The sequence below is a fragment of the Schistocerca americana genome, chromosome 3 (genome assembly GCF_021461395.2).
Source record: "Schistocerca americana isolate TAMUIC-IGC-003095 chromosome 3, iqSchAmer2.1, whole genome shotgun sequence".
Lineage (NCBI taxonomy): Eukaryota > Metazoa > Arthropoda > Insecta > Orthoptera > Acrididae > Schistocerca > Schistocerca americana.
The window spans coordinates 935,483,310-935,605,205 of record NC_060121.1 but is presented as its reverse complement, the minus strand read 5'-3'; the positions used below and the strand labels follow the sequence as shown (position 1 = coordinate 935,605,205).

General features: G+C 38.8%; 1 protein-coding gene across 2 annotated transcripts; it reads left to right on the top strand.

Moving 5' to 3' along the window:
• The first annotated feature begins 22,148 nt into the window (after positions 1-22,148).
• Positions 22,149-84,593, top strand: LOC124606744. 2 transcript variants are annotated; one of them, XM_047138780.1, is made up of 9 exons: positions 22,171-22,810; positions 24,087-24,208; positions 32,329-32,578; positions 32,675-32,900; positions 44,543-44,859; positions 59,168-60,034; positions 70,365-70,592; positions 78,097-78,280; positions 84,458-84,583. In XM_047138780.1, exons 1-8 carry the CDS (start codon positions 22,649-22,651, stop codon positions 78,202-78,204), a joined length of 2,280 nt encoding a protein of 759 aa, XP_046994736.1. In that variant the 5' UTR covers positions 22,171-22,648; the 3' UTR covers positions 78,205-78,280; positions 84,458-84,583. The 2 variants fall into 2 exon arrangements, with proteins under 2 accessions (XP_046994737.1, XP_046994736.1); XM_047138781.1 differs by lacking the exon at positions 70,365-70,592 and having other exon boundaries at positions 22,149-22,810; positions 84,458-84,593.
• The last annotated feature ends 37,303 nt before the right edge of the window (positions 84,594-121,896 follow it).

Below are 121,896 nucleotides of genomic sequence, written 5' to 3'. Positions count from 1 at the left end.
TTTAAGTAAATCATGTAATTTTTTTTGGTTATTTTAAATCTACTTCAGAAATGTATCCAATTTTAGCAGTGTCTTTTATTTGACCTATTTCTACACAATCAAAATTATTTGGTTCATCCCATTCAAATCCACCATATTGTAAATATTAACTCATAGGATAAACACATAAATTATTTGCATCCAAATATGCTAGATAATTTATATCGTTTTGCTATCAAAATCCTTCATGTATTTATTGTTTGCTTTAATATATCTTTTACAACACGGTGAGATTCCTCCTTTTATTCCTTTGTTTAGTGATTCTCAACATTGCATCTTAAGATAAACCAGGTGCAGTAAAATACCTAGTTGGATCAAGATCATATGTTTTTATACAAGATTTACTGAACTTTTCAAACACATCAGCCATTGACAAAAAATAAATTTGAAGATACAGATCATGATATTCACCAACATTTTTGATTAAATTTTTCCCAAACTAATTTTGCATGTTTATAATCTTCATTACTTATCTCACAGTTTATAATTTTCATTATTTATTTCACAGTCTTTGAGCTTATTGTAAAATTCTTCCTTTGTTGGTAATTGTGTCTCTCCAATTTTTTCCAAGAATCCATCTAATCAGATGGATATACACCTTTGCTGAGCACTAGATTGAATAACTCTTCTGAGAAAAACTTTTTAATACTTTTCAATTGATCCTTTTCCATATTTTTTGGAAGTTCGTGAAGTAATAAAACCATAAATTTAAATGTGTCAGTAAATTGTATTTTCAAACTTTCTATACTCTTACCAAAACTAGTATATCTATTTTCATCATTTGCTATTAAATCTATCTCTTTTTTATCATAACCAAATTGTAACATTCCCTATGCAGGTGTACCACTTTGTAACATCCCCTCTGCAGAATGACACACCCTAACTTGTGACATACTGGACCCCTTGGACTGTCTGGTACGGTAAGTGGTAGATTTAGAGGGTTGCGTGGCAGATCCTCTTAGTTGCTTACCTGTGTGGTGGCAGTGTAGTGAGCTTCTGCATTCTCTTGACATGTAATCTTACCTGCCCTTATCTGCAGTTCACATGCGCTTACATTATTCTGCACCCTGTGGATTCTGGACTTAGCAAGTATGTAGAACTAAGGTTTCGGAGAGAAACTGCGGTGCTACTAAGTAATGCAATGCAGCTCTGATAAAAGCAGCTATATTCTAGGGACACGCTGGCCTCAAAAACCTTTGATACAATTTATTACAGTAAGTTGCAAAATCGTAGTTTGCAAGCCAGAATCCAGCCAGATAGCGGTCAGACGGATATGACCCTCTAAGTGGGTTTAAGACCACTTTCGGATACCGACTGCATTTGGTTGTTGTCTCAATCAGGCTAATCCCAAATGTGATCATATTAATATGATTCACGCAGCTGCCACACGGGTCTTTTAGTGCGCAATGCCAGAATCTTGTATTACCGGATGCCACGGAACTTAGCCTTTACTTACACTTGATAATCCACATAAAAATAAGCATGACCATAACCAAATGGTAATATGAAGGCAGAAAACAAAACAGAATTGAAACAGCAGGAACAAGCACAGTATCTGACTAATGGTGTTCAATAACTGTCATGTTGTTGCATGTACTAAGCTTTGTTCAATTAACTATTTGCTTCTATGCCTCAGTAATTGTCACATATTAAGATAAACATTCATTCACAGTTAAAAGAAATTCACCACCTATGTGAATGTTACTTTGTCACAGTCTTATTTCCAGATTTAGCCAAAAAGCAAAGCTTAGTTGGTAATCTTGTGGGAACGCAACTGTCGGCCATCCATACTGCTCCTTGGTCTAACCACTAGTCCTCAACAATGGCGTGCTGTGCGCACCTTTAGCCCCACTAAGCCGCTTGTGACATCAGCCACCATCTCTTCCCTTAAAACAGACACAGTTTACCTTATACTTTACCTGTTGCTTTCTGCACATATACACTTTTGAATTACACTCTTCTGCAAATTTTACTCTGGCCCTCTGCTCTAATTTAAAGTTTTTTCTAACGAACTACTTTTTTACCGTTTAGCAGCCTCTGGTCGGACCAGCCCACCTTCTCCATCCCCAAGGGCTGTCTGCCTGAGTATGCTGTATCGCATTTCTAAGCTACCACTGGCTTTTATGTGTTCTTCCACCTTCACGTTCTTGCAAGTACCTGTGATGGCATGCCGTGCCTGACTCGCATCATAACACATTGGCATGGTACCTCTGCTCTGGCCAGCCATCTGTCTGTCATCTCACTGCCTTCTAATCAGTGCTTGCTTAATTAAAAAGGCTGGAACTTTAATGTTACTGTCCATACAACAACCGAGTTTCTTTCTGAGGCCACCTCATACTCTTAGCTAATACATGAAGTTCTTAAAACTATTGCTTATCTGAAGCATGGTCATTCATGCACAGCACATTGCCACATTTCAAAGCTCTTTCACAAACAATTGGGAATCATTTCCTAATAAGTTATTTCAATAAGCTGGTGCAAAACTAGGATATTCTGAGTGTAAATTACATTTATTACATAATGTATTGATAAATTTTACAGTTCAGTTATCATCATGACGAACCTTTTCATTTTTATGTGAATAACGACATTTACACAAAATACTTTTTTCAATTTTGCATATCTTGATTGTTCTTCATGAGTTAGTGGTCTCAATACAATTTCAGAATAAATTCTTCCAATTTCTTCAATCTCTCTTTTCATACATTCAACAAATTTGTTATGACAATTTGGCCCTCTACAAAGAACAGGTTTTTTTTAATGTCCATTTATATATTTAATATAATAGCAGAAACCATTTTTCTCATGTTTTTGATATTTCATTGTATATAAATTTTCTGCATTACCATGACAATTGTCCATCTTTAATAACAAACATTCAAAATCAGCATAAATAACAAATGGAACGTCTTGTGTAGGTTAATAATTTTTAAAATGAACATATGAACCTTCCTGTGACATTTTTACTTTCAATGGTTTGTTAACTAAACAGCTTGATGTCTGATTACGTAATTTTTCTTTATTAGTGAAATTGAGCAAACATGAATAACAAATAAATTTTGCCTTTTCGTCTTTAGTAATTTGACTCAAAACAAGCTTAGATAAATTTTTTATATAACAATAACTGAATTACTTTCATCCTTGAAATAAAGCAGATTTACATGCTTCTCTCTCTTACATTTCGTACATTTCAATGGATACAGTTGATATTTTTCATCAGATGAATAAACATTACTAGATACATTAATCCTACTTTCAGTTTTTGGAATGTCATCAACTACTATAGGAAATTCAAATTTTCACATTTCTGAAGAGGACCAAGACCTATTCTTCATAACTCTTTCTGTATTTTTATCCATAGGATACAATGTAGATTTTATAGCCCACTGAAAACATTTTTTTATCTTTATTTTTTACATAAATACATGCTTTTTTGCTTTTTATTTTATCTGGTAATTGAGTGTAAGATGGTCCTCTCAATGGAACATATCTGTTAGTTCCTAGTTGTAAACCAATAATTCTACTTAATGGGTATCCTGATCCAAATGCTTGAAAATTACCCATTCTTGATAAAATATTGTTTACCAATCTTACATTTTTTAATTATCTCTCTGTCATTTGTGATCCTATAGGTGTGCTTCTGGAACTGAAATTCCATAATATTTCTATTTGTCTCCATTTGTTACTCACAAAAGGTCATAAAGTTATCTTCAATCTATGATGTATTCTTAGATTGTCTATAAAATTTTCATAATTTTCTGTTGCACTGAAGTTAAGAAAGGTTAGCTTCAATTGAGTTTATATTATTTTCAAATTTTATACTTTGTAATGTGTTTGCAAATACATTATCAACTAGATAATCATGAGTTGTTCTTCTGTCTGTTAGTTTCTCAAAGAAATCAGTACAAAAAGGAAATAATGTTTCACCATTTGTTATAGTTTTTTGTTTTGCAACACATCGGTAGAAAATGGAAATATTTCTTTCAATGGTGTAGTTTCATTATTTTGAAAAATTTCTTTATCACTTCCAATTTTATAATAAGGCAATTGTTTCCAAACTCTTCCACCTAACATTAGATGATGGCTATTAATAAATTTAATTCGATTAGCTTTATTTAATTTACTACAACCTCGTAAATTATTTCTTGTACAATATTCACAATGTTGAACAAACATGAATTTCTCTATTTGGTCTTCTTATTTATAGGAAATAAAATTTACTAGGTTTGTAAAAAAATAACTTTCAAAATTTTGACTATAGGGATCCTTATTTTATAGATATTTAAATATAAAGTATGAATAACTCCTTTTTTCTTCTTTTTCCACATATTCTAAAGTAGATTTTGAGTTTTAGTGTTATGCTTATCTTGATGTGAAGGATTTATGAAGAAACAACTAAAATCTTTAATCTCTTGACAAGCTTTACATTTCTTTGTAGATGTATTGGTTTTTTGTTTTTCATCACTATTCATCGATAATAATATTTTCGAATGTTCTTCATTCAGAATTCGTTGTAAACGATTTTTATAATGATATTTAGAAATTTTTTCCACATACACAAGGATTTCGTTTACTGATGAACTTTTTTACATGATATCCACTTACACATTATCTACACATCGTTCTGTATCCATCATTTGCACATTTTTGTGAAGTAAAATTATCAGCTGACTTATCAGTACTACAATATTCATAAAATTTGGATCTGACACAAGATTGCTCTGGTTTGTTTTTGAACCTGCTTCATTTATATGGAAAAAATGTTATTAGGAAAATAAATAAATAATAATAAAATTTTATCTTAAATGGAGTCAATCTCTGCCATCGTTAGACTGTTCATTCCATTCAGCAGATCATGTAATTCTTCTTCACTTTCACTCATGATAACAATGTCATCAGCGAATTGTATCATTGATATCATTTCACCTTGAATTTTAATCCCACTCCTGAACATTTATTTTGTTTGTATCATTGCATCTTTGATGTACAGATTGAACAGAGGAAGACTGAGATGTTTATGGGTCAATTAATTAGCAAAATATGGGGGAAGTTGATGTTAATTTGGCACCTAGTATTGTGAAGGCAATGAAAAGGGAGTCATGTTTTAAAGTTGATAAGAAAAGCATAAGTACTTCGATTCAGGAAAGAAACAGGGAGCAGATACCTGGTCCAAATGTTAAATTAATACCATTGACTGTTACTGAAGTGAAAATAGAGCCTGCACTGGAGGAGGCTGGTGATAAGAGAGTTAGAACTGCAACAATGTTCCAAAACATTGTGAAACAGTTTAGTGGCATTAGGAGTATGAATGGAGTGAGATGAGAAATAAATGGATTAAGTAATGAAATGGAAGGACTGGACACTGACATAAGTAAAATAAATTAACTTGGGTCTGATGTTGATCGTAAAATAACTTGACTGGGCACGGATATAAGTAATATGAACACAAAAATAAATGAACTTGGGTCTGATGTGGATAGTAAAATAAGTGGATTAGTTTCCGAAATTAATCAGTGTTTTATAACACAGTCAGAACAGTTTGCTTATAAATTGAAAAACTTTAAAGAGGAAATGCAGAAGGAAATGAATCACAGAATTTCAGGCTTGAGTGATTCTGTAAAACACGAAATATCACAGCTTAACGAAGGTGTAAAACGGAAAATTTGTCATGCAAAACAAGAATGCAAGAATGAAACTGTAACAATAAAAGGTGAACTAACTACCCATATAAGGCAGGATGCTGAATGTTATAAACAGCTAGGTGAAGAGTTAAGTGCTGACTTGACTGAAGTACAGGCCCAAGTAGGTCATGTTGAAAAACAGTGTAATGAGGGGCATAAAACTCTGGATAGTAAAATTAAGGTGGGAAGTGACAAAGGTAAACTGTTTGGAGGGCAAGTTTGTACAAGAATAACTGATGTAGAAATTAACTTGTCAGAATTTAGCACAGCAGTAAATGGTAACCTACAAGAGCATGACATTAGACCAACTAAAGTAGAACAGAGAATTATTAACAGTAGTGGTCATGTAATAATAAATAGTGTTGCAGAATCATCTGAAATTGCCTATGCTTATACATCCTCAAGGATGTGTTGCCTAGGTCATGGAGTGACAAACAGAAAAAAGGCTTTGTGGTATCTAATCTTATGGGAGAAGCTCGTGCTTGGGTAAATTTAGCTGTAGACTACTATGACAATATGGAAAGTTTTAAACAAGCTTTCTGAGAGGAGTACTGGAGAAAAAGAAAATAGATCGAAGTATTAAACAGCTTTTGGTCAGGTGAAACATGTTACCCAAAGAAGGATACTATTAAGAGATTTGTACAAAAGTGGGTAACTGTTTCGTCTTACATTACTACCAATTTAGAAACAGAACAAATTATAATGGGGTTAGAAAGCAAGTTGCCTTTGTACTGGCGAAATAAAATAATTTCTGGAACCAGAGAGGACATTAACAAGTTCATTGGTTATGTGGAAAGGACAGAGAATCTTTTGAAAGAAAAGGAAAATAATATAAATTGCAGGCCTCCTACTAGGCAAAAAAAATGCAAGTAAACTGAATAGGTGTGCAGAGAGCTAACTATCACAGATAAGAGTTCAGAGGATAGGGGGGGGGGGCTTTTCTGGATATATAAATTACGGCAGGAACAGGAACGACATTTATCAAAACTGGCAGTCAGCTGAGAAAGTAGAGCAGCATTGGAGACAGCCGAATGAATGGAACTCTACAGCTAATGACAGAATAGGCGATAAGTAAAACTAATAATAGTCTGTAAGGGTGCTAGTGTTTCCAGACTGAAAAAACGTAAGTTAAATCCCCTAGCAAAGCCCATTGTGAGCCAGCAACCAACACAACAACATAGTAGTGGTACAGGTACTATAAATCTACCTGAATAAATGAAGAAAGCGAAAATATTCATTTTTCAGGGAAACATAGTTGGATTTTGTGAAATACTAGGTGAAAATCTCGAATCTAGGGACCAGGTTAGCAAGGAACAGGAGTTATATGATGTGATTGTGGAGAAAGATCTTAGTTTAACTGAGCACTGTTATATTAAAGCGGATCCTATAGAGAATGTGCAGGAAAGCGCAGTATATGGGAGAAAGTGTAGCAGTGGAGGAAGATATACTGGCAGATGAAATTTTAGTTAGAATAGAGGAGATTCTGTCTGATAGTGATGGAGCAGTTTCAGATGTCAAAGAACGTGTAAATAGAGAGACAGCTCATTGGATAGTGATGCAGCTACAGAAGTAGATGAAGCTGGGGATTATTTTGAAAATTCTAACAACATAGAAGGAAGTGTTGCAGAATGTGAGAGGATCAGCGAAGGTGAATTTTTGGTGAAATGTCTTGACTTGTCGCTAGTAGACAGAGTAATCAATGCTGCCATAATTAAAGAGGAAGAAGACCCCATAAATATGTGTATTATTTCCACAGAGGGTATGGGACTCGACAGACACGAGGTAATGCGAGATTTATTGGAACAACCAGATCCTGAAACTGTTGAAGAAACATCAGGACAACCGACAACAGAGGTTGTAGTTTTTGATGAAAAAGTTCCTTGTTTACCTGATAGTGATTGTGACATATGTACACTGTCAGAAAAACTCTATAGATGCTATTCCAAATTGGAAAGAAATAGTTATTATGCCCATCTCCAGAATAAACACAGTAGTAGCCACAGGTAAACGTAAGAAAGCAGTAACTTATGAGGTCATATTACCTGTAAAGATCCATGATGAGCAACTGTACCAAAATTTCCTGGTAATTTTCGTGTTAAGTTTTAAGACGGGTTCGGCTGATTTTCAGAAGCAAATACGAAACGAAGGTCGATTTTCTGAATAACAAATCTGTCATTATGGTAGATTGAAAGTACTTGACAGTGCCAATCAGAGGAAGAAAGCGGTATCCGGGAGGTGAACAATTCGATATACCTATACTCTGATGCAGCACAAAGTGGATATTGTGGTGTACAATGAATATGGGGAAAGGAAGGAAAATAACGTACAGAAAGACAATGGGGACAGTAGTAACTAACTGAACTCAAGGGACGAGCATCCTTTACGATGCCAGGTGTTTGTCGAACACCAGGCATCCCAAGTTTTTGGCAATACTATTTCCTTTTCGTATTCTCAGCCTACCTCTTCTTCATTCAGAATTTTTGCTATCGTCTGTTCCTTCTTCACTATCTTGTTTTTACAGTGTACATAATGTTTTGTAGGAGATAAGAATTATAGTCTAACCATTTTTGAATAAATTTCAGTTCTAAAAAGGTGTACTAACATATTAAATAACAGATAAGGAATGAGTGAGGAAAGTATGAGAAAGTTTTGTAGAATAAGATAATGTGAAATGTAAGTGTGACGAAATGTGTTTCTACCTGTTTATGTAAAAGTTTCAAAACAGAGGCAGTACTGTTATAATCATTAATGGACAAAGCCAAAAGATTTCGAACAGAGGTAAAGGTGAACAGTATGTGTGTTTCATGACAACTGCAAATTGAGGCACTAGTAGTAAATGTTCAGTAACTTTTCATTCATTATGTATTTGTATGCATTATGTTGTTGTTGTTGTGGTCTTCAGTCCAGAGACTGGTTTGATGCAGCTCTCCATGCTACTCTATCCTGTGCAAGCTTCTTCATCTCCCAGTACCTACTGCAACCTACATCCTTCTGAACCTGCTTAGAGTATTCATCTCTTGGTCTCCCTCTACGATTTTTACCCTCCACACTGCCCTCCAATATTAAATTGGTGATCCCTCGATGTCTCAGAACATGTCCTACCAACCGATCCCTCCTTCTAGTCAAGTTGTGCCACAAACATCTCTTCTCCCCAATCCTATTCAATACTTCCTCATTAGTTATGTGATCTACTCATCTAATCTTCAGCATTCATCTGTAGCACCACATTTCGAAAGTTTCTAGTCTCTTCTTGTCTAAACTATTTATCGTCCAAGCTTCACTTCCATACATGGCTACACTCCATACAAATACATTCAGAAACGACTTCCTGACATTTATATCTATACTCGATGTTAACAAATTTTTCTTCTTCAGAAACGCTTTCCTTGCCATTACCAGTCTACATTTTATATACTCTCTACTTCGACCATCATCAGTTATTTTGCTCCCCAAATAGCAAAACTCATTTACTACTTTAAGTGTCTCATTTCCTAATCTAATTGCCTCAGCATCACCTGACTTAATTCAACTACATTCCATTACCCTCGTTTTGCTTTCGTTGATGTTCACCTTGTACCCTCCTTTCAAGACACTGTCCATTCTGTTCAACTGCTCTTCCAAGTCCTTTGCTGTCTCTGACAGAATTACAATGTCATCGGTGAACCTCAAAGTTTTTATTTCTTCTCCATGGATTTTAATACCTACTCCAAACTTTTCTTTTGTTTCCTTTATTTCTTGCTCAATATACAGATTGAATAACATCGGGGAGAGGCTACAACCCTGTCTCACTCCCTTCTCAACCACTGCTTCCCTTTCATACCCCTCAACTCTTATAACTGCCATCTGCTTTCTGTACAAATTGTAAATAACCTTTCGCTCCCTGTATTTTACCCCTGCCACGTTCAAAATTTGAAATAGAGTATTCCAATCAACATTGTCAAAAGCTTTCTCTAAGTCTACTAATTCTAGAAACGTAGGTTTGCCTTTCCTTAATCTTTCTTCTCAGATAAGTCGTAGGGTCAGTATTGCGTCACGTGTTCCAACATTTCCAAACTGACCTTCCCCGAGGTCGGCTTCTATCAGTTTTTCCATTCGTCTGTAAAGAATTCGCATTAGTATTTTGCAGCTGTGACTTATTAAACTGATAGTTCGGTAATTTTCACATCTGTCAACACCTGCTTTCTTTGGGATTGGAATTATTATATTCTTCTTGAAGTCTGAGGGTATTTCGCCTGTCTCATACACCTTGCTCACCAGATGATAGAGTTTTGTCAGGACTGGCTCTCCCAAGGCTGTCAGTAGTTCTAATGGAATGTTGTCTACTCCGGGGGCCTTGTTTCGACTCAGGTCTTTCAGTGCTCTGTGAAACTCTTTACGCAGTATCATATTTCCCATTTCAACTTCATCTACATCCTCTTCCATTTCCATAATATTGTCCTCAAGTACATCGCCCTTGTATAGACACTCTATATACTCCTTCCACCTCTCTGCTTTCCCTTCTTTGCTTAGAACTGGGTTTCCATCAAAGCTCTTGATATTCATGCAAGTGGATCTCCTTTCTCCAAAAGTCTCTTTAATTTTCCTGTAGGCAGTATCTATCTTACCCCTAGTGAGGTAAGCCTCTACATCCATACATTTGTCCTCTAGCCATCCCTGCTTAGCCATTTTGCACTTCCTGTCGATATCATTTTTGAGACGTTTGTATTCCTTTTTGCCTGCTTCATTTACTCATTTTTATATTTTCTCCTTTGATCAATGAAATTCAATATTTCTTCTGTTATCCAAGGGTTTCTACTAGCCCTAATCTTTTTACCTATTTGATCCTCTGCTGCCTTCACTATTTCATCCCTCAAAGCTACCCATTCTTCTTCTACTGTATTCCTTTCCCCCATTACTGTCAATTGTTCCCTTATGCTCTCCCTGAAACTCTGTACAATCTCTGGTTTAGTCAGTTTATCCAGGTCCCATTTCCTCAAATTTCCATCTTTTTGCAGTTTCTACAGTTTTAGTCTACAGTTCATAACCAATGGATTGTGGTCAGAGTCCACATCTGCCCCTGTAAATGTCCTAAATCTCTGTCTTACCATTATATAATCTATCTGATACCTTTTAGTATCTCCAGGGTTCTTCCATGTATACAACCTTCTTTCATGATTCTTGAACCAAGTGTTAGCTATGATTAAGTTATGCTCTGTGCAAAATTCTACCAGGCGGCTTCCTCTTTCATTTCTTAGCCCCAATCCATATTCACCTACTATGTTTCCTTCTCTCCCTTTCCCTACTGACAAATTCCAGTCACCCATGACTTAAATTTTCGTCTCCCTTCACTACCTGAATAATTTCTTTTATCTCATCATACATTTCATCTATTTCTTCGTCATCTGCAGAGCTAGTTGGCATATAAACTTGTGCTACTGTAGCAGGTGTGGGCTTCGTATCTATCTTGGCCACAATAATACGTTCACTATGCTGTTTGTAGTAGCTTACCCGTACTCCTATTTTTTATTCATTTTTAAACCTACACCTGCATTACTCTTATTTGATTTTGTATTTATAACCCTGTATTCACCTGACCAAAAGTCTTGTTCCTCCTGCCACCGAACTTCACTAATTCCCACTATATCTAACTTTAACCTATCCATTTCCCTTTTTAAATTTTCTAACCTGTCTGCCTGATTAAGGGATCTGACATTCCACACTCCGATCCGTAGAACGTCAGTTTTCTTTCTCCTGATAATGACGTCCTCTTGAGTAGTCCCCGCCTGGAGATCCGAATGGGGGACTATTTTCCCTCCGAAATATTATATCCAAGAGGACGCCATCATCATTTAATCATACAGTAAGGCTGCATGCCCTCGGGAAAAATTACGGCCGTAGTTTCCCCTTGTTTTCAGCCGTTCGCAGTACCAGAACAGCAGGGCCATTTTGGTTAGTGTTACAAGGCCAGATCAGTCAATCATCCAGACTGTTGCTCCTGCAACTACTGAAAAGGCTGCTGCCCCTCTTCAGGAGACAAATGTATCAACAGATACCCCTCCGTTGTGGTTGCACCTACGGTACGGCTATCTGTATCGTTGAGGCACGCAAGCCTCCCCACCAACGGCAAGGTCCATGGTTCATGGGAGGATGCATTATGTAAAGCCTATAAAACAGCAGGTGTTAGCCTTTATATCTAAAGATTATCTAAAAGTTATGAAATGTGTTTACTAGTATTTGAGAGTAAAGCTGGAAAAATTTATGAGCCGAAGCCAAGAACTTGCTTAGTAAAGGGAGATTATTTTTCAGCAGGAACTTTTTTGAGTGAATTTGAGTCTAAAGTGCCTTTTACAGATTGCTGTTTTGGAATTTGAATTGGGTAACGATAGCGACAGTCACAGTGCCATTTACTTTTGATTAGTAAAGGCTAGTTCACGTTTTACTGAAAAAAATTTCTTTCTGAAGAAGAATTTATTCTGAATAATACTTTAGTGGAGTAATGTTATTATTAGATATGTAAAGTCATGGAAATTCAGAATACTGTCTTTATAAATTACAAGAAACAAATAATGTCCATAATTGGAAGAAACATGGATAATATTCTTCTTTGCAGGAAGCAGATTAATGCTTCTTGGTCTCAGATGTACTGTCTTGCAGGTACGCCCACTATGGAAACTGATTTGTACCTGACAGATGAGCGGACATTGATGTTTATAAAGTACCCAGGTGTGGAACTGATGCAAGAATAAATGTGAAAAGAAGTTCCCATGTTGTTTCATCGAAAACTAGGTGCTGAAAGTATATCTTTTTTTTTGGATAGACACTCACCACAGTGAAAAAAAATTGTGCAGAATAGGAAATAGTTCTTACTCTCTTACTATTGTCAAACCCTTTTTGTGAGAAGTTTGTGAAAATGTGCACCTAGTTAAAAGAGAGACGACCTCCATAGTACCCCTACAAACTGTAGGTTGCATTATGTTCTAAAAGTTTTTTTTCGGAACACTCACTATAGAGCACTTTAGGAACAGCTTATGTTTGTAATAGATACACCCCAAAGTGTCTTATGTGTAAAGATGGTGTCTGGGAAATAATTTAGTAGGTTTTTCCATTACGAAGCTTCTTTTTACTCTGGAAATCAGAAAGTAAAGTCTTATTGGAGCCTGAAAAAATATTTTCAGTCATAATAAATTTCGTCAAGTAGACATTTATTTTGTGCAAAAGAATCAAAAATTAGAATTTTGTAGAAAACATATTTTTGTAACAATTTTTGTAAATAATTTTAATTTATAGCTATCAAGTCCAAGCTATAAAAAGTTCTACGTACAGAGTTAAATGTTTCATAAATTTTCATATTTAATTAAGCTTCTTGACACTCAGAAATGTGTAAAGAATCAGTGGGTAATTAGTTTTCGTTTGATTAGTTAAAATTAAGGTCTAGTAATAATTTTACCATTATATGAAACATGAACCTCAATACACTGCAAATGACTATGAGTCATCATCTTGCATTGAAAGCATAGCTTGCCATGGAGCTGGGAGAAGGGTGGATTATGGTTCTTATGCTCACACCTGACGCCAGCTACTGGGTTTAGCGAGCCACTGTACTTGCTTAACGCTTTGTGCAGTAAATTACACAAACTCTTTATGAATCTGAAGAAGTACTGTTAAATATTAACCGATCTTTTTCATACTTAGTGTACCAAATTCTATGAATAACAGAACCATAGTGCTAAAATTTCAAATCAATAACTTCAGTATTTTCGGAGATATAAATTTTTACCTAATCACATAATAACCATGCTGGCAATGTGAAACTGAGTAGGGATTGGAATGTATTCATCTGTAGTATCAATTGAATATCATATAATCTAATTTTCTGGAGTTTTCTTTAGTTTCATTCCCGCAGATTTCAGACGTAATTTTACAACACATCGGAAAATTATTATTTTATTGTACTTCCGTTGACTGAATGTTCTGGAGAGACTGAAAGAGTTACTGGAGGACATACATAAAGTTAGAATGTGATATTTTATTATTACTATGTAAAAAATTGTTGTGTAATAGGGGAAGTTGTAAAATGTGGCCAAGTGAGCTAGATTCTGTAAAGGGCAGCCAGAAGGTGCGTTGAATATTAAATTTATTAGTAGTTTATGTTGTGGAAAGCAATCGAATTTTGTTTTCATTAAATTTTAACCAGTTTCAGAATTACGAGATTCTGTACAAGAAGACTATAGAATGACTGACTGTGTTAATTCGCAAATAGTTATGGGTCAGTGACTGTTCAGGACGTTTGAAATATTGGGTCAGGCTAAATATCTTCTGGCTGATTTTGCATGTGAAGTTGTTACAGACCCAGTCAGTAACGTTACACAATTAGTATTTGGATATTAGATACTGACTTGATAGCTATTTTCTGTGTTTTAAAGACGATAAACCAGCTTACAGGAAATTTTACACATTTTTCAAAAGAGTCATGCAAGAATCCTAAACGCCCAACATTCATCTAACATTCAAATGCTACCCGTGTACTGGAGTTATGTGGCCTTTGCATGGTAGGTATTTAGTTGACTTTTCTTCAATGCTGCTTTTATCAGCTAAACCAATATATACCATCGCAGAGTGAAGGGTCAGACAACCTGAAAGCTATCCAGGTAGGTGGACTGATTGTTTAAAACATAGTGAGAGAGTAACCCACCACGCCGCAACACTTCATTCAGTCAATGTGCGACCTATCCCAAATTCATCATTTTTGTTAGCTGTTCCTCATCACAGCTCCAGATTTATGGTTTTCCATTGAATTGTGGCTTTTACACGTTTCACGGTGCAGCCATCTGCAATAAGAAGAAACATTAACATACTTGTAACCTGAATTAACAGTCCACAGTATGCATCAAACAACCTGTAGTGCACACAATATTCACTGTACACTCACATCACTCGTGTGGCAATCTGCACACTGTACATACATGATTAAAAGTTCCTAAACATCAGTGCACAACAAGGAAATTCATTACCATATTTCTGTTCAGGTTTACAGTCCATGATATGCACTACAATGTCCATTCTTTCTACAATACAAACCGTGCACTTACATCATTCACACAGTTTGGGTATCTGTACACTGTAGTTTTATAAGATTAATGTGTCAAGTAGCAATTCTGACTAATAAGCAGTGTGACACATATTCTGCCATATACACCAAAATCACAAGACTTATCACTGTTCAGACAATTATTTTACGTCAGCAGCATAATGACAATGGCCTTCTTGTTTTAGCTCCTGACTCTTCGTTGACGCTTTTCTGTGTTAAAATATCGATATGTTTCTCCACTGATCGACACATATCGCTCAGCACTACACTCAGTAGCACCCTGTTTGCATGTGTCTCCCAAAACCGGTTTTTGTAAACCGTTTTCCCAATGCGACTTCTGGATGGTCATATAAACACTTCAAAATCGTTTTTGGAAATCCGCTTCTAGTTGCCAGTTTTCCAATTCCGCAATCGATTTTCACTCCTATGTTAACGAATAACCGTTTTTCAAACATGCTTGGGTGGCCAAGTTATGTCTTGTTCTCAAATTATTCGGCGAACATGGATGGAGTGACTTATTGTGCAGTGAAGGAGAAGCAGAAATATTAGACTGAGCATGAAGCTGTCTACCTCTAACAATCAAGCGACAAGAAATAGCGACTGTGGTGACTAAATCGGAAACTGGATAGCTGTTCTTCAGACGCCATATTTAAGTATATTACGAAATCAGCTTCAGGCTATAACATGTAAACACAACAGCGAAAAAAGCTTCTGTAATTCTATTGGAAAATGTGCGCCATGTAAATGTAGTGTATGACGATTTACATTTTCATTCAGAATCACAATTTTATATTATTCTGTTCACACAAATGCATTTAAACAACATGCTAATAAACATGAGAACACACAGCATCAAAATAAATTAAAAAAAGAACTACATTCATGGCAACAGCAAGAAAGAATCAGAAATATAGTTGAACAAAGAAATTTACAAAACTCGTCCTGAAATAACTATTTCAGTGTATCATGCAAATAAAGCAGAAAAAAAGAACAAGGAAAAAGAAAGCACAGGAAAAGGAAAAAGATCGATATCATTATGTAGTGTTATCTTCACAAGGTTCATTGAAGAGGCTCATAAACCATATAAGGTACCTGAAATCTGGTAAATGAGCACAGGAAGAAGCCTACCTCCACGTTAAATTTCTGTGGTCCTGATATCTTCAATTAGTACTTCGTTAGGATAGTGAAAAATACTGGAAATCAAAGCCTGACTCAGGCTTAAATGCTGCAGCTCATATAAAAATTGTAAACTGTTGCATTATTAAAAACTGGTAAGATGTACACTCTAAGTATATTGCAAAAATACTGAATCCCTATAAGCACCCAAAGAGTGCAGATATCTGCAGCATGTCCTCTACAATCCTGAAGAAACTTATTCCAGAGTTTGTTCAGCCACTAGCCAAAGTAATCAACAAATGTTTCTCTGTCAGCGTGTTTCCACAGTTCCTGAAACTGGCATAGATAGCACCAATCTAAAAAGTGGGGGACCCATATAGAGTGTTCAGCTTTAGACCAATTTCTGTTTTAGCTAAAGCTATGGATTTTGTAATGAAATAACAGGTACTAAGTTACTCTGAAGACAGTAGCCTCTTCTAGAACATAGAATGGTATCTGCAAAAGAAAGGCGATGGTTGCAACCGCACTGGACTTAATTACGAGGGAGAATCGGAATGTAATGCATGAAAATTTGTTTCTACCCTGGTATTGTAGCTGGAATGTTGAAATTTCACGGCGATATAGCTTGAAGTATGCGCTGCAGACGGTATTTTGTTTTCTTGTGCAGCTCTAGCGAGAAAAGCCTGAACTTCGAAACAAACATGACACACATGCTACTGTCATCAACTTGAGAAGAGCAGTGACATGTAGTTCAATATTTATGGTCCAACCAAGTGAAATTCACAGACATGCATGATGTGTATGGGGACAAATGTATGGACAGTAGTACGTCTCCAGGAAGTGTACATTCTTCCAAGAGACCCATGTGAATCTTAGTGATTTGCCATACTCTGGGCAGGTGGTAACAGTTACGACTCCACAGAATGTTGGAGTGATTGTGGCAGCAATTTTGAAGGACCAGTGTGTGCAACTGCGAACTTTATTCAAGTTTCTTTATCCAAGTAGTTCAACGTTTCCTATGGTGTGGTTTACAATATTGTTCATGACACGTTGAAATTCCTTATAGTTAGCGCTCACTGTGTGCCTAAGAACCTGACAGACAACCACAAGGGTCAGGGAATGATGAGTAACTTGGATCACTTAATGCATCATGCTGCAGAAGGGCATGATTTTCGAAAAAGGAGTTGTCACTGGTGATGAGTCGAGGGCACACCCAAAACCAAGCAGGCCTCTGTGGAATGGAAACATACTGGTTCCCCAGTGCAAAAAACAATTCAAAGTACCCAATCTTCCAGGAAAGTGCTTGTGTCAGTGCCTTGGGATACACATGGTGTGTTATTGGTGGACAATACTCAACGCATGACCACTGCAAATGCTACAGTCTACTTTAAAACTTTGGTTAAGTTGTGTCGTTCCCTCCCTGCCAAACATCACAATATTGATGCTGATCATGTCAAAATTCTTCACCAGAATGCTCATCCCCATGTTGCTGCTCCTGTTCATGAGAAAATCGCCCAGTTTGGGCGATGCTTTGCGACAGATACAGAAGTGAAATCATCAGTTCGCAGATGGCTATACTCTAACGAGACTCCTACGAACAGGGCATTTTGAAACTGGTACAACAATGGGAGAAATGTGTTGAGAACATTGGTGGTTATGTAGGAAAGTAGGTAAGCCATGCAAGTGCAGTTGTGTTTTTTTGTTTGATTTTGTATCCTATTAAATATTTTCATAATAAAATTATTGTGTGTTACTTTCCAGTCTTTTCTTCTACAAAGATAAGGCAGGGGTGTGGACAGAGAAAGTGTGGCACTGAAACCTTGTGTCCTCAGGAAGTCATTTGACTGCCTTTTGCACAAGATACTTCTCAGTAATATAATGCGTTATGTCATTGGAGGTGCTATTCTGGTAACCCATCGGTCTTATCTTGAAAACCGAATGTTGGCAGTGTCATTCCAAGGAGCAATCCCCCAAGAACAAAAATTGGAGCATGCTACATCAAGGATCTGTCATAAGACCTCTCCTAATCTTTATTTATGTCAGTGATAAAGGTTGTAGCATCCACAGCTTACAGGTTGCTGATGACATCACCCTTTTTACCAAAGGAAGAGCTGCTGCACAACCCTACTAGTAACAGACAAGTTCTCTGAAACCATTAAAGAGTGGTTCATCAAAAACAAAATAAAAGTGAATGAAGAAAAAATACATTATCTGACATGCAGCCCCAGCAAAGTTCGATGCCAGGATAATATAGAGGCTATCAGACTGCTGGGATTCATGATCGACAGCAAACTATCAGTCAACGAGCTCACATTACACTTGTGCCCCAAGCTCTCCTTGTGTGGAGACCAAAGGGTGTATTAATTGACCAGTTCCTTGTAACAGTGTATTATGCAATATTTCATAGCCATATTAATTATGGACTACTGTAATGGAGACACTCCGCAGGTCGCAAGAATCTATTAATGCTACAAAGAAAAACACTCAGCATCATCATCTCAAGCAAAAGACTGGAGCCCTGTGAGTATATACTGAACCAGTTTGGAATAATGACAATTTTCAGCTAGTATGTGATTTTATGTCCTATCACTGTAAAAGAAAAGCAAGGGGCTTTCAGCACAAGGCAAGAAATATATAATTATACCAAGCTAATGACTGTCTGCAAGACGACATAGTTTTCCAATGGTTGTTTCGACTGCCTCAAGAAGTGCAAGTCTGGTACCAGGGTTGTCCAAAAGGGCTTGAAACAGCAGCCATTATACCCTACTGGAGGTTTGTCAATAGTGACTAATGCGACTGGACAAAATAAAAATTGTGTTTTCATTTGTTGTATGTCATGTGATTAGGGCCTCCCATCGAGTAGACTGTTTGCCAGGTGGAAGTCTTTCAATTTGACGCCACTTCGGCGATTAGTGCGTCGATGGGGATGAAATGACGATGATTAGGACAACACAACACCCAGTCCCAGAGTGGAGAAAATCTCCGACCCAGTTGGGAATCATATATATATGAGGCTAGAGGCTAAGTCTGCAGCTCTGTCTGGGCGAGGTGCTGGAACTCTCACAGCATACAGACTCGAACTAACTGACGTAATAGGCTCGAAATAACTGACTACACTGGCCCTCCAGTCCGCAGTGGCGATCCAAAGCGCTGGCGGCTGAGAGGGCGTTGGCGGCATGTTTCCAGCGAGTCTTGTCGTTAGTCTCTATCGATACTCTCGTATCCTCTACGACTCATGGTGTGCTGGCGCCAGCATACAACAACACAATATGAAAAACTGTAAACAACTTACATGTAGAATGATATTTTCACTCTGCAGTGGAGTGTGCACTGATATGAAACTTCCTGACAGATTAAAACTTACATGCAATACGGTAAACAATGGAACCTTGATGCATTCTGATCAGTCGTAACTCGTAAGTGGTGCAGATCCAGTAACAAACTAGTAGCTAGTTAGCTGGTTACATGTACCATAGATCATTTCAACAATTCATTTATAGAAATTATGTGGAATGAACCAGTTTACAAGATATGTATACATGATTATTATTAATGTTAACGAAGGTATCATTTTTAGTCCTGCTTATAAGCTACACTTAAAACCTTTTTTTACAGGTGACTAGTTTCTAGAGATTCATTCATAGAATAGAAGGAGTTTTCGAGCAGAAATGATTTAAGTTTAAATTTAAAATTTGCTTTCCTACCTGTCAGACATTTTATGTTACTGGTACTGAGCAAGTGATCAGAGACTTCTGTTGATATTTATTGGAATCCTTTCTGAGCCACTGATAGCTTTAATGATGAGCAGTAAAGGTCATTTTTCCCTGTAGTGTTCCAAGTATGGATCTCACAGCTCTTCTGGAATCATGATGGATTAATTATGACGAACTTCACTAGCGAATATATGTATTATGAAAGCACAGTTAAAATGTCTAGACGCTTGCAGAAGCACCTACATCACGTCCGAAGATGAACACCACATTTTATTCTTACTTCTTGCTTGTATGCCACCAATACATTCTTTCTAAGTGATCAGTTAGCACATGAAGTATTCCACTAGTTGTTATTGAGCGAAAATATACTAAACATGTCGAGATATTAATTCATTTGTGTCCAAGATTAGCAATTATACAAAGAGTAAAAGTAGCTGAACTTAATTGTTTGAGAAGTTCACATTTTCATCAATATGTTACAATAAACCAAGATTTTAAACAACTTCTTCAGATTATGGGAACTTACGATATGCTTTATTTTCTGCTATGCTTGCACATATTTTTGGATATGAAGTATCTGACTGATGTTTTTGAATATTTATATAATTTAGTAGTACTTTGAGAAGGCTCTGCATTGCTGAAAGTTAGCTGAGTACATCCCATAATTCTGCACTCTACTGGGCTATTCTGTGAAAATTAATCTTTCTGTAAATGTCACTAAAAATATAAATTACTACTCTGGTTTTAGTTCAGTTTTATAAAATTCATTAGAGATGCCATTTATATTTGATTAACTGACCAACTTACATTATGTTGCGTTTATGACATGGCACAGCATCTGTATTTTTAAAAAAAGTTTAATCTATTCTTTTACTTTCGCAAATATCTCATATTTCCATAAATTTTCAAATCTTTTTCTTTTATAAAAAGGTATAGCCTAATTTGGATATGTGTTAAATCTTAGAAGTAGAAACTTGTTCCCCACTAATTTGGTTCATCAAATGTTCTGAATGTTTCTAGAACAATATTTAATAGATATATCCACTGTAATTGGCGCTAAAGGTTTTACTTGTAGTTCTGTAGTCTAAGTCTTCACTAAACAACACTTTTTGTCATGAAGCTGGTAGAACAATGAGACACTGCATATTAAGTCTTTGTGTGAATACTGTGATATAGTAGATATGAAAATGCTTGTGAGTTACTGTTTTTTAGCTTTGTGAAGTGGGAATAGAAAGTGGTTACATTAAACTGTCATGAAATACTTCAGTCATTTTTGAATTAAAACCCACAACCAAACCTATTTCCCATAACGTTATCAATACTGATCTACAACTGGATACTGATGCCAACTTCAAGTTAAGTAATATACAAATTGTTATAATGTTCTGCACTTAGGAGTATTATACAAGTACTGTGACATGTGTGATTTACACTAAAATGCAACAACATTGAGACTTTAATAAGCATCATTAATAGCTCATTAGCTCAATAATAGCTGATTAGGTAGTACTGATGCTTATTAAGGCACATCCAAAAATTTGTAGCATTTTATCCTATTAACTGACTCCCACTCTATGTGCTACATCAGTTGTCAATATGATCCTATTTCTTGTAGAGACATGAATATGGTTTTTTTTAATTATGGAGAGTTCATTTTCTGAGAACCACACAATAGCACTTCTAAAAATTTAATTTACAGTTTCTTCTGTTGTTTTATCTCTGATGGGATTTATTATGACACTAGTATCAATTTTGCTTGTTAAATGTTAAGTTCACACTTACTCCCTTCGTGGTTTGTACTCAGTCACTAAAATTTTCTACCTTTCCAACATTGTTTGCATTTCACAACACAACTTTTTGCAGTCTGTTTGTTATGTATGATTAAGACCATCATTGTGTAAAGCCATCATTTCCACGAAACTTTAGCTTTTCTACGACAATAACATGATCTATCTGATCAAACGCCTTGGAAAGATCGCAAAATACCAACTGGTGATAGTTAATCATTTAAAGTTTGTACTGTTTGATGAGTGAATGTATATCTAGCATTCTCAGTCTAGCAACTCTTCGGGAATCCAAGCTATCGTATGCTAAGTAAATTGTTTCTACTTAAGTATGAGGCTACTCTTGAGTACTTTATTTTTTTAATATTTTGGAAGAGGACGCCAGTAAGGAAATTAAGCAATAATTATTTAAGTATTTTTGTCCCCTTTCTTAAAAAGCGGTTTAAGAATTACATATTTCAAACCATCTGAAAAACTTTCCCATGCTAGTGATAATGGAGTAAGTGTTTACAGGTAATTGTAACAGCCACACTGAAATACCTATCCGAATGTTAAGAACATTTTTCTGCCTTACAAAGTATTTAGTCACTTGCAGTTCATGTTTTACTCAGTCGCTAACTTTTTTTCACGATACCAAACAAATACTTCCGAACCCGTACTGTGGAGCGAATGAGAGCAGGCTCACCTAGTGGGAGCTGATGAAACTCTTGGCAAAGGTGAAGGAAGGTGTATGAGGCTACTGAGTTAAACGACTTTAAAAGTTTCTAACTGTCAGGACAGGTCGAATGACAGCGAGCCAGCAGGATGTTTCTGTATATCCGTTGGCTAATCGGGATAGTGGTGGGGGAATGATTATGCAAATTTTCGGTGTCTGTGAAAGATTGGCTTAAGGAAGTGCAAGTTTTCATTTCCTGTGGAAGCCGTCCAGTGTACATTTCAAAGATTTTTGTAAAAGCAGAGGTGATATAACAGGCGGGAGATATGGTTTCGGGAGTGAGGTTAGGAGGTATTCTATGGAGTTAAATTTTCGTAAATAAACAAACAGTATGACTGATATTGTGAATTTTACTTTTCATTCCGCCTTCATAAAAAGGCAATTTCTTTCTAGAATATTATTAAGATATTTACGGCCTTTATTGTGACATAAAATGTCATGCAAGGTAGACCCCACACATGTAAATAGTGGACAGACATTTACTTTGAAACGAAGAATTAATTACTTGGAGTCGTGTCACTGTGGAGCGTTTCATGAGTCACTTCCAGTTTATTCCGTTAAAAACACCAAGCGCTGGATGTGACGGAATCATCATTATTAGAAGTGACCATAAAGAGTTGTTCGCCTTGTGGCAGGGGAAGGAGTTGATGTTGTATGATGTCAGTGCGATTGATAGTAAGGACACTACCGCAGAAGTAAGTACACACGATGGGGTTAATTTTTCGTGTATTTTCAAGATTACATTTCCGGGTAATAATTTGGGTATTCTAACACCATGCTAGACTTACAACGTGGTTGGAAAACACCCTAAAAAGCTGTCAACTTAAGGATCCAGTACGTAACAACGCTGCTGTGTATAAGTAAATTTGTATTTCCAACAGTAAACTCTCACTGAGTGTGTTGGGGAAACCTATATATTTTCCTCAGACTCTCCTTTATACTCCTACCAAGCCACAATTCACCAAGTCCAGCATACAAAGTCTTCTCTGCAGTATTATCTGTACTGACATGAGCCTTTTTGATATATCACAACAGCAAATTGCAATATGCCCAAATCTTGACCAACAGTCTGTGCCACAACTATGAGCAGTAGGCATTTTAGATAACTTGCATCATATGAACACACCTGTTTTTGAGGAACATTCCTTCGAAATTGGACCTTTAATTATGTACCTGAAGAACGGTTTCCATTTTGGATGCTACTAGGGCATGTGGTGTGACAGTTTCTAAAAAATTGAGTGCTTAGAAGTATTTCCTAGCAGAAAAAGGGACGTTCCTCGTGCTGGTGACTATTTAAGCTAGAATTCTCATAGGATTACTTTTCTTGGTCCAGCGAAATTATATTACTTATATTTTCATTTGGACATCACTGGGAAATAATCACCTCACTAGTGCTCCCATATGTTCATCTGTCTCACAGGAAAGCCGTGTAGGAAGTCTTCATTGTAGTAAACATGTCTCACCTAATCCATTATTTGCCTTTGCCATTCAATCAGCCTGTAATGTATACTATTTTCAATCCATTTTCCTGCTTTACAGTGTATCAATCAATGTGGACTGTCTTACAGATTTGTGTAACTAAAGTGTGATTGTTGGTAACAGTTACCATGTTACAGCAACACCTGTTGTGTAAGATGATAGCCACAATGCTAGCATTTTCTTCTTGTGCACACACGTGAATAGAGGCTTTTGTGTAAACAGTAATCCGTTTGAAGAGAGAAATAGACAGTATTAGGGGCAAATATTACTAATGAAAAATTGTGTACACCAATTTTTATAATTGCTACTGTTTGAAGCTATATTTTCTGTGTTGACTGTACCAGAAAATGATAGAAAAATATGTAACAAATTGACTTTAATTATTGACATTGGTTTCATTGTAACCCTGTTGTATATTTTCTGTAATACCCCCTTTTTTATAACTTTAATGGAGGGAATTCTCACTGTGGACTTTTACCATGGTATTTCCAGGTACTAACTTTAAAGAGTGACATTGTAAATGTGTTTCAACTGCATGGCAGTGTGTGCTGTCTAGGGAGTGATGCCTCATTATACAAGCTGTGCAAGACAGACGGATCCAGCAGTCAGAAAAGGTATGTCAAAGAAACAAATAATCTTTTTTACTTCCATCATACTTCTGTATTAAGAGAAATATGACTGTAGCTGAGGTAATAATAAGTTGGACTGCTGTGAGCTTCGTTAAGAGAGATTTGGAAAAGTGTTACTTAGCAAGTATGCTAACGAAAACTTCAAGATACCTGACAAAAAAGTGATAAAGTACAATACATTGTGGAAACTTAGGTTTCTTTATTTGCAGTTGAAGAGAAGAAGCTATGTGACCTTGTAGATATGTGGTACATTTTAGTAACTTGTTGGTAATGGCCTGATCAAGAACTGCTCATTTTTACAATTCTGTTTAAACACACACATTTACCATATTAGCTCAGAAAATGTATGAAAGGATTGATAAATAATAGCTGAATAACTGGGTTATGAACATGCTGTGATTGGATGGTATGCTGATAAATGAAATTTGAGAACAAGCTGAGTAAAATTCTAGGCCAAGAATCAGTATTCTTTCGTAAGTATTGTAGGGAGGTAACTGTTTACTCTCAATTTATTTTTGTTCCAAGTGAAAAAAATAGAGTTTGGGATATAAGACTTAAGGTAATATTATGAAAAGGATAGTTGCTACTCACCATATAGTAGAGATGCTGGGTATTGGATAGGCACAACAAAAAGACTGTCAAACAAGTAAGCTTTCAGCTTTAAAGGCCTTAATCGGAGTTGGACAACATACACGAACACACCCATACAAGCACAACTCACGCACACCTGTCCACTGTCTCTGGCTGCCGAGGCCAGATTACAAGCAGAAGCACATGGGAGAAGCAAATTGGATTGTGGGGGGAAGGAGGAGGCTGGGGCGGGCAAGGGGAGGGATAGCAGGATAGGGGTGGGGACCAGAATATGCAATGGGAAGCCTGGGTGAGGTATCAGAGGAAACCCACAGACACTTGGCAAGAAATTGTGCTTTAACAAACTAATAAGTGACTCCATAATGGACTTCAGTTCTCCTTTAGACAGACTCTCTACTCTCACATTCAAATACGCAAACCACAGGTATTACATTGTTTTCAGTGCCTGTTGTTGTTGTGGTCTTCAGTCCTGAGACTGGTTTGATGCAGCTCTCCATGCTACTCTATCCTGTGCAAGCCTCTTCATCTCCCAGTACCTACTGCAACCTACATCCTTCTGAATCTGCTTAGTGTATTCATCTCTTGGTCTCCCTCTACGATTATCCACGCTGCCCTCCAATACTAAATTTGTGATCCCTTGATGCCTCACAACATGTCCTACTAACCGGTCCCTTCTTCTGGTCAAGTTGTGCCACAAACATCTATTCTCCCCAATCCTATTCAATACTTCCTCATTAGTTATGTGATCTACCCATCTAATCTTCAGCATTCTTCTGTAGCACCACATTTCGAAAGCTTCTATTCTCTTCTTGTCCAAACTATTTATCGTCCATGTTTCACTTTAATTCGACTACATTCCATTATCCTCGTTTTGCTTTTGTTGGTGTTCATCTTATATCCTCCTTTCAAGACACTGTCCATTCCATTCAACTGCTCTTCCAAGTCCTTTGCTGTCTCTGACAGAATTACAATGTCATCGGCGAACCTCAACGTTGTTATTTCTTCTCCATGGATTTTAATACCTACTCCGAATTTTTCTTTTGTTTCCTTTACTGCTTGCTCAATATACAGATTGAATAACATCGGGGAGAGGCTACAACCCTGTCTCACTCCCTTCCCAACCACTGCTTCCCTTTCATGTCCCTCGACTCTTATAACTGCCATCTGGTTTCTGTACAAATTGTAAATAGCCTTTCGCGCCCTGTGTTACCCCTGCCACCTTTAGAATTTGAAAGAGAGTATTCCAGTCAACATTGTCAAAAGCTTTCTCTAAGTCTACAAATTCTAGAAACGTAGGTTTGCCTTTCCTTAATCTTTCTTCTAAGATAAGTCGTAAGGTCAGTATTGCCTCACATGTTCCAGTGTTTCTACGGAATCCAAACTGATCTTCCCCGAGGTCGGCTTCTACTAGTTTTTCCATTCGTCTGTAAAGAATTCGTGTTAGTATTTTGCAGCTGTGGCTTATTAAACTGATTGTTCGGTAATTTTCACATCTGTCAACACCTGCTTTCTTTGGGATTGGAATTATTATATTCTTCTTGAAGTCTGAGGGTATTTCGCCTGTTTCATACATCTTGCTCACCAGATGGTAGAGTTTTGTCAGGACTGGCTCTCCCAAGGCCGTCAGTAGTTCCAATGGAATGTTGTCTACTCCCGGGGCCTTGTTTCGACTCAGGTCTTTCAGTGCTCTGTCAAACTCTTCACGCAGTATTGTATCTCCCATTTCATCTTCATCTACATCCTCTTCCATTTCCATAATATTGTCCTCAAGTACATCGCCCTTGTATAGACCCTCTATATACTCCTTCCACCTTTCTCCTTTCCCTTCTTTGTTTAGAACTGAGTTTCCATCTGAGCTCTTGATATTCATACAAGTGGTTCTCTTATCTCCAAAGGTCTCTTTAATTTTCCTGTAGGCAGTATCTATCTTACCCCTAGTGAGATAATCCTCTACATCCTTACATTTGTCCTCTAGCCATCCCTGCTTAGCCATTTTGCACTTCCTGTCGATATCATTTTTGAGACGTTTGTATTCCTTTTTGCCTGCTTCATTTACTGCATTTTTATATTTTCTCCTTTCATTAATTAAATTCAATATTTCTTCTGTTACCCAAGGATTTCTACTAGCCCTCGTCTTTTTACCTACTTGATCCTCTGCTGCCTTCACTACTTCATCCCTCAAAGCTACCCATTCTTCTTCTACTGTATTTCTTTCCCCCATTCCTGTCAATTGTTCCCTTATGCTCTCCCTGAAACTCTGTACAACCTCTGGTTCTTTCAGTTTATCCAGGTCCCATCTCCTTAAATTCCCACCTTTTTGCAGTTTCTTCAGTTTTAATCTACAGGTCATAACCAATAGATTGTGGTCAGAGTCCACGTCTGCCCCTGGAAATGTCTTACAATTTAAAACCTGGTTCCTAAATCTCTGTCTTACCATTATATAATCTATCTGATACCTTTTAGTATCTCCAGGGTTCTTCCATGTATACAACCTTCTTTCATGATTCTTAAACCAAGTGTTAGCTGTGATTATGTTGTGCTCTGTGCAAAATTCTACCAGGCGGCTTCCTCTTTCATTTCTTAGCCCCAATCCATATTCACCTACTACGTTTCCTTCTCTCCCTTTTCATACACTCGAATTCCAGTCACCCATGACTATTAAATTTTCGTCTCCCTTCACTATCTGAATAATTTCTTTTCTTTCATCATACATTTCTTCAATTTCTTTGTCATCTGCAGAGCTAGTTGGCATATAAACTTGTACTACTGTAGTAGGTGTGGGCTTCGTATCTATCTTGGCCACAATAATGTGTTCACTATGCTGTTTGTAGTAGCTTACCCGCATTCCTATTTTCCTATTCATTATTAAACCTACTCCTGCATTACCCCTATTTGATTTGGTGTTTATAACCCTGTAGTCACCTGACCAGAAGTCTTGTTCCTCCTGCCACCGAACTTCACTAATTCCCACTATATCTAACTTTAACCTCTCCATTTCCCTTTTTAAATTTTCTAACCTACCTGCCTGATTAAGGGATCTGACATTCCACGCTCCGATCCGTAGAACGCCAGTTTTCTTTCTCCCGATAACGACATTCTCTTGAGTAGTCCCCGCCCGGAGATCTGAATGGGGGACTATTTTACCTCCGGAATATTTTACCCAAAAGCTCCATGCCCTCGGGAAAAATTACAGCTGTAGTTTCCCCTTGCTTTCAGCCGTTCGCAGTTCCAGCACAGCAAGGCCGTTTTGGTTATTGTTACAAGGCCAGATCAGTCAATCATCCAGACTGTTGCCCTTGCAACTACTGAAAAGGCTGCTGCCCCTCTTCAGGAACCACACGTTTGTCTGGCCTCTCAACAGATACCCCTCCGTTGTGGTTGCACCTACAGTACGGCTATCTGTATCGCTGAGGCACGCAAGCCTCCCCACCAACGGCAAAGTCCATGGTTCATGGGGGGAGATTTCAGTGCCTACACCCATAAATGAAGACAACTGAAGAAACCTGAAAACAATTAGACATGTTCTAGGACCAACTGGAGAAATAACTAGTAGTTACTTGCCAGGGTCTCTAATGGTTGTAAATGGAGAGGTGGGAGGTGAGAACCCAAAATCCCAGTATGTAGAAGCCTAGGATACAATTTTTCTTTCATCAGACAGTATTTTTGTTTATTTGCAAGGCTGTGCCAAGCAATAGCTGATATCTCAAGTTCCCAGTTTCTAATGTGCCATTGATGTTCTGCACAGTTGTCGTAAAGGGAATGGATGGACTGACAGATGTAGTTCGCTTCTACACTCAGAGGGGATATTATAAATCCCAAGCACACTGTGACTGAAACTGTCCATAATTGGGCACAGTATCTTCCTGTGTTATTGGATGGTTGGAAAATAGGTCTTATTCTTCGTCTTCCCAGGACCCTGCCTATTTTGCTAGATGTAGCACCACAAAAAGGAATGAGCACAATCAGTTGGTTGTCACGTGATTGTTCAATATTTTCATGTTTCCATTTCTTAGAGAGAACCAACCGTATTATTTATATCACATATGTCAAAGCCATTCTTTCAGCATAACTACTTCAGTCTCTTAATCACAGAATCCAAGTGATCCTCTAGAGAAAAAAAAAGACAGATCGGACTATAGCATGGGGAGCATTCATTGCATTTGACAAAAATATTGTGTCTATTGAGGTCAAAATTGAACATGGTGGTGAAGTTATGTGGTTGTGTGTAACAGGTCTAGGTGAAGTCACGTTAATTGTGGATGTTTTTACCGGGCACTTGGGGGAAACTTAACACTACCAAGTATAGACTGGGATGTCTGTGGGCCCATTGCAGAGGATACAGACCAACAGTCATGTGAAGTACTTTTGAACACATTTTCTGGAAACTGTCTTGAGCAGTAAGTTTTACCATGTAACTACAAATAGGCTGATCTTATCAACAACATCAGTATTGAAACTGGTATTAGCGATCATGTCATTATAGCAGCTATGCTTACAAAAGTTAACAAATCAGTTAAAAAGGCTAGGGGAGTGTTTCTGCTAGAAAGAGCAGATAAGCAGTTGTCGGCATCTCACTTTTCTCGGTCCAGAAGAGAAAGCGCAAATGACAACAAGCAAAGGTTAGTAGTGATTTGTGCATCTGTGAAAAGATCTATGGGCGAAGCATACAGCTGCTACCACCGTCATACCTTAGCAAAAGATTTGGCAGAGAGCCTGAGAAAATTCTGGTCCTATGTAAAATCACTAAGTGGGTCAAAGGCTTTCATCCAGTCAGATGTTGATGAGTCTGGTGTGACAGTTGGGGATAGCAAAATGAAGGCTGAGGTTTTAAATTTCACATTCAAGAAATTATTCATGCCTGAGAATTGTACAAACATACCATCGTTTGAGCACCAAATGGGCTCCTGTGTATATAACAAGCAGTAAGCATCCCTGGCATAGAGAAACAATGGAGGGAGTTGAAAACAAATAAGTCACCAGGTCCGGATGGAATCCCAATCCAGTTTTTCAAAGAGTAACCTGCGGCAATGAACGTTACCTAGCTTACATTTATCGCAAATCTCTCACCCAGCAGAAAATCCCAAGCAACTGGAAAAAAAAGTGTGTGACTCCTGTATATAAGAAGGGCAAAAGAACGGACCCACAAAATTACAGACCAGTGTCCCCAACGTCACTTTGCTGCAGATCCTTGAATATATTGTCAGCTTAAATATAATAAATTTTCTTGAGAACAAGAAGCTTAAGCCCATGAATCAGCATGGTTTTAGAAAGCATCGCTCTTGCGAAACTCAGCTTGCCCTTTCCTCACATGATATACTGTGAACTATGGATGAAGGGCAACAGGCAGATTCCATATTTCTAGATTTCTGGAAAACGTTTGATAGATTGCCCCATTGCAGGCTGTTAAAGAAGGTACAGACATATGGAATAAGTTCACAGATATGTTAGTGGCTCGAAGACTTCTTAAATGATAGAACCCAGTATGTTGTCCTCAACGGCGAGAGTTCATCAGAGACAAGGGTACAGTCAGGAGTGCCCCAGGGAAAAGTGTGAAGGACTGCTATTATTCTCTATATACATAAATGATATGACAGAGAGAGTGGGCAGCAATCTGTGGTTGTTTGCTGTGGTGTAGGGGAAGGAGTCATTGTTGAGTGACTGCAGGAGGATAAAAGATGAACTAGACAAGATTTCTAGATGGGTGACGAATGGCAGCTAGCTCTAAATGTAGAAAAATATAAATCAAGGCAGATGAGTAGAAGAAAACAAATCCATAATGTTCGGGTACAGCATTAGTAGTGTCCTGCTTGACAGTCACATTGTTTAAACGTCTGGGTGTAACATTGCAAAGGGAAATGAAATGAATGAGCAGGCGGGAATTATAGTAGCGAAGGCGAATGGTCGACTTTGGTTTATTGCAACAGTTCTAGGAAAATGTGGTTCATCTGTAAAAGAGACCGCGTATAGAACACTAGTGTGCTCTGTTCTTGAGTTCTGCATGAATGTTTGGTATTTCCACCAGGTCAGATTAAACGAAGACATCAAAGCAACTCAGAGTCAGGCTGCTAGGTTTGTTACTGGTTGGTTTGAACAATGTGCAAGTGTTACGGAGATGCTTAAGTGGGAATCTCTGGAAGTGAGGCGACATTCTTTTTGAGGAACACTATTGAGAAAATGTAGAGAACCGGCATTTGAAACTGAATGCAGAATGATTCTGCTGCCTCCTGCATACATTGCCCATAAAGACCACGAAGATAAGATACAAGAAATTAGAGCTGATGCGGAGGCATATAGACAGCAATTTTTCCTCGTTCTATTTGTGAGTGGAACAGGAAAGGAAGTGACTAGTAGTGGTATGGGTACCCTCTGCCGCACGCTGTACAGCAGACTGCGGAGTGTTGATGTAGAAAGCTGTAGCTCTATATATCAATGTATTTAAAATGGCTCTCTTCTGGATTGGATTGTGAAAACTGACTACTGGGCTATAAATCAGTGTGCAGCATCTGCTTGCAGTACACAGAGTGGCAGAGCTCTGACTCGTTGTACCAAAGTGTAAAAAAAAATTACGGTATTCCTTCTCTTTCTGGTTGGACATTGAACCTGATGTTTGGGTTTATGTTCTTCATGTGCTCAAGGAACTGCTCAAAAGCTTAGATGCCATGACCAGATTATGAAAATTGTTAACAAAACAATAAAATTAAGATGGACAAAATGGAGCCAAATTTAATGCTTTTTCCTCGAAATATTCTATAAAGAAGTGTACTGCCACTGGAGACACTGGGAGAACCCATAACCATTTTGGACATTTTTTCATAAAATTTTCCACCATATAAGAAGTAGCTGGTTGTGATAGCATGCCAAACCTCTGTATGTCAAGGGAAATTGAACTGCCTGAGTTTCATCACAGTGATAAATGTTTTACAAGAAACGTAATTTTTCTAGTTTGTGTCAGCTGATATTTACTTTGATGCCTTGTTCACGTAGGATTTTCATAGTAAAATAATACAGATGAATAGGAGTTTTACAGTTGATTATTTCCACATTTACATCTATATCTTAAAATCGTAAGTAGAATCTTGTTCCCTTTACATGACAAGTATTTCAACAGCTAATTTTATTTCTGGTGTTCAGAAAACAGAATTTAATATTGTACTGTTCAGTACTTAAGAACACTGTGTGTGTTATGAAGAGTATGCAGAATGGATACATTGTACATAAAATATTCACATATACATTACTTTTATGTGGTTCGTAGTGGTGTAGGTGGATGCTGGTTCACCAGTTGCTAAACAGAGTGAAGTGCAATAGAAAGCTAGAGATTCAGCATCTATTATTTTTCTTTTGTTTCAATGTGTGTCATTGACATTCCAATGCTTTCTTTTTCTGCAACTGCTAAGCAGAGCCTCTGCTTCTACCTTTCTTGTGATTCTATCTGTCTGTGAGTTTTGCAATTTGAATTTAATTTCCAAAAAATTGTAATTTATGTAAGTGCGTTCAATTTCTTTCTCTTTCAGCTATGAAAGAGGAGATGAAGATTTGTTTGAATCAGGAGACTCTGCTGATGAAGATGTCAGAGTATCACAATTTTATTTTGATCCCATCCTTGCCCTAAATAATGTAGCGAATATCTGCCCTCTAAGTGAAGGATTTGTTGTGGTGCAAGAGACTTTCGGCAAGTTCTTCATTGAAGTGTTCAGTGTCGCAAAATGTTTCACAAAGACAGAGAGACTTCATTCAAAGGAAATATCTTATATACCTCCAAAGGTATGTACATTCACATTTCAGACTGAAAAATACAATATTGTTTGTTCTGTAGTGTTATATACTTATGTTTCATGTTTGAATAATGGATATTCACAGATTCTGAAAAAAAATGAATGCATACTGGCGGCAGTGAAGCAGAAAAGAATGGCTCGCGATTTGATGGGCATTCTTATTGGGGACATGGCAATACTAGATATAGAAATTATTTTTATTGCTTTTAAAAGTGGACAAGTCTTTTATGTCCCAAACACCAAGACATCTCAGCTTCCAAAACTGCTATACTCTTCAGTTCATCCAGTTATAGATGTAATGTTTCTGCAAGGTAAGACTGTACATACGGCGAATGGCCCAGGGATACAATTTAACTTAGTAATCACACAGATGATGTCCAGATAGTCACTTCTGTGAGTGTCCTATTTTCTTGTGCTCCTTTCTATTAATAATTTTTTCAATTTTCATTTAGGGATTATTAGAGCATGTCATTGATGCCTTTCAACAAGAAAAATATTTATTTTGTTAGAGAAATAACTGTTTTTGTGAGCATAAATAGGAAGAAAAGACCAGCAAGCAGAAATGAGATTAAGCTGGTAGTAATTCACTACACTCCAAACTTTCAGATTAAAACACTCTTCTTCAGAAAAAGATCAGAGATGAAGAAAAATAAGAAAAGAACAGTGATAATTAACTTGCACTAATTTCGTTGAGTTCCATAGTTTGAAAGCATCACATTTTATGTGTGTATAGATTTAATCAAAAATATAAACATAGACCTAACTTACTTTAGAGTAGAGATGAAACAGATGTGTGGCAAGCATCCAGTGTCTGGCACAATTGTACTATGTGGTTGGATAATGGATAAGAGATCAGTAACCTGTAGGTACCACTGTTCAATAAATTATGAAAATTTCATAAACCTGACTTTTATTTAGTTCTCTAAACACAGATAAAAACACAATCCCTTCCAGCCAAAAGTACTCTCTACTCCGTCTTCAGGCCACAAGTGGCCTACCAGGACCATCCGACCGCCGTGTCATCCTCTGAGGAGGATGTGGATAGGAGAGGCGTGGGGTCAGCACACCGCTCTCCCGGTCGTTATGATGGTATTCTTGACCGAAGCCTCTACTATTCAGTTGAGTTGCTCCTCAATTGGTGTCACGAGGCTGAGTGCACCCCGAAAAATGGCAACAATGCGTGGTGGCTGGATGGTCACCCATCCAAGTGCCAGCCACACCCAACAGTGTTTAACTTCGGTGATCTCACGGGAACCGGTGTATCCACTGCGGCAAGGCTGGCGCCCTTCCAGCCAAAACATTATATATTATTCATTATAACAAAAAATAAATAATTTAGAAATACTGAACTAGATGCAAATTATGGTGAATGAACTCCCAATTTCTCTAACTTGGTGAAATTCAGGCACTGTGCTGCATTAGCTGATCCTCCCCCTCCCCCCCCCCTCCCAAATATAAGGATCATAATTGCAATTGATTTGAACAGTATTTAAATAAAAGTCAGTCTTACTTGCAGTCACATTTGTTTTTTGACCATCACACGTTTATTATATTCATTTGTCACCATCTTAAAGCAATTCTAAAACATGACATGGACATTGCAATTCACAGTTGATTGTCTCATCTGCTTTACTTCTTTTAGTAGACACTGGAGATGAACTGCTACAAGTAGTAAATTTTTCACAGTATTCCAATAGGATCTTCTGTTGAGCCCTTTCAGCTTAAACAATCACCAAATAGTCTTGTATTTTCTTGAAACTTGGGTCTAGAAAAGTTGCAATCAGTGAATTTGGATCTTTGTTTAAGGAGCTGAAACAACTTTCTAATTCAGCCTTCAATGAGGCTCTCAGATGTGGTAAGTCAGGGGTTCTTCGTGCTGTCTCACCTGTACCAAGATACTTATTTAATAGTGCAACATGTGGCTTACTACAGATATGCAGTGGAGATCAGAACATATTTTTGATGCTTTTTCAAAGGACATCAGATGCTTAACACACTGCTCTCTCAAACATCACTGATGAGACAGACTGTTATGTTTATCACAGTAGCTTCATACAATTTGGCCTGTTTTTGTGAATGCTCCACCATATAAAAAGCAGAAATCCACTTCATGCTGATAGCTTGCATCAACTGATGCTCTGATATATTTAGCACCTTTTGAATTGCCAACAGCAGTTCTTGAAAAAAGCTTGAATGATTGAAGTGCATTACAAAACATCCATGAGCAGCAATCATTCCTGCTACATCTATGACTCAGATATAACCCTGTGAAACAAACGAGTGAAACATATAGCACAATCGCACTCAGCTACTGAAATGCCTTTCATCTTAATAGTCCCATTGTCACGAACGAGTTAATGTATTTTGCATTGGTCGGTCTCATAGCTATCTGCAATAGTATTATGCTCCCTTGCTACGTCTTCTCCAGTGTGAACACCTAGAAAAGGCTTCATAGCAAGAACTCCGCTTTCCACTTGGAATTCAGAAGATAACCAACGAGATGAGAAACTCAGGAAGCTGGCATTGTTATGCAAACAGGTCCATGTGTCAGAAAGTTACAGAAACTATGAGAACACCAGAAATGATTCTTTGATTCCCCCCCCCCCCCCCCCCCCCCCCCGTAAATTATGTTGTTGACGTCAGGAACAATTTTTTGGGAAATGTATATACAGCTTGAAATTCTGAAGGTAGCAGGGGTAAAATACAGGGAGCAAAAGGCTATTTATAACTTGTACAGAAACCAGATGGCAGTTGCAAAAGTCAAGGTGTATTAAAGGGAAGTAGTGGTTGTGAAGGGAGTGAAACAGGGTTGCAGCCTATCCTTGATGTTATTCAGTCTGAATGAGGACTGTTTAATATTCCAGAACTTTGTCCACAAAATTTTTCCATTCTTACCTTTTACTTATTGTGCATGGTCTCCTTTGAAATACTCTCCTTCACAATTGATACACCACTCCCAACGCCATTTCCACTTCCGTCAGCAGTCTTGGTACACCTTTTTCTCGACTGTGTGAAGTGCTGTCTGTGAAATTTTCTTTTATCTCATCTATTGTTGCAAATCTTCATCCTTTCAATGGGGTTTTCAACTTTGCAAATAAAAAAATGACCTCTGGGGCTAGGTCTGGAGAATGAGGCAGCACAGTGATTGTGTTTTTTGTGTAATAGTCATGCACCAACATGGCAACAGGGATAAATGTGCAGGTGCATTACTGTGATGCAAGATGTATGAATTGTCTCACCACATTTCAGCTGTTTCCTTCTCAGATTTTCTCACAGGCATCACAACACATCCTGATATTACCATTTAACGATTTTTCCCCACGGCACAAATTCATAATGAACCAATCCTTAAAAGTCCAAGAAAACTATCAGTATGGCTTTGACATTTGACTGACCTGATGACCTTTTTTTGATCTTGAAGAACCTTTCCTGACCATTGTGGAGCTTCAACCTTGGTCTCAACATCATAAATGTAGATGCACGTCTCATCACGAGTTATGATTCTCGTAAGGAACATCTTATTCTTATTTGTGCGAAGATCTTTCTGGTCTTGGCTCATGAGCCGTGGGATGAACTAGGCAGCAGCACAAAGAATTCCAAGATGCTGTGTCAGTGCATTCCAAGATGCTGTGTCAGGCTTTCATGACATGATCCATCTGTAATGTTACATTCTTCTGCAATCATTCAGACAGTCAGTCTTCAATTGGCACACATTTTCATTGATGTTCTGACAGGAGCAGTCTCAGCAGACAGCGGAAGGTGTCCTGAACGAAAGTCATCTTTAACTTCCGTCTGGCCATTTTTAAACCATGTGAACCATTTGTAATACTGAGTATGGCTTAAGCACTCATCACCGTAGGCTTCTTACATCATTTGCTGTCTCTCTGTAAAGGGTTTCTTGAGTTTCACGCAAAATTTAATGCAGACACATTTCTTCTCTAACTCTGCCATCTCAAAATTTGCAAACTGTGTGACACAATGTTCTACTCAATACAGCACTGAACAATAAGCAACAGACATACAATGATGAAACTTCCAGCAGTTACACATTAAACACAGGCACGTGCAGGGATGCCAACTGCATTTCACTCCAACAAACCATTGGTGCAAAATTATGAATGTTCCAGAATTTTTTGAACAGACCTCGTGTGTTGAACAAGCAGTAAAGGAAACAAAAGAAAAATTTGGAATAAGAATTAAAGTTCAAGGGAGGAAAATAAAAACTCTGAGGTTTGTCAATGACATAATTCTATCAGAGACAGCAAAGGACTTGGAAGAGCAGTTGAACAGAATGGACAGTGTCTTAAAGGAGGATATAAGATGAACATCAACAAAAGCAAAACAGAGATAACATAATGTAACTGAATTAAATAACGTGATGCTGAGGGCATTAGATAGGGAAATGAAACATTAATAGTAGTAGATGAGTTTTGCCAATTGAACAGCAAAATAACTGATGGTGGCAGAAATAGAGAGGATATAAAATGTATACTGGTGATGGCACGAAAAGCGATTTTGAAGAAATTGCATGGAAGTGAAACATGTACAATAAACAGTTTTGACAAGAAGAGAATAAAAGCTATTGAAATGTAGTGCTACAGAAGAATAATGAAGATTAGATGGGTAGATCAGGTAAATGAGGAGGTATTGAATAGAATTGATGGTAATAGAAATTTGTGTTACAACCTGACTGGAAGAAGGGATCGGTTGATACGACATTCTGAGACCTCAGGGGATCACCAATTTAGTGCTGGAGGAAGTGTGGGAGTAAAAATTGTACTAGGGGACAAAGACATGAATGCAGTTAACAGATTCAGAAGGATGTAAGTTATAGTAGTTACACGGAGATGAAGAGGCTTGCTCAGGATAGAGTAGCATTGAGAGCTGCATCAAACCAGTCTTTGAAGTAAAAACAACATATACAACTTTGGATCGTATAGTGTGGTAGACCTTGTTCAGGCAATCTTTTAAATCCAGTCCTTTTTATGACAGATAATTGCTCATTGTACCTTTATTAACTGCTCAGAATTTATCTGGTTGTTTCACTTTCAAATGATTTTTCATAGTTGAAGTACCTGTTAGATAAAAAAAAATATTTTGTTGAGTTCAAGGTACAGTACATATTTTTATTCATTTAAATTATGTTTTAAAAGTACAGTTCAAAAAATCATTTGCGCATTCCAATAAGTTCAGTTAAACTGAGTATTCAGTAAATAGCTACCTGCTTAATGATATTAACCATCGAATCCATGGACAAACACCTTCTTTATCAGTGTAATAGAATAAAAGATAAGCTAAGGCTTTGGTACATACTTGCTTTTTTTTTTTCTTCTTCTTCGCCACAAGAAATCTGAACTCAGAATGACAAATAAACAGGAAACTTATTATTGCCACTGTTTATATAAGAATATCCCCAAACGACATTTTTCCTCATTTTTGTTGCTGATTAAAAAATTATTTCCAGTGGTAATGTCAAATAACAACAGAGGAAAATGATCATAATTTGCAACAAATCAAATAATCAAGTCAATCGATCAGTGTGTCATTTGCTTGCTTCACTCGTGAACGACAATTCTGAATTTAACCAAATCCATATGTTCGTCTGCACCTGATCTCCAAGAAATCACTCAGACCGAAATACCTAAATGTTAAGCTCGTGGTTAATGTTCAGCTAAATATCCACTTAATTCAGCTTATAGAATGGCCAGACGTCTGCTGTGTGGCCAAACAGGTATCCATTTCATCCCCACTGTAGAGTCACCTTTGATATCCAGAACAGTTCATATTTGTCTAGGACAGGTGCATATAAATTTTGATTGGTAGTTAATAGGATTTTATGTCAGTACACACAAAGAAACTGTTTTTACAATATGTAAATGTACATGCAAACAAATTATTCCAATTACAGAAAAAGTGGAAGATTGATTCAAATGAAAGAGCTTCACAAATTGAGCAAGTCAATAATTCATTGGTATACCTCTGACCCTTACGCAAGCAGTTATTTGGCTTGGCATTGATTAATAGAACTGTTGGATGCCCTCTTGAGGGGCATCTCCAGACACGCCTTCACTGGTCATCAGGACTCATTTCAAAGCAGGACTCATCACTGTGGACAATCCTACTCCAGTCAACGAGATTCCAGGCTGAAGACATGCCTGGAGACACGCTGGACATTGGTCGCCTGCTACATGGCCTGACACCCAGGAGTTAAGGTCAAGGATGTCATTTCATTTCATAGCAGGACCCCTTTGGTTGTCATTCACGGTGCCCCTACAGTGCAGCAGTACGTCAATAATATTCTATGCCTCATTTTGTTGCCCTTCATGGCAAGCAATCTTGGACTTACGTTTCAGCAAGATAATGACCACCCACACAAGGGAAACTTTCTACTGCTAGTTGTCGTACTTGCCAAACCCTACCTTGGCCAGCAAGGTTGCCAGATCTCTGCCCAGTTGAGAACATTTTGAGCATTGTGAACAGGGTCCTCCAAATAACTTGGAATTTGGTGATCTAACATGCCAATTGGACAGAATCTGGCATGATAACCCTCAGGAGGACATTCAAGAACTCTTTCAGCCAATGCCAAGCTCAATAACTGCTTGCATTAGGGCTAGAGATGAGCTAGTGCATTATTGATTTGCACAGTTTGTGAAGTTCTTTCTCTTGAATAAATCATCCAGTTTTTCTGAGGTTGTAATCATTTCCATCCCACTTGGATAACTCCTTTGTGGTGCATTTCCATTTATTTATTTAAGAGAAGAAATAAGAACAATGTACACCAGGTCTGTCTCATAAGTGTCATTGATGCATTTCTCTGGTGTTTAAGCTGATATTAGCAGTTCCATTTTTGCAATGTGTAGATCAAGCCAACCCATTCAAATATTGCATATCACAAATTTTACATTATGACCAGGGTCGAAGGAACCTGTCGGGACATTAGAGATTTCTGCTGAACAGCTTAAAAGTTATACCATACAGGGCTGTATTTAGATTGTGGCTAGAAGGTTCATTTTAGTGGATGTACATGCATGTTTCATGAAACCTACAGCTACATGCATGAAGTGAGAAAAGTTTTCCTCTTTTTCTCAAGCTTGCTTTGCTTATAAAACTATTTTTCCATTCACCGTTAATGTCACTTTTCTTTCCTTTCATTTTCACTTGCCCTCTGTATTTCTTTTCTGTTTCTGTGTGTTTATTTTCTTTTTTCTATTAAAAAAGCTCCTATTGGTGGTTTATCAACCATATGTAACCTCTCTTGATAGTACTAATCTCATTACAGTATCTGGTCTGTTAGTTCATTGTTACTTCGTAATTTTCTCTGTACCCTGCATGTCGCGTGTGCACCCGTGTGTGTGTGTGTGTGTGTGTGTGTGTGTGTGTGTGTGTGTGTGTGTGTTTTGTTCCTTTTTCTTCATCATTATGAGAGAATTGTAGAGAATTTTAGTGTCTCCCTACTGTAGTGTATTCTTAATTCTTTGTGTATGTTAGCTTTGCTTCAGTTAGTTGTTCCTTTTCCAGCAGATGATAAATAGATAATATTCCTTTTTCACAAGTATTTGCAGCATTCATTTTTTGCTTTTAATTTTGAGTAGAAAGTATTTAGTCTGCTTATAATAAATCAGAATCTTATTGTTGTACCCTTAAAATAAATGTTTGTGTATAAAAGACATTATAAATGAAGATATGCTATAGTGTGTTCTTTCAACAGTTTCCAGAGGACACACATTCTTGAGACTGTATAGTGCTGTGAAAATGATGTTAGACGGCAAGCTTTACGAGATGTAGAATGTCATCTTGTAGGATATGAATTCTGTCAACTGCACAAACCCGTCTATTTTTCCATTTTAAGCTATTTATTACCAGTGCAGGTAACTGATATTTTGTGTTCCTTATTTTGAAATTAAATATTTTTTGATAACTGAAAATTACAGAAGTAGCTGATCGAAGCGTGATGTCGCTGCTCTGGTACAGAGCGCTGCGGGTTTTGAATCTGCGCCAGATGGCATGGACCTCAATTACCGCTAAAGGTCTCTCCAACCGTTGCGCCATAAGCCACGGCTGTGTATGCGCTCCTGGCCCGTGTATAATGTGAGGGCGCCATGGTGGAGCACGTGATCCCAGTGACCAATAGTGGTGTACTCTAACATATATTTAAGCACCTGCCTCTTGCTCAGCAGGCAGTCTGATATTCGCGTTAGTCTTATCGACATCTCACCTACAGTCAGCGTGTTTACATTACTTTGTTTCCCTGTACGAGTGGACAGTGTGGATTCGTGAGGTTTCTCTTGTGACCCCGTTGCTATTTACGTGTTGTTGTTCGTTAGGGCTTGCTCGGTCGTCCGTCATTGTTCATGTCCATCCTTCCCTGTTCGTTTTGTTTGTTCGCGGGCTGCTCCCGTTTCGTCCCGCCATGCTTTCGTTCTCGGCAACCTCGTGACAGTTCCGGTCGCGGTTACAACATCTGCACAGAGTCGTAGCTTTTGAGCTACCACTCTTTTGCGTTTATGCTCCTCTCTCAACACACACACACACACACACACACACACACACACACACACACACACACACACACACACAGGAACTGCTTTTTGCTTCTTCTACTTTACCTAGTTTACATCATATGTGTTTCGTTCTGTTTCAAACAAAGTTAGAAAACATAACACTATCTGAGTACATATAGAAGAGCGCTACTGCTTAAAAGGTTGCCAGCAAAGATATTGAAGCAAATAATAAGATGTGAAGAGAAATAACTAAGAAACAGTTACAAATGAAACTTGACATGAAATGAAAGAGAAGAGAAAAATAAAAATAAGGAACCATCTTAAAGCATACATAGCGGCCTAAAGTTTGTTCTCGCCTTATTTTAAATTCAAATGAGAAACAGTCAGTGAAATATGAAACACTCATTCTAGTCCAAAAACAGAGTCCAACTCAAGAAAGCACAGTATCATTGCCCTCGAAGTGTTATCCCAAGGTTCACAAATCAAATATTGGAATAGAGCAAAACAAACATACACTGATCAGCCAGAACTGTATGACCACCGACCTACTATTGATATAATCGCATCCAAGTGATACCAATGTCACCTGCCGAGGAATGACTGCTAGGCAGACACATGCACAGTGCATGTATTATCAGTAAGCATGCTATCTGTGTGTAGAATGGGAAAGGCACACAATCTATCAGAATTTGATTGAGGGCAGATTATGATGGCCCGGAGTCTTGGCACAAGCCTTTCAGAAATTGCACGACATGTTGGGTGTTCAAGGAGTGCTGCAGTGTCTTCAACATGTGACAAAACCAAGGCGAAACCATGTCCAGACACTGTAGGGTTGCATGGCCAACCCTTGTTACTGGTGTTGGACATTGTAGGCTAAGCGGACGGGTAAAACAGGACATGTGGCGAACTGTGGCAGACTAACATCAGATTGTAATGCTGGGTAGTGTACAGGTCTGTCTGAACACACAGTGCACTGAACACTCGTAACAATAGGGCTCTGCAGCTGATGACCCATGCATGTGCCACTGTTCACACCATGATGTTGGCAACTGTGACTGAAACGGGCATGTTACCATCAGCACTGGACATTGGCACAGTGGCAGAGCATTGGCTGGTCTGATAAATCCTGATATCTTCTTCTTCATGCTATTGGGAGGGTGTGAATCCTTTGTCTTCCAGGGGTGCAACTCCTTGACACCTGTACTGCAGGACATAAAAAAGCTGGCGGTGGCTCCATTATGCTCGGAGAAACATTTACATGGATATCAACATGTACAGTGGGGCTCTCACAAGGCATTGTGAGGGCTGAGGAGTATCGTATATAGGTTGCATATCACATACATCCCTTCATGACGACCATGTTTCTCAATAGCAGTGTCATTTTTCAACAAGATAATGTGCTATGTCACACGGCCAGGAGTGCGATGTAGTGATTTGAGGAACTCGGCGGCGATTTCCAATTGATGTGCTGTCCCCCCAAATCACCCAGTCTGAACCTGATCAAACACATCTGGGATGTGACCAAACGTGGTGTCAGAGCTCATAGCCCCCCCCCCCCCCCCTCCATGGAATTATCTGACCTGTGTGTAGATGTGATGCCACCTACCTCCAGAGACCTACTAAGGTCTCATTGCTTCCATGTCTCTATGCGTCACCACTGTTGTTCATGCCAAAGGTGGGCATACTGGCTATTAGATGTTCTGGTTGATCAGTGTACACATGCATTGCTACGTTTTCCTAGCTGGTATCATTTACCTGATGCTGCAGTGATAATAATTCAATGAGTAAAGTTAATGATTCTCTGTGTAGCTCAGTGTTTTCAGCAACAAGAACAAGACTGAAAATGTTGCCGAACTTCTGGTGTCCTCCTGCCCTGGTCCCAGCACTGTGACAATATAATCTGCAAGGGAAGGAGGATATTGATAGCTCAGAAAGATTTTCAGTCTTCTTCTTGTCCCTTTAGGTTACTGAGCTATACGGTGAGTGGTTACCTATTGCTTGCATTATTTGTGTTTTTATAGATGATTTATTAACCTGAAAGATACTATAATAAGTTCCTAATAGTCACTGTTCCTCAGATGAACGAACTGAAAATCAGTCCAGAAACCCTCACACATGGATTTCCAATTGCATCTCTCAACAGAATGAATAGTTTGAAGCTTGTAGCTGATTTTTTACTAATTATCTCATTGCTACTAACTTAACATTTTTATAACAACACGTAAGCCACATTACCTCATGTCCAGTTGACATGACACCTTTACCCATCATTGATACAAGACAAACTGTCTAAAGTGGCCCCATGCCTAACTCAAAAAATAACACTTTGCCATCAGCGGACAATGCTTCCACACTATATGGAAACAGCAGAAGCTACCAGTAAGTGTATGAGTTTACACTCAAAAAGATATAAGATGTTGATGCCAACATCCTCATATGTGCCATGACACATTGCCCTCATCACCAGCGTGAAAGACGATGTTACACGTAAAATGTAGGTGTGTCAGATTAAATTGCTCATGATTATTTTTTTCTGTCTGATACATCTCTCCAATGCAGAGAGAAAGGAGGGTCCAGGAGAGAGAACTCATATGCAACCAACAGCATGTCATAAAATGTGTTCATATTTTGCTTGCAGTTCATAGAATGTATGTTTATATAGTGAACTGTGACGGGGATCTATGTACAAATTTCATGACTCTTCTCAAATGGTACAAGTCATATTTATTTATGAAGGTATAGTCAACAAAATTTCTCTCACAGTTCTGTAGCTCAAAGAATAGCTTGCTGTAATTCTACAATTAATATCAAGTACGGCAGTGGTTTGTAGGACCATGCCTAATGTCTTAACCATGTATTGACAGTACCAGCAGGGAGGAGTGGGGGGGGTGGGGGGGCCTTGGTGGTTAAGACACCAAATGTGTATTTGTAATTCAAATTTCTATCTACCGACTGGGTTAATAATTTTATCTTGTTTTGATAAGTTGCCTTGATGATATTAACTAACCTCTATCCTTTTTTCTTGTCAGCACTTTAATCTGTAATATATACTTCTATATGCCTATACAGTAAGTTATTTCATTATTGTTTATTTATTTATGGCATACAACTCTGTATTGATTGTACTTCGTAAAGGTAAGGAATGTAGATGCAGTTTCTGTCCCATAACATTGAAATAAAACATTTCTAATGGATACAAGAAAGTATTTGAAAGTAAAAAAAGTTATAGTGAGCATTTAAGTTGCGCGAAGTAGAGTTGTGCTTGTATTCCCTTGATTAAATTGTCATAAAAATCTTGGCATTTTCTTACATTTAAATAACCAAATAAAAATTACTTTAAAATTCAACTTCCTCGTAGCAATTATTATTACTTTTAAACTTGATAAGTATCATTATCTATGTCTAATAATGAAATTATTGAGGACATTAAGTAAGTGTTTAGTATCCAACAGGTGGTACGCACATGAAATTGGTCATAGCTCTGGAACCAGGCCTTCTTGTAGAAGTACGAAGCAATGATAAACGCATGGGGCAGCTAGAATATGTTACTTCCTGTCTCCCTGGCACTATTCGTGTATCGTGTGGTGTTGGCAGTCATGTTTTGGCTGGAGATGGGAGTCATCTATGGTGTTGGCAACCAGAAGCTTGCAAAACATCACATAATGATAGTCGTGGTGCTGGCAGTGGCCCTCAAATCAGAGAACTTGCAGTGAGAGGAGTGACTCACGTATGCTGCCTCCACACCAGTGGTGATGCTCTTGTCATAACTGTGAGTATATGTTTGGTATTGGCATCATTAAATGTACTTTCTATTGTTAAGCAAAGCATTCTGCCAGTTAGTGGATTTCTACCTGGAAAGTTGCAAATAATGAGTCATCCACAAAGTAATGAGCACATCATCTTGTGGAATATAAAAATAATGGGCAATCCATAAAATTTGTTTGATAACTTTGGAACAACTGGACATCTTTCAAACATACTTACAACTCGCATTCAAACATTTAATGATGAATGCCTTCTCTATACCTCTGTTCTATTTGCTAACTGCCAAGTGACCAAATGAGTCAGTGAATGGAGCTTTTACTGCATCCATCATTTCAAAATTGAATGCTCTGCACTAAATATTCCATTTGGAAAAGAGGTAATAGTTGCTCAACAGCAGTTTTTTGGGGCGAGAAGGGTGTTTGAAAATGTCATGGAACTTTCTTTTTACATCCCATAGCTGTGCACTCTAACCATAAATTATTGATTATAATTGCAGAAGAGAGCAAATTAATGAGGCGAGAACTGTATAAATGGAAAGAACCAGAGATTGTTGTTGAGTTTCAAAGTGTGGTATTAGGCAACAATTGACTAAAAAGCAAAGGAAAGGAGTACAATGGAAGATGAATGGGTAGCTTTGGAGAATGAAATAATGAAGGTAATACAGAATCAACCAGGTTCAAAGGCAATACACAATAGAAATCCTTGGATAACACCTGATATATTTAATTTATCTGACAAAAAGAGAAAATATAAAAATGAAGCAGCAGAAGAAGTGCAAAATGGTAAAGGCACAAGAAGTGCAAAATGATGAAGCAGGATTGACTAGATGACAAATACAAGGCTGAGGAAGCATTCATAACTAGGAAGAAGAAAGATGCCACCCATGGGGAAAATTAAAGAGTTGTTGGAGACAATGGGAGCATCTGTATGAATATTAAGAGTTCAGGTAACAAGCCAATAGTGAGCAAAACAGATAAAACTGACAGGAGGAGGGAATGTATAGTGTGTCTTCTCCAGGAAAGATAATATTATAGCAAGAGAAGATGAAGATAGGATACTGTGAGAAGAAATCAACAGAGCACTGAAGGACCAAAGTCAAGACTAACCCCCCCCCCCCCCCCTCCCCCGGAATGCATGACACTCCCTTGGAATTACTGATATCTTATGGAGAGCTGGCCATGACTGAATTATTTCACCTAGTATGTAAGACATATGAGACAAGTAAAATACTCTCAGACTTCAAGAAGAATGTAATAATTTTTGTTCAAAACAAATCACGTGCCGACAGTTGTGGATATTACCAAACCATCAGATTAATAAGTTGTGGGTGCAAAATACTGATACCAATGAAAAACTGGGCAAAGTTAATGCTGGGGAAGAAATATAGGAACATACATGGCAATAATGACCCTTTGATTTATCTTAGAAGATAATTTGAAAAAAGGCAAACCTATCTTGATAACATTAGTAGATTGAGACACCTTGTGACAGTGTTCACTGGAGTGCACACTTTGAAATTCTCTTTGAAATTCTGAGGGCAGCAGAAATAAAATAGAGAGAGTGAAATGTTATTTATAACTTTTATAAAAACCAGATTGCAGTGATGAGAGCCAGGAAACACAAAAAGGAAACAGTGGTTGAGAAAGGAGTCAGACAGCATGGTAGCCTACCCCTATGTTAATCAACCTTTACACTGAGCAAGCAGTAAAGGAAACCAAGGAGATATTTGGAAAAGGAATTTCAGTTCAGGGAGAAGAAATAAAAACCTTGAAGTCTGTCGACTACATTGTAACCCTGTCAGTGGCTGAAGAAGACCTGGAACAGCATTTAAACTGAATGGACAGTGTCTTGAAAGGTGGACATAAAATCATTAGGAACTAGAGCAAAATAAGAATAATGGAATGTAGTAGAATTAAATCAGAGTTCTGCTGTCTTTGAAGCAAAATAACTGATGGTAGCCAAAGTTGAGGAAATATAAAATGCATACTGGCAACAGCAATAAAAGCTCATCTGAAAAAGAGAAATTCTTTAACACTGAATATAAATCTAAATGTTAGGAATCCTTTTCTGTTTGTATTTTTATGGTGTGTACTTTTATATGGATATGAAACATGGATGATATAAAGTACATACAAGAAGAGAATAGGAACACTTGAATGTGGTGCTATACAATAATGCTGAATAGTAGATAGGTACATTGAGGTCAGTTCTAGTATCCAATTGAACTCTTCGGCTTTGAGCAATGACGTCATACTAAGGCAAAGATGCTACACAGAGGTAAGCTTTGAAAGCAACTCATCATGTTCGGAAACAAAGTAGCATACAATAAAATTACAATCAGAAGTCATCTGATTAATTACTTGTCGACAAATTATATTGAAAAGAATTTAAGGTAAAAAAAAAAAAAAACCCTGAACGTAAAAAGAGAAGTATACATTTCTGAAATAAATCATCATAATAATAAATGTGAGTAAGAAAAGTACAGAGAACTTCTACATCCAGTATAGTATATCACATGGTGAAGTCATAACATTGCGAAATAGCGTTAATTTTTGATAACTGTTGAATCTAAAGGGGCTACCGTGGGAAAGTGGGGACTTTTAACTGGAGAGAAACTAAAATGTAGCACAGCAATGGGAAAATTAAATAAATAATAACACATATGAAACATAAAAAGAACAGTAGCATGAAATGTGAGAAAACTGATACTGGAATCCTAAAAGAAAAGCCACTACACAAGAAATGGAAATTCACAAAAAGTAACAAGTACTGGAATCGGTAATTAGAGTTAAGCTATATAGGTCAGTTCTAGTAACCGATTCCAACCATTCCATGGTTATATTATTTATAGTGTTTTTCAGAATGAGATTTTCACTCTGCAGCAGAGTGTGCGCTGATATGAAACTTCCTGGCAGATTAAAACAGTGTGCTGGACCGAGACTCTAAATCGAGACCTTTGCCTTGCACGGGCAAGTGCGCTACTGACTGAGCTACCGAAGCACGACACACACCCCGTTCTCCTCACAGCTTTACTTCTGCCAGTATCTCGTCTCCTACCATCCAAACTTTACAGAAGCTCTCCTGCAAACCCTGCAGAGCTAGCACTCCTGAAAGAAAGGATATTGTGGAGACATGGCTTAGCCATAGCCTGGGAGATGTTTCCAGAATGAGATTTTCAGTCTGCAGCGGAGTGTGCGCTGATATGAAACTTCCTGGCAGAGTGCTAGTTCTGTAAGGTTAGCAGGAGAGCTTCTGTAAAGTTTGGAAGGTAGGAGACGAGATGCTGGCAGAAGTAAAGCTGTGAGGAGGACGGGGCGTGAGTTGTGCTTGGGTAGCTCAGTCATTAGAGCACTTGCCCACAAAAGGCAAAGGTCCCGAGTTCGAGTCTCGGTCCGGCACACACTTTTAATCTGCCAGGAAGTTTCATATCAGTGCACACTCCGCTGCAGAGTGAAAATCTCATTCTGGAAACATCCCCCAGGCTGTGGCTAAGCCATGTCTCTGCAATATCCTTTCTTTCAGGAGTGATAGTTCTGCAAGGTTAGCAGGAGAGCTTCTGTGAAGTTTAGAAGGTAGGAGATGAGATACTGGCAGAAGTAAAGCTGTGAGGAGGACGGGTCGTGAGTCGTGCTTGAGTAGCTCAGTCAGTAGAGCACTTGCCCGCGAAAGGCAAAGGTTCTGATTTAGAGTCTCGGTCTGGCACACAGTTTTAATCTGCCAGGAAGTTTTATAATGTTTTCTTTTTCCAAAAGGTGTGGGCACTGAAATGTAATAGGAATTCTTCTTTTGTAACTCTAAACTACTGCAAAAAGGTAACAAATATTGGAATCAGTAACTATAATTTACCTATATAGATTAATTCCGGTTAATGATTCCACTGTCCATTATTTAGACCATTTTTGCAACAAATGGGTGCACAATAGTGTTATAAGATTTCTACATTTGGTATCACTGTCTTCACTACTATGAAAAAGAAAGGATCTTGGAATCAATACATACAATATTTGTTGTTTTTTGCAGTAGTTCAGACACCAATAAGAACTCTAGAAATCCTACTAAAACTGACTTCACACACTTACTGCAAACATGTCCAAAATTTTGAACCATTGAGTGCTTGGAATCAGTAACTAGAACTGACCTGATGTATAGGTCTAGCTACTGACTCCAACAATTTATACTTCATTATTTAGAACATTTTTCAGCAGGTGTGCACACTGTTATGGGATAGGATTTCTGCATTTGTAATTCCTCTCTAAATTACTGCAAAAAAATGATAAATATTGGAATCAGTAAATAGAATTAAGCTATATAAGACGTCAATTCTAGTTATCGCTTATTTACATCATTTTTTGCAGGAAGTGTGTGCTCTGAAATACAGTAGGTTTCCTGCACTTGTAATTGCTGTCTGAAATACTGTTAAAAGTAACTAGTATTGGAATTGGTAACTAGAATTTATTTATATAGGTCAACTCTATTTATCAATTGCAATATTTGTTACTTTTTGTGAATTTTCTTTGTTCATGCATCGTCTTATTTTAGGATTTTTGCGTCTGATTCTCCACATTTCATGCTACTGTTTCATGTACATTATTGTTTATTTTATTTTCCTATTGTTGTGTCACTTTCTAGTTTCTCCCTACCGAAAACACCCACTTTCCCGAGGTAACCCCATTACATTCAATAACTGTTGTTATAAATTAGCATTGTTGTATAATATTAACATTTCACCATGCACTGTCCTTTAATGGACTTTAAAGAGTCTCTGTGCTTTTCTTACTCTGATAAATTATGACAATATTTTGTTTCACACACAAATAGATATATTTCTCTTTTGTTTTGTTCTTGTTTATTTCTGGTATCTGTAATTTATTTCAATGTAATTTGTGGCTAAGTAAAAAATCACATGAACTGTAATTGTGATTTTATCATATATTTATAACCTCAGCTGCTTTCAAAGATTGCCTCTATGTAGCAATTTTGCCTCTTGTATGACATCATTGGTCAAACCCAGTGAGTGGAATCAGAGAGTAGAATTTATCCAGCAGATGGAATAACTATTGAAGTTGTGCTGAATTGAATGTTGTTGTGGTCTTCAGTCCGAAGACTGGTTTGATGCAGCTCTCAATGCTGCTCTGTCCTGCACAAATCTCTCTATCTCTGAATAACTACTCCAACCTACATCCTTTTGAATCTGCTTACTGTATTCATCTCTTGATCTCCCTCTATGATTTTTACCTCCCACACCTCACTCCAACACTAATTTGGTGATCCCTTGATGTCTCAGCATGTATCCTGTCAACGTATCCCTTCTTCTAGTCAAGTTGTGCCACGAATTTCTTTTCTCCCCAGTTCTACTCAGTATCTCCTCATTAGTTACATGATCTACCCAACTAATCTTCAGAATTCTTCTGTAGCAACACATTTCAAAAGCTTCTTTTCTCTTCTTATCCAAACTATTTTTCATCCATGTTTCACTTCCATATGAACACTTTCAGAGAAGACCTCCAAGCAGGCTGTTCGGGTAAAAGCATTTCAGGGTATCACCATCTACAATGTTTACCTCTCTCCCGAGGGTGAAGGGTCTCAGAACATATTGTCTGCATTGATTCCACAGCTCACCCCACCTTTCCAGATCTTGGGTGATTTCAATGCCCTTGACACTTTTAGGGGTAGAACCACAATCACTGGCCATGGTAAAGACCTCGAAAGCTTTCGGCATAACTTGACTTTTGCCTCTCGAATAATAGTACCCCCACAAACTACATTATGGCGCATGGAACTTTCACAGGCACTAATCTTTCCATCTGCATCCCCTGTCTTCTCCCATCCATCCACTGGGAGGGGGGGTCCTTGATAATCTGTATGGTAATGACCAGTTCCCGATCTTTCTGTCTCTCCCTCAGCGTCATCCTGTGGACACCTGCCCATATTGACAGGGGTGCTTTCGCCTGTGCTGTCGCCCTTGGCTCCCTGCCGTATGGAGATATAAATGAGTGAGACAGTCCAGATTACAACTACAGCCATTCTTTCGACATCTGATTTCATGATCTCCTATTTTTTGGACCTGCCCCAACGAAAGGCAGTACATTGATGGTCATCAGAAATTGCAGAGGCCATTAAAGATTGTAGGCCAGCTCTCTAGTGACATAAGCAGCATCCATCAATGGAGCACCTTATTGTCTTTAAACGCCTCTGTGCCAACAGAAACAAGAATTCTCAGACCACGCACCTCCCCTTCATAGATTTTTGGCAAAGATCAGACATCTCTACAGATACCAGACATCTACAGGTGTATCTGGTAAGACCTTCAAAAGCACTGTCTACATTGACCCAGAGTCTGTCACCAAACATTTTGCTGCTGAAACCTCTGCCACCTGGAACCATATAATGCTCCATTCAGCGAGTGGGAATTTGTCAGTGTCGTAGCTCCCTGGCCTGATACAGCCCTAGCGCTGGACCACATTCATAGCCAAGTGATCAAGCACCTATCAGTGGACTACCAACATCATACCCTTGCCATCTTTAACCACATCTGGAGTGAGGACGAGTTTCCATCACAATGGCAAGAAAGCACCATCATCCCAGTACTGAAACTGGGCAAGCACCCTCTAGAGATGAGCAGCTATCCTCCTGTTTGTCTCACCAATGTTCTCAGTAAGTTGCTTGAATGCATGGTGAGCAGGTGGATGTTTTGGCTTCTTGAGTCTTGAGGACTTCTGCCTCCATCTCAAGGTGGTTTTCACCAAGACCATTCCATACTGATAATCTGGTTTACCTGGAGTCTGCCATCTGAACAGCTTTTGCCTGACGTCGACATCTTATAGCTGTCTTCTTAGATCTGTGTGAGGCTTATGACACAGTATGGCAACGCCACATCCTTGCTACCTTACACGAATGGAGTCTCCAGGGTCTGCTCCCAATTTTTATCCAGAACTTCCTGTCACACCATAGTTTCAGGGTTCAAGTTGGTACTTCCCACAGTACCCCCATATCCAAGAGAATGAGGTTTCACAGGTCTCTGTACTGTATGTCCCTCTCTTTGTAATAGCCATCAATGATCTAACAGCAGCTGTGGAGTCCTCAGTATCAACCTCCTTGTATGCTGACAATTTTTGTCTCTTCTATTGCTCCTCTAGTGTGGGTGTCACTGAGCGTCAACTGCAAGGCTCCACATGAAAGGTGCAGGCATGGCCCCCCACCCATGGATTTCAGGTTCTGGCCACCACGTCATGCACTTCTGCGGATGTTGTACCATTCACCCACAACCAGAACTTTACCTTGACGACCACCTACTCAATGTGGTGGTGACTTATTGCTTTTTAGGACTGATCTTTGATTTCCAGTTGATGTGGATTCCTCATGTTCACCAGTTTAAGTGAAAGTTCTGGCTGCATCTTAAAACACTTCACTTCTTGAGTAACACCAGCAGGGGGGCTGATCGCACTACCCTTCTGCCACTTTGCAAGGCCCTGATACAATCCCGTCTTGATTATGGAAGTCTGGCATAGGTTCAGCATCACCCTCAGCATTGGAGACACTGGATCCGATACACCACTACAGGGTCCGACTTCCAACAGGAGTTTTTCAAACTAGCCCTGTGAACAGCTTACTCATGGAGGCTGGGGTCTATCATTGCGGATTGGGCACTAACAATAGCTTGTCAATTAAGCTACCCATGTTCGCAGCTCCACTAAGCATCCGAACTACTGCCTTCTCTTTCCAAACACAGAAATCCATCTCCCACAATGGCGGCCCAGATCAGGAATTACGATTGCAGTACACATCCAGTCCCTCCCCTTTAAACTCTAGTTGTTTCTTTTTCTGCCTCTCCTCTCAGCCCACTCACGTGCACACCCCTGGTGTATCTCTCGGTCACAGTTTCATCTTGACATATCACAAGGCCTGAAAATCTCATTTCCTCCCAAGGCCCTCATCCACCAATTTTTCTCCATCCTTTGTGCGGTCTGAAGCTGATGGCATGATGGTTACTGGTTGCAAGGGCTTTGCTTATACTCACACAACATACTGAATTTCACTCCTTGCTGGATGGCGGTAGTGTTTTCACTGCGGAGTTGGTAGCTATCTCTCAGACTCTTGAACATATCCGTTCCTACACCAGTGAGTCCTTTCTCATTTGCAGCAACTTCTTGAGCAGTTTGCAAGCTCTCAACCAGTATTACTATCACCATCCTTTGGTCATTGCTATCTAGGATTCCCTGTACATCCTTGTACGCCGTGGATGCTCGGTGACCCTTGTCTGGACTCCGGGCCACGTCGGAATCCCGGGGAATGAACTCGCTGATAGCCTGGTTAAACTGGCTACCAGAGAACCGACTCTGCAAGCCTCTCGCAAAGATTCTACCATTCTTTGCCAGCTCCACATCAGCCATACTTGGCTGACTTTTGGTCATCTCTTCCATTGTGAGAATCCTCACTGCTGTTATGGTTTCTGTTTGATGGTGGTCCACATTGTGCTGAACTGTTCCGACCTAGCCACCCTGCAGTGGACTCATAATCTCCCTGACTCGTGACTGCTGGTTTCAGGAGACAATGCCTCAGCAGTTGAATCAGTTTTACGTTTTATTTGTGAGGGGCCTTTTACCTTTCTCTGTAAGGAAGGGCCACTTAACCTTGTTGGCCCATTGAGGGATGGCGGAAAATACTGTTGTCTCCTCTGCCCGGACTGGGCTGTGGCTGTCTGGGCATGGTGGTCGAGCTTGGTTCTCACCCTACCTGCTCTTTTACTCTTCTTCCCCTCCCTCGCTTGGTCTGTTAAGACTTGTTCATCTTTTGTCTCTCTGTGTTTCTCTTGCTCTGTCTGTGTTGCTGTTCTTTCATAGGCAGTTTCTGAGTGAGGTACCTTTGGTAAGTGGTGGGACTGGGGGCTGTACATCCCCTCATTGCAATTTGCTTTTGGCGGCTTCCAGCTGCTCCCTACATGGGGCATCATGCCTGTCTTTCTTCCTTGATCTCTTTCTTCTTTTTGTCCCTTATCTTGCTTTTGTTGACCTTTCGTAGATCTTGGGAATTCAGTAGGCTCTTTCTTATCTATAGTCAATGTCTGTTCAAAGAAAAATGAACTGATGACCTAGTTAGTAGTTTGATCCTTTTAATCATTCAACCAACCAACAAACCAAGACTTTGTAACACTTAAATCTATATTCGATGTTAACAAACTTCTCTTACTCAGAATCGAATAGAAGAAAAAATAATAATTTTTGGATTAGTGTAACTAAAGGAAGGGACTGGTTATGGGACACATTCCGAGGCATCAAAGAGTAGTCAATTTGATAATGGAAGTAACTGTGAGGACTAAAAACGGTAAAGGGAGACAAAGGCTCAAATACAGTAAATAGGTTCATGTGGGTTTAGGTTGCAGTAGTTAGGCAGATAATTACACACAGAACAGACTAGTGTACAGGACTGCATCAAATCAGTCTTCAGTCTGATACAGCAACAGATAATTTCCAGTTTTTTTATGTTCTCTGGACCATTTCGCCAATGGCAGTTTTATCCAGAACTCTGTTCAGTTTTTGTCACGGAGCATTCAGTGTTCTACATGTACATATGAAGTCTGCAAATCTGCAAGTACATCTATAGTCTGCAAAGTACAGTGCAATGTATATGTTGTACCAGTATTAGACATTCCCTATCCTAGGCCATTCATGCATTGAGCAAAAGAATGTTACTGTCTGTATATCTCCTCATGCAGCCTAATCTCTCTTATAATCATGATCCCTGTGTGGGATATATGACAAATTCTCTGCTGTTTTATGGCCCATCTGTGAACATGCAATGTGCCAACAGTTATTTTTTTAACCTAAATAGTTGGTAACAGTATTGTGAAATTTCTGAAAAACTATCATCAAATTGTTCAAAGTGAAGTGTGTGTCCAATAATTTTTTTTTCTTTTAATCATAGGATCCGAAAGGTTTGACCATATACAAAATTTAACCTTCCAACATCAAATATTATGCAGTTTCCTAATACATGTTTCATTTAGTACAGTATTAGGACAGGATCATATTATTTGACCATCAACTTGAACAAATAAAAATGCTTTCCTTCATGATAAGAATTGTGTTCTCAATAATAGTGCTTGATGGGGCTTTGTCACAAATTTTCAAGGCATGTAAGAAACATAGATGTTCACACTGTATTGGCACCTGGCATAATCCGAGGTAGAATGTGGCAAATGTTGTAACAGGGTAATGGTTGTGGGACAGCTATTTTGTCTGTCAAGTTGAAACATTAATCACTTTCTGGATGACTCATAAATTTAAATTTACATGCCATACTGCATACTGGATTTTGCTCCTTGCTCCAGTCACATGTAAAGCAGGTGGAGACTTTGGTTCAGTTGTAGAATACTGGGGAGGTGCAATCAGTCTGCAAAATAGGTTGCAACACACTTGCACGGCCCATCCTAGAATATTGTTCATGGGACCCAAATAGGACTAACAGGGGATATTCAACATGTACAAAAAAGAATAGCACAAATGGTCAGAGATTTGTTTGTCCCTTGGGAGCGTGTCACAGAGGTGCCAACAAAACTGAAACTAACTGATTTGGCAGACACTGGAAGGTAGACACAAACTATTGTGAGAAAGTCTAATTATGAAGTGTCACAAACCAGCTTTAAATGTTCAATTTAAGAATGGTTGGTTGCTTTGTAGGGTAAAAAAACCAAAATGTAGGAATGTACTACAATTCTTTATAGATCGCAAGGACAAATTTACACTAATTAGAGCACACACTGAGGCATTTAAACTGTTATTCTCCCTGCATTCCACATGCAGATGGAACAGGAAGAAGCTATAATAATTGGTACAATGGGAAGTTCCCCCAGTCACAGGGATTTTCAGAGTATTGACTTAGATCCAGCTGTTGAGGAAGCAATCATACACTTGCATAATTTAATTATTACTGGTTTTTTCCTCTTAAGCTTAAGACGAAAAAACGAGTAATAATTAATTTATAATACTTACTGTGGAAGACAGCCACACTAACAAAAACGTATTACTTACTTATGTGTTCATGGAAATGTTGCATGCATTGTTCACTCATGGAATGCATATTAAAGACTAGAAGCTATGGGTAGATTGCGTTTTGACTGTGCCCAAGAAGATGATAAGTGTAGTAAAGCCGTTAAAGCTTTGGTTTGCACCAATTATAGCAACTGACCTCTCTCTCATAAGTTCTTAGTTTTCTGTTGTTGATTTCAGTTCTTCCATTAATGCCCATTGTTGTAAACTGTTATAAAATCCCTGTCACTGGCCGGCCGCGGTGGTCTCGCGGTTCTAGGCGCGCAGTCCGGAACCGCGCGACTGCTACGGTCGCAGGTTCGAATCCTGCCTCGGGCATGGATGTGTGTGATGTCCTTAGGTTAGTTAGGTTTAAGTAGTTCTAAGTCCTAGGGGACTGATGACCACAGCTGTTAAGTCCCATAGTGCTCAGAGCCATTTGAACCATTTGAACCCTGTCACTGAAAGCTCTGTAAATCATGTGATAGTTACAACTCTCTGATTTTCACTCTTTCTTACACAGTTATGTGCATCAGTAACACCTCCTTTTTTGTTCTGCAGTTTCTTGTTCCATAATGTTAGAAATTTAAAATATGGCTCATTGAGTTTGAACCTTGATCCACAGTAGTTATGAATATTGTGAATGTTTCCGTGCTTCCAGCAACCGTTAATTAAATATTAACATATTTTATTACTTTATTGTAAATGGTAGTTATACAGTGCAATAGTAGAAATGTCATTGAATATACCTGCTGCTCCCAGCCCTGTATGCACACTGTTTGATAGTTATAGAATACCAATGACAGATGTATGTGCCATCTTCTGGCAGTGTGCCATTGCCATAAGTTCTTTGTAACAATTCCTTCTGCTGAATTGCCAGAATTTGCCATCACATATATTTTGATGATCAAAAGGATAAAAACTGTATGTTATACCTTGTCACAACATATATTCTGTAAAATGAGCCTGGAGCCAACCACTCACATATAGCAGACCGATGCATGGAACACAGAGATATGTATCGGGAAACAGGATTCAGACCAGCTCACAGTGAAACTCACAGTGGTGACGGGAGTGTGCATTTGAGTGTCTGTGTAGTCATGTGTGTGAATGTGTGTACTAAAGAGCAAGAACTCAAAATCTAATGTGAATGCTGTTTCCTGTTACATGTCTTTGTGCTCCAGACATTGATCCACTATAGGTGAACAGTTGCCACTCCATTATTTCACATACTGCCCACCCAGGAATTTCCATTATTGTAACTTGTTTTCTATTTAGTCACTGCATTTAACTAAAAAAGATGTATTGAAGATCTGATGATGTGCTTATAGAAATCTTTTAACAGGTTACTTTAAAATACAATTATGCAGTAATACATATATAAACAAACCAAAAACCATCACTCACAGGTAGCACTGGAGTCATTGGGAAAAAAAAGGTTTGATAGTTTTGTTTTGATATTTATACAGAGTGAGTCAAAAAGGACTTTGGGGTGATAAAGAAATTTATTGAAATAACTTACAAAATCCATAGATGTATTATGTTATAGCAGACAACCTCAAATTTCACAAAAAAGTGTCAAGTGTCATTTTGGTCCAGTGTGACTACCGTTTGTGAGGCCACAAATATCCCACCGGTAATCAGTTTCTTCTCACAATCATTGCCAGCAAATCGGGCGTAACTTAGGCAATGGCAGTGTAGATTCAATTTTTGAGGTCAGATAAAGTGTAGCCCTGCTTCGATGTTCATTAGCATATTCGGTGTGAAATTTATGCTGAACAGTTGTCCATTTTAATTGTGCACTATGCTGGCGCTCCCGATAGCGGAACAGGGTACTGTTGCACTATGTGAATCAAACCTAAGGTTGTTTGCTACAAAATGACACATCTACTGATTCTGTAAGTTATCTCAATATACCTCTATGTCATTCCAAAGTTTTAAAGAACTTTCAGACTCACCCTCTACTAATATACACTGATCAGCCAGAACATCATGAACACCTACCTAACAGCTGGTACATCCACCTTTGGCACAGATAAGTGGTGACGCATAGTGGCATTGAAGCAATGAGGCCATGATAGGTCGCTGAAGGGAGTTCACACCACGTATGCACAAACAAGTAATCCAATTCCTGTAAATTCTGGGGAGGAGGGCGATGAGCTCTGACGCCACATTCAATGACATCAAAGACACGTTCTGTTGAGTTCAGATCTGGCAAGTTAGAGGCCAGCACATCAATTGGAACTCACCACAGTATTCCTCCAATCATTACATCACACTCCTGGCCTTGTGGCATCATGCATTATCATGTTGAAAAATGCCACTGCCATCAGGAAACATAATCATCATGAGGGGATGTATGTGGTCAACAGTCAGTGTATGATACTCTTTGGCCCTCATGGTGCCTTGCATGAGTTTCACTGGACTCATGGATTCCCAAACGAATGTACCCCATATCATAATGGAGCTGTCACCAGCTTGTCTCCATCGTGAAGTACAGGTGTGAAGGGGCTGTTTCCCTGGAAAATGATGGATTTGCGCCCTCCCATTGGCATGATGAAAAAGGTAGCAGGCTTCATCAGACCGTGCAGTACTCTGCCACTGCCGATGGTAACGTGCCCTTTCAGTCATAGTGGCTGATGATGTGGTGTGAACAGGAGTGTTCATTGCACTTTGTGTTCACACACACTTGTACTCTGCCCGGCATAAAAACTGATGCTAGCTCCACCACAGTTCGCCACCTGTGCTGTTTTACCAGTCTACAACGTCCAACATCTGTCATGAGGGGTGGCCACCCAACTGCACAACAACTGGACGTGGTTTCACCATGTGTTGAAGACACTCACCACAGCTCTTCTCGAACACCTGACAATTGAGCAGTTTCCAAAATGCTTGGGCCGAGTCTCCAGGCCATCATAATCTGCCCTCTGTCAAACTCAGATAGATCACGCACCTTCCCCATTCTACTCAAGGACAGCATGCTCACATGCACCATGTGTATGCCTGACTAGTAGCCATTCTTTGCCAGGTGATGCTGCTATCGTCCGGACGGATTTATATCGATAGTAGGTTGGTGGTTATAATGTCCTGGCTGATGAGTATACTCTATTGACTTTTCATCAAGGAGAGCTTATGTGCAAATCAAGTCTGTTGTTTGGAGTAAAGTACAAATTAAGCTAACATTTTGTTGTTTCTGAGAGCAAGATTGAAATTTGGTGTTAGTTTTTTGTTTGTTATAACAGAGAATTTGAGATATTACTATATACTTGCTATTGACTTTGTTTTCAGATTCATGGCACCATTTACAAACTTTTCCCAAATGTTATAAACGAAAGTATTCAGTCAGATAATGGCTCTGGTTTACAAACAGATTCATCGTTCTTCTTGAAGCACCAGCTACAGTTACTAGAGGAAGCAGAGAAAAAAATTTTGTGTGAAGATGAACTGATTGCGGCAGTTGGCCTGACAATGCGCTCTGAACTCCTCAAAAACTGCTTCACAATGAATGTTAATGTCTGGGATGTCACAGCAAAAAATGCTTTTGTATTTTTGCAGGAGATGAAAACAAATCTACACAACCTTGAACATGGTGTAAAGTACATCCTTGACATCTGCTTGAAAAACTCCTCAGACAGGGAATTCTCTTCCTTGATATGGTACTTACTTATAGTTATTAAATCTGAAAATGAGACAGTTAACAAAGTCATTCACTTTACAGATGTGTTCAAAAAAGGATGTGATATAAATACAGTGATTTGTAGTGATATTGAGAATCCAGTGCATCGGATTACAGTTACAAGCACACTTGTTTGTAAAATGCCCCCTGCATATTCATCAGAAGATACTGTACTCCCATCATTGTTTCTGCCTGTTGACAGTATTGTATTAAATGTTGGATATTTCCTCACTCCAGTGTTGTCTCTAAGTGAAGGAATTCAAAATATTGCCTCATTGGCATCCGGCAGTCTCTACAAGAATGTATTACCAAAGATTAAGGGAAATTATATAGAATGCTCACAGAATTGTGAGGTACCTCCAATTGAAAAAGAATACATATGTAAAATCAAACTACCAACTGGCATCAGTGGAGACCTCTTATGGCAGAGCATTTTTAAAAGGAGTTGGCACAGATGTAATGCTGATGTCCATGCATGGGTGAGTCACATATTTGTGGTCAATATGGTTTAGTATGTGCTATTCAGATCATGAGAACTTTTTTTTTGCTATTACTTTCACACACCTGTTCATATTTTTGCAAGTTAAAGAGAAAGAAAGTATGATATGTATTTATTTATTGGTGCAGAAAATGACAGATACAATTTAGCTTTATCAAGAGTTTATTAGAAATTTTTAGTGATCTTCCAGCAGTTCTCCTAAGCGAGGTCAGGAAATACATGTGAGAGCTTTTTTTTTCCCCTTCACTTCCTTACTGATAGGCACTGTTGCCTGAATAAGTGATCTAGGCACAGTGTTCAAATAGTAATGTTGTATCTTTTTGCCAAATACTGTTGATATCTTTAATTTTATTTGAAAATAAATAGTTTTTCCTGTGGCATTGTGCCCTGTCAGTGATGAAAACGCCTTAGTAGCAGTGGAGTTGAACTCTGCATGAATACCAAAGAATAACTCTTTTATTTCATAACATGTTTTTATGTATTTGCTACAAAATGTCTCACATACTGCCATTACAACCAAAAAAATTTCTAAGAAAAATGTATTTCATTTTTGGCTTTTCACTTGTTTGATCATCATTTCATAATTTATCTGACAATAGCTAGATCCCTGGACAAGTCTTTAGAGGCAAGTTTCATTTTCTTTGTGTGAAACAAGTGATTTTACCGTTTATTACAGCTTTCAAAACCCTAGAAGTGAACTCTTCATGAATCAACAAAATAAACAAAGGTGTCAAATTGTAAGGTAAAATCCGAAATCAAGTCCATTAACAAGATTAGGTTTATCAACAAGAACTAATACTTTACACTAATAGCAAGTTATGAGTGCACACAAAGTACATGTGCTGCAAAAGAAAGTGCTCCTATTTATATATAACAAAGTTTTATAAAAATTACGATATTCCATAAACACATTGAATAAATTAGAATACAAAACAATAAATAATTGCAGGAATCAAACCAGAGCCCCACACATCAGCATCTAGTGATTATGACTACTACACTGTGGTGGACAGCATACAGTATGTCAAATTGTGGACAACATACAGTATGTGGAATTGCTCCCCCTCCTTGCAAAACAGTAACCCACTGTTGCAAAATGGACTATTGATATCTGGATTTAGTCAGTCCGTCAGTGGCAGTAGCGGATCCTCCTGTTCTGATTGTCACATTCTCATTGTTTCTGTAGTGCCCAAAATGAGTTACTTTCATCAAAGCAACATGGTCATGGGGGCAGATCTTAATGTCCCTTGTATTGGCAGTATGTCAATCTGGGTTGATTTGAGGGAGGGGACCAAACAGCGAGGTCATCAGTCCCATTGGATGAGGGAAGGATGGGAAAGGAAATTGGCTGTGCCCTGTGAAAAGAATCATCCCAGCATTTTCCTGAAGCAATTTAGGGAAATCATGGAAAACTTAAACCAGGATGGCCGGATGCATGTTTGAACTGTCATCCTCGTGAATCTGAGTATAGTGTGCTAACCACTGTGCCACCTCGCTTGGTGTTGATCTATGCCTCAGGACTGTGATAGGGTTTCATGTGAAGTTATCCTTTGTGTTGGGTGGCAATATGTTTTGTATACTCATCCTCAACATTGCTGATTGGAAATGAAAACAAAGTATCAATTGTTGTTTCGTCCTCTTAATAATGGCTAAGGAAAACCAGCATGAAACCTGTAGTGTCTTGTTTTGAACCGTATGTAAATGGTCATATATTCATATATAAACTGTTCTGACAAAAAGTGAGACACCAGTGCTACAAATAATCCAGTGCTATGTATTAAGCTCTTATATTAAAGTCTGAAATCAAAAACAGTTCACAAAGTATTGCCAACGCCCTTGCCACAGTGGTGACACCGGTACCCGTCAGATCACCGAAGTTAAGCGCTGTCAGGCTGGGCTAGCTCTTGGATGGGTGACCATCCGGTCTGCTGAGCACTGTTGGCAAGTGGGGTGCACTCAGCCCTTGTGGGGCAAACTGAAAAGCTACTTGATGGAGAAGTAGCGGCTCCGGTCTCAGAAACTGACATACGGCCAGGAGAGCGATGTGCTGACTACGTGCCCCTCCATATCCGCATCCAGTGACGCCTTGCGCTGAGGATGACACGGCGGCCGGTCAGTACTGTTAGGCCTTCATGGCCTGTTCAGGAGGAGTTTAGTTTTTTCGCAAAGTATTACACACTGCCAAAAATTTTTGTAAAGAATAGGAAGAGCTATCCAAAAGATAAAGTTTGGATCAGTGATACTCATAATTCTGATGACCCTCTTCTGTTTCATAAAGGCTATTTACTTTTGACTGCTTTCCCCAGTATATAAGTGAATGGAAATGCAGCTTTTATTATTTCCAAATCACAAATAGATCCAATTAAGCAAATGGGAAATGCTGTTGAATTCAGTCTTTTACATGGATGAAGGATGTGAATGGGCTATATGCCAATTTCTTTTAAAGCGAGGTTGGGTTACTGTTAATATGTAATTCCAGGAATTAGTAATCATATTAAAATGCTACTGGAGGCCATTTACCTGTAAATGGTAGGTGTTTGATATCTTGTGGACAATGTTGCATCATGAAATTACTTCAGATTTTTCGAAAATCAGTGATCATTCATTACATGTGGTCCTCTCTTAATTGATAATGTAGCCAGTGCATACTTATTTCCATTTGTCGACTTGGGAAGTCTCCCCAAGAGGTCAATCCAATCTAGTGAAATGGAGTAACTATAGGAGGAATTTATACCAGACGTTCTGTGGACAACTGAGGCATATGCTTCCATCTTTGGCATTTCTTGCAGTGGCTTATGTAGTGCCTGATAGATGGGCAGAGACCTAGCAAATGATACGTGCTTCTGGTTCTATCAAAGGTCTACACACATTCCAGATGACTTCATATCAGAGTGTTGTGAAAATAATTCAGTATGTCTGGCTGGAAATTAGTTGCGATGACGAGTAATCATTTCCACCTGATTGAACCATAATTCCTTTTATACAGTAGTCCTCATATTAATCTGAATTATCCTTTGACAGCTTATTCGTTCTCTTAGGCCACAATTGTTTCTTGGAGCTTTGTTTTATTCAGCAGCAATATTTGTTAGAGCAGTAATGACTGTGCTATCTCCAGCACTGTAATCTAATTTCAATCCAATAGACTCCACGAAAAACAGTTGCCACCCTTGTGTCTGCATCAATTCTCGTATACTACCAGGACACATTCCTGAAACTTAAATTCTCACGTTGCCACTTATCCTGATGGAGTCTTCAGACTTGTCAGACAGCAAAATAATGGTAGTCAGTCACAACAGTGAATGATCTGTCATCAAAATACCATCAGGTGCCCTGGCTCAGTGGATTTGCACTACATCACCTACCTCTTAATCACCAAGTAACAGTGTGGAGTTCCATTTCAGCTTTCTTGCCCAAACATGCCAAGAATGATTTCAGCACCTCCTCAAGAATACAAAAATATCTCTTTTTTTGTATTCAGATTGCTTTTCGCATGGTCTTAGTTGAGGCAGGGCAATCTCGCATGTCCAAGATACCTCTTGTCTCCTTCAAACTATCACATATAATCCAGAATCAAGATCAAGCACCATTTGTGAGAATAGAGTTGGCAACAAGAACGGACACTTTATGTTGAAAATACATTTATTGAGCACAGATAAAATACAAGTGGAGATGAAATGCCTGCTTCGGCATAAAGTGCTTTTATTGATACATACATAAAATATTGTAATAACTCCCAGTATTCCATAAATAAGTCCCAGAACCTTATAGAAATTATGAATCTTAAACAATAAATAGATGCAAGAGGTGAGAATCAAATTGGTGATTGTACATTACCATCCTGTGACTATAAACATTACACCATAGTAATGACAGACAGCCCACAATGATCTGCACATCCTGCTATGTACTAAATTTTGGTAACTGCTTAGATATGTCATTCATATATGATTCCATGCTTTGAAAGATGAATCAAACTTGGTACTCTGTATAGATGTACCAAGTTAGGGTACCCCATAATTAAGGCACTGGACTTGAGTGTGGGAGCAGTGAGTTATAAATCTTTATCCGGCCATCTACATTTTAGGTTTTGCATGGTTTCTTCAATCAGTTAAGGTGAATGCAGGATGATTCCTTTGAAGATATTTCTGATTTCCTTCACCATTCTTGTCTAGGCCAAGCTTGTGCTCTATAATGATGATGTAAACAGCTTGTAAACCATGATCTTCCTATGTTAATATTAGACTGATGAAGCATACAACAAAATGTGTATTTTCATTGACACTGTGCAAATGTTGAATAATATGACAAGTAGTAAATTCACAGAGTTACAGAAAATTCTGGACAGCTCTTAGTTTCAGGAGCATGTAAAAATAGAACACAACATTCCTAATTTTTGTAAGGATAGATTCATTCTTAATGGAATAAAGACGAATTTATATGTAATATTTCTGGCTAATAACCTTGTGACTACATTTACTATGATGATGCCCTTTGTCCTTTGCTTTCTATACATGTCTATGGCTGTATGATTTAGTTTGTATTGTACAATGGAAAATTCGGGATGAATTCTAACAATGTTATGGAAATGAAAGTTGCCACCCACCATGTAGCGGAGATGCTGAGTCACAGATAGGCACAAGCTGCCAGAGCCTGCATTTGTGTGTGTGTGTGTGTGTGTGTGTGCGTGTGTGTGTGTGCGCGCGCACCTCATCTATTTTCGACAAAGGGCCTTGATGGCCAAAAGCTTATTTTGTGACAGACTTTTTGTTGTGCATATCTGTGGGTCAGTATCTCCACCATAAAGCGAGTGGCAACTTTCCTTTTTTAATATTGCTAGTTTGTATCATTATTTATATCAGGCTTTCTTACAAGATGTGATCAAAAAGTAATGAGAATTTTTGTTGTTCTTAAGGAATCTTCAATTGTCCTTCATCATCAACTTTTTCCCCTTCAAAGTAATCCCCCTCAGATACAATACAATTGTGCCAGCACTTTTTCCAATCTCGAAAGCACTTCTGGAACTCACTTTTCATTGTGGTGCTCAGCTCATTCAGCAATTCTGTTTTTGTCCAATCAATGGTGGCAAAACGACATACTTTCATGGTTCTCTTCAGTCTCAAGAACAGAAAGAAGTCATAGGCGGCTATGTGTGGCGAATATGGTAGCATCATGATTAAATTTCCCTAAGTGGTTTTGCCACAGTTCGGGTAGTTTTTTAGATTGCTTCACTCTAACAGCACATAACTTCCAGCTGGTATTCCTTATTGATCCTGTGACCATAAGGCAGGAACTCATGATGCACTATACCATTGTAATCAAAGAAAACAGTGAGAAAAACCTTCACTTACGATAGAACTTGTTGAATTTTTTCAGGCTTGGTTCTTCAGGCAGTTTTCACTGGGACAATCGGGCCTTGCTTTTGAGATCATACTCATGTTTTGTTATCTGTTATAACCTTCCTTAGAAGTTCTAGATCACTGTCAATTTCATTCAGCGTTCTTTAGCAATGTCTACACGACATTGCTTTTGGTTGAAATTCAACAGTTTTCAAACAAACTTTGGTGATACACATTTCATGCCCAAAATTTTCAAAAAATTTCCTTGGCATGAGCCGAAAGATATGCCACACCATCAGCAACCTCTCTGATAGTGATTTTCCAAAAGCATTTTCTTTACTTCTTCCACTTTGTCATCAGTAATTGATGTGCTAGGGCGTCCAGGGTGATCGTCATCTTCAATGTCTTCTTGACCCTCTTTGAAACATGTATACCATTTGTAAACTCTTGTCTTACTCATAGCAGATTCACCAAAAGCAACAGCCAGCATTTATTGCGAAACTAAAACTTCGCTGAGCACTTGAAAATGCATATGACCTTTTCGATGTCAACAATAAACTAAATATTCAAAACAGTTGAAAATGCAAATATATATCAGGAAAATGTGTACCAACCACATAAAAAAAACTGAAAATACCTGCGAAATTAAAGAAATTTCCATTACTTTTTGGCCACACCTCGGATATGTTAATTGTTTCCACTCTTCATTATCATTAAACTAACTTATTAGTTATATGATACATCCGTCTATTCTGGTGCTGTGTGTCCAGCCAATGTTGGGTTGGGACTGATGTGATCCAATTTTATGGATCACATTTTGTGGATAACAAGACCTTTATATAGTCTATTATTATTATGTGGTCACCAATCCCAAAGGCATTTTAAAGTTTACCCCTTCTGTCTGTGTCTAACGTATATCATACAGTCAAATGCAACATTGTTTTTCAAGGTGTCTGTGCATCCTATAACCAAGGCAAAAACTGGAAACCAGCCTGATGTTTACTATGTCATCATCCGTTTAGGACACATCGCTCACAGCATAGTGTAGATGGTCAGTTCAGCACTGCAATCACATGTTGGTCTATGTCCTGCAGTTACTGGATTGCCTTAGGGGGCATGTTGAGAAACTTAAGGTTTGCAGTAATTTAATGTGTTCTTTCAGAAATCTCTCTCATTCTCTTAGCAATCTCTCTCATTCTCTTGCTTCAAGACACAGTTGAAGTTGATTAGTTATTATGTCCCAATAGACATATAGACATCTCAAACACTTTCTTACATGACCGTTTTGTTTTTCTTTCATGGTAGAAGTAAAGAGTCAGACTTGAACACACCAAAAATGGATAGATACTGTCCTTAAAAGATACCATTTTCGCTAGAACTCGTTGGTCTTAGGGCATTCTTATAGACTAAAGCCAGTAATAGAATTAAAAATAAAAATGCATTGCAATTTGGAATGCTTTTTATTAAAATATAAAATTCATTTTAATGATTTCAAATTTGAAATGGAGGTTTATCTTCCATGTACTCTGCCTTTTCTGACTGTTAACAATCCTAGATGTATTTCAAGTCACTTGGAAAGTCATTCAAGAGGAGCAGAATTGAGGGCTTCTGCATAATCATTATGACAGACTTACAGACTTGTCTTCTTAATGTGAAGTTGCATCAAGAAGGTAGACTTAGTCAAAAGCTGGTTCTTACTTTCCAGAGGATCTCTGACACAAATCTTATGTCCTCTGTGTGTAATTTTTGTCTAATGCTGTCACATTCACAAGCAGTTACTATGCAATGGAAAATCATTTTGTGGCTCATTAGTTGCACATTTTGTCACCAATATGTGTTTGAGCAACAAGTAAATCTGGGCTGGAACAATAACAGTATGAGAAGAATAGTGTGCTGCTCACCACATAGTGGGGATGTTGAGTGACAGACAGACACATTGAAAAGAGACTGCCACATGCCTCTTTTCTCCCCCCCATCCCCCTAATAAAGATTACCACTCACCCCAGAAGCAGTCTGACCTTCTGACCTTAGTGCCAAGAGATGACATTGGCCATCTTTGTATGTTATACTTGTGTGTGTGTGTGTGAGAGAGAGAGAGAGAGAGAGAGAGGACTAGGAAAATTTATCTAGCAGATTCTTCTTCTTTTTCTTCTTCTTGTATGCATTTTCTTCCTCAGTGATAATAACTTATAATTGAACATAGAACCCAGTTAATCCTTTCCACAACATATAGTACTACCCCTAACAGCACTTATTATGTCAAAAATAATGCTTATTACACCAAGAATACAATGATGGTAAAAAGAATTGCAACGCCAAAGGAGGAGTTGTGCAACATAAACTAAAGTTGGTAGGCATGTTTCTACATCTGAAAGATGATGTCTAGGCAAATTTCGCACCAGTCGGATAATAGTGGCACTAGTAGCACCACTATGAGGATGTAAATCACGTTTGCTTGAAATACATGCTGTAATGGTCCATAAGCATTAGTTACCATTCAGATAGGATGTAGTGAGTAGATGTTAGTCAAAATGCCTTTAATGTGACAAAGACGCCATTATCAACACATCACTGAGTTTGAATGAGGTAGTGTAATAAGGCTATGAGGAGCTGGTTCCTTCTGCGATATTGCAGAAAGACTTGGCGAGAATGTAGTCACTGTACACTATTGCTGTTAGCGGTGGTCACAGAAATGTACAATCACAAGGAGACTGGGCTCCTGATGACCATGTGGCACTACCAAGAGGAGGGACCATTGAGCTTGGCATGTGGCTGTGGCACATTGTACTGCATCTGTAGCAGCAATTTGAGCAGCAGTTGGCAACACAGTGACACTAAGAACTGTTAGAAATTGGTTACTTCAAGGACAGCTCCGAGCCAGATGCCAGTAGCGTGCATTCCACTGACTCCAAACCACCACCATTTGTAACTTAAGTAGTGTCCCGCAAAAAATTCATTGGAGGGCAGGGTGGAGGTCTATTGTGTTTTCTGATGAAAGCTGGCTATGCTTTGGTGCCAGTGACTGCCATGTATTGATTAGAAGGCGGCCAGTTGAGGTCCTGCAACCAACCTGTCTGTGTGCTAGACACTGGACCTACACCAGGAGTTATGGTCTGGGGTGTGTTTCATATGGCAGCAGGAGCAATGTGACTGCAAAATTGTAAGTCAATCTGGAGACTCAACCTGTTGTGTTGCCATTCATAAACAGCATTTTGGGGTGTTTTTTCCAACAGGATAACGATTGTCGACATACCACTATTGTAACCCAGCATGCTCTACAGAGTGCTGACATATTGCCTTGGCCTGCTTGATCACCAGATCAGTCTCCAACCAAGCAAATATGGGAAATCATCAGATGACAACTCCAGCATCATCCATAAACAGCGTTAACCATCCTTGTATTGACAGACGCAAGTGCAACAGGCATGGAACTCCATGCCCAAACTGGTACCTGGCACTTGCACAACACAATGCATGCACATTTGCATGCTTGCATTCAACATTCTGGCAGTTATTAATGCACCAACATTTTACATTTGCAATGGCTTATCTCGCCCTTACATTAACCTTTGATCTTGCAATATCAATCATCAAAATATGTTACCTAGACAAATGTGTTCCCAAAATTTCATTACTTACATGAATTACTTTTTGTTGTTGTGGTGTGTGTGTGTGTGTGTGTGTGTGTGTGTGTGTGTGTGTGTGTGTGTGTGTGTGTTTTTTTTTTTTCCCCCTCCTGTTGGTGCAGATGTTAATTTCACCCAAGACAGATGCTAACATCGCCAAAAATACATGCTACATTCTCATGTTCCTACGCATCAGTAATCATTCACGGTCATACTTCATCTCGTTGCTTTCCGATGGCCTTCTTGTTAGGTCTCTGGAATGAGCATGTGATGGGAGCCTTTCCTCATTCTATTTTCTGGATTTTCTCTGTCTGACTCACCTTGATAAATCTTTAGTGCTGACTATTTCATTGTGTGGTTTTGATTTCAATCTGTTTGACATACTTTGTGTGATTCTTCAGTTTGTCATGGTGTTTTTGTTGATCAAATAGTCCACAGGTGTACTGCAAGTTCGTAGTGTCCAACAGGCACAATATTTCGGTGATCAGATGTGTCGCCATCATCAGGTGCATCGCCAATTCGTCAACGCACCTAATAGTAGCCACTTGTCTGATTGCCAAAATATTGTGCCCCCAGCAGTATACCCATGGACTGTTCGATTGACGTATTGGGTTAGGTCTCTTCTTGTCATAAATGTCTTTGACATGCAGAGAAGAAGTCCTGAGTATCAATATGAACGTTAAATACTTGGTAGAGGACACCTACAATTTTACTTGTACTTCTCACAGAATCTGATCTGTAGTTACAAGTGAAACGTTCAAATATAATTTCTCATCTGTTGCTACAGATTTTGTGATTGATCTAATACATTTAGTGTGAAACTGCATTAGTGATATGTAGATAGCTGTTAAAATCTTTTAGTTTCCTTATTGAAAACAATTTGACAATACTCTTTTATAGCACAGACACTAACTTTTCTTTTATCCCCTTGTGGCTGGGTAATTTACTCATTTTATATTTGGTGTAATAATTCCATATAAGTGAATAGTTGTCTAACTTACCATGATATCCACTTACTGAAAAGAAGACATGTCAAGTTCCAGACAGGCACAATCAAAATTTATGTTAAAGTCTAATAATTTCAATATGGGAGATATTCTGTTCATTCAAATAAAATTCCAAGTTAGTTAAAGTTAGAGCTTATTAGTTGTAAGTAATTGCCTTTCCAGGTGAATCACATTGTCAATCTGAATCAATGATCAATTATGATTTGATATTCCCTTACCTTGTCTTCCCAGGTAGTTTTAGAAACATTAAGTGCAGTAATAGTCCGTGTGTGGACATAGTGCTAATCCTGACTGAATATTGGAAGAATGAATGTGATATATACAGTTTTATCTTAATGTAGTTCCAGACCAGCAAGGACAGAGTTCGTGTGGATCAGATGGTTTGGGTCAGAGTGGGGCAGAATTTATGTAAGCTCGTTGTTAATGCAGGCATCACTGCTGTAGAACTACACTCCAAAGATCCTCTGACTCTCCATGCCTTCAAACAGTTTATAACTGAAGAGATGCTCACTGCTGGCAGACATTCTCCGAAGGTGAAGATTCCAATATCAGTTGTAGATGTTGCACAGGTGAGAAGTTTCTTCAGCTGCAAGATCGCTTGCAGTACTGTATGAAAGTTATGTTTTATAGATCACTGTTTAGTACCTAATGAAAATTACTTAAAATACTTGCTATACATCCTGGATTATTATGAACTTAATGCAATACACGAAAGTTCAAACTTGTTTCTCTTATTTGAACTAGCTCTTAATAAATAAATAACATAGGTACAAAGGTAAGCTCAAAATAAGACAGTAAAAAATAAGAAATAGCAAATTGTTTGAGAGAAAAGGTGTATTGAAAAAAGTCAGAAGTAACAGTGGAATATAACAGCTATGATTCACATTGAAACTGTGATGAGATGCAAGCAATTGACAGAGAAGGAAGCCACGAACTGTTCAGAGGACAAGAGACCATTATCTCTGTACATCAGAGCTGGCAATGTGTCAGGAAGTTCCGTGCACAACCCAAGTGACAAAGAAAGCATTTAGTTGTCTTTTACAACATTCCACAGCATGTTCAGTTATGAGTTATTTGATGTTGTTGGACAATTTGTTTGGCTCAGTTCACTCACACTGTGAGGGAATAAGAGATGCAGGTGATACGTAAGTTGCGTACCTTTTAGAGTAGCTCATCTGTATGTTTTACCAGTAGTGAAATAAGTGATGATTTAGAACAGAGAGCTCCATAATATCTTTGTTTCTTCAGAGGAAGAGATTCTACTAGCCTTTACAAGGACTTGTGATTGGGTGGTGGTGCAAGTTTCCAGCCAAGATCATTTTTATGTACCTTCTTACAACTTTTTGCACTTCCTAGGCATTACACAGCAGAGAACATTAAAGATTTTGTATGTAGATTACAGAGCTCAGTCATACCCTCCTCTAATATACCGAGTGAACCAAAATTTGAACACGCGGATGCCACAGTGCAATTCCTTACGTACTAAAAGTTGAGATTTGTTTGTAACAAAATTTCATCCCATACACATTGTCAGTAGAAAATGAACAGCAGAGAAAGGAAATTTTGCATCTCTGTAATCAGATGTCTTCTCCATTGAGCACTGAGTAGCTGAGCTGCCCAGTTAGTGCTGTTGCAACCCATCTGCTAGGGTCACATTGTGATTAGGAGGTCAAACGCAGAGTGAGGGTGAGTGGTCCATTGCACATCTGGAGGTGTCAGTGGTGCAGTGGTATCTGTAATAGCAATATTTATTTTGCACCGTGTACAAAGGGACAAGTGTCTTCAAAGCTATAGTCAGTAGCTGGGTGCAAGGGCACATGCCACAAAGCAGTGCCAACACCTTATTGGTGATTCATGACATTGCCGCCACATGTCAGTGCCATGGCCGCGTGCAGTGCTGCTTGCAGCGGTAATGGGGTGAGGAAGGCATTGCTCGCCCAGATGTTCCACAGTGACCTCCTATGGCTCCCACCTCAGCACTCTCGAAGACAGCCTATCGTGCACTGAGGTGGATCAGGTGGAGACCACCGACTGTGATCCAGAATGTCAATTGTTGTGAAGGCAAGGCCCTGGTCAACTACTGTGAGTTAACTAAGACTGCAGGAGATGCTGAAGAGGCAGCCAGAGACATGCCTTGCCTGATCAATGCAAAGATGACAATAATAATTCTGGGTTGCCAAGCTCCGTTCTTTCCTATTTACATCTGATTTTGTAGTGGTACTTGGACAATGAAGTTACATAATTTTACCTCACAGTGCTTTGTTAAGTAACACAGCAGTGCTTGAGTTTCCGTCTGTCCCGTCCTGTGGTCTGTTAAACTGATGGTATGCCTTGTTGACATACCGATTGTCACATCAGCCCAGCACTAACCTACTCTGTTCTGTGCTCACCCCCAAGCCTCTACAGTAAAATAATTCTTTTGCACTACACTCCTTCCCTGTTTCAAAAAATTCATCCTGAATTTTGCCTCTTGTTTATTCTCTATACTAATCTTCTGCTTATTCTCTATACTAATCTCATAAATCTAATTACATAATTGTACATGGTGCAGAAGTTTGTTGCTCATGGGAGGTGACTTATTGTTCCACAATTCTTTTTTATCATCCTGAAAGTTTTGGCTTGCTGAGTCTTTTTTACAGCTATTTTCCGTTACCCTTCTTTCCCTTTCACAAAAGCTTTTTTTTTATATATATATATATAGTTCCCTTATTCTACATTTCTCAGTGTATGGTAGTTCACCGCTCAACAAATATCTGATGTGTCGATAAGTCTAGAGAATGGATACTTCTCTGTCTGAGAAAAAAGCAAAGTACACAAACTGCTATCAGTGTTTCATCCATCTTCAGCAACTGTATTTTTCATAATAATCAGCAATTAGTTAAAAGAAATTTTAATTCTTTAACAAGTTTCAGGCACTTAGTGTCCTCCTTCAGGTCAAAACTATCATATTATTTGCGAGTGTCACCAATAAGATACGTGCAGTGTATTGCTGTGGTCATGTGGTTCATAGTGCCTGTACAAAAATGGTTATTAACTGATTAGCTCCAGTTCTGGCGTGATGTCTGTACTTGTTGTTTAGCTTCTTTATACCATTTTTCTGCAGGCACTATGAACCACATGACCACAGCAGTATGCACACACATCTTATTGTTGACACTCATAAATAATGTGACAGTTATAACCTTCTGAAGATGGGCTCTAAAGTGCCTGAAACCGGTAAATGAAATAAAATTTCTTATTTGCAACTTGCTGATCGTTTCTCTATATAAATTGTTGTCAGTAACACAGAAAGATTAGTGGTTGTAATGCTTATGGTTACCATGTGTTGGCATTGGATCTCCTGGTATTCTTGAATATGTTGCAACATTTGTCCCATGGAAATTTTACCCAACAGGATTCAGTGTGTGGAAAATGTAAGTTAGATTTTGCATTGGCAGTACTTCAAACAATTTCTCTGGCCAGTATAATGCAGAGGGAGTGAATTAGTGTATGGTCGTACCTGTGAGTGTAGCTAGTAGGTAGAAGGCTGTCCCAAGTATCTCACAAGCATCATCTACCATGTGACAAACTTCACCATTGCCTGAGGTTTTCCTTCGCTATAAGCAGTTCATAATTACAGTTTCTGGTTCAGAGACTGAGTATAACCAATGTGCTTCTACCTTTTGAAAATGAGACACAAGTGTCAATATTTCATTCCGACATTCTGTTGCCTTAGTTATCCCCAGGAACAGTTGCATCTCACAAGTCTGCACATCAGACTGCACTTCTCAGGCTGGGCAAATGCTGATATTCTCCTTCAATCACTCTTGTAGGTCACTCAGTCACATACGAGTGTGAGCTTCTCCATGCTCAGAAATGATTAACACCTGTTGCATTCTTACTTGAACCCATTTTCCCATCACTGTCCATCTTACTGGATAAGCATGAACCATGTAACTTCGATATCGTGCATTCATCCCCACCGGTGGTAGTTGGGCTGACACATAACTTTTGCTCTATCCATATTTACTTGTACATTTGCTGCATGATAAAATACTGCTAAGTTTTTCTCTGATGCCTCTGCTATGTGTCACAGCTCTGTAGGAAATTCTTTTTCTGCTTGTTGCAGTTGTTGTGGTGTCAGTAATATCGAACTCAGTTGTCTGTTTAGCACATGATAGACTGCTCCTGTAATGACCCCACCTCAATTCTTGCATAATTGAACCAATCTGCTAATTCTCAGAAGAGTCTGGCTACAGCTAGTTTTCTGTACATTAAGCTCAGTCGTTTTTGTATTTCTCCCTAATCGCTGTTCACTGTTTTCAATGTATCCCAAGTGTATTGGGCTAACACTGTGGTTACCTCATTCTCCATCTTCATGGTGTTAAGAAGGCCTTTGTTGCTCTACATTTGACAGTTGTGTCATACGCCATCCTACTATACCTTTGGTAGTATCTGGCACATTTGCACATGCCTAAGTGTGTTGTTCAGCTCCTGGATATCTTCATTATCATCTGCTGTTTTTAAGAGTTTTCATCTTTTGTCCAATCACCCTCTTTTTCTGCAAGCTAATGTCCATAGTACAGTGTCAGTGATTTGCATCAGTTGAGCTCTCAGTTTGCCGCATGACAGCCTCAATTCGTGATATTCAGCCTGCTCCATGGTGAGGATTTTGTTACCCTGCAGTTCCTTATGTAACTGCATGAATACTTTCTGCAGTCCGCGAACTTCGTTTCTTTTCTGCCTACCCCAATGGTGACCTTCGATGTCCATTGGCGACTCATTAGCAATACATCATGTTGTTGGGTATATAACACACCTGCCTCCAACGAGTGAATGTGAACTGTATGCACTGCTCCTCCCTTGATTCCATGCTGCATCAGGATTACCACAACTCATCCAGTTGTTCCTGGTGATTCGTAGCCCTCCTTTGAAAAAACGTATATACACTAAAACAACTAAGAAACAACACATAACTGCTATAGAACTATAACAGCCCACAGTACAATTTCACAATGAATTTGACAAGTATAGAATAACTCGTAGACATAACATAACTAAATCTGAATACTACTGTGTTTCAATGATTTCAGTGGCCTGATAAGAACCCAACCTAATACTTAGTCAAAAATTTTTTCATCTTTCCCTTACGCATGTTTTGATTGGTGACCAACAGCCATTGACCTACTCAATAATGCAGTAACTTTCCAGAATGGTATGTGGACCATCCCCGTAGCTTCAACACTTTTCCATTGGCTCACTTAAATTTGTGCAAGACCTCCCTTATTCTCTTAGCCAATTTCTTAGTTGATTCACAGTTTGGTTGTAATTTAGGAATCGTGACATCAAATGAGGATGGCATTTTTCTACCCTACACCACCTCAAAAGGTGAGGGACTTGTACCGGTGTGCACTTTAGAGTTATGCGCACAAACTGCATATTGCAAATATTTATCCCGGTCTATATGACTGCTGTTAACATAATAACTCAACATTTTAAAGACTGTCCTATGCTCTCACTTTGTCCTGCCTTAGTATATGGATGGAATGGGCTTGTTTGAATTTACGGATACAAAGTATGTGACATAACTGTTTCATCGAACTTGACACAAAATTTGTGTCCTGATCCGTAACTAAGGTGTCAGGTTAAGTATACAGTTGTTTCCTAAAACTGGTGCTGTATTAACCTGCAGGATTAGGAACTGGAACCATTGCTAAGAATCTTGAAAAATGACCTATGATTGTGAGTATGTATTTACTCCCAGCAAGAAGCCAACTGAAAGGTTTCAAAGTATAAGGCCAATCATTTGAAAAGGTTTAACCACCTCTGGTAGTCTTTGTAAAGAGATTATCTTATGAGTAAGAACATCTATTTGTGTACAAATCACACAGTTCTTTACATGTTGCTTGAAATCACATTTCCTTGTTTGCCACCAGAATTTCTCCACTATATGTCTGTTGCACATCCTCCATGACCTGACAACACACAGTCATGGGCTTGCCACAGCACTTTGTCCTTAAATGCTGCCAGAACCACTATGCACGTTCCTCATTTCATCATTCTGCAAAGTAAGCCCTCATGCGTCTTGAACTGCAATTGTGATCTGAATGCCTGAAGTCTTTGTAGGCTACTTGTGCTATCTGTCACCCTGTTAACTTTTGCCTTTTGCCTAGCAACTTTCCTACGTAGCATTTCTGCATTTGTGTGCTTTTGACCTCGCTTGTTGACCACCTTGTAATCAAACTTGGTGAGATTACGTACCCATTATTCTATTCGAAAGGTCTTCCAGTCCCAACAACCATTGAACTGCGGTCTGTGATGACATCAAACTTCTTTCCATATAAATAGCAACAGAAGTACACTACTCTAAATATAGCTACCAACATCTCCTTTTCCATAGTGGAATAGCTATACTCTGCTTTGTTCAGTTGCCCTGATGCATATGCCACTGAATGACCAACCACTCCCATTGTGGTGTCACAGGAGTGGATAAATTCCTTCTCAAAATCAGGAAAGAGTAGCGCCAGATCAGAAATTAAAGCTGCTTTCAATGCCTCAAATGCTGCTGATCACTGCAATTTCATGCCCTTCCTTAACAACCAATTCAAGAGTTCTGCAATCTGCTCGAAATTCTTAACGAATTTGTAGTAAGAATTGCATGGCAGTATTTGCTTTGTTATTTGTGGTGCTGCAAAGTTCCAGACTGCCTCTGTTAGATGAAGATTGGTTTGAACACCTTTCCCAATAATTACATGCCCAAGGTAATTTACCTGCATGTGTGAAAAATGGCACTTGTTTATGCTAAGTGTCGGCTGAGCAGATCACAGCCTGCTGAAAATGTCTACCAAATGTTTCACGTGCTCTGGCGCTTCCTTAAAGAATATGCAGTAATTTCGTCTGAATATGCCATGCAAGTTTTCAGCTTTAACCTGTGTAGAACTGCACATAATAACATTTGGAATGTGGCTGGCATGTTTTTCAGCCCAAACTGCATCTTTTAATACTGGTAACAAACCCATGGAATCATGAAAGTGGTCTTCGGTCTATTCTCTGGGACTGTCTCAGACTGGTGATACCTGCTTCTCAGATCCATTGTAAATTACTGTCACTGTTCTACATTGTCTAAATCAAATCATTAACTTTTTTTAAACAAAACTACACTTTTTTTCTACCCCAAAGCAGCAAATTTTCACAAGATAAATTTTGTGGTGTAATGCTTTTGTATATCTGACAATAAATTTGACAGAATAATTTAATTGGATAGATAAAAAACAGATCACACACATAAAAGAAGGTTGCAATTAGACATAAATTAGGAAGTTTTATATCATTTTTGCAGCCATTTGAATGGTGTACTCCATAGACGTTTACTCCAATTTTCACGGAAACTTGCTTCACTGTGTTAGAGACACACACTCATGCTTGAAATGACTTTAAAAAGGTTCTACTGTACTTCAGTCAACGCCAACAGAGGTTTCCATCGAAAGTTGTGTATTATTTACTTTTGGTGTGCTAGTTTCCATTGAAAGTGGAGTAAAGTTGTAGAGGTGCACCATTCAAATGGCTGCAACCATGTAAAACTCTCCATATTCAATGTTTCTTTTGCTCAGTAACTTCTTGACACATTTACAGAAGAGTTATATCACCAAATTTGTCTTGTATAGATCTCATAGACCGATGCAGAAAAATACCAACGGTAAACAAATGGTACCCATATCTCTGTAGTCAGTGGAGTTGTGAAAATGTGTTAAAAACGAAACTCTGGCCGAACAGGCCATGAAAGCCCAACGGTACTGACCGTCTGCCGTGTAATCCTCAGCCCACAGGCACGACTGGATACGGATATGGAGTGAAAATGTGTTGGTCTATGTTTTATAAGGCCATGGTTACCATTTGACAATTTCCTTTTAATTGAGTCACTTTAAAATTTGTGGTGTTAAGTCTGGTATGTACTGAGTGGCATTCAATCATTAGTAGAATGTGTACTATAAGCCAATACCTGATTAATTGTGCAAAAAGAGTTTGACATTAATGCTTTTACAATGGATAGCCTTGTACGAATATGCCATTGACAAGTAACTGTTATGATTTCAGAGCATCAGGATGAATCTGGACATTGAAAGAGCTCAGCCAACAGCAGTCAACTTAGAAGTACTCAGAAAACAATGGAGAACCTCTGTCACAGAAAAATTACCATCATAGCCAATTATCCAGAAGTGCTACAAGAGACAACATAATTAAAATTAGTCTGTTAACTGTGAATCTAAGATATTAAACAGTGAGTTACGTTCAAACAGATTTTTTATTCACAGCACAACCTCTGAACTTACCTATCACACATTAATTTTCTTTTTTTCAAACTGATTAATGTGTGCTGCATTTTACACTTCCATTACATTCTTCACTGTCCTAGTTTTCCTTGTAACTTCAAAATAAGCAGATTGAAAGCTAGCTATTAGGTTTTATATAATAACAAAGAGATAGAATGACTGGCCAGTACTTCCTGAAACCTTCAGAAGGGAGAATCCAAAGTACAAAAGACTGTTTTAACTTACAGAATTTTTAGTGTGTTCCTCTGGGAGCAAAGAGGGATAGGAGCAGGTTACTCATATCCTTGAGAAAGGTTACCAAAAGACAAAAAAATTCAAGCAAAGATTTTCCTTGATACAATTAAAAGCGATTTGAATTTTTCATTTTGTGCAATCGTCATGGTTCAGTCACTACCTTCATATATTTTATTATTCTGAAATGAAGCAAGCATCTAAATAATCATGAATAATACATTTTCCGAATGGGTTTAGCTACACAATAGTTGCACATGACTCATGGATTCACTTTCAGTGGAATTTTGTTCCACAGTGACGCAATGCAGCAGCAGCAGCAGCAGCATGAGGATATGGTTAATTCAAGCCACAAATTAACTGGCAACAACATGGCGTGCTCTCTGTGAGATGATTCAAGAACTTAGTTGGCAGTCAGCCACATTCCAGAAAAAGATTCGTATAGAGGTCTGGAAGAGTCCATGGTGGTAAATGATGGGCTGCTGTCCATCTCTGGTGCATTTACTACATGCTCTATACTGTGATATTCCTGTGATTGTATTTATTTTCAACTAACCTCCAGATGAATGTGCAACCACAGGTGTGGAAAATAGTTTATTAAAAATATTTAAATTCAAAATGCAAATACTTGGTTGCTTTTTCTCTTTCAAATGTAAATACAAAATGGTTTTAAGCAAAAGTATTTAAATGCAGAATATGTTTTTTCTTTCCAAAATACCTTTATTATTTCACCAAAGGGAAATAGTCATTCACAAATATTGTAGTGTTTCCAGATCAATTGCAGTGTGGGCACTATCACTGGCTACAGAAGAATCAGAGTCCTCAATAAAGATAAAATAAGATTTAACCTGTTCTTTTTCAGCAAAATTTTGCAACTTCTTCCCATCTTTGTGGGACAGGTAACTGCTGTATACCTACAATAAGTGCATTGAAGGATTCATTTTCTGCAGCTGATATACATGACATAGTATCACTTAGAAAACAACCAACATGGCCAAACTGTTATCTGTGCTTACAATGTACTGTTGGATGAACATTGCTAGTACACAGTAGTATCAAAAGAAAGACTGTCGCTGTTACCTTTACTCATAAAAAGAAAAAGCAGTTTTTCAAGTACTTCACAGATGTAAACACTGTTTACAAAGGGCATAGGTATAGCTGACACTGTCGCATTGAATGAACTCTCTTAGTGTTGCCTGTAAGTAACTTCATAATCACACAAAGATGCAATACTGACTTCCCTTTCTTTCGTGATCACAAGGCATTATTAGATGATACTGATATGTTTTTCATTAAGCAAACAATAGCAGTACACATATAATGTGTAATCAAGTCTTAGTGCCTTTTCTAATAATTAGGATCATGGTTATATTCACTTGACAGGTATACCTTCTGCAATAAACAGTTCTTTAAGGTATTCTCTGCTAGCCTTTGATACCCATTTCCTTAAAAAAAAAGGGGGGGGGGGATAAGATATGGGTACTAATATGCCATTATTTGCTTTTGGTTCCTCAGATTTATAGTTTCTCTCAAAATTCTTAGTAAGACTTCCTTTAATAACCTCTATCAGCATGCCACAATACATAGGGTTCCCCATTTGCAAACTGCTTAGCATTCTATGCATTCTTGTTAGTTCTGGCAGAAGGCATCCATAGCAGGTATCTTTATACCCTTCTAAACTTCTGATGCAGTCAGCAGAAAGTTTTGAACAGCTTATGTATTTGTTAAGAAATTGTATTTCAATTTCTCTCAAAGCTGCTAATGAGAGTTTCCTTAAAGTTTCACTCAGTGTACCCTTGACTGAGATCTTGAATAGAATTATAGTATGAATTCCATTGTATTGGACATCGATAAGCAGGGGATTTTCTTTTTTATTCCAAATAGGTTTCACAATCTTTGAGATACCTTGAACACAGATTCCAAAATGTTTTAAATTTTGACATGGCTGCATCATAAGTTTTTTGTATGAATCACTTCATGCTGTTAAATATAATGTGTGTGTGGTGTCCCTCTCATGATTAGACAGTTACAATCAACAACATTATCATGCACTACTTCAATATTTTGACTATGAGCTGAATCTTTTTCTTTTGCTTCTGTATCCAAATCTTTTCTGTATATTTTAAAAGCTTTGACCAAATTTTATCCATTGTCAGCATTAATTTTCACGAATTTTGTCAGCTTTAAATCTAACTCAGAATGAATGTCCACAATCTGTTTGGCTACTGTGTTCCCTTAAACCTCCTTCAAGCCAGAGTTAATTTTTTTTCACACATTTCACAATCAATCCAATGAGCTGTTATACCCATATAGCTTGACTTGGATAATCACTGAGTATCAGCGGTGGTGCATACAAAATGATTTTTCAAAGTTCCTTTTGTGTTCTCAGCATATTCTGTATATTGTTCTGCAGTTTTTTTTATTACTTGTTTCCTGGCACATAATTTTTTGTGGGACAGATAACTCCTGTATACCTACAATAAGTGCATTGAAGGATTCATTTTCTGCAGCTGATATACATGACATAGTATCACTTAGAAAACAACCAACATGGCCAAACTGTTATCTGTGCTTACAATGTACTGTTGGATGAACATTGCTAGTACACAGTAGTATCAAAAGAAAGACTGTCGCTGTTACCTTTACTCATAAAAAGAAAAAGCAGTTTTTCAAGTACTTCACAGGTGTAAACACTGTTTACAGAGGGCATAGGTATAGCTGACACTGTCGCATTGAATGAACTCTCTTAGTGTTGCCTGTAAGTAACCTCATAATCACACAAAGAATCTCTGCACTGTCATGAGTACAACACCCACTTGTGGACTCTGGTGCACAAATCAACTGTTCAGAGCTCCCAATACACTGTATGACAGGAAACTGCAACCCTCAAGACAGCTGTAATCCCCTGTAGAAACTAGTCTCAGAACTGGTATCAAAGCATTTAAGTAACTCTTTGTGGCAAATTCAAAGCTACTGGTCCTGCATTTGTAGTAACTGCTCACCTTTTCCCTTTTTGTTTATCACGTTTTCTGAATATGCTGAACAGTTTCTAATACTACTGGGATTCTGTCAACAATAATGTGGGTGTCTGAATTCTCCATTCTAAAATTGACTGCAGTACCTCAGTATAAACATCCCTTTACTATATTACCATAATAGCAAGTTGGTGTTATGCTTTTACATGATTTATGAGTGTGACGGTGTATCTAATGGATTTTAAGCAATTGGACTACTGTTTTATCTCCAAAATAAAACATTACTTAATATACCTAAAAACAAAGATGATGTGACTTACCAAACGAAAGCGCTGGCACGTCGATAGACACACAAACAAACACAAACATACACACAAAATTCAAGCTTTCGCAACAAACTGTTGCCTCATCAGGAAAGAGGGAAGGAGAGGGAAAGACGAAAGGATGTGGGTTTTAAGGGAGAGGGTAAGGAGTCATTCCAATCCCGGGAGCGGAAAGACTTACCTTAGGGGGAAAAAAGGACAGGTATACACTCGCACACACACTCATATCCACCCGCACATACACAGACTGTATACCTGTCCTTTTTTCCCCCTAAGGTAAGTCTTTCCGCTCCCGGGATTGGAATGACTCATTACCCTCTCCCTTAAAACCCACATCCTTTCGTCTTTCCCTCTCCTTCCCTCTTTCCTGATGAGGCAACAGTTTGTTGCGAAAGCTTGAATTTTGTGTGTATGTTTGTGTTTGTGTGTCTATCGACGTGCCAGCGCTTTCGTTTGGTAAGTCACATCTTCTTTGTTTTTAGGTATATTTTTCCCATGTGGAATGTTTCCCTCTATTAATGCATTACTTAATATTTTATACAAGAAAGTATAGATTTCAAAGCAGTATATGAACAGGCATTAGTTTAAAAGTAGTAGTTATTTGTAGCCAGGCAAAAACACCAAATATCCTATTTGGACTAATAATTTGGAAATAAGTGTTGATAATTTTAAAATTCAGAGATTCATTAGATAAAATGGTACCTTCTAGCATTTATCTCACATGTGGACAGATTCGCAAAATCGGTTACTATAACAGCTTCTATGTAACTCTCTACAATGTGATAGTAACAGACTAACAAACCTTTCCCCTCACAATAGCATTTGGTGACTGAACTGTCTTTGGAAAAATATCTCTGTTGCAATATCTGTTCAAGCAATGAGCAAACTTCCTTCTGGAATGAAATTTTCACTCTGCAGTGGAGTGTGCGCTGATATGAAACTTCCTGGCAGATTAAAACTGTGTGCCAAGCCAAGACTCAAACATGGGACCTTTGCCTTTTGTGGGCAAGTGCTGTACCATATGAGCTACGCAAGCTCAACTCACAACCCATCCTCACAAGTTTAATTCCACCAGTGCTTTGTCTCCTACCTTCCAAACTTCACGGAAGCTCTCCTACAGACCTTGCAGAACTAGCACTCCAGGAAGAAAGGATATTGCAGAGACATGGCTTAGCCACTGCCTGGAGAATGTTTCCGGAATGAAATTTTCGCTCTGCAGTGGAGTGTGCATTGATATGAAATATCCTGGCAGATGGTACACACTTGCCCATGAAAGTCAAAGGTCCTGAGTTCAAGCCTCGGTCTGGCACACAATTTTAATCTGCCAGGAAGTTTCATATCAGCGCACAGACCACTGCAGAGTGAAAATTTCATTCTGGAAACATCCAACAGACTGTGGCTAAGCCATGTCTCTGCAATATCCGTTCTTCCAAGTGTGCTGGTTCTGGATGGTCTGTAGGAGAGCTTTCGTGAAGTTTGGAAGGTAGGAGACGAGGTACTGGTGGAATTAAACCTGTGAGGAAGGGTCGTGAGTCATGCTTGGGTAGCTCAGATGGTAGAGCACCTGCCCACGAAAGGCAAAGGTCCTGAGTTCAATTCTTGGTCTGGCACACAGTTGTAATCTGCCACAAAGTTTTGAACTTACTTCTAGAGAATGGGGACCTTTCAGTATAACAACAATTCAGCCCCATATCAATCACTGGTACAAGAATTGCTTTGGAAGAATGGAATAGAATGCTAATTATTTACTTCAACAAGCAAATTTTTGGTTCAGTTTATGCATTCTAAAAGTGTAGTCTTTCTTTAACTTTACTAGTGATTTTACTCATATTTTTAGCTGTTCAGTTATTATTAACAAGGCCAAACTTTTTATAATTATATGTAACCATATTGCAGCCAGCTTGGAACAGGCAAAGATTAAATTCCACTAATGTATTAGATCACAGCAAAGGAAATACTTATTCATGCACTAAAACAGTACACTGCCTTGAGGTGCTGGTGCACCGAGCAGCAGGGGTGGTGGCCATGACCAGTATTGTGCTAGTGCAGTTCAGCATACAAACTGCTCTAATATAATTTTTCATTCCATATCCAAATATCACAGATCACTGCATAAACATTCCACACCACAGTTAGCTGACTGTGTGTCTGTTCAAGTCTTATTTTCAGTAAAATTTCAGATAATTTAGCCTCAGTTCTACTCTAAGGTGTTGATAATCTAACGGCTACTGTCAGACTGCTTGTCAGTCCTCACTTGGAGTGCTTGCTGCCTGCCCTTTATGCCTTTTACTCTGGCGTGTTAACCACCTCCAATACACAGAGGGACTTCCATCTAGCTGTTCCTTCTGTAAAAATACATTTCTGCTTATCAATCCCTACAAATGAATCAATAATAAACATTTTTTTCTGCACAAACCTCACGTAAAAAATAATATTTACTACAAATGGTGAATATAATAATAATGATTATTATTATTATTAGTAGTAGTAGTAGTAGTAGTAGTAGTAGTAGTAGTGAAAAAATTTATACATTGATGAACAATCAATAATAATACAGCAGTAGTTACAATAATGGCACATGTCCCCCGTGTTTCAGTGATGTGTTCTGCCAAGGATTTCATCAGTGAAATATCCGCCGGCCGGTGTGCCCGAGCGGTTCTAGGCGCTTCAGTCCGGAACCGCACGACCGCTACGGTTGCAGGTTCGAATCCTGCCTCGGACATGGATGTGTGTGATGTCCTTAGGTTAGTTAGGTTTAAGTAGTTCTAGGGAACTGATGACCTCAGATGTTAAGTTCTATAGTACTCAGAGCCATTTGAACCATTTTTGAAATATCCAACAACGTGCAACCATTGTCTTGAATATATATGTTCCTGTGTTACAGTACAAATACAATAATTAAACAATTTTTGTAACATTTAATATTTCACATCAACTTTTGTGACAAAAGTCATAATCCATTAAAATTTACATATTCTGTATTCAATAAAGATTCACTTTGCAAATATTATTTAAATTTATGTATATAAAGAGTTTTTGTTTTTGAGTGGCGTATTTGTGTTTCTACATACATTCCATAACATGCTCAAAAGACAAAATAACAATTAAACCGTTATCATTAAAGATACTATTCTTATACTGCACCAGGAAACAAACCTGGGACCTCCTTGTGGCAACCATCTACATTGACCACTCAGCTATGGAGGTGGACAGACAGATTTTCAGGTCAACAGTATTTCTCATACCTGAATGTTGTTCAGACTTTGGATAAGTAAGATAATAAGTGTGAAGAGTTCTTGGATTTTAAAATGTCTTTTGTACACATAGCCTATCTGAAGTTTGAAATTTTGTGATTTATTTCACTAGTTTTCTAATGTATTTTCACCAAGATAATATCTCCTGATTTAAATTGTGTGGTCTTTATATTTTTATTATCATCCCATTTGATCCTGGCTTCTACTTGTTTACTCATTCATTCTCGTAACAGTTCCTTTTTTGTCAAGTTCAAGTTCTTTATTTGGTAGAAAATCAAAAATTTCTTCCGATAAACTTTTAGACTTTATTCCCAACAAAATTTCTTCAAGTGTAAATCTGGTGAATTCATTAGAGAATTCATGATGTTCTAAAAATCCCTATAAATTTGCCACACGTCTAATGATTATGGTGGCAATGTATACTGTACAATATTCCTAATACAGCATTCAGCAGGATTGTTCACCAGATGGTATATGGAAATATGAACCATTTGCACATTGTTCTTTTACACCCCTTCTCTCTACAAGTTTGATATGAATTGGAGCCCATTTTCTGATAAAAAGAAATTTAGTTTCCTCATTCTTGAAAAGTATTCAATCGTTTTACGAAATACTAATATAGCTGGGGCATTTCTTAGAGGATATATTTTGACAATGGTACCACACTGCATGTAAAGTGTCCTGACATTTGGGTAAAGAACCATTACAGTCAATGGCTACTCACTCTCCAAAGTATAGTTCGGTTTTATGCTTTCGAGGTTCTCCCACAGGAAATATTGGTCAACCATTAGGTCATTTGATGAAATGTTCATTCCTAATTTGTTTTTGTCTGTTTTCCGATCACTGTGTCTTGTGCAACTTTTATTTATTATTTTATATTTACTGCTTTGATGATGGTTTATTTCTCTTTGGATTGGTGTCGACTTTGGGTAATTTTGTCAGGCTAACTCTTGATGTCAATTTTGACTTCATACTTCAGATAAGCCTATTATGCATACACAGAAGTTTTCAGCCACATCTTCTTGCCTTCCTACCCTTGGTTCTTTCACATTTTTATTTCATTAACCAGGAATACTTCATTCACAATGTTAATAACAGTGTCAACAATTTTCATACCTTTTGCAACATTCCTTATTTTGTTATTAATAATTTCATGTTCATAAGCTGCTTAATACATCATCAGTCATTAGCAGCTTGCGTGCTTTGCAGTTTATTTTCTGTTACTCTGCACCTCCCATCCTTCGTATTGGGTGGCATCGTGTTATGAAAGCCCTTACCTTTGTTATTGTACCTCTTTAAGTTCATCATCACTTTCCTCTTTGCATCCTCTCCTTTGCCTTGCTTTAAAATCATATACGGTTATTGATTTGTTCTAGCCAATAATGTACTCTTGGCAATTAATTTGGCTCAGTGGTAAAGTCCTAGACTACGGATCAAAAGATCTTGGGTCAATCCTAGGATTTTTTCTGTCACTTTTCATTTCTTTCACCTGTGTCATGTTTTTTTATGTAAAAAATGCCAAGTTGCACTGTGGTTCAGAATCCACGTTCAACCTTAGGTCCCCCTAAAACTGGCTGGGAAAGTTAGTTGAAAGATCGTAAAAAGACAATGGCATACCTCCTCCGATAGGACCATGCCTAGTAAAGCACTGTGATGTTCAAAACAATCTTTGGGTTGATGAATACTTTACTATTATAATCTCCTTTATTGATTTCAGATAAACCACTGTTATGGTACATTATCTCTGATTATTTTCAGACATTCGTTCATGATTAGCCTACATCTGGTTTCTGCAAAGTGAGTTCTTTGCTTGCTCCAGTGATGTCAGCCCCCTTCCTCACTGCCAGGGCTACTTTGCTCTCACATAACCCGTAATCATGCACAGGGGGATAGCTGTTGTGGTGGCACACTTCTGATCGCTTTTTATTACGCACACCTGGCACAATGACTCTATAGCCTTTTGATGCTTCCTTGTTATGATTTTTATTATGGTAATTTCTGCTTCAGTATAACTGTGCTTCTTGTACCTGGCCAAGAAAGTCATACCACATTTGTTGGAGCTGCAATGCATGCAGCCTTTAATTTCCTCTTTACATTCCTAATCATTACCAGGACTAAGTCACGTCTCATGCCTTCAAAATTGTATCTACAGTACCACACTGACCACGTCTGTGCATCATATGGACCCTTTTCATTCTTACTTTGTTCGTTCTAGTTATTATACTGAAAGAAAGCAGGATTTCCACATGTTCCAGGGACGTAGCAAAACTTGTGGTTGCTGCCTACATATCTCTTGGAATCCTTTTGGAACTTCCCACAGTTCCTAGACATTTTCGATTCTTAGGGCCTAATTAAATAGTGTGCTAGTTTCAGAACAAATTATCACAGAGTGCTGGTCAGTAAAATTAAACCACTTGGCATTTAAACAAAACAACAAAATACTACTTCAACAGGAAGGAGTGGTGGACTGGGCTGGCTTATACACAGGCTGGAACTTATTCTGTGCACTGATTGCTAAGGAATATGCTTAACAAACTCACAGGACACAATTATTTTAATACCACATGCATTAACACACTGCCTCAATGAGAGCAATCTTCAAAATTTATTTAATGTACAGAAATACAGTTTTTCTTTAAAATTTCTCAATCCTTCAAAAGGAACAAATGAAGTTAAAGCTAACCCATTAATAAAAACTATCTAATCCAGAGAACAAAATTCAGTTCAATTTTAATGTCTCCCCACTTATCCAAAAGGCAACACATTAAAATGGATCTTAGTACTTCTGCACTAAGCATTTTTAGTCAGCAAAATATTTTTGATGAAGGCTTCATCAGATGTAAAGCATAAGTAAGTATCACAGAATAACAAAGAATATCTGAGGGCATGCCCTCTTGTGTCAAACCAATTCAGTAGCAAACAAACACCATCCAGCAAACAAATTCATCACACTTCACAAAATAGGGGCATTCATCAAATAAATACCACCAGTAACTACTCAGACTTAGAAAATTGTAACATGAAATTACTCCTGTGTGCACACCACTTTTGCGTACCACAGTCACTTTTAAAGGGGAAATGTGGTACTTTTTGGCAGAGGATGCCTTGTAAGTGATCTCCACATGACTCCTGTAAAACAAATACAGCTGGAGCCAGATTCCATATCCAAAGTACAGAGGCATTTAGAGGCCTTCCCCAAATTAAGAGCACAGGAACAATTCTTAACAAAATTGTTCATACCTGATTGTGTTTCAAGACTTTGTTCCAAAACTTCATCATTGCTCATTTCTCCTGCATCCACTACATATTCAGGTTCTCATTTTATTTCTGTTGTGTTCCCTGTGTCTGAAGCATCGATTACATAGTAATTACTGGCCACATAAGTTTCTTGCAGTGCATAGGCAGCAGATGCATTCTCTGTCTCGTACAATTCACTCACTGTTCTATGGTTCTCTAGTCTCCACATCATGTACCTGGTGTAGAAGTATGGAACTGGAATTTCCCTATAGATGGTGCAAGCCGTCAGTGTAGGGCCCTTGAGATCACGTCGCACGCCATCTACTTCCTGTAATGGCTGATGACGAATGTCAACACACAGTAACCCAAGTTCCACACATCGGCAACCTGTGAACATGTCGAGTTTTGTGCCTACGAACTACGATTTGTGGACAGCATTGGTTTTATGTTATCATTTGAAGAAAACTGCTGCAGAATCGCATCAAATGCTTGTCAAAGTTTTCGGCGAAAATGCTGAAGTGGTTCAAAAAATTCAAAAGTGGTGATTTTGACGTGAGACACAATGAGCACGGGAAACTACCAAAAACGTTCAAAGACAACAAATTGCAAGCCTTATTGGTTGAAGATGTTACTCAAACTCGATAGGAACTCACAGAACAACTGAATGTGACACAGAAAGCTGTTTCTCTTCAGTTGAAAGCTATGGGAAAGGTGCAGAAAGAGGGGAAAAAGGTTCCGCATGAACTAAATGAAAGACAGCAAGGAAATTGAAAGACCTCTTGTGAAATGCTGCTCACCAGTTTCAAAAGATTGTCATTTCTCCATTGAATAGTGACAGATGATGAAAAATGGATATATTCTGTGAATCCTAAGCATCATAAATCGTGGGTGAATCTGGGCACATCATCAACATCCACTGCAAGACCAAATCGCTTTGGAAAGAAGACAATGCTCTGTGTTTGGTGAGATCAGAAAGGTGTCATCTACACTCCTGGAAATTGAAATAAGAACACCGTGAATTCATTGTCCCAGGAAGGGGAAACTTTATTGACACATTCCTGGGGTCAGACACATCACATGATCACACTGACAGAACCACAGGCACATAGACACAGGCAACAGAGCATGCACAATGTCGGCACTAGTACAGTGTATATCCACCTTTCGCAGCAATGCAGGCTGCTATTCTCCCATGGAGACGATCGTAGAGATGCTGGATGTAGTCCTGTGGAACGGCTTGCCATGCCATTTCCACCTGGCGCCTCAGTTGGACCAGCGTTCGTGCTGGACGTGCAGACCGCGTGAGACGACGCTTCATCCAGTCCCAAACATGCTCAATGGGGGACAGATCCGGAGATCTTGCTGGCCAGGGTAGTTGACTTACACCTTCTAGAGCACGTTGGGTGGCACGGGATACATGCGGACGTGCGTTGTCCTGTTGGAACAGCAAGTTCCCTTGCCGGTCTAGGAATGGTAGAACGATGGGTTCGATGACGGTTTGGATGTACCGTGCACTATTCAGTGTCCCCTCGACGATCACCAGTGGTGTACGGCCAGTGTAGGAGATCGCTCCCCACACCATGATGCCGGGTGTTGGCCCTGTGTGCCTCGGTCGTATGCAGTCCTGATTGTGGCGCTCACCTGCACGGCGCCAAACATGCATACGACCATCATTGGCACCAAGGCAGAAGCGACTCTCATCGCTGAAGACGACACGTCTCCATTCGTCCCTCCATTCACGCCTGTCGCGACACCACTGGAGGCGGGCTGCACGATGTTGGGGCGTGAGCGGAAGACGGCCTAACGGTGTGCGGGACCGTAGCCCAGCTTCATGGAGACGGTTGCGAATGGTCCTCGCCGATACCCCAGGAGCAACAGTGTCCCTAATTTGCTGGGAAGTGGCGGTGCGGTCCCCTACGGCACTGCGTAGGATCCTACGGTCTTGGCGTGCATCCGTGCGTCGCTGCGGTCCGGTCCCAGGTCGACGGGCACGTGCACCTTCCGCCGACCACTGGCGACAACATCGATGTACTGTGGAGACCTCACGCCCCACGTGTTGAGCAATTCGGCGGTACATCCACCCGGCCTCCCGCATGCCCACTATACGCCCTCGCCCAAAGTCCGTCAACTGCACATACGGTTCACGTCCACGCTGTCGCAGCATGCTACCAGTGTTAAAGACTGCGATGGAGCTCCGTATGCCACGGCAAACTGGCTGACACTGACGGCGGCGGTGCACAAATGCTGCGCAGCTAGCGCTATTCGACGGCCAACACCGCAGTTCCTGGTGTGTCCGCTGTGCCGTGCGTGTGATCATTGCTTGTACAGCCCTCTCGCAGTGTCCGGAGCAAGTATGGTGGGTCTGACACACCGGTGTCAATGTGTTCTTTTTTCCATTTCCAGGAGTGTATTATGAGCTGCTAAAACCTGGTGAAACCTTTAACACTGATCACTACCAACAGCAAATGATCGATTTAAATTGAGCATTACAAGAAAAACGACCAGAATATGGAAAAAGGCAAAACAAAGTCATATTGCTCCATGATAATGCCCCATCACACACACCAAAATGGGCCAGGGAAACAATTGAGGCATTCTTTTGGGAAATACTAGGGCATGTGGCTTATTCTCCAGACTTGGCTCCATCCAATTATCATCTATTTCCATGACTGGGACACATTCTCACTGAACAACGCCCAAGTTCGTATGAAAATGGCTCGCTGACTGGTTTGCTTCAAAAGAAGAACTGTTTTTTTGGTGTGGAATTTATAGCCAGCTGGAGAAGCGGGGGAAATGTATAAATAACAATGGAGATTGTCTTGAATAAAGTATTGTTTATCAGTTTCAAATAACAGACGTGTAATTATTGCAACCAAATTCCAGTTTCCTACTTCTACGCCCGGTCCTGCTGCTGTTCTCATGTCCATTATAATACAGTTATTTGGCCACAGACTACAATTTATTTTCTTTGTATTTTATAATGTTACTACAAATTCATGCCACTAGATGCTTAGTAACTACAGAGTCCTGTAATGCAGGCACCACATATAACAGCCCTTTACTATTTTGCTATAATAGCAAGTTTGTTCCTTTTTACAGGACCATGATTCTGTAAGTAATGGATTTTAAGAAACTGAGCTATTGGTTTCATCTCCAAAACACAACATTATTTTATACATGAGAGTATAGACTACAAAGCAGTATTTGAACAGGGTTTTGTTTAGCAACGGTAATTATTTTTAGCCAGGTAAAAATATGGTCATCGGTCATGATGGAACATAAAATTTTGAAATAAGTGTTAATAATTTTAAAATTCAGAGATTCATTTGATAAAGATGTCTCACATGCACACAGATTTGTAAAATCAGCCACTATCACCAGCTTCTATACAACTCTCCAGAATGAGATATTAACAGACTAGCAAACCTCCCTCACAATAACATTTGCTAACTGAACTGTCTAGCTTTGAAATAATATCTTCCTTGCAGTATCTATTCAAGCAAACAGCAAACCTACTTCTACAATATTGCTTGGATCATTCTTAAAGCAGAAATGCAAAACACAATATTCCTCTTCCATATCACTTATTTAAGAATGGCTTCAAAATAAATGGAATGAGATGCTAGTTATTTTCTTCAGCAAGCAAATTTCCAATTAAAATTACGCAGTCCAAGAAGTGCAGTCTTTCTTCAACTTTACTAGTTGTCTTACTCATATTTTTAGTGCTTCAGTTATTATTAAAAAGTGAAACAGTTTTTTAATATTTGTGGTGTCTGTTCCTTCATACATGTCCGAAAAAACAGATACTATTTTTGATCCTGCAGGCACAATGAATCAAGACACAAGGGAATTAAAGACATTAGGTGCTAGTGGGCTTTGACTTCCAGTCCAGATTGTATACCAGTCAGGTTCCTCTCAGAGTATACTGATACAATAGCTCCATATTTAGCAATTATATACAACTACTCGCTCACAGAAAGATCCGTACCTAAAGACTGTAAAATTGCTAAAGTCACACCAATACTCAAAAAGGGAAGTAGGAGTAATCCGTCAAATTACAGGCCCATATCACTAACGTCGATTTGCAGTAGGATTTTGGAACATATATTGTATTCGAACATTATTGACTCTTAGTCAGCATGGATTCAGAAAATATCGTTCTTGCAAAACACAACTAGCTCTTTATACTCATGAAGTAATGAGCGCTAACGACAGGGTACGTCAAATTGATTTCATATTTTTAGATTTCCAGAAAGCTTTCGACACCGTTCCTCACAAGCATCTTCTAACCAAACTGCATGCCTATGGAATAGCGCCTCAGTTGTACGACTGGATTTGTGATTTCCTGTCAGAAGGGCCATAGTTCATAGTAATAGATGGAAAGTCATCAAGTAAAAAGTAAATAATATCTGGCATTCCACTAGGAAGTGTTATAGGCCCTCTATTGTTCCTGATCTATATTAACGACATAGGAGACAATCTCAGTAGCCGTCTTAGATTGTTTGCAGATGATGCTGTCATTTACCATCTTCTAAAGTCATCAGATGACCAAAACAAATTGTAAAATGATTTAGGTAAGATATCTGTATAGTGCGAAAAGCGCCAATTGACCCTGAATAAAGAAAAGTGTGAAGTTATTCACAAGAGTACTAAAAGATATCTACTAAATTTTGATTACGCGATAAGACACACAAATCTGAAGGCTATAAATTCAACTAAATACTTAGGGATTACAATCACAAATACCCTAAATTGGAATGATCACATAGATACTGTTGTGGGTAGACCCAACCAAAGACTGTGATTCACTGGCAGAACACCTAGAAGGTGTAACAGGTCTACTAAAGAGATTGCTTACACCACGCTTGTCTGTCCTATTCTGGAGTATTGCTGTGCGGTGTGGGATCCGCATCAGATGGGACTGACAGATGATATCGAAAAAGTACAAAGAAGGGCAGCTCATTTTGTATCATGAAATAGGGGAGGTAGTACCACAGACATGATACGTGAATTGCAGTGGCAATCATTAAAACAAAGGTGTTTTTTTTTTTTTTTTTGCAACGGGATCTTCTCATGCAATTCCAATCACTAGTTTTCTCCTCCGATTGCGAAAACATTGTGTCGGCACCCACCTACATAGGGAGAAATGATCATCATGATAAAATGAGAGAAATCAGGGCTCACACAGAAAAATTATGTGCTCGTTTTAGCCATGCACCATTTGAGAGACAGCTTGAAGGTGGTTCATTGAATCCTCTCCCAGGCACTTTATTGTGAATAGCAGAGTAATCAAGTAGATGTAGATGTAGTTGTAGATGTAAAACAATGGGGAAAATTGAAAATTGTTGCTGGACCGGGATTCAAAGCTGGAACTCTTGCATACTAGACAGATGCACTAACCACTACACCATCCAGACACAGTGGACATCACAACCGCATGGTCTGCCCTAGCTCGCCTCCTATCAGACCCAAATTCTCAACTTATCCACACACTACTGATGTAGTGCCCTTGCCCATTATCCTCATTACTCGTGGCTTTATACTGATTCCTGTAAGAGTTCAAGCTTGGTGTGCATCTGCACTGAAGGGATCACTAGCCATCCTCACCTGTCCAGGCGCCACATATACAATTAAGGCGAGGATAGCCAGTGATCCCTTTAGTGCAGATGCACAGCAAGCTCAAACTCTTACAGAAATCGGCTACATGCCACGGGTAATACGGATAATGGGCAAGCCACTACATCAGTAGTGTGTGATGAAGTTGAGAATTTGGGTCTGACGGGAGATGTAGTAGGATAGTTCATTCAGTTGCAGTGATCACTGTGTCTGGATGGTGTCATGGTCAGTGCCTCTGCCTAGCAAGCAGGAGGTCCCGGGTTTGAATCACAGTCCGAGACACATTTTCAACTTTCCCCGTTGATTTAAATCAGTGCTCACTGGCAACTAATGTCTTTAATTCCTTTATGAGAGCTTACGTGACTAAGGTTAAGTCTTGGAACACATGAAAATTGAATCCCACAAATGTATCATTCACAGCAAAGGAAATGCTGATTAATGCACTTCTGCAAATCTAATGAGACGATAAATTTCCTGGAGGTTATGATGCATTTAGTAGTGGCAGGAAAGTTTAGACTAGTATTTTGCCAACACAACTTATCATACAAATTATTCTAATGTAAGTCTTTATTCCACATCCAAACACCACAGCATAATGTATAAACATTCTACTAAGCAGTAACTTGGCTAAATGGCTATCCAAGGCTTAAGATGATAACAGTCTAAAGGCTACCAATTGACTGCTTGACCATTCCTATCTTGGTATGCCTCTATATACCCTTATTCCTTGTACTTCGGCATGCTAACCACATCCTATACACAGTTACTTCCCTCTAGGTTTTCATTCCCTAACAATACATTTCTACCTGTTGATCTCTATGAATCAATTTGTCATCAACATTTTTGATACATAAACCACACATTAAAAATATTTGTCATTACATTTATTTCTGAAATCATTACATTTTGTGCAGGAGCATTTAATGGCTAATTGTGTCATAAGCTACTGTTAGATCAGAAAATGCTATCCCATTGACTATTCTTGTTTGAAAGCTGTCTCTAGTATGCTGGATTGCATTCAACACATGTGCTGTACAGTCCTTACCTTGTGTAAATTGAGGGGTGGTGTTAAGATGGATTCAGCTGCTTCTAAGAGTCAATCACAGCTATTTCATTCAAAGATCTTGCAGAGATGACATATAAGAGAGATGGGTTTGTGGCTCCGTGGGTTGTCAACTTGTTTGCCTGTCCGTTTTCAGAATGACAACTATACAGTAGACTTCCTCCAACTATGGGATCTGGTGTTTACCGAGACAATTACTGAAGAAACACAGGAGCCAGTCATATATTTTGGACCAAACGTTTTATTTGTTCTACTCACCATCTAAAACCAGCAACTTTACTAACTGATACTGTCCTCTCTCTTGACTTCAGTGATTTATGGTGTTGAACAGCTAGAGCTCTTTCCTCACTCCATGGGTCTTTCTTAAAACTTTAAGGTACTTCTTTAGTTGTTGCCTTGCACCCAGAGTAAGTCCTTGTATCTGATTGGTTCTGCAACCTTGAGAAATAGTCATCCATGGGCATTTCTGTTCTATTTAAACAAACTGATCAAAGGACTAAGGTTCAGGGAATAGATCAGTTAACTTCTGAACCAATTTATTCCAATCAGTGTTTCTGAAGTTATGACAGAATGAACTACCTGGGGTCTTATTGCTGACATTACTTGGCATATTACTGGTTGATGCTGGGTGCATGGGATTAGTGTGCATTCAGATTTTGCACATTGTTCACCAGTGTTATGGTCAATGTAAAAAAGGTCAGGTCTGTAGCCACACTTCCATCTGCTGCTATTGAATGATGTGAGTCATTTGTTGTCATTAATTACTGTTAGGTAAAAACACTTTCATCATTTTCATTATCATTATAATACCCCCATACAGCATACAATGACTCCTAAAATCTCCAATTATATACTTCATCTTTCCTCTATAAATGTTCTCCAGCTCACCAAAATCAAATTTGGAGGTCTGTAAGAGGGCGATTCCAATAAAAACCTTAAAAATGCTATAATATTTGTAATTGTAACAGTGAACAAAAATCTTACATGTCAATTTTTGATGTCGTCTCCCTGATATTGAATGCACGTATTCCACTGCTTCAGAAGTGCTTAGATATCATGATAAAAGAATTATTTTGGTCATGTCTGTAGCCAGTCATGCACCACAGTTTTCACCTCTTTGTCACCTCTGAAATACCTGCCTCCCATTGCTTCTTCTCTGCCTCCCATCGCTTCTTTGGGTGCACCAAACCAATGAAAGTCACTAGGAGTGAGGTCTGGTGAATGATACCAGACACTAAAATTTAATTTTCTGAATAGTCTCAACTGTCTTACGTGCTGTATGCAGTCAGGCATAGTCATGCCGTAGCAATACTCCTGAAATCAGAAGTCCTTCTCATTTACTCCTGATTGCAGGGCGAAGTTGATTATTCAGCGTCTCTGAATAAGAAGTACAGAAGTACAGGTTACTGTCACCCCTCCCCCCCCCCCCCCCCCCCGCCAGTCATGTGATAATTCAAAATTACTCCATTTGCATCCCAGAAGAGAATGAGCAAGACTTTTCCAGCAGACGGTTGAGTGCAGAATTTTTTTGGTTTTGATGATGAGCTGTGGCACTATCCCTTGCTTGACTGTTTCATTTCTAATTGGTGATAGTGGACCCAAGTCACATCACCTGAAACAATTTTTTTCCAGAAATGCATCACCTTTGACATGGAAATGATGCAAAAGTTCCTCAAAGGCATCAAAACTATGGTCTTTCAATTCTGTGATCAACTGACATGATACCTATCTTGCAGACACCTTATTAAAGTGCCGTACATAGTGAACAACATTCTGTGCTGAACCCAAACTAATCTTCAGACTTGCGGCTATTTTGTTCTGAGTTATGTATCTGTTCTCCTTTACAAGCTCCTCCACTAACAAACATCCTCATTCGTGACTGAGCCTGCCCTGGTCATGGGATACCCTCAACAGACGTTACACCACTTTTAAACTTTCTACACCACTCACACACTTGCTGCAACACATAAATTGTTGTACTGCACTGTCATTCAGCGATGAATTTTGATTGATTTGACACTTCCATTATGTAAAAAAGGCATTACAGATTGCTGCTCAGTCGCAGTGCACATTGAAAGCAAAGTGGCCGTCTTGTAGTGGATGCTGCTACCTTCTCCTGCGTTGTAGCGTCACTCTGCACCTCTTGGTCACTTTCTGAACCTCAGGAAACACTACTGCCACCTACCAGCTCCATTACACAACCTTTCAAAATTTTATGGAACTTTTAAGGTTTCCATGTGAAACACCCTCTTATACAGAGGAAATAACATAATCGCCAAGTTCCACAGTGATAATGTTTAAGTTGCTTCTTTCACCAACATCAGCATGTATGATCTTAATATCTGGTTCTGCAAACAATGAATTGTAGTACTGTCAATGGGGCCTTTCAGCAAAGAGGGGGTATCTTGCATATACACATCATCACATTTCTGATCGATGCGCAGCTGTTTCAGCAAATTTGTTTCAGCTGGTGGTAAGCTTTCTATGTCGGCAGAAATTATTGTCATCTCTGGCCCTAAAAGGGCTGAAGTTGAGTGGGAAGATTATCTTTTATTTCAAAGAATGCCTATTTATTGAAAGAATCAGCTGGTAATTTTACTGTATTTTTATTATCCTCAAGGGACTTCCGACTATGAGTAAATATGCACTCTTCTAGGAGGCTCATTTTATCTCCCCCCACATTCCATAGTTGGCTGTAAGCCAATGATAAAAGTTTAGTAACCAGTAACATACTTAATAATGACATTAGCAATAAATGCTGTGGATCAATAAGTGGAGCACACAGATACGTACCAGAAAGCAGCATTCACACTAGCTTTCGAACACTACTCATTTTCTAACAATACTACACACATAAACACACAGCCACCCAAATGCACACTCCCAAGGCCATGGCAAGACTCATTAGACACTCAATTATTAAAACAGTTGCCTGAGTTGGAGATGGGGAGGATTACGGAAGAACGCGAGGAGGTGATAGTAGGAAAGAGGCAGATCTTTAGACAAATGACTCTGTAGGTGCACAAGACTAAAAGTGTACAGAGAGTGCAACAAAAAAAAAAACATGTAGGAAGAGGAGGAGAAAAGAGGAGGGCAGGAAAAGGTGACAATCAAGTATGAGAAAGGGAGAGACAGGAGATGGGTTGAAAAAGGGAGGAGATACACAGGGAGAAGCCCACACGGCTGAGGGGGAGGGGGGGGGGGGGAGTGGGAGTGGAGGCTGAATGAATTGTGGTAGGAGATGATGGATCCTGCACCTGAGCCAACCACATGAGAACAACTCATGGTGTGCAAGATTGGGAGTAGGATTGAAACAGGCATGGACGAGGATATTCTGTGGCTTAGGTGGGTGGTGAGACACTACTTTGGGGGATGTGGGTAAGATCTTGGGTACTTTATCCCTCATATCAGGATACAAAAAGTTGTAGGCGAAGTCCTAGTGGAGGATGTGGTTAAGCTTATCAAGATCAGGGTGATTACTGGGTAATCAGAGGAGTACCGATCAGTGGCTGATTAACAGGTTTACTGGTGTCAGGGGAGCAGATAGCACAGAAGACTTGTTTGTGGATGAGCTGGATAGCATACTGTCTGTCAATAAAGGTTCTCGTACAGTTATTGTTCTAATTCAACAACTCCTACTTTCCACTGCAGATGTGATGTCCACAAATGGGGATGCTGTAAGGAAACGACTTTTTGACATGGAATGGGTGACAGTTGTCAAAGTGGAGGTACTGTTGGTTGTTGGTGTGCTTGATAGGGACAGACATATTTATGGAGCTGTCTGAGAGGTAGAGGTCAATATCTAGAAACATGGCTTGATGGAGAAAGACCAGGTGAAGTAATTTGGGAAAGGTGTTGAGGTTATGCCGTGAGTCCAGATCACGAAAATGTTATCAGTGAATCTGAAGTAGATAAGATGTTTTAGGTGTTGACTGGATATGAAGGACTGCTTCAGATGGCCCATAAATAAGTTGGCGTAGTGTGGGGTGGATTTATTTGTAGATTTGGCTTTTGAAAGTGAAATAATTGTGGGTCAGATTGTGGTTGGCTAGAACTATTACAAAAGAGGTGATGGGTATGGATTTTTTATTTAATTTGCACGTCAAGTTCCGTAGGACAAAATTGAGGAGCAAATCTCCAAGGTCATGGAATGTGTGAGTGCATGAAATTATAACATAAAAGTAATAACAGATAAAAATAAAATGTTTATGAACCCGAAAAAAGTCAAGCCACAAGTTTAAGTAAACGCAGTAACAATGCAACAAGAATCAGCTTGATTTTTTCAAGGAACAGCTCGACAGAGTAGAAGGAATGACCCACGAGGAAACTCTTCAGTTTTGATTTGAAAGCGCATGGATTACTGCTACAATTTTTGAATTCTTGTGGTGGCTTATTGAAAATGGATGCAGCAGTATACTGCACACTTTTCTGTACAAGAGTTAAGGAAGTCCTATCCAAACGCAGGTTTGATTTCTGCCGAGTATTAACAGTGAAAGCTACCTATTCCTGGAATAAGCTGATATTGTTAACAAGAAATGACAGTAAGGAAAATATATATTGAGAAGTCAATGTCAAAATACCCAGACTCATGGACTTATACAACTTATTGCCCGAATTGCCCATTTCTGAGCCAAAAATATCCTTTTAGAATGGGAAGAGTTACCCCAAAATACAATACCATACGACATAAGCAAATGAAAATAAGCAAAGTAGACTAATTTTCGTGTCGAACGATCACTTACTTCACAGACTGTTTGAATAGTAAAAATGCAGCATTAAGTCTTTGAACAAGATCCTGAATGTGGGCTTTCCATCACGGTTTACTATCTATCTGAACACCTAGAAATTTGAACTGTTCAGTTTCATGAATCATATGCCCATTCTGTGAAATTTAAACATCAGGTTTTGTTGAATTGTGTGTTAGAAACCGTAAAAACTGAGTCTAACTGTGATTTGGCGTTAGTTTATTTTCTACAAGCAATTAACTTATATCATGAACTGCACTGTTTGAAACCCAGCCAATGTTGCACATCCTTTACTACCAAGCTAGTGTCATCAGCAAACAGAAATATTGCAGAGTTACCTGTAATACTAGAGGGCATATAATTTTTATAAATAAGGATCTGGAGTGGCCCCAACACTGATCCCTGTGGCAACCCCCCATTTGACCGTACCCCACTCAGACCTCACATCAGTCATTCTCAACACTGTGAATAATGACCAGTTGCTGTCTGTTGCTAAAGTAAGAGGTGAACAAACTGTGAGCTATTCCTCGTATTCTACAACGGTCCAACTTCTGGAGCATTATTTTGTGATTAACACAATCAAATGCCTTAGTTAAATCAAAAAATATGTCTAGCATTTGAAACCTTTGTTTAACCCATCCAGTACCTCACAGAGAAAAGAGAATATAGCATTTTCAGTTGTTAAATGACTTCTAAAGCCAAATTGTACATTTGGTAGCAAATTGTATGATATAAAATGATCAATTTTATACAGCCTTTTCAATAACTTTAGCAAACACTGATGGCATAGAAATAGGTCAAAAAATTGTCTACATTATCCCTTTTTAGATCTACATCTACATACATACTCCGCAATCCACCATATGGTGCGTGGCGGAGGGTACCTCGTAGCACAACTAGCATCTTCACATCTTCTCTCCCTGTTCCACTCCCAAACAGAACGAGGGAAAAATGACTGCCTATATGCCTCTGTACGAGCCCTGATCTCTCTTTCTTACCTTTGTGGTCTTTCCGCAAAATGTAAGTTGGCGGCAGTAAAATTGTACTGCAGTCAGCCTCAAATGCTGGTTCTCTAAATTTCCTCAGTAGCGATTCACGAAAAGAACACCTCCTTTCCTCTAGAGACTCCCATCCGAGTTCCTGAAGCATTTCCGTAACACTTGTGTGATGATCAAACCTACCAGTAACAAATCTAACAGCCCGCCTCTGAATTGCTTCTATGTCCTCCCTCAATCCGACCTGATAGGGATCCCAAACGCTCGAGCAGTACTCAAGAATAGATCGTATTAGTGTTTTATAAGCAGTCTCCTTTACAGATGAACCACATCTTCCCAAAATTCTACCAATGAACCAAAGACGACTACCCGCCTTCCCCACAACTGCCATTACATGCTTGTCCCACTTCATATCGCTCTGCAATGTTACGCCCAAATATTTAATCGACGTGACTGTGTCAAGTGCTACACTACTAAAAGAGTATTCAAACATTAAAGGATTCTTTTTCCTATTCATCTGCATTAATTTACATTTATCTATATTTAGAGTTAGCTGCCATTCTTTACACCAATCACAAATCCTGTCCAAGTCATCTTGTATCGTCCTACAGTCACTCAACGACGACACCTTCCTGTACACCACAGCATCATCAGCAAACAGCCGCACATTGATATCCATCCATCGAAGAGATCATTTATATAGATAGAAAACAACAGCGGACCTACCACACTTCCCTGGGGCACTCCAGATGATACGCTCACCTCCGATGAACACTCACCATTGAGGACAACGTACTGGGTTCTATTACTTAAGAAGTCTTCGAGCCACTCACATACTTGGGAACCTATCCCATATGCTCATACCTTAGTTAGGAGTCTGCATTGGGGCACCAAATCAAACGCTTTCCAGAAGTCAAGGAATGTGGCATCTGTCGGATACCCTTCATCCATGGTTCGCAAGATATCATGTGAAAAAAGGGCAAGTTGCGTTTCGCAGGAGCGACGCTTTCTAAAGCTGTGCTGATGCATGGACAGCAACTTCTCTGTCTCAAGGAAATTATAAAGTGGCTTTACTACTGAGTACTTTAATCGTTCAGGAAATTGACCATTCCTAAAGGAAAAATTACAAACATGGTTAATTACAGGGCTAACATGTGCAGAACAGTACCTCAATATTCTGCTAGGCACTCCATCATATCCAAGAAGGTCTTCAATGGTTTAATTATTGACTCACTCTCCCTCTTGTCTGAATCACAGAGGAGTATTTCAGACATCAATCTCGGAAAGGCATTTGCCAAGAGAGTTATATGATTCCCTGTAGAAACTAAATTTTTATTTAATTCATGAGCAATGCTCAGAAAATGATTGTTAAATACTGTACATATATCTGATTTATCGGTAACAGAAATATTTTTACTATGAACTGCCTTTATATTGTCGACCTTAGGCTGCTGACCAGACACTTCCTTCACAACTGACCACATGGTTTTAATTTTATCCTGTGAATTGGCTATTCAATTTGCGTACCACATACTCTTTGCCTTCCTAATAACATTTTCAAGCACCTTACAGTACTGTTTGTAATGGGCTACTGTAGCTTGATTGTGACTACTTCTAACACTTTGATATAATTCCCACTTTGTTCTAAGATATCCTTATCCCACTAGTCAGCTACCCAGGCTGTCTTTTACTATTAGTATCCCATTTAGAATGTTCTAATGGAAAGCAACTCTCAAAGAGCAAGAGAAATGTGTTAAGGAAAGCATTATATTTGTCATCAATATTATCGGCACTATAAACATCCTGCCACTCTTGTTCCTTGACGAGGTTTAAAAAACACTCTACTCTGTTGGATTAACTTTCTTACATACTTTGTACCTATATGTGACATTTGTTTGAGTACAAAAGCCTTTTAGTGTTAAAATTTGTGCATCATGGTCTGGAAGGCCATTCACCCTTTTACTAACAGAATGTCCATCTAGTACATGTGGTTGGCCCAGGTGCAAGAACTGACCCATGCACCCACCCACCATCTCCTACTGCAGTCCAGTCAGAGGCATTTCTTATCCAATAAAAGGCAGGGTAAGTGTTAAAGCAACCATGTTATTTACCAGCTATGCTGCAATTAGTGTGCAGCATTCTATGTGGGTATGACAAGTAACCAACTGTCAACTCGCATGAATGGTCTCCGCCAAACTGTGGCAAACCACAAACTTGACTATACAGTTGCCAAACATACTGCACACCACAATACAAATAACTTCAACAGTTGCTTCACTATAAGACCATATGAGTACTCCCTTCCTGCACAAGTTTCTCTGAACTATACAGATGGGAATTATTTCTCCAACACATCCTGCAATCCCAAAATCCACCTGGCCTAAACTGTCATTAACCTGTTCCCACTGCCTCGCCTTTTCTCTACTCTCTTTTATCACACCACCCCTTCTCTGCCCAAATCATGCATTGCTTCCTCCCACCACTCTTTTATCTACCCTCCACCACTCTTTCTCTCTCCCTCCCCCTTTTTCAACTCCTCACCTTTCTCTCTCCCCTTTCTTTCTCCAATCCACTATAGGTGAGTGGTAGTCTTTCCCCTATTTTATGTACTGTTTCATCCAGGGATTTCCAGTATTGTTATACATTAGCCTAAAAACATGCTAGCAGAGACTGTTTCCTATTATGTAAATTTTAGGAATGTCAGTTTTGTGCATTTAGATAATTTTATTTGTGAGTAATCAATCCAATTTTACACCAAATAATTTTTAGTAGTGGGAGGACAATTTTATCTGTATTAAGGAAGAAAAGTACAGTTATAATATGTACAGTTGACAACAAGATGGACTTCTTTTGGACAATACACATGCCAATTCATTCCAAAGTTGCCATGCTCAAGGAAGCAGTTCCCTGTTTCATGGCCAGTGGAAAAACAGGGGGAAGGGGACTGTAACAACAGTCAGAGAGGTGCAGTAAAGTAGTGTTTTCCTGCCTATCAGAGGATCAACCATATAACTTTTGAGGAATAGTATAATGACTGATAGTGGAGCAGACTTTACTTTTCAAATGAAAAAGTCTTCTCTTCAGTTATCAACACTGCTATGCACATGAAAAATGAATCAAATGACTGAATCAAGGTTTTAGATTTTTGTATTATAGGCCCAAAATATTCATTATAACAGTTAAATATTTTCCCTTTAATATGATACACTTGTTTGATCCTACATTTACTGTTGTTGTTGTGGTCTTCAGTCTGAAAACTGGTTTGATGCAGCTCTCCAGCTACTCTATCCTGGGCAACCCTCTCCATCTCCAAGTGCACACTACATCCTTCTAAATCTGCTTGCTGTATTCATCTCTTGGTCTCCCTCTACCATTTTTACCCTCTACACTTTCCTCCAATACTAAATTGGTGATGCCTTGATGTTTCAGAATGTGTCCAATCAACCGACCCTTTCTTCTAGTCAGGTTGTGCCACAAACTTTTCACTCAATGCTGTGTTGTTACTCTTGCATTTTTTTTTTTTTTATTTCACTGTGAGGACAATTTCAATGACAACACTCTTAAGCAAAACTATTTCTACATGCTATAGTGCCATAATCAAAAGAATAAAATGTATATTTATTGTTTAACATTCACTATTCTTGGTAAAAGAAAGACGGGGGAGAGGAGGGGAGAGGGAGAGAGGGGGGGGGAGGGAGAGAGAGAGAGAGAGAGAGAGAGAGAGAGAGAGAGAGAGAGAGAGAGAGAGAGAGAGAGAGGGTGGGGGGGGTGGGGGGGATACTAATTTTACATGATTAATGAGGCTTTTGGTGTCTAGTGTGTGTAAGATGGAAAATAACAAATTAATTACAACAGCTGCTGCTGAGGAAAGGCACTCACACAACCCACTTACACTTACTTTATGGTGTAGGTACCTGAACATTATCCATAGTTGTTGTTTAGCCCCAGATTCTTGGTTTCCCACCTCAGTTAGATGTGCTGAATACAATTCACTTACAATGTGACACCGAGTTACTTTGTTTTGATCAGAAAATAGTTCCATGCAGTTTGCTGCAAGTGTTTATCCAATACAGCAAACTAATTATTTTACACACAATTATGGCAATGAGAGTGAATTCTTACATCATAAGATTCAATATCTCACTGGAGTTGTCGTCGGAATCTCCTTCGTTTGAGGCTACTGTTAACGACACAGATTCATAATCTGATTCATTATGTGAACAGTCAACAGGGTAAAATATGTGTGAGTTATGAGTAGCGTAATATTTCTTTGTGACAGATCCAAAGGTGCAAATTGTGAAATTGGACACTTTTTTGTATCTGCCTTTTTTAAAAAAATATGTTGTCTAATTTTTGGGTACAAAATTCAACATCTTTCTAGAAAACTAGTACAACATTGTGATACATCCTTCTTTTTAAAAATTGCATATATCAGAAATAATACGAGGCAGTGGCTGGATCATTAAGGGAATTAGAACTTCTTGCTTGAAAATGAGAACTGCACCAAATCTGCAAGAAAAATATCGCAGCAGATTGTACACTTGCTACAAACATACAGAAAATTTTTACAGTAGGTCATAACAGGGATGAAGAGAAAAGAAAGCACAATAATAGTCTATAAAAAGTTGTTTGAGTAAAGTAAAAGTTATGTGGGACATCATAAGGAAGGAAATGGGAAAAATAAAAAACCAATGATGAGAATGAAATGTGTGGCTAAGGCCTCCCGCCGGGTAGACTGTTCGCCTGGTGCAGGTCTTTCGATTTGACGCCACTTCGGCGACCTGCGCGTCGATGGGGATGAAATGATGATGATTAGGACAACACAACACCCAGTCCCTGAGCAGAGAAAATCTCCGACCCAGCCGGGAATCGAACCCGGGACCTTAGGATTGACATTCCGTCACGCAGACCACTCAGCTACTGGGGCCGGACAAAAACCAATGATAATATTATGTTCTTACACGACAATAAAAAGATTGTAAAATGCAAACTTTCACAGCCAGAAATGTCACAATTAATAAAATATTCCCATCTATTATGCCTTAGCCAAATGGATTTCACATTAAAACCCAATGTTTCTCTCATCTGCAGGGGGCATTTTCAATGGGGATCGTAGCTTCTTTAAGTGCCCACTTCACACCCTGGCTTACTACTTTCTGTAGCTAAATTCCGTTTACACAGGAGATGTGTAAATGGAATTTTGCTGCAGTCAGTAGTGAGACAGGGTGTGAATCAGACACTCAAAGAAGCTACGATCTCCCTTCAAAATGTCCTCTGCAGATAGAGACACAACATTGGGTTTTAATGTGGAATCCATTTGACCACAGCATCATAGCCCAGAATATTTTATTAATTGTGAATAAAAAGATTACAGAGCCTTGTGAAACAGTAAATATACTTAACAGATACTTCACCAGAATAGCTAAAAATGTAACGTAAAACTATTTCAGTGGACATAAGGTACACAGCTGTAAATTATGATTGTTTGTGGATCTTGTTAGGAGGGATGCAATAGTCACAGATACTTCTGATCTAAAAACGACATATTTAGCAGGAACTGACAGCATAACCAACAGGATCTTACAGCTCTCCCTCCACAATATAATTGATCCCCTCCCTCACATATGTAACTGCTCATTACAGCCAGCCATTGTTCCTGATGAGTTAAAAACATTCATATTTATTCTTATATTCAAAGCTGGGGACAAAGTGATCAACTTTTGCCCTATTATGATAATCTCCCACTTTTCAAAACTATTGGCAAAAAATACTATACATTATGTTAACAAAGGTTATAAACAAAAAAGAAGTGTTCGCCAACTCTTAAAATGTTTCTGAAGCAAGAAATCAACTGTGACAGCAATCTATGGTATCACAATCACTGTTTTAAAAACCATTGATGAATAACAGCAAATTGCAGGTACAATTTTAGATTTAACCAAAGCTTTCGACATGGTAAACTGCAGAACTCTTCTAAACATGGTTAAAACTGTGGCATTAAAGGATTCTCAAATGAATTGATTCATTCATTTCTTAAGGACCGAAAACAAAAAGTGTGCATCAGACACATAGGTGAAAAAAGTATGAACAGTCTTAAGAACACCTTTCAGATGAACACCCAGTCACCTACAGTGTATCTCAAGAGTCCACAACAGGACCTCTTCTTTTCCTGATTATTATCAATTATATGCATGTACACGTCGATTCATACCAAAATTTTCTCTTTGATATTGACATCATTGGTATAAGCAAGCAGAACAAAGATATCCAACCATATAAATGAAAATCCCTGGCAGATTAAAACTGTGCACCAGAACGAGACTCAAACTCGGGACCTCTGCCTTTCGTGGCAAGGTCTCAAGTTCAAGTCTTGATCTGGCACACAGTCTTAATCTGCCAGGAAGTTTCATATCAGCACACATTCTGCAATGGAGTGAAAATTTCATTCTGAAAACTAAGAAAATGGTCAAAAATAAATCAGCATATAATAAACAGCAGAAAGACAGTAGCATTAAATTTCCATAATTGTCAAAACAACATCTTCTATTATGTACATTACCATCAACCAACAATCCATAGTGAACAAAGAGGCAACAAAATTTCTTGGGACTTGGATACAAAGTGGCCTAAAACAGGAAATAACTTATTGAACACATTAATGCCAAGCTGAGTACAGGCTGTTTGCTTTCAAGGGCTCTCAAAGAATATACAAACACACAGTCACTGAGTGTACCTTCTACACATATTTTAATGCACATTTGAAATATATACTCAAATTCTCATGAACCATGGACCACCCCCACGAACCATGGACCTTGCCGTTGGTGGGGAGGCTTGCGTGCCTCAGCGATACAGATAGCCGTACCGTAGGTGCAACCACAACGGAGGGGTATCTGTTGAGAGGCCAGACAAACGTGTGGTTCCTGATAAGGAGCAGCAGCCTTTTCAGTAGTTGCAGGGGCAACAGTCTGGATTATTGACTGATCTGGCCTTGCAACACTAACCAAAACGGCCTTGCTGTGCTGGTACTGCGAACGGCTGAAAGCAAGGGGAAACTACAACCGTAATTTTTCCCTAGGGCATGCAGGTTTACTGTATGGTTAAATGATGATGGCATCCTCTTGGGTAAAATATTCTGGAGGTAAAATAGTCCCCCATTCGGATCTCCGGGCGGGGACTACTCAAGAGGACGTCATTATCAGGAGAAAGAAAACTGGCATTCTACGGATCGGAGCGTGGAATGTCAGATCCCTTAATCGGGCAGGTAGGTTAGAAAATTTAAAAAGGGAAATGGATAGGAGATATAGTGGGAATTAGTGAAGTTCGGTGGCACGAGGAACAAGACTTTTAGTCAGGTGAATACAGGGTTATAAATACAAAATCAAATAGGGGTAATGCAGGAGTAGGTTTAATAATGAATAAAAAAATAGGGGTGCGGGTAAGCTACTACCAACAGCATAGTGAACGCATTATTGTGGCCAAGATAGACACGAAGCCCATGCCTACTATAGTAGTACAAGTTTATATGCCAACTAGCTCTGCAAGTGATGAAGAAATTGATGAAATGTATGATGAGATAAAAGAAATTATTCAGGTAGTGAAGGGAGACGAAAATTTAATAGTAATGGGTGACTGGAATTCAAGAGTAGGAAAAGGGAGAGAAGGAAACATAATGGGTGAATATGGATTGGGGGAAAGAAATGAAAGAGGAAGCCGTCTGGTAGAATTTTGCACAGAGCATAACTTAATCATAGCTAACACTTGATTCAAGAATCATAAAAGAAGGTTGTATGCATGGAAGAATCCTGGAGATACTAAAAGGTAACAGATATATTATATAATGGTAAGACAGAGATTTAGAAACCAGGTTTTAAATCGTACGCCATTTCCAGAGGCAGATGTGGACTCTGACCACAATCTATTGGTTATGAACTCTAGATTAAAACTAAAGAAACTGCAAAAAGGTGGGAATTTAAGGAGATGGAACCTGGATAAACAGACTAAACCAGAGGTTGTACAGAGTTTCAGGGAGAGCATAAGGGAACAATTTACAGGAATTGGGGAAAGAAATACAGTAGAAGAAGAGTGGGTAGCTCTGAGGGATGAAGTAGTGAAGGCAGCAGAGGATAAAGTAGGTAAAAAGACGAGGGCTAGTAGAAATCCTTGGGTAACAGAAGAAATATTGAATTTAACTGATGAAAGGAGAAAATATAAAAACACAGTAAATGAAGCAGGCAAAGGGAATACAAACGTATCAAAAATGAGATCGACAGGAAGTGCAAAATGGCTAAGCAGGGATGGCTAGAGGACAAATGAAAGGATGTAGAGGCTTATCTCACTAGGGGTAAGATAGATACTGCCTACAGGAAAATTAAAGAGACCTTTGAAGAAAAGAGAGCCATTTGTATGAATATCAAGAGCTCAGATGGAAATCCAGTTCTAAGCAAAGAAGGGAAAGCAGAAAGGTGGAAGGAGTATATAGAGGGCGATGTACTTGAGGACAATATTATGGAAATGGAGGAGGATGTAGATGAAGATGAAATGGGAGATATGATACTGCGAGTTTGAAGAGTTTGACAGAGCACTGAAAGACCTGAGTCGAAACAAGGCACCGCGAGTAGACAACATTCCATTGGAACTACTGACAGCCATGGGAGAGCCAGTCCTGACAGAACTCTACCATCTGGTGAGCAAGATGTATGAGACAGGCGAAATACCCTCAGACTTCAAGAAGAATATAATAATTCCAATCCCAAAGAAAACAGGTGTTGACAGATGTGAAAATTACCGAACTATCAGTTTAATAAGTCACAGCTGCAAAATACCAACGCAAATTCTTTACAGACGAATGGAAAAACTTGTAGAAGCCAACCTCGGCGAAGATCAGTTTGGATTCTGCAGAAATGTTGGAACACGTGAGGCAATACTGACCCTACGACTTATCTTAGAAAATAGATTAAGGAAAGGCAAACCTACATTTCTAGCATTTGTAGGCTTAGAGAAAGCTTTTGACAATGTTGACTGGAATACTCTCTTTCAAATTCTAAAGGTGGCAGGGGTAAAATACAGGTAGCGAAAGGCTATTTACAATTTGTACAGAAACCAGATGGCAGTTATAAGAGTCGAGGGGCATGAAAGGGAAGCAGCGGTTGGGAAAGGAGTGAGACATGGTTTAGCCTGTCCCCGATGTTATTCAATCTGCATATTGAGCAAGCAATAAAGGAAACAAAAGAAAAATTGAAAGGAGGATATAAGATGAACATCAACAAAAGCAAAACGAGGATAATGGAATGTAGTCGAATTAAGTCGGGTGATGCTGAGGGAATTAGATTAGGAAAAAAGACACTTAAAGTAGTAAAGGAGTTTTGCTATTTGGGGAGCAAAATAACTGATGATGGTCGAAGTAGAGAGGATATAAAATGTAGACTGGCAATGGCAAGGAAAGCATTTCTGAAGAAGAAAAATTTGTTAACATCGAGTATAGATTTAAGTGTCAGGAAGACATTTCTAAAAGTATTTGTATGGAGTGTAGCCATGTGTGGAAGTGAAACATGGACGATAAATAGTTTGGACAAGAAGAGAATAGGAGCTTTCGAAATGTGGTGCTACAGAAGAATGCTGAAGATTAGATGGGTAGATCACATAACTAATGAGGAAGTATTGAATAGGATTGGGGAGAAGAGAAGTTTGTGGCACAACTTGACCAGAAGAAGGGATTGGTTGGTAGGACATGTTCTGAGGCATCAAGGGATCACAAATTTAGCATTGAAGGGCAGTGTGGAGGGTAAAAATCGTAGAGGGAGACCAAGAGATGAATAAACCAAGCAGATTCAGAATGATGTAGGTTGCAGGAAGTACTGGGAGATGATGCAGCTTGCAGAGGATAGAGTAGCATGGAGAGCTTCATCAAACCAGTCTCAGGACTGAAGACAACAACAGCAACAACATTCTGGAGAAATTCTGATAGCTTTGGGGACTTACAGAACCCAAAGCGGAGCCATTAGGATTTTTAGAGGGACCAGAGCTAGAGTGTCAGGTAAACTTAAAATAACACTGAAAGTGCTGTCGCTGCCACATATTTATTCTTGACACACTTATGTATATTAAAGAAATGTATTTGAAAACAATAGCAGAATGTAAAAAATTATGACTTACATGACCACACCACTAGACAAAAAGGTAATCTGCATGTACTACCAGGCAATACATGCTTTTATCGGAAAAGTACATGATATATAGTAATAAAACTACTCAACAAGTTGCTCTTCTTCTTCTTCTTCGGTTATCAACCCACAGGTTGGTTGGCAGCAGCACGCCATTCCGTTCTTTTGTCAACTTTCTTCTTCATCTCTGCATAGGTCTGGCACCCGATGTCATTTATTACTTGTTGAATGTAGCTTAATCTAGGTCGTCCTCGGCGAGTTCTTCCTTCAATGATTCCTTCTAATATTCTCTTAATGAAGTTGTTATGCCGTAAAATGTGACCTATGAAGGTTATTCTTCTTTTCTGTATATTTCGCCAAAGAGATCTGTTTTCTTTCACTCTTCTGAGGACATCTTCGTTTGTAGCCTTGTCTCGCCAGCTGATTTTTTCCATTCTCCGGTAGCACCACATTTCGAATGCCTCTAATCTTCTCTTTTCTTCTTTTCCACTAGTCCAAGTTTCACATCCGTAAAGGGCTGTACTCCACACATAGGTTTTCATGACTCTCTTTCTTACGTCTAAACTAACATTTCTACTCGTCAGTAAGTTTCTTTTTCCATTGAATGCTATTTTGGCAAGTTGTATTCTGTTTTTAATGTCACTTTTGCTCCTTCCATCTGCTGTTATTTTGCTACCTAAGTAGTTAAATTCTGTAACCTGCCCTAGTTTCTCTCCCTTTATTGTTATTCGTATGGGTTCATTGTAGTTCAGGGCGCCACTCACCATCACTTTAGTCTTTTTCTTACCATCAAGTTGCTGAGATATATAAAATGTACAGCTAAATATTAACATTTCTGAACGATATGATAGAGAATATCTAGATTACAACGGCTGCTATTCAGTGAGTGAACTTCAGTATATGAGGTCTGTTCAAAAAATTCTGGAACATTCATAATTTCGTGCCAATGTTGCTTTGGAGCGATGTGTGGTAGGCATCCCTGCACATGCCTGCGTTTAATGTGTAACTGACGGAAGTTTCATTGTTGAATGTCTGTTGATTACTGTTCAGTGCTGTGTTGAATAGAACATTGTGTCGCAAGGCTTATGAATTTCGAGATGGCAGAGTTAGAGAAGCAATGCGTCTGCATTAAAGTTTGCATGAAAGTCAAGGAAACCTTTACAGAGACACACTTAATAATTCAAGAAGCCTATGGTGATGAGAGCTTAAGCCATACTCAGTGTTATGAATGGTTTATGTAGTTTAAATGCGGCCAGATGGAAGTTAAAGATGACCCTCATTCAATACCCTCTTCGATGTCTACTGCCGATGCTCGTGTCTGGAACGTCAACGAAATTGTGCATACCAATCAAAGAATGACATAAAAGAGATTCCAGAAGAATGTAACATTTCAGTTGGATCATGTCACAAAATCCTGACACAGCATCTTGGAATGTATCGTGTTTCTGCCTAGTTCATCCTATGGCTTGTGAGTTAAGACCAGAAAGACCTTCACCTCGCAATCTGCGAAGAGATTTTGGATCACACACATGAGAATGAGATATTCCTTAAGGGAATCAAAACTGATGATGAGATGCTGGTCTACGTTTATGATGCTGAGACCAAGGTTCAACCGTCACAACAAGTCAGGAAGGGTATTCCAACACCAGAAATAGTTCATCAGGTCAGGTCAAATGTCAAAACCATGCTGATAGTTTTCTTGGACTTTTGTACCACAGGGCCAAACTGTTAATCAGTGGTACTAGCAAGATGTGTTGCGATGCCTGTGAGAAAATATGATAAGGAAACAGTCTGAAATGTGGCGAGAAAATTCATGGCTCTTGCATCACGATAACACACTGCACATTCACTCCTGTTGGTGCACAACTATTGCACAAAAAATGAAATCGCTGTGCTGCCTCATCCTCCATACTCTCCAGATCTGGCCCCTGCGGACTCTTTTTTATTCCAAAGTTGAAAACTCTGTTGAAAGGATGAAGATTTGCAATGATAGACGAGATCAAGAAAATTCTCAGGTGGCACTTTGCGCCATCCATCAAGAGACATATCAAGACTGCTTCAGGAAGCGGAAACACCATTGGAAGTGGTGTGTCAATAGTGGTAAAGAGTATTTTGAAGAAGACCATGCACACTAAGTATAAGGTAAACATATAAAAATTTTGTGGACAGAGTTCCGGAATTTTTTGAACAGACCTCTTTTGTAATTTGTATCTATCGTAATTTATAGCATGTAAGCCAACGTGTAGTCTTGATTATTGTTCTTTGTAATGACTAGAGTTAAAACCAGTATCATTTTGTTCACTGTACTACATATCATCAAAGGACTAAATAGATAAACTGATTAATGTGTGTGACAGAATAATTTGTTAAATGGCTTCCTTGACCAGTGTACTCCCACTACCATATTTTGATAGCCCTGAAATGCTATTTTGTATGGGCCAAGACTCCATGTAACCAGTTGTTTAATATATTATTGCTTCATGATGTTTAGCAGTCACATTTTCTTTAATCAACACAGTCTTCTGTCATAAGCTTATCATGATATGTGTCCAATCCATTTGTAGTTTTGGATAACTTTTTTGTGGGAGATCATGTATGTTATTGCCCTTGGTCAACCAATGGAAAGTGCACATTAGATTGAGGAAAACTCTCGAGCATGAGGTGTTCGGAGAACAGCCAACCAAAAACTGCTGCGAAAATAATTTCAGAGTTCTGCTCATCATAAATTAAAACATTTGTGACTGCCCCCATGTACTTACACCATACAGAGCCTGCCTCCATAACTGACTGGTCAGCGCAGACGGCTGCCATGCAGATGACCCAGGTTCAATTCCCTGTACTGCTAACGAATTTTACTTGGTGAGTGGACTGGTACAGGGCGCTATCAGTCTTGTGACGCCACATGAGGAGCTACTTGATTGAGAAGTAACAGCTCTTAAGATCTGGAAAGTCGGCAAAACAGCCAGAAGAGCAGTGTGCTGACCACATACCTCTCCCTACTGTATCAGCATGACACCAAGTGACAGACGATGACACAGCGGCCTGTCGACACACCTTGGGCCTTCAGGGCATGGATGAGAAGCTAAGCTTGTGTTATAGCATACAGATGAAATGTTGTTTTGTTACACTACACAATGTTTATCAGCTTACACAGCAATATCAGCATACACAGCAAAGGACACAGAAGACTATTCTTCCTGTACGAAGTGCCACAGCCTACACTTCAGATTACCAGACTTAACAACAATTATGGAGGGATAGATTGCTACCCACCGTACAGGCGACATGTTGAGGTGCAGACAGGCACAACAAAAATACTGTTACACATTAAGCTTTCAGCCAAAGCCTTCATCAGAAAACAAGAAGCACATATGCATTCACACAAGGAAGAACACCTCACACAAGCTTCAATGTGTGAATGTGAGCATGTTTTTTCTTTTCTGGTACAGGCTTTTGCTGAAAGCTTAATGTGTAATAGCATTTTCATTGTGCAGGTCTGCAATTCATCTTTATGGTGAGTAGCAATCTAACTTTTCCATGATTGTTGATATACCAACCTGCACTTCCTATTGTTTAATTACCTGACTTAGAAGTCTGTGGACAGTAGAATTTGCATGATTCATTACCAATCATCCAGCATGAACAAAAAATGAAATTAAGTAAATAAAGTTTTTACACAGCAAAGGTTAGCACTAATAGTATTGCGTAGAACAGATAATACCCCATCAGTCACAGACCTTCTCAAATATTTTATACACTTTTTCTCAAAAAAACATTTACTCTAAAATTTAAAAAATTGGTTACAAATGAACTGAAATTTCTGCACATATAAAAATAATTTCCTTATGACCTTGCTCCCTTACCTAGAATTCAGAGTTCTGTACTATGTGGCAAGGATCTTTAATACCCTGCCAGGAGACAAAGCAATAAACTGCATCTCTTCAAATTAAAGATATAACTTCTTGTTGTTATCTTCAGCCCAAAAACTGTTTGATGCACCCCTTCATGCTACTCTATCCTGCACAAACCTCTTCGTCTCTGAATAACTACTGCAACCCACATCCTTCTCAGTTTGCTTACTTTATCCATCTCTTGGTCTCCCTCTACAATTTACACCCCCATACTTACTTCCAACATTAAATTGGTGATCCCTTGGTGTCTCTGAATGTGTCCTATCAAACGATCCCTTCTTTTGGTAAAGTTGTGCCACAAATTTGTTATCTTCCCAGTTCTATTCAGTACCTCTTTATTAGGTATGTGATCGATCCATCTTATCTTCAGCATTCTTCTGTAGCACAACATTTCAAAAGCTTCTATTCTCTTTTTGTTTAAACTGTTTATCATCCATGTTTCACATCTGTATAAGGCTACACTCCAGATAAATATAGACATCTTTACACTTAAATCTATATTCGATGTTAACAAATGTCTCTTTGTCATGGATGCTTTTCCTGCATTTGCTAGTCTACATTTTATATTCTCCCTACGTCAACCACCATCAGTTATTTTACTGCCAAAGAGCAAAACTCATATGCTACTTTAGGTGTTTTGTTTCCTAGTCTAACTCCCTTAGTATCACCTGATTTAAGCCAACCACATTCCATTATACTCGTTTTGCTTTTGGTGGTGTTCATCTACTCCTTTCAAGACACTGTCCATTCCGTCCAACTGCTCTTCCTAGTCCTTTGCTGTCTGACAGCATTACACTGACATCAGCAAACCTCATAGGTTTTATTTCTTCTCCCTCTACTATAATTCCTACTCCAAATTTTTCTTTGGGCACCTTTACTTCTTGCTCACTGTACAGATTGAATTACACTGAGGTTAGGCTACAACCCTGTCTCACTCCTCAACCACTGCTTCTCTTTCATGCCCTGCCATGTGGTTTCTATACAAGATGTAAACAGCTTTTTTCTCCCTGTATTTTACCCCGGCTACCTTCAGAATTTCAAAGAGAGTATTCTAGTCTGCATTGTCAAAAGCTTTCTCTAAGTCTACAAATGCTACAAACGAAATTTGCCTTTCCTTAACCTATATTCTAAAGCAAGTTGTAGGGACAGTATTGCCTCATGTCTTCCTTCTTTCCTCCAGGTAAGATTCTAACAGTTTATTCCATTCTTCTGTAAAGAATTTGTGTTAGTATTTTGCAACCACAACTTATTAAACTGACAGTTCAGTTAATACTCACCTCTACCAGCACCTGCTTTCTTTGGAATTGGAATTACTGCATTCTTCTTGAAGTCTAATGGTATTTCGTCTTTCTCATACATCCTGCACACCAGATGGAAGAGTTTTGTCATGGCTGGCTCTCCAAAGGCTACCAGTTATCAGTAATTCTAACGGAATATCATCTAACCCTGGGGCCCTGTTTCGACTTACGTCTTTAAGTGTTCCATCAAATTCTTCTCACAGTATCATATTTGCCATCTCATCTCCATGTACATGCACTTCCCTTCCTGCCTTCAAGTTCATTTCCCTTGTATAGATCCTCTATATACTCCTTCCATTTTTCAGCTTTCCCTTCTTTGCTTAAGACTGGTATTCTATCTGAGCTCTTTATATTCTTACACCTGCTTCTGTTTTCCTCACAGGCCTCTTTAATTTTCCTGTAGGTGGTATCTTTCCCCTAGTGAAACATGTTTTTAGATCCTCACATTTGTCCTCTAGCCATTCCTGCTTAGCCATTTTACACTTCCTGCCAATCTCATTTTTCAAATGTTTGTATTCCCATTTTAAATTTTTTAACCTACCTGCCTGATAAGGATGGTCCACACTCCAATCCATAGAATGAGGGACTATTTTACCTCTGGAACATTTTACGCAAGATAACACTATCATTATTTATCTAAAAACAAAGATGATGTAACTTACCAAACGAAAGCGTTGGTATGTTGATAGACACACAAACAAACACAAACACACACACAAAATTCAAGCTTTTGCAACCCACGGCTGCTTCACCAGGAAAGAGGGAAGGAGAGGGAAAGACGAAAGGATGTGGGTTTTAAGGGAGAGGGTAAGGAGTCATTCCAATCCCGGGAGCAGAAAGACTTACCTTAGGGGGAAAAAAGGACAGGTATACACTCGCGCACACACACACACACACACACATCCATCTGCACATATACAGACACAAGCAGACATTTGTAGATTACAGTAAAAAGGAGAAGGTGAATACAAAGTGAAACTACTTGCAAAAATGGAAAGAGAAAGTAAGATGACAGAAAAGATTTCGAAATGCAACGGTGACAGTAACAAACTTAATTGTTGGGTTCAAATTAATAATATGAATATAATAGAGGGAAACATTCCACGTGGGAAAAATATATCTAAAAACAAAGATGATGTAACTTACCAAACGGAAGCCCTGGTATGTTGATAGACACACAAACAAACACAAACACAAAATTAAAGCTTTCGCAACCCACGGCTGCCTCTCCCTTAAAACCCACACCCTTTCGTCTTTCCCTCTTTCCTGATGAAGCAGCCGTGGGTTGCGAAAGCTTGAATTTTGTGTTTGTTTGTGTGTCTATCAACATACCAATGTTTCGTTTGGTAAGTTACATCATCTTTGTTTTTAGATATATTTTTCCCACGTGGAATGTTTCCCTCTATTATATTCACTATCATTGTTTAACCATACACTAGAGCTGCATGCCTGTTGGAGGAGTTATGGCTGTAGTTTCCTCTTACTTTCAGACATCCACAATACCAGCACAGCTAGACTGTTTTGGTTGATGTTACAAGGCCAGATCAGTCAATCATCCAGACTGTTGCCCTTGCAACTCCTGAAAAGGCTGTTGCCCACTTCAGGAACCACATCTTTGTCTGGCATCTCTACAGATGTTGCTTCGCTGTGGTTGCACCTACAGTATGGCTATATGTATTGCTGAGGCATGCAGGCCATCCCACCAATGGCATGGTCCATGGTTCATGGGGGGGGATATACGTTATTCGCCACTCCAAAAAATTATCTTGATTTAAGGACTGAGCACATATGCCACTAATACGACAGGTATCCAAGTTCATTTTAAATAAGTCCTATTCTTATAGCACATAAATAACTCTGTAGATATCCAGCATACTACAGTAAATATCTACATAAAGCTATATCATTACTAAGCCCATCTGCTGGGCAATGGGTCTTCTATTCTGAATAATATTTTGCGAAAACTCTGTGATTTGTTTTCACATATATGCATACGTAAATTGTTAGTCTTTCAGTGTCAGTGTAGTGTCTTATTTTGTTCTCAATTCATGTATTGGATGGTGACATGCCTTATCCTCCATTCTTTCCTCTCTCACAATTCTCTTCAGTTCGCAAAATGTTTCTTTCTTTAGATCTAGTGTTATTTGTTCATACATTTTTTTCTTCTGTCATTTTCACTGTGAATGGATACCATCTATAAAGATACCCAATCCATCGGCCCTTCCACTCCCTGACAAGTTTTCTTTTCCTGTGGTGTCGAATATTTCAGTACTAGTCATTATTTAGGACTCCTCTCCAATGCCTTATCTCTACGCCACAATTCGGTGTAATCATGTAAATGTTAAGTGATTATTAGAAAATAAACACAGCTACTTTGTATAGCTGGAAAATCACTTCATTTCTTATCAGTCCACCTAATTTTCAGCATCTTATATTACCGCATCTCAGCTTCCTCCAAATTCCACAATTCACTTGCACACAGTGCTGTGCTTCAGATGAACATTCCCAGTAATTTCTTCAAATCACGGGCAATGTTTGATACTACTAACTTCTTTTTGCCTTCACGTCGTCCTTGTTTCCTCAATCACACAGTATTTTGTTTCCAAAGCAGCAAAATTCCTCCACTTTGTCTACTTTGCAGTCACCAGTTTTAATGTTGATTTTATCACTAATCTCATTTCTACTAATGATCATCACTTGTGTCTTTCTTTAGTTTATTCTTAGTTCATATTCTGTGGTCAGTAAACTGATCATTTCATTCAGTATGCCCTGTAATTACTTCTTGCTTCCACTGAAGATAGTAATGGCATCATCAGCAAATCTTATTGATATTCTTTCACCCTGAATTTTAATCTGACTCCTGAACCTATTCTTTATTTCCATAACTACTTCTTCAATACATAGATAAAAGAGTAGGGAAGAAAGGCTACATCCTTGTCTTATACCCTTTTTAATCTGAGCACTTCGTTCTTGGTGTTCCATTTTTATTGTTCCCTTTTGGTTCTTACCCATATTATCTATTACCTTGTAAGGCATCCAGATTTTACGGACATTACATGAGCTTGATCCATAGTGACAGTACGATACAGTATAAGAACCTCAGAAAATAATAATTATATTGCATCAACAAAAAGCAATTGAAGTAATCTCAAGTACTGAAAACTAACAAAACAATATTTACCAATATATGGACAGGGGCATGAATAAATAAGTTGAAGTGAAACGCATTTTGGAGACGAATCAAGCAGGTGGTTAATGGCACAGAAAACCCCACTAAACAAGAGAACAGCAAGCTTCACCGCAGGAAGAGATAAGGCCAGAACAATACATTATTCCTTTTAACGTTAAGTATGGCCGGGACTGACGGTAAGCAGCTGGACGGCTTTAACAGGGATAAGCTGCGACCCGGCAAGAAAATTAAAATTCACTCCTAAGGAGACAGTGATTGGCCGAAGCCATACTGAGCGACGCAGGCGCGACACGGTGAGGAGATCCCCATTACATAAAAGCATTTTGAGAACTAAAGTTTCTAGATATCTCTCTCATCTCGCAGCAGACCACACGAGTATGTGGAAAATAGCGAGGGCATTGAGATCTTTGCTTTCTGCGAAATGCGGAAGATATGCTTCACGTATCGTGCTGACAGATAGCAAAGAGGTAGTTAATTACTCCTGTGGGAATTTTTGCGGACAAAGAAATTGTGCACATCGCTCCCACCCTTTGTGAGTGTGCAACAGCCATTATTTCAACTAGGGAAAAATTAATGTTCTATGGAACGCAGGAAAGTTGAGACGGAGTGAATTCAGTCATGGCCAGAGTAGGGAATTAGCGTTTCAGATCCAGCATGGAGACAAAGCCGTTGCAGATGCCGCTTAGTGAAGTACCATCATGCATTAGGCCACAGTAAATGTTGAGTTGAGATTTTGCTCACTCCAACTTGTGTATGCTTTGACCACTTAATATCAAAAGCTAGGATACTAACCTACCCTCACATTGAGTACACGAGTTTTTTCATTGGTTTAAAAAGTTAATTTATTCTCCATCAACTCAGTGCATTGACCAGCTATGACATAATAGATGTAAATGAGCTAATGAATATTTTAATCATTCTTTCCTGTGATAAAATTTTTTTCATGTGTAGAGGTAATTAATTTAATAATCATCAATTCAATATGTCCAAGAGTTAAATATTTTGTTATTGCCTGTTGGAAGTAACTGAGCATGATTGTTGTGTATCACTTGACCCCTGAAACCACAGTTGATAAATTATATGTAGAATAAAAAAGGAAATAGCTGTTTTGTCTTTCTAGAATGGACCCAAAACTTTCATTTTCATTAATTCATACAGTCTAGTTGAGTGACAACAGCATTTCTAATAACTTTGTTACGAACTGCATGTGATATTAACTGCCTTACAGGGACATATTTATATAGAATGTCTGTTTAACACCCCGGGCTTGAGAAGACAGTTCAAATGTGGAGAATGCTTTTTCTAGATCGACAAATCCCATGACAGTGTCTTGATTATTCTCAAATCTTCCTTCCATTATCAAGCGCGATGTCAGAACAATCTCTCTGGTGCCTTTAAGTTTACTAAAGCGAAACTGATCATCCTTTAGTTCAGGCATTCCAAAGCATCTAAAGCACGTATGTGTTATGCCCTTATCAAACAAAGGTAATGCAGAGAACATTGAGAACTACTGTCTGCATTTTCAAAAGTAACTGGATCCATCATGAAAGATAGACTAATGAGTTATATGAATGAATATGACCTTTTTAATGAAGCACAGATGGATTTCCAAAGTGGGAGTACAATATCAGCTATTAAACAGTTCACAAAAGGGGTACTTGAAGCTCTTGACAAGAAAAAGTGTGTTAAGTTGTATTCTTAGACTATTCTTTTGATACTGTTGACCATAAAAAAACAACTAAAGAGGCCCAGAAGCACTAGGTGTAAGAAGACCAGCAAACAGTCCCTTCCAGTCTTACAGGGTGCAAAATATACGAAGTTCACATTTCTGCTGGTGATAATTTTTTAGTTAAACAGTTTTCAGACATGAAACTACAAACATACATGTTCATCAGGATCCTCCTATCGTGATTTATGAAGAGTATTTGCTGTTACCCACTAAGTTTACTGCCAAACTCTATTAATGTATCTCCTCTCTCATTCCCCCTCCAAGCCAATCCTTTGTGTACTGAATTACAAGTTCAATATCCCCATACACTTTCTCTCTCCCTTCATCCATTTATCATGCCAGCAAATGTAGTTGAATTGTTTTTGCTGGTGTTGGTTTGCTGTGCTCTAGTGTGATTCAATTCTGAATAGTTCAAAATTAACTCCTTCTGACTTATCTTCCTACTTGTAACAGATCTTATTCCAGTTAAACCACTTACTGCTGCTGCAGACTTCACCCCACATTCATGTGACCATAAATCTTTATTTTCTTTTCACTTTCTCAGGGATCCCGACAATAAGACAGCCTTTACATTTCTCTTTTCAGATTTTCTATCTACCCTAACACACCCTTTCATAATTTATTCCATCTTTTTCTCATGGTTACCTCCCCCTTGGCAGTCTCTCCCAGGTACACAAATGGAGGACTAACCTGGAATTTTATGGTAACTGAAAGATCTAATGACACACATCCTGTCGATACCCATTGTGTTTTGAGGGTGATGGGTCATGGAGGCACTTGGCAGGAGTGAGATAGTTGATAAAATATTTTAAAAGAGTGCTTAAAAGGTGAAAA

Excerpts from the sequence above, each read along its gene's own strand:
- LOC124606744 (XM_047138780.1), top strand. The coding sequence starts at position 22,649 with ATGAGTCACTTCCAGTTTATTCCGTTAAAAACACCAAGCGCTGGATGT. Across the intron at positions 24,209-32,328 it reads GGATCCAGCAGTCAGAAAAG|CTATGAAAGAGGAGATGAAG; the intron begins GTATGTCAAAGA and ends TTTCTCTTTCAG. Across the intron at positions 44,860-59,167 it reads GTGATGCTCTTGTCATAACT|ATTCATGGCACCATTTACAA; the intron begins GTGAGTATATGT and ends CTTTGTTTTCAG.